The sequence below is a fragment of the Podarcis cretensis genome, assembly GCF_951804945.1.
Source record: "Podarcis cretensis genome assembly, chromosome: 1".
NCBI lineage: Eukaryota > Metazoa > Chordata > Lepidosauria > Squamata > Lacertidae > Podarcis > Podarcis cretensis.
The window spans coordinates 64,624,040-64,762,161 of NC_137170.1; the positions used below are offsets into that span (position 1 = coordinate 64,624,040).

The 138,122-nt window shown below is 43.6% G+C and overlaps 1 protein-coding gene across 8 annotated transcripts; it reads right to left on the reverse strand.

Annotated features, from left to right (window-relative positions):
* Nucleotides 1–557: 557 nt before the first annotated feature.
* On the reverse strand, nt 558–71,450 carry BDNF (brain derived neurotrophic factor). 8 transcript variants are annotated; one of them, XM_079972228.1, is made up of 3 exons: nt 19,162–19,540; nt 18,376–18,457; nt 558–5,840 (listed from the first exon to the last, which is right to left on the reverse strand). In XM_079972228.1, the coding sequence occupies exons 1-3, from the start codon at nt 19,236–19,238 to the stop codon at nt 5,079–5,081; spliced, it is 921 nt and encodes a 306-aa protein (XP_079828354.1). In that variant the 5' UTR covers nt 19,239–19,540; the 3' UTR covers nt 558–5,078. The 8 variants fall into 8 exon arrangements, with proteins under 8 accessions (XP_079828354.1, XP_079828356.1, XP_079828358.1 ...); XM_079972230.1 differs by lacking the exons at nt 18,376–18,457; nt 19,162–19,540 and adding an exon at nt 70,586–71,450; XM_079972232.1 differs by lacking the exons at nt 18,376–18,457; nt 19,162–19,540 and adding an exon at nt 69,408–69,834.
* Between the last annotated feature and the right edge of the window lie 66,672 nt (nt 71,451–138,122).

Genomic DNA, 138,122 nt, shown 5'->3' on the forward strand with positions numbered 1-138,122 from the left:
CAGAAAAGGATATAAAAGCTGATCAGTGTCCCAGTTTTCAAAAAATTCAGTGCATGATCTGCCTAACAATGATGGCTCATTTTGCCAAAGTTCTAGAGCGGGGTTGGAAAGCCTATATCCCTGTCGCTGGTCAGGCTGATGGGAGTCTGGAGGGGCAAAGATTCCCCACCTGTGTTCTAGGGAGTGCTGATGCAGAGCAAGGAAGAACTCTTTTATGTGAGCAGATTGGTCTTTATCGCTGAACCAAATTGAGCAGCTCAGAACCGCACAGAGCAGAATCGGTACATTGGAACCTTTAAATATGTTCTGGAGCTATCAGATCCGGGCATCATGTATTCACATACATGATTCAGTTTTTTAATATGGATATATACAAAGTTAGACTTGTTCATTGTTTTATAGTTGAATGAAAATCATGATGTTTGATCCATGGATGCTAGTTTTGCTAGGAATTATTCTGGGAGGGGCGGGGGAATCCTTGTGTGTGTGCGTGGAAAAGGACCTCTTGCAACTCCCCCTCCCCTGCCAACTGTCCAAATATGAAACAGCTGCCTAGCTGCCTTACCAAGAAGATTTTATTGTTAAAATAAAAGTAGATTTTGCTTTTGGGGGAAAAAAAGAACACACATCTTCATTGTAAAACTCATGTTTGGTTTACAATTAGAGAAAAGTCACATGGTCCCAAAAAACCCGAGTTTATATATACTGTATATATATATATATATTGAAAATATATTTAAAAAACATAAAAATCTATATTTAAACATATATTATATGTTAATCAGTACACTTAAATATAGCTTAATTTTATTTACAATGTGACGCAGATGCTTGTAAGATTTAATGCCAGATTCATTTTTTTCCAAAAATCCCATAAAATTATATAAATATACAATAAATATTTGTTACACATGGTGAATAAGAGAGAACAAGGCCACAGACATTAACTTACATTTGCAAGAGGATTTTTTTTTTTTTGAACAAAACAATAGGGCCAAAGACATGCATGAAATACTTTTGCCACAGACAGATCACAGCAAAAAATAAAAAAAAATAAAAATCAATTGAGTGACATTTTTGAAACCCCAGTTCAACTAAAACTGCCAAGCCTGTGATCATGTATCTATTTTGTAGTAGTAGGTCTGGCATAGAATGGGTGTTAAGAATAGTGCTTGTTTCAGTTTACAAAAGCTAGGGCTATATTGATTCGTTGCATAGCAGATTCTGCATCCAAATAATGATTTGTACTGTGGTTGTTTGTGTGTTTACAGTGTACTAGTAATAAAAATTTAGTATTCCTAGATATACGAATTACATTCTTATGTAGCTTCCAATCTGTGATACACAAACTTGTGATTCCACAGTAAGCCCATGGAGTTGAGTAGATCTGCTATAGTGGTTGGAGCCTTAATTTGTCCTGTTTGAAGGCTGAAATATTTTGGGCTTGTATCAGTCATTGTCCACTAACGGAATAGGATTCTCCAGTTTATTAGGAATAGGACTGGCTAAATCTGATTTTATTTAATTTTTAATCCTATGTTATATGATGCCCAACAGGGATAAAGTTATTATAAAGCTGATTCACTCTGGATATGTACAAAAACATTTCTATGTTCTGTTCTGCTGGTGGATTATATTATAGCAAAAATCATTTTCTTTCCTTGTGAGTTAAAAAATAGCCAGAAACCAATATTATGCATCCAGATATAAGATCACACCTATTCCAAGAATCTTTTATATAGGCTAAATTAGTATAGTATATCTGATATGCAATAGTTACCTTACTTTCAGATTTTCCCTTTGTTTTGACTGTGAACCGCATGACTCTAAATAATGATCCACTGCAATTTTTTAGTGGGAATTTAGGTGACAGGCTTTAGTTAGGACTGAGTGAGGATGTTGACCTAGTTATATACACAGTGGGGCTGGAAGGGAATCCATTTATATCAGCGGAAATGGCTTGAGAACAAGTCTGCACACTGTTTCGCTACATAAAGTTAGGAGCAGCCTTAAAGCAGGGAACTAGCTTAATGGATCTGAAGGAAATCAGGATTGTGATATTTTCTCATCGCATAAGAAAACACCACCGAGGGATGACAATGATTCCCCTCCATTTCCACTTTCAAAAGTGTGAACGAAAACAGCTTCTTGCTTATAACACAATCTTACAAAGACTTTCCATTCCAAATGCATGGATTAATGTAACCCAGATATTTTTCCTGCCTTTAAGTTATATGTCTTATATTAAATGTCTATTAGGATTTTGTGGTGAAGATAGCCTGGGATGCAGGTTAAAGCTAAATAAAGGGATTGCTATTGGGCTGAAAGGCTGATTTAGCTCCAGTTGGATTGCCTATTAAAAATGGACAATGACAGCATCTGCTTTCCTTTATGGTAACAACCATTTATTTGCCCAGCCTTGGGCAGTCAAGAGTTGATTAATGGCAAAGCATCTACCTGCATACTGTCGTTAATCAATTGGGTTAGTGTTTTGTTTTTCAACAGTGAACACATGTCCAAGGAGAGTGAATAGATTTGTAATAACCCAGAACCAACCTTCTTCTTCCTGTATTAGAAGTTGGTGAAAAGCTTTGATATTTTCTATAAATAAAAATGCTAAGTTTGTTTTCATCCAATTTTTACTTCTGATAACTGCATAAACTGGCTATTAATGAAATGAGGGACTGATTTCTACTGCTAAATTAATAATCCCAGCATCTGAAATAGCTTATTTTTGGATTGTGGTGTTTTAAGACACATTATCTTAAGGCCTGAGTCTTCTAGTTGAAATGTCACCCAAGAAAGGTTGTGTTTTTATTTATAGCCTAGTTCAAACAAATAGTAAACCAGTGTCTGGACTGTACTACTTTAGACTGCAGGTGGAGATTCATATAATTGAATACCTCCTTTCCCCCTTCACATAGAAAACTAGATTTCAAAGGAGAAGGGCTGTAGCCTAGCCTTCTCCCTGACATGACTGCCTCCCCACTCTGGGGAGGTGGGGGGTATTTCATTTTCAGTTTGAAATGGTTCAGTCCAGAAACAGATTTACCTTATCTACCACTTTTGAAAAACTAGGCCTACATCAAAGCAAAGACCTCTGCTTAGCAAAACATTGGACCCCACCCATGGAAGTAGGCATCGTCACTATGAAATATACATGCAATTATCCCTTGATAAATGACACTGTCTGCATTGCAACGTGTGGGTTATATGATGCATGCCAAAACAAAAACCGAATATATTTAGTGAGAGGTCACACTCTTGCTGTGGCATTTCTAATGTAGTCATTGTCTATTTGTGTTGCAGGTTGTGCTGGATTTGCTGATAATTATCCAAGGCCAGAGGCATCAGTCCTGTGCTCAGTTACTTCCTTAAGAGTACCACTGGAGTTACCTTTAATTAAAGTGCATGCAACTGATGCCAGGATTGCATCCTAGGATTTCCTTTTAAACCAAGAACTATGGTTCTACAGGATTCTCTTGCCTGTAGAAGATAAGGCTATTGTGTGCTACCTCTCAAAAAGCCATAGACCGTTGCAGACATATTTAGACGAAACAGGTAGTTGGGTTTTGAGGTAGAAGGCTCTGCCTATCTGATTCCAGAGCCACTCCTTCAGGCCTGGATTCTGTCATATTATCTCAAGTAGAAAAAGTAGCAGGTATTTGAGAACCGGGGCATACTAGACATTCTTTTTTACAATAAGAGCATCTGGCTGCCCTGCATATATTTACTCGCACAGGGAAGCCTTTACTGCTTCACTGTCTCTGTGCAGTTCTTTTCAGTAGCGATTGCTACTCCTTCCGTTGCCAACACAACTGTAGACCGTCTGGATCCATAAGTTACAGCATTGTGGCATTCCAAATGTATTTGCTAAAGTACCATCTGATATTCATGTGATTCTTTTCCTCTTTTTTTTCTTGCCAAGATTTGGCAATTGTACTTCAAGGGGATACTTAATCCAGACACAAATACTACTTCTCCCTGAACCGACTCCGCTCATACAACGAGAGAATGGTGATGAGATTCTCCATCCTCACCAAGCTCATTGCAGCCTGGCGAAAGATCCTGAGGAATCCACACCAGCTGTGTATGCAGATCTCCCTTCCTAGGCTGGGGCAATCATCTTTGTTCTCAACACCCAAGGAAAATGGGGGGAATATATTTGAAATAGAATGCAATTTGTTTTCTTCCTAAGAGAGGAAAGGTGTTGGGGGACGGACGGACCCCAGAACAACCAAAATACAAAACAAGCAAAAGGCAGGACTTTAAAGCAACAATCATAGAATAGAAACCACACCTAGACAAACATAAAAGTGCTGCCTGTAGATTAGAAAAGAGCACTGGGAGGAACATCAACACTGTCTTTTTCAGTTGCCTTTTTTATTATTTTTTTCAGTAGTCTGATTTGATATTGCAAACACCTTCACAACATACAAAAAAACCCCAAATTTGTTTTATCCAGAACATATACGGTGATGACAGGGAGTAATCTCCTCTTTTTAAAACCATGTGGGAATTTTAAAATTAAAAAAAAAAATCAACAGTAAAACTATGACAACAGCACCTTGACATTGTTTTAATTCCAACGCTACCAGAAGAATTTAAAAGCAGTAAACAGATATAATACTAATAGGAATCAAGATACTTACTGTCTAAAATGTAAACGGAATGTTTTGGTTCATTTTCTTTTTTTTGAAAGGACAGTTTATCATCAATTCACAATTGAAGCAGCATGCAATTTTATTTTTTTAATTTTTTTAAGTTTTCAATTCTTGGCAACAGCAACAAACCACAATGTTAGAGGAATGTAATGCATTTTTTTCTCAAAGTTGTGCGCAAATGAATTTATCTCTCTCTCTCTCTCTCTCTCTCTCTCTGTCTGTCTGTCTTGTTCCTCTTTAGCTCATGGATATGTTCAATAAATAGATTGTGGAACCACTGTACTGTATAAACTTCATTTATACATGCAGTCCATAAAATTATTTTTTTTCTTTCTTACTGAATAATTTACCCTGTTATGTATATATACAAATAGATAAATTTTGTCTCAATATAATCTATACAACACAAATCCACTATCTTCCCCTTTTTATGGTCAGTGTACAAACACAGGAAGTGTCTATTCTTATAAACCGCCATCCAACTCTCTTCTTGTTATCCATAGTGAGAGCTCGCACATAAGACTGGGTAGTTCGGCACTGGGAATTCCAGTACCTCTTGTCTATGCCCCGGCAGCCCTCTTTCGTATAACCCTTGGAGTTGCATTTGGTCTCATAAAAATATTGCTTCAGTTGGCCTTTGGGTACCGGGACTTTTTCCAGGACTGTAACGGTTGCCCCTGACATGTCCACCGCAGTTTTTTTCTCAGCCGCCGTCACCCACTCGCTCGTACTGTCACACACACTCAGCTCCCCGCGGCGAGCCGGGTCGGAGTGACGCCGGACCCTCATGGACATGTTTGCAGCATCCAAGTAGTTTTTATACTCCTCAAGCAGAAAGAGCAGTGGTGGCTCCAAAGGCACTTGACTGCTTAGCATCACCCGAGATGAGTACAAGTCGGCATCCTTATTTTCCTTGCTGGGCTGGATGACCTGCTGCTCATCCAGGAGCTCCTCTATGACATGTTCAAAAGTGTCCGCCAAGGACGTCAATCCTCTGGAGGCGTCATTGGGCCCGCCGAGGTTCTCCAGGTTTCCCTGTGTCCGGAGACCGGGATAAGCCAAGCTGCCTGGTCCTCTGATGCTCACTTCTTTCATTGGGGCAGCTTTCATGCAACTGAAGTATGAAATAACCATAGTAAGGAAAAGGATGGTCATCACTCTTTTCACTTGGTGGAACTGTGGGCGACAAGAAGAGGGGAAGAAAGATAGAAAAGAAGGAATTCAGAACAAATAGATGAAAGAAGCAACAAGCATACATCCCCCGCCTCTGCCAAGTTGGAAAGAGTTATGTGTTAACCCTATGTAACTTTTTAACCTCACACAGAGACAATTGGCATGCGTTTATATTCCGTCATCCCAGTCAAGCGACAGAAATCACACCTGGAAAAAGGTTTCCCACATTTATCTTTTATGTCACAAAGGCATTCATTGAGAGCGCTCACTATGGCAGAAGCCAGTGATTGGACTACCCTGCTTGGAACTAGTTAAAGATGTTGGCTTGAAGTCTCAAGAACCCTTGCACAGTAAATGTCACACTCTAGGCATGATAATTAATTATCCTCTATTTGCATGACAAGTGTAACAGCATGCTTGGAAAGGTTACTAAGCATCTGCGGTATGCATGCAGTAATGGGGAAAGATTTCAGAAAGTTATTGTCTTTTGCAGAAAGATCTCAGGACGGAGGTTGGAACTATATGAACAGTAATTACCTTTAAAAAGACAAAGGGGGGAAAGGATTGCCTCACAGTGCTTAAGGCTCCCAAAACTACATTTCAGAAATTGAGGAGCAAATAACCATCTGTCAGCATGGGAGAGCATGGAGAGCATGCACACAAGCCCCAACACACACCAGACTTTCCTGCAATGAGCTTTGGCTTGCTTGTTTTTGTGTAGCAAAAAAATTGACCTGTGGAACTCACAGATACCAGGTGCAATTACAACAGATATTTTCATGCAGCTGAGGTGGCATTTGTAAGTGAAGGTAAAGGTGTATTAAGGGAATACTGAGTAACAAGGGAAGTATTCAGCTATCCCAATTAAAGGGAAGCCAAAATGGGGTTGTGGGGTTGTTCAGGAACATTTTTAAAATCCAGCCCAATTACATCCTTGCCTTTTGCTATTTTGTGGCACATGGAGGTGCTTGCTGGCTTGCTTGCTTGCATGCTGCTCATCTCTCTGTACTAAACTAGCAGGCAATGAAATTCAGTGAAGCAGAGGTCAAGACCCCTCCTTCGTGCTCTAACTGAGGGTCAGTGAAGCCCCTGCACTGTCCTTGGTCTGTATAACTTGGGGGAGAAGGAAAGGGAATGTGACAGCCCATTACCAAGGCAACAAGGCTGGTGCTCCCTGTCAAGCTGTCCCTCTTCATCACTTTTCCAGTCTGCTCTTGTTTTCTAGCATGTGCTCCCTTGCAGAATATACTATGGTAATTTTTAGAAGGCACTTGTTCAATTTATGCCTGGACATTTTCTTTAGTATATGGCAGTTTAGGTAAAACACTGTTCTGTGGGGAAATTTATCTGGAGCGAGTGTCTGGGAAAGATATACCCCTGGAATTCCTGACTGGAACATCTCCCCAGACCAGTTTTGAAGGGTGAAAAATCAAGGTAAAGTGTAAGTACATGGTGCCTAGCTTGCAAACAAGCAAAAGAAACAATCATGTACAAAGCTTTGCTGCTTACATAGTGTGCAAGTTTAGGAGTGTGTCTTTAATTACCGTTTTAGAAGAAGAAATGGTCAAATCTCACCATAAACCAAAGAGTTCAATTATGGAATTTCTTTTTTTTAAAAAGGGAGGGGAGAATCAATGAATTTAAATGTGCCCTCCATGTTTCTTTTCATGGGGGGGGGGGACAAGGAAAGCAAAAATGATCTTCATATGGGCCCTTTTCTAAATTATGCCTAGTAATACAGCTGGGGAAGGCAGATCTCCCTCCCTTCCTCTCTGTTTTTTTGCTTTATTTTCATGCTGGACCTTGCTATGGATGCTGTTGGCTGCCATATTTGAGACTGGGCAGGAATTTTTCCATCAGGCAAATTGCCCCATGACTCACAACCCAACAGGCTACCTCATAGCAACTGTCACAACTTTGGCAGTTTAGGCATTGGGTAAGCCTTAGTCTTGGCTGGAGGGGAAGCTGTAGCCTCTGCCTGCCCCTCTGAGTAATGGGTACCCCATTAAAGGGATCCAGGAGGAGTTTAGTTTGTCCAAATGCTCAGGACAGCAGGTGGCACTCCTATTTGATGTAAGTCATAGGTCCCCCTCCCCTGTTGGGTTGGCCCAGGTTTTACTTCCAGCAGGTGGACCTGGAAGTCCTTGGCAGAACCCAATGCTTAGGCCAGGCTTCTGACACCTGTAAGCAATAAAATTGTGGCCTTATTTGATCCCAGTACACTGTGTCATGTCTATTGTGTGGATTGGGATGGCGGGAGCTGCGGGATCTTAGCACGCAAAAAACAAAACAAAATGAAAAGATCCTACAAGCCTGACATTTCCCCACTCTTGAGGAAACATATTTGAATGCTAGATGCAATAGGCAAAAGAATTCATAGAGTGACATCATCACTTTATGAGTAAATGCCATGTCACTATGGAAAAAAAGTTTCCCTTAATTGGGTAAAACTCCTAAACAAGTTAATGCACTGAATTATGAGGATTGTGGTATGTGGGGATTGCAAGAGCCATTCTGGATCAAGGAAGCCTGAGGGCAGAATGAGGCATAAGCCCTATCTGCTTCTGTTGATTCTCTCAGCTAATTGCATCTATGATATGAGATGGATATTGTAGATATGGTTTTAATTTAAAAATGGGCCCCCATCACATGCACTCAGACGGATTACTGGATGACACGTGTTGTCTTTCAAGATCCTGAACCCCACTATCAACCCAGAATATAAATGCATGAACTACTGTACTTATTAATGACTGATGAAAATGTTTTCCTCACTTTTCTTTCTTTCTTTCCTTTTTTAAAGCAGCCTTTCATGAATTTGTACGGTTATAAATTTAGTTTTAAGAAGTTCTATTTTTGCTTTCATTTTGAACCAGGTTATTTTTAAAAAGAAAAACTTATAGCTGAAATCTGAACAAAAGTTACAATCTAATTATTTTTTAAAGATGTGGTTTAAAAAAATCCACTTATTTTTATTTACCCTGATTATCCCACAGAGAAGTAGTCCCCACACGGCTGTAGCTGTGTTGTTAATGTGAGCCTAAGTCACAAAGGAATAAAGAAACTTATCAAGGAGAAACCCACCACAATGGAATTAAAGCTGGTTGCCTTATACAGCTTCAAACAATCTGCTTTCCCACCTTTGCTTTGGTCTTGGAAGACTTTTATCCCAACCTAGAGTAGGAAATATATTTTCCTGGATAATCTTTACTTTTGTGACAGGTTGAGGAACTTTGCAAGTCTCCCTACGAAAAGACACAAAATCCCAGTTTTCTGATTTTACCAAAGTTAGGATCATGACTTTGAGAGAGGGTTTCAAGCACATACTAGAAAATTAGGTATACACAATTAAATGTCAGCCTAGCACAACAAATCCACTTAAAACAACAACACAGACTCTCTGCAGTTGGGAAAGCAATGGGCAAAATGTATAGAAACACATAGTGCATAATCACTGCACACATCCAGTTGGATGCTCATTGTTGTATAAACGAATCAGAGTGAATGTGCAATAAAGCTCCGTACATACTCTAACTTCAGGATGAACGATCAACACCCAAGCCATGTGGAGGAGCCTAGTGGGTTACCTTCCTTTCTGAACTTGTTCCACTCTTCTGCCTCCTTTCACAACTTTGTGGCTGACCAATTGCTTCTTTCTAGCAAGCAATAGCATTATTCACGTTTCTTAAGAATCAGCTAATACTCATTTCAGTGCTTTTGATGTTCACGCCGAAGTACCTCATACTTGGCAGTAAGGACTGGAGTAAACACTCTTTTTGTTTGCCAACACAGCGCTATGTATAAAGACTTACTTCACATCCTTATTCTGTGGGAAACAAGGAATCCTAACACTTGTCAGAGGAAAAGCACAACAAAGGCGCTTTACGCACTAAGACAGGAATTGCCCAAGTTTTAGGCCCTGATGTTCGTATGAGGAAATGTTATGCCGTTAGGAATTCTGTTGACAATAATCTAAGCTCAACACGTCCTTTGGATACTAGTCATTCTTCCTATTCATATATATCATTGTGGCATCTTTGTATAAATATTAATAGTTTACTCAGTCCTTGCAGGTCATCCCTCACTGAATTGTTTGCTGCATTTATTCTGAAAAATCCTATATATCTGTCATCTGACTTCAAAAAGGTCTTTATAAAGATTTGTACAAATTGATCTGGTAATTGAGGCGACCAAAGCCAGCTTTTGGCATGTAAATTCCATAAATATGTGGCAAGATGGCAACTGAGCAAATGTAGGGTGCTTAAAGTTCATTTTCTCTCAGAGCTATCTTCACCACCCACCTACCACCTGGATTTCCATTTTGCCCTTTGTTGACTGAATGATGCACGTACCAGGGAATTCACATTGGGAGACTGCTGAACTGGTTCTGGAGCCAAGTTCATGGTGTGGCCTGATGCCACACACTTCTAAATAATGACAGCAGGCAAACATTTATAGCAAAAGGTACGGTAACTTCAAAGGGCAGTTCAGAGGCAATGATACAGAGCAGGGATTAAAAGATCTGAGTGTCTCTCATCATAATTTTGATTTATTTATTTCAATTATTAGCCTTGAGTATTATCATACGCAATTATAAGTTACCTTGGTGCTCACATATGATGCTCTTATTTGGGTAACTTATAATACATGAAATCTCTCTCTCTCTCTTAAAAAACACACCATTAAAACATATAATGTCCACCTTCCTGATAAGGCCTGGGCACAGCTAGCTAACCCAAAGAAAAAGATGTTTTGAAGCATTTCTGAATTGCTTCATGCATTGCTTTTGGGAGGCATCTGGAGGAAAAGAGCTCCACAGCTGTGGGGCAGAAGGGGTGCATGTACACATATGCAGTTCAACACTCTCAGGCATGGGGTAGCTCTTTCCCCTCAGAAGTGGACAGTGCTGCATTTAAGGCCATGTAGACATGATGTCTCTCACTCTCATCTTGCCTACACTTTGTCTTCCATTGTCTCAGTCCACACCTTGCCTAAGACACTTCAGATACATTTTACCGTCAACTTCAACATCCCTCCATGTGTATGAGTTTACACTGAGCATTGAATGCAGTAGGTCAGGCTATTGCCTATGAACGTTTATGCCACACACTCCCCACACCATAACTATTCATAGAAGTTCTTTTCTATATATATTTTTTGTGAGGAAGAACACACAGAGAGCACATCTTTTTCTACACACAAGACTCAGCAGTGAGCTCATTGTGGAAACTCAGAGACAAATCACATCAAGTGAGGCAGTCTTGTGGTGTGAGGTCATAACAGAAAAAGGGGTTCTGAAAAATCAGCTCATGTATAAAGAGACATCTCTTAGGCAGCTTAGAGAACTGGGTCAAATTTTGAGTCATAAACTTTCTTTGCTCAGTAAATGAGCTTTTGTTTCTTACTTGACATGCACAATTCACATCTTTCTTTAAGGATGTGCTCCTGTTGCAAATATCCCCCTCCCACCTCGCAAAACTGGACAATTTTCTTCCTCTGAAAACATTACTCTCCTTCCAGAAAGTATATTCATTGCTTCTTAAGATGGATCTGTGAGTGTATTTTCCCATGAGGTGGGAATACAAACGTATACAATTATCTGTTTCCAGATGACCACAATAATCTACTCTTTAAGAACCTTTTTCATGTTTGTTAAGGGTGTTGAAATCTGGGGGCCCTCCCCAGAGCTTACACCCTCTGATGGATATACAGCTACAGAATTGGGGGGTGGGAGCCTTTTATCTAGAAGTGTGGGGCCACATAAATACCCTTTACCCCTGGCCTAGAAGGCAGGCAAATGAAAACCTCCTTCCCTTTCCCATAAGAAGCAGAGGGTGTCAAACTTAACAACAACAACAACAACAACAACAATAATATATTTATACCTTTATACCCCACCCATCCGACTGGGTTTCCCCAGCCACTCTGGGCAGCTTCCAACAAAAGATTAAAAATACATTAAAACAACAGTCATCAAAAACTTCCCTAAACAGGGCTGCCTTCAGATGTCTTCTAAACATCAGATAGTTGTTTATTTCTTTGACATCTGATGGGAGGGCTTTCCACAGGGCGGGCGCCACTACCTAGAAGGCCCTCTTCCTGGTTCCCTGTAACTTCGCTTCTCGCAGTGAGGGAACTACCAGAAGGCCCTTGGGGCTGGACCTCAGTTTCTGGGTTGAACAATGGGGGTGCAGATGCTCCTTCAGGTATACTGGGCCAAGGCCGTTTAGGATTTTAAAGGTCAGCACCAACACTTGGAATTGTGCTTGGAAATGTAGGTCTTTCAAGACCAGTGTTATGTGGTCTCAGCAGCCGCTCCCAGTCATCAGTCTAGCTGTCGCATTCTGGATTAGTGGTAGTTTCCAGGTCACCTTCAAAGGTAGCCCCACGTAGAGCACATTGCAGTAGTCCAAGCAGGAGATAACTAAAGCATGCACCATTCTGGCAAGACAGTCCACGGGCAGGTAGGGTATCAGCCTGTGTACCAGATGGATGCCCTGGACACACAGCTGCCCTGGACACAGAACTGACCTGCTCCTCCATGGACACAGTTGCCCCATTCAGGACCAGGGAGTCCCCCACACCCGCCTGTAACATTCCACTTCAACCTACATCGTTCCTGACACATTCAAACACAGTCATTTGTGGCAGACTGCTTGGGGTGTATGTGTGGAAATAAGCCAGTTTCTGCCAGCTGCCTTGCAAGACCAGCTCACCCATGAGGCAAGGTGAGGTGACCACCTCAGGTGGCAGGATCCACAGGGACAGCAGATCCCAATGCAGCTACTCAACCTTTTTTCCCCAGAGGCACAATTTTGTGGTTCACCTCAGGTGCCAAAATGTATTGGGCTGGCCCTGCTGTAGAAATGTAAGAAGACCTGGATGGAAGGGGTTGGAAAGGAAGCTTTAAGGCTTCAAAATAGGTCAGAAGCCCAGAATTGGCCTGGTGCAGGCCTGCAAAAGTCCATCTCTCCTCTTGCCTTGACATGTAGTTGCTACTTGCGAAAACAGCCATAGCTGTCAAGTGTCCCTTATTTGAAGGGACAGTCCCTTATTCCAGCGCCATGTCCCGCTGCTGTCCCTTATTGATGGATGTCCCTTAAATGTCCCTTAAATGATGTCCCTTAAATTTCAAAGGAAGCAGCTCCTCTCCCTCCCTCCCTGCTGGCCAGGGAGGAGGGATGCTCTAACTGTGTTGCTTGGCTGTGTTGCTCACCCAATAAGAAGTCTAAGAACGACTGGGGGTGGAGCTTGCATGCCTTGTGTGTGGCTAGTTAATGCAAGCTGAGGGTTTTTTTGAATACTGGATGCCATTTGTTGCACGTGCTGCTGCAAACTTTGCAGTGCAAAGCCAGGCTGGGGAGCCATCTTAAGTTGAGGCTGCATAGGCCTTGTGGTGCATGTGATTCAGATTCTATTCAGTTGAACCTCTGGTTACAAAGTTGGTTGGACAGTGTTCTTGAAGCTACCCAGCATGAGTTGGACCAGACTGCAGGAGGACAGGAAGACTGGAGTGCCTGGAACAGGTGAGGCTGCAGATCCCTTATTTTGGCTGCTGGTCCCTTATTTTCAAGGCTGCTGGTCCCTTATTTTCAAATCTGTAAGTTGACAGCTATGGAAAACAGCACTTCCCAAGAACTCATCCAGACCTTTTGCCGCCCAGTCAGCATTCTCAGATACAGTAAAACTGCAACATTTGAGACAGAGCTTGGCCACAGATTCTACTGACTATTCACCCTGGAACATACAGTGCTAATGAGAATGCCTCTGAGCATGGCCAGAGTGCCTCTGCCCTATCAATAACTACTCAACAAAGCCCACAAGGCAGGAGCTTTGGTAGGCAGGCCTTTCAAATCAGAAACTCTGGCCTCCAATACAGCCTTGACAAACCCAGCTCTCTTGGAAAAGTTTCCACTGTATATTATACACATAAAAATATATGCGCATACACAGTTCATTATATTTCTTACCCATCATTCTCTAGCAAATGTACCAAGTTGGGTTGCAAATCCATGCACACCACATGCACATAACACGATAACAACTGAAACAATAGAGGATATATACCAAACGCCTACACTCTGAATTGGACAGATTGAGATCACTTTGCAATTGTACTAAAAACTGAGTTGCTGTGATGTATGTTTGAGGAAACAAGAAAAATACCATCCAAAGTTAACCTTTCCACATCTGAATTACCTTTACATCTGAATTACTCTGTTAGTAACAAAGTTAGTAGTTAGTAGCAAAGGATTGCATCTTTCAGCAGAAGTCCGGCACTGAAACTTGCTTACAAATCTATAAACAGTGACATTTACAGTGCAATCCTATGCCTGTCTTCTCAGAATTAATCCCCATTGGATTCAGTATGGTTTATCGCCAAGAAAGTGTGTATACTCACTTTCCTGGGAGTAGTAGTGGATGGGGTGAGGAGGCAGCACGGCTCACCTGACCTCCTGTTGGTCACATTGCAGTTGCTTACTGGGAGATAGAGGGGGAGGGGCAAGGTGGCAGTGAAGCTGGCATGGGGGAGCCAATCAGGTACTCCTGCTGGTGCATTTCCACCATGACAACCTCCCCACCCCTCTCCCCTTCCCTCCTGGTAAGCAACAGCGATGTGACTGACCAGAGTTCAAGTGAGCATGAGTGTCCCACCACACCATCAGCTACTGAGTAAAACTCATTGGACTCAATACAACTTACTTTTGAGAAGGCATCTCTAGGATCACACATGACAATTCTACAATTTATAACATAGAAAAAGATCATAGGAAGGTGGCAAAACTATGAACCCCTGCCTGGGTGAATAAGTCCCATTCAACCCAGTGGGGATTATTTCTGAATAAAAATGCACTGAAACAGGTTAGAAAACTGGCAGGTTAATCATAAGTAAACACCACTGAATTCAGTGGGATGCTCAACTTCCCGAGTAAATGCGTACAGGATTCCATAAAACCAGGGAATTAATTTCCTCCTATTATCATGCATGCAGTACTTCAGTGTGCTTGGTGTTATTTAAAGGCGCCTACAAAAGATTCCTGCTTTATGTATCTTTTTATAGGTGTGGGAACAGATACCAAAATGTGCTGCATGTCAGGACATGATTTGCAAAGACTAAACATACTGAGAGCAAGCAGAGTTAGCAGTCAAATGCATAGGCTGCTGGCAGTTAAGCACACACGTTATCCTCCGGGATATTTATTCATCCAGCTGTATAATTATTTTTTTAATTAATGAAAACAAGAAAACAAAGAACCACACACAAAAACACATGCTAATGACACACAAAAACACATGCTAAACTGCCAGTGGAAGAAGCAATTGTCTTGGTTGCCCACGGTTTACAGTTTTGCTCATATAAGAAACCATCAAATAAGAAACATCAAAATATTTGACCATGAGTGTGCTTGTCAATAGAGCAGTGTTTCCCAACCTTGTGCCTCCAGCTGTTTTTGGACTACAATTCCCATCATCCCTTGCCACTGGTCTTGCTAGTCAGGGATGATGGGAGTTGTAGTTCAAAAACAGCTGGAGGCACAAGGTTGGGAAACACTGCAATAGAGTTCACAGGATAGTACATGCCTTTCCTTCCCACTTTCTGATGCACGGGATAGAAAGACAATCCATCCCATCACCTACAAAATCCCCAGAAGATTCCCACCACCTACTTCCACATTCTTGGAATATAGAGAATCATAGAAACATAGAAAGGTAGTGTTGGAAGGGATCCTGAGGGTCACCTAGTGCAATTGCCTGCCATGAAGGCATCTCAACTAAAGCATAGGGCTAAACCACTACTCTGCAAGTACTTACAAAAGATTTTGCTGACTGGCCATTCATGGGATGTTCGCCCTTTGGCCATCTGCCGGAAAGTGAAATGTTTTCTACCATTCTTGATTCTCTTACCCCACCCCTGCCTTCCCTCATCCCAATCCCTATAATTTATGGACTCATATTCTGCTTTCCAAAATATAGGTTATGGAAGACACTCACACATATGCTCAAGAAACCACAATGGCCAGTTTTTAGATCTGTTGCTCTCAAACTTGGCCGACCACTAAAAATAACTTTAATAAACTTCCCTCCCCCCATTCAGCACTGGCATCATCATGAAAAACAACGCCCAATTATGAAAATCATGATCCTTAGGCTAGCTGGCACAGAAAAGCCTCTTTAACCAATAGAGTACAAGGGAAAAATTAGACCATGCCAGTGCTGCTTTTTGACAATTATGTGTCTTGGGCCATGGCCTTCTTTGGCTGTTTGCTAACTGCACTTGACCAAAATGTCCTTGATCTCTCTGTGTGTAGATATGTCCAGGGTGACACAAACTGCAACCCAATTCAAAACACACCATGGCAGATGTTCTCAGAGATATGGTTCCTCCAACCACTGCTATCTGTAACACTTCATGCAACAGCTCCGAGAAAGGTACAGTTCGTTACTGTGATAGACTTTCCCCATTCCAATATGGATCTGATGCGCTGGTTGAAGTATCTTAATCAGGGGTGGAAAACCTGTGCAAACATTCCAGATATTGTCAGCCGACTTCCATTAGACCCACCTAGCATGGCCTATGGTCAGGGATGATGGGAATTGTTGCCACAGATTTTACCTCCTTGCCTTAAATGATGATGGGAGACCTCTATGCACACCCCCAGCTTGGTATATTGTTGTTAGTTAAAAAATGGATTAACCCATCTTGTTTGAAAGCTTGACAGAGTCCTAGCAGACCTTGAGGGGTTTTGTATCTTCAGGGTGATGGAAACACTAATTAGTAAATATTAACTAGCTTGTACAAACAATGGAAAATAATTGTGCATTTTAAAAAATGCATGTATCACTCACTTTATAATAATCTTATTGTAATTCATACCTTTGATGCAAATGAGGCCTTTTAATTCTACAGAAAAGTTTCCTTTGCAGCTGAGCCCAAGAGCAATCATTTGGGAAAAGCTAGACACATAAAAATGGAATTGTAATTCATATGGGTTTGCTGTCAAAGCTGCTTCCGAGTATTTTCAATCCAATGTTATCCAGTGATAATTATGTTGCAATAATTATAGGAAAAGCCTTACTAAACAATAAAGATGTCAACAAATTGTAAATCATAGTTGTGTAGTGGGAATATTCCAGCATCAACAGAACATTTTATGTAGAAGGCATTCTATTTGGGAATAATGTCCAGTTTTGAGCAGGTACCCTAATCTCAGCGCTGTTTGGAAAGCCTGCATCTAGTAATTTTACTAGCTACCTCTTTTGATAGCCCATTCTAGAGCAAGCTACTAGACATGCACCCTGAAACAGACCATGTTTATAGGCATATTAAGGAACAAAATGCAAATCACAAGCCACATTCTCTGAATTTTGATTGAGTAGATAGTAACACTTGTTACCCAACTGGACAACAGCCATGATTTATTATTGATGCCAGTTTTGCATTATGGTTTTGCTTGGAGATTAATAACATGCCTACCACAAACAGGAACACAATGTACAGACAAAAGTATTGGCAGAAGCCAGTAACACACATGAAGTACTGTGACAGATGAAACCTAAGAAAAAATGAAGTACAAACTGCAGGACGGGCTGGGGGCTTCTGGAATTGCTACTTTTCATGAAAGCCCTAAATTAGGATATGGGAGCAGGGGTGCCATCTCACCCACAGGATTGTGGGTGCCCGCTGCTGCAACACGGACGTGCAAGGTCACATGCACATACCTGCACATAGTACGTGTGACGTCACATGCACTATGTGCAGGCGTGTGCGTGTGATGTCGCATGTCCACGTTGCAGCCGCTGGCGGTGGCGACGACTCTTGTTTCTCCTGCTACCAGCATCCAGCGAGGCCTCCTTTTCCATGGGAGGGGCTTGGATGCAGAGGCAGAAAGACTTTGCCTCCACATCTGAGGAGGGTGGAGCTGAACTGCTTCTCTCTCGGAGGCAGCACCGCTGCTGCCTGCCAGCTTTTTTCATTGATTTGTGGGTGCCTGGCCCTCACCATTATATTATTGTGGGTGCCCACGCCCCCCTGGAGTTGGCTCTTGCCCTGCCCCCAAACTACTGCTCAAGTGCCCATTGTGGTCCTCCTAACAGGAACTCTGGCTATTAACCAGAAGGTTGGTGGTTCAAGTCCACCAAGGGACGGCTGCAGGCAGGATGACTCTAGGATTCTTCACTTAATTCAAGTATTGATAATAGGGAATACCAACTGAAAAACTCTGAGCTAAATCTGAGCCTCTGCGGTGGAACATCTGCTATCCAGTTGCCAAGTTAGACTCAAGAGGGTGTATGTGGAAAGCACATAGCACAGTGATTTGGGGCTTTGCTTGCAGTGCACATCTGGAGGGGAAAGAAAAACAAGCCCCCTGCCCCACCTTTCTACACCCCTTTACCCAAAGTGATGCTCTAGCAGAACTAGGCTTGCTGGATCAGAGGGTTAAATCCCCCCTCAAACTACTCCAGTCACAGAGAAAGACCATGGCCTTGTTCTCACGCAATGCTAAACCAAACCCAGAAATCTCCAGTAACTCCTTACCTCAAGGCTCACAGACTGTATTGCTACTGCCACATCCTTTTCATCTCTACCTCCCATAGTAGCAGTATGTTGCTGGGCTTGGCTGCAGAAAGGAGAAGAGTCCAGTCTATTACACCACTAGAATAGGGATGGAAAAGCTGTGGCAATCAAGGCTGCTGCTCCCAATATCCTGGACTGTCCCAGCCAGGACTGATGGGAGTTTGAAGTTTAGAAGGCCATGGACCTTGGAGGCCACAGGAGGCCACTTCTCAGCTAGAGCACATTCAACTCGTTTTCAAGCTCTTTCATATTAACAGGGAGTTCTGCCTGATGCGCAAATCAGAGTCGAGACATCACTGCTACACACCAGATTTGCAGCACAAGGCAATTCCTTTCTAGCCAACCAAAACAGCATATCTGTAGGGCACTACTAGAAAATGCACCCCAGTGCCTTTGCAGAAAAGAAAAATCAATGTGGAATGGCACAGAGTCCAGGATACCAGGGGACAGGCACAGTTGTGAACATCTGATCCACTTTTGAGAGAGAAAGAAATCAAGGGGGACGGTGGCCACTCAGCCTCAGACTATTCCAAGTACCATACCTAGGAGGAGTCCTGTAGCTCAGTGGTTGAGAATCTGCTTTGCAGGCAGAAGGTCCCAGGTTAAATCCCTGGTGTCTCCAGTGTAGGCTTGGAGAGAACCCTGCCTGAAACCCTGGAGAGCATCTCCCTGCCAGTGTAGACAATATTGAGCTAGATGGAACAATGGTCTGATAAGGCAGCTTCCTATGTATGTCCATATACTTACCTCTGCTGATATTCTGACAGTGGGTGGCATTGGTGAAGGTGACAAAGAGTTGGAACCAACACCTTGCTATTAGCCATAGCTGGCCTCGGAATGGAAGAGATTGCAGCAGGCTGTGCTGAACTGGAAATGCCAGTTAACAGCGCTTCAACAGGTATTTGACAACAACAGGTTATTTTTTTCCTCTCTCTCCATGTTGGAAGGCTTGTATTTGTCAGTCGTGCTGCCAATCATTTCCTGGCTATCCCTGATCTATGCCAAGATCCCTCTCGGCACATGCCCAGTCCAGTCCCTTGCTCAGCATAGCCATTAAAGGATGCTCTCCTTATTTGGGCAAGGGATCCAGCTTGCATTCTAGTTCCATAGTGGGTGGCCTCTGGAAGAAAGTCAGAAGGAAGAGCCGGACATTCCACCACAACCCAAAAGGACAATGTGTATTGACTTGCCATGCTGATCCAGTTAGCCAACAGCCGAGTTCAAGGAAAAGCCTCGCCGCATTCATTTACGCTGGAGCCCCTGGCAGCAGGGAGATGTTTGCAGCGAGGGCTGCGTGCAGCGCTAATGGATCTGTATTAATACACTCTCAAACGCTGGGCAGGCAGACCCTGGTGGTTTCCTGCCCCAACTAGTACTTTTTGATCATTCGTTACCATCGCAGTCAAATCACATGCTTTTCTGACAGATCAGCACTAGAAACCTCCGGCCCAGGAACTTCCTTGAAATGAAGAGATTTATTCCACAATTATGAATATTTATGTGCACACACACACACAGGCACCACTCTTATTTTAGTAACAAATAGTAGCCTGTGATCAAAACGCTGTGGTTAATAAAAGAACATCATGCACCAGTCGTATATAATGAGCCCTGCTAAGGAATTCATGCCCCCCAAATGTATATAAATACACCACTACCAAAAAATAATATAAAGTGATTTATACATTTATCAGATATATAAGTGTATACATACATATGCATTTCTATAAATTATTTATACAAAGCTAAATGGGGCTTTAAGCAAGAGTTTCTCTCTCTCCACAGATAGGAAAGGACTCAGCCCCCCCCCCCCCCGCCGCCGGAGAAATTGTTTGAACCTTTCACTCCTAATTTATGTATTTCCAACTTTCCATTTTAAACCATTCGGCAAAAGGAAAAACCTGGTTTGTTTCAGGCTTGTCTTGAGATTTAGGACCTGGTTTTGGTGTCTTCTGACATTCTTTCCATCAAAAGTAATGCCTTGCTGGGGCAAATCCCAGAAAGACGGCACGTGGCAGAAACTTGTCTGATATAAGTTGGGAAAACCTGAGCTTTGTGACAGATCTCACAGCCAATGGCAGGCAAGTAACTTGCCAACATTAAGAAGAAAATACATAAAACTCATTGTATCTTAAATACACCTATAGCTTAATATTTTTTTTTTTAATTTTCCAGTTTGGACAAAGGTTCCCCCTGTATGTGAAATTCTATCTTTGTATATGGAATTTACTGTTATGTTATCATTTTGTTCAGCATAAGGGATGTACGTAACAACCAAAGTCAAAACACACAAAACTAATAGCCTCACAGTGTATATGCAGTGATGGCCAAACTCGGCCCTCCAGCTGTTTTGGGACTACAATTCCCATCATCCCTGACCACTGGTCCTGTTAGCTAGGGATGATGGGAGTTGTAGTCCCAAAACAGCTGGAGGGCCAAGTTTGGCCATCACTGATTTAAGGGGACAGAATGTTGCTTGGGTTTATCTACTTGCTGCAAGCCACGCAAAGGGAGGAATCCAACATTGCACTATTATGGTCATTCTGTCCATGCAAGCAGGAGGAGGGTGGGCAGAGCGTGGCTTCAGTGGCCAGTGTCTCCTCCTCTTCCTGCCTCCTCCTCTACCAAGTATGAGCTGGCCATTGAAGTGGCACCGCGCTCAGCTCGCGTTTGGCCTCCTCCACCCCAATTTTTGGGGGACATTGGGTGGCCTGCCCCCCCAATGGGGGGAAGGTCTCAGCTCCCAGGAGTTGGCACCCCTGCTAGGGCTGATGGCATCTGAAAGGACCACAAGAAGGAGCTGAACCCTCTTCCCACCTGTGCTCCCCAGCAACCAGTATTCAAAGGGAAAGGAATCCCTGATTTTAAAATTGGAGCAACCACCTCTCAGAAACAAGGTGGGGAAGTATGGAGCTCCACCTACCAATCTATAAATTAAGGCTCTTCAGTCATGTAGTACAAAATAAGAAGTTAATTAAGCTTAAGTTTCCATTTCCCTGTGTCCCTGCATTCATACAGCAGGGACATCTTTTAAAACTTCCTTTGCTTTTACAAAAACATTCCCATTGCCCCAATACTCAGACTACAAAACCCAGAGTGCTGATCTCTGTTCCCCATTGATCAGACTGAAGCAGGTAAGCAGCTTTTTGTGACTTACCTATAGTCATGCAGCACCCCAGTGCTGCTGCCGGAAGAGGACCCCCACTCTCTAACCACTACCAGGCACTGCCTCCCCATCTATATACAGTATTTTGCAGTTTCCTATGGCAATGCTTAGGCTTCTAACCCAGAAAGAGGCAAGGCTTCTGATTAAAACCTTTGGGGTATTAATTTTTTTCCTCTTAATACATATGCTAGCTCACTCCCATCTGTGTTGTTAATTAGTTCCTGACTGTAGGTTAAATGTAGGGCATGTTGTCACGAGCCTAAGGTGGGGTGGCCAGACCTCCTGCTATTGCCATATGGCTTTTTCTTTTTTAACTCTTCTCTTCCCATCCAAGCTTCTGGTTTTATAGGCACGCAAACAAAATAACAAACTAAAGAATTGAGTGTGAGGAGGGGATGTTTGTTCATGTTCATTTGCAATTCTAAGAGGAAACATGCTCTTTGTGGAAGCAGATTTCTCCAGCAGTATTGATTTAAGACCCAGCTTCCCCCTCCCTTGCCTTTCGCCCACTTCCACCGCAGAGCAAAATCATTATTAAAAGCAGGAAATAACTCTCTGCATAGGGAGAAACTACTGCACAAGTAGGGTGTTTCCAGGGGTCCTGAAACATGCTTTATGACAACTGCACTGGCAGCATGACAAGAACATGAGGATCACTCTCAATTAGCTTAAAACAGAGAACCAAACTCTCCTCATCACTGAAGCAAACACGAGTGAGAGAAGCAAATTGGGCTGATTAGAGGAAATCCACAAATTATGTTGGTTTTTACCACCCTGTAAGTCCTCAAGCCTGTGTGTTAAGAACAATGCACAGGTCACATTCCCTGGGAAATTCCAGGGGATTTTGCCAGGTACCTGCAACTCTCCGAAAAGTCGAGCCTGTTTGGTGAAAACAGCTGTTCAGGGCTTGGTTCCTCTCAGAATTTGGCTCAAAGCCTGGTTGCTTGCAAATAATATTTCATGAAAATAGTCAACAGGTCATTATATTCTTATGAGAAAGTTTATTATTGTGATGGGACAACCTTCCCTGGGAGCAAACGCTTGGGAGATCTCTGGAGATCTGTCACATTAGCCATCAGAACGTTGAGAGGGTGACTACTCTGATGGAAGGGAGATCATGTGCGTGCAAAATAAAGTGGCCTGTCTGGTCTCTGACACTCACTTTCCTGATACTATTACTCATTACCTGCACTGGCTCTCAGGTCATGTCAAGGCTCAATCCTTGGAGTTAACTTCAAAGCCCCAAACTTTTTTGGGAGCAGGCTATCTGAATGACGGGAGACACAATACGATAGCCATCTCCAAATTTTTGAAGTGCTATTCCACTGCTGTTGGAGCAAATTTGTTTTTTGTTGCTCCAATGGACAGGACCTGAACCAAAGAGTTCAAATTACAAGCAAATAACTTTCTCACAGCACAAGTTGTTTTGGCACAGAGACTGCGCCAGAAAGTGGTGGGCTGTTCTTCATTAGAGGTTGCTAAACAGAGGCGGGCTGAGCACCTATCAAGGATGCTGTAGTGGTGGATTACCTGCACTGGACATGAGGTTGGTCTACAGGACCTCCAAGACCCTTTCCAACACCATCATTCTAAGATATTCCCCCACCCCATATTCAACATTAGAGGCTCTGCTATGCTTCCCACCACTTTCAGAAACATGGTTGGTTGAACCTAAGATGCAAGACGGGACCTTTTTCATATTGCCACCCAGAATACAGAGCTCTCTTGCTATGGTTTAATGTTTTTATCTCCCTGGTTGTAAACTGATTTTAGCCTGATCTTTTAATGGTTTCAATACCCTTCAGAAATTTTGTAAGCATGACATTTCTTAATAAATATTTCCCCTGTTCCTATTCTTTTAAAGGGCTCTATGCAGGACCATTTTTACAATCTTTTGCTTCTGGCCAGGCTTCTGTTTTTAGCATGTGGCAGATGCGATAAGTTTCACCTGGATGGGGTGATGGAAGAGAGGTTTTCTTTTATATAACAAAATGCTACTTGGGGTGTATGTGGGCATCTAGAGAAGGATCAGGAGAGCATGGATGGCTCCAGGCAACCATTGCTATGGGGTTGGAAAGGAAGGAGGGAGGCACCAAAGGAGGAGGAGGAAAGCAGTGTGAAAATGGAAAAAGAAAAGGGAAAATGGAGAGTCCCAGGTTGCATCAGAGTCTGCTTCTTGGATTGGACACTGGAGCAGATACCAAAAAGGCACTGGTCATCCTGGTTTAGAAAGTCCTAAGCACTTTGTCTCCTCTTGATACAAAAGGACTCCATTTTGGGTCACTTGCCTGCTGTTGTTTGTGCCTCTGTTTTGAACTTCTACTTTGCTAGAGGTCTGTGTTGAAATCTTACAGGAAGTCTGTTATCACCTTCTCATACTATTGACTCCGATAAACAAAGAAGGCATATGGGGAGACAGACTTCTTCTGTGCTCCAGAAAACCACAGGTTCAATATTTGAAGTTCCCCAGAATCCATTTTTGCACTTCCAACAACCCACTCCTTCCTTGGACTACTTTTGCCTATACAGTCATACCTTGGAAGCCTTGGCTCCTGAACAAATCGGCTCCCGAACAATCGAAACCCAGAAGTGAGTGTTCCAGTTTTTGAATAATGTTCGGAAGCCAAACATCCAGCGTGGCTTCCATGGCTTCCGATTGGCTGCAGGACACTCCTGCAGCCAATCAGAAGCTGCACTTTGGTTTTTGAATGGTTCCGGGAGTCAAACGGACTCCCGGAATGCATTCTGTTCAAAAACCAAGGTATCACTGTACTCTTTCCCAGCTCTTGATCATAACATCAAAAGTGGTGAGGCAGGCCCAGCTAGAGTGAGCATGGCGGTGGGGCAGTTTAGCACTCACTGTATATCAATATATAGATAGGCACATAGTCCTAAACATACATAGAACTATGTGCAGATTATTGGATGCTGCTGCCGTGTCACAGAGAGTTATATACATCAGTGGCAAGAGTCCAAGATGCAGCTTGGATTTGGCAGTGACCTCCATCTCTTCGTGTGGTCCTGTTTCCCATGCTGATAATAATTATGTCAATCCAGGGGGTGTGGCCATTTATCCTGTTGGTTCTGCTTGTGGGATTACATGTGTGCAAGTAGTGATGTTCCCACTCAGTTTTTCTCAGAGCCCTAAATATGTGAAGAGCTTGACATAGGCAGGCAGGAGGAGGTGAGGTTGGGAAAAAGAATTCTAGAAAAGCCATTCAGAGCACATATTTAGATTGCAAGCATTGCTGGTTTTGTATGTGTTTAAAAGTATCTGTTCTCAAGACCATGGGTGAAGTCCATTATCCTTCAGAAACCCAATGATGTCCAATAGGAAAGACAGCTGACAGTGGAGAAACACTTGTGGCTTCACACAGAGCCTGTCTTTTTCTGTCTTCTATTTTACCTCAGAACAATTAGAGAACTCACAGAACGCTCTCAGCGACCCAGAGCAAGTTTCACAATTTTTCAGATCGTGATACTGTCCTGTTACACTTTAGAAAAACCTGTGTATTTAAATGTTGAGTTTTAGCTAGTAGTATTGCTCTTTAAAACATCACACGTTTGTTATGTGTGTTTAAATTAGTTGTACAGATTAGTTAGATGTACTCTGTAATACAGTGCAGTATATGGATTTATACTACTTCATATTTGGAAGAAAATGTAAGAAGAAGAAAGACATCAAAATGTGACTCTGTAAGCAGCATGAGGGATGTTCTTTCTATTAACTGCACTGGCAAAACACTATGGTCATGATGCGCTGATGCTGATGATGTCACATCGTGATGCAAAACCTAACAGAGCAAAAGTGCAGTATCTTTTTTCTACCACTACTATGTCCCTCCGGGACATAGTACAAGGAGACACGTCTCTGCCCCCAAGGAACTGGCAGTGCGAACACGAGAGAACAGGGAAAGACGTGGAGGCAGGGACACATGTAATCACGGGCTGCAGGAAAACACATGCTGTAGCTTAATGTATTACTGCTCCAACTCTCCCATTGTTCCCCACTGTCACATTGCCAAATGTGAATACTGTGTCTTCTTTGAACCATAATTCTGTAACATCCTCCTCCCCGAAAATACAGGGAAATTCAGAGAGGGCTCTCATCCCCACATGCAGGCAACCTCTGCTGGCAAAAATCAGACACTTTTCTCTAAGCACTGTCATTGCTGGCCAGGTTACAGCAGCATTGGGGAAACCTCTGATCTGTGGGCCTAATTTGGCCTGTAAAGCTGTTTCCCCAAGCCAAACCACCTGCACTATACCTGACATCTTATCTGTCAGGGAGTGGGGCAGGTAAAGACTGCTGCCTGCTACTATGGCTGAGTGGCTAGGCAACTGCTGTGTGACGTTTGTGCTGTGGGTTTGAGTCCAGGGTGCTCTCTCTTCCTTTCATTAACCCTGATATGACATTCCTCCCTGCCAGGCACGCTAACGGCGTGTGGGGTCGCTTCCCCCTGGTAGGGCTCAAACTCGTCTCCTGCTTCTGCTAGTCCTATGCCCTGTTCAGTGATTCATTAATGGCAGTGGCTGTCAGTGTGTGTGTGTGTGTGTGTGTGTGTGTGTGCCCCATTCCCTTGGCTGCTTGGCAAAAAAACGAATCTTTCCCTTCCTTAGGTGGGTTTTGAAGCTTTTTCCAAGGGGGGGGGGAGCTGTGTATGCTATGTGCAGGCAGGTAGTTGTGCAGGTGTCACGTTGTATAACCTCTCCCTCCTTCCGTTTGTGCTCCAAAACAGTGGTTGTCATAAAGCACAAAGGGATTAAAAATCTGGACCTGTCATTGCTGGCTGTGCCATTGGGGCTGATATGAGTGGTGTTGCCTTGTGTGTAGTGAGACACATGCCTTGAGCATATTCCTATTGTTAGTTCACTGGCTCCTTCCCTGTGTTGATGTCTTTACTAGCACCGGCCATGATTGGTGGGCTGTGGTGGCATTCCCAGGGATGCTGTTGGGGATGTGCTTGCCATCTCCTCCCCCCTTTAAATTTCTTACTTGTGAGAATTTCCCTTCCAGGGTTAAGCATTGGATTGGCTGGCCTTTCTGCCAACATAAAGGTAAAGGTAAAGGTACCCCTGCCCGTACGGGCCAGTCTTGACAGACTCTGGGGTTGTGCGCCCATCTCACTCAAGAGGCCGCATAGTGGCACCATAATTCTGGTCCAGAATAATGAAAGTAAAGGATTACTCTCTGACAGTGAAACCTGAAAGGATCACTTTACCTCCATCCCTCTTGCGGCCACAACCTCTTCCTCCCCAGGGAGCTGTTGGTTTGCAAAATGTTGTGCACATTTATACACTACGTTGCAGTCATAAGGACCAGACAAACAAGAAATCTGGGTGTAGAGAGTACAGAACAAAAGTCAGGATGACAAGGCAATTCATTAGTAACATTTGGGCCAAATTAGAATGCAAAGTGAACTTTCCACTGGGCAGAAGCTCCAGAGAATGCAAAATATTACTGAGAATAAGGTGTGGTGCCTTGAAGTGAGGCATGTATGAACCAACCATAAACACAGTGGGAGCAGCCATTCTTTCACATCCTCGCACGCCTTCCTGCTAAATTGTTTCCTTCCAAATGGATTTTTTTTTAATTTAAACTGAAAACAAATCCTTTATGAAGTTTTGCATCTTCAGCATCTGATGCACACGTTCAGCATGGAACCAAGCCTTGGTGGCCACCTGTAGCAAGACCCAAGAAATTTAATTTGCAAATAGTACCCTGCTGGCAAAAGCAGAAAGGTAAACATGCACCTAGTTACTGATGCTAATCCTTGACATTTGACTATTTTTTTCCACTGAAAAAGGTGGGAAGGGACCAAAACTTGTTTTACTGGGTTGTTTGGATGGGGGAGGGGTGTTTGGAGATAGTCTTGTAGTGGTTTGTGATATTGCATTGACACATTGTTCAATATGCTCTTATCTTAAGCATTTGTTTCTTTATGACACAGGTCTAAAGATGCGAACAGGTGCTGGCTCTAAATTACTGGCTGCAAACAAGGAAGTTAGAACTGGAGGGAAATGAACTGTTAATATTAGCTGGGGAGAATAAGTTGATCTGCGAGGTAGCAGTGCTTTCTGCTGAAGAGACAATCTGAGAAAAACTGCAGTAAAAAACAAACAAACCCACAAGTGTGTATTTCATACCTTCATGTCCCTTCTTTGGTTACCAGTTTTAGGATGCAAAATTTTAAAATAAAATAAGATAATTGTAGGGTGGCTAAAAAAAAAAGTCCTAGAAACAAACAAAACTTTGAAGTGAAATTCATGAATATATTTTGTTCGCTGCCCTGTTTGTCACTAGAGGCTCAGGTGGCCTCAGTGGCCAGTGTGTCTTCTACCACCTTCAGCTGAAAAGACATTTAGAGTTGTTGCTTGAACTGGGAAAGCCTGATCACTGTTGTCCATATATGCTGGTAACCTCCAGGCTGGAATACTGCAATATGCTGGGGGGGGGGGGGCTGCCCTTGAGGCTGGTTCAGATGTTGCAGCTAGTGCAAAACACAGTGGCTTGACTGGGGCAGGATATCACCAACACATTAGCCCGGCTGTTTAAAGGACTGCACTGGCTGCCAGTTAGCTACTGGGTTATGTTCAAAGCACTGGTTTGGGGGTATTAAGCCCTAGTGCACTTGGGATCTGGTTACCTGAAAGATTGTGACACTTTATATACCATTTGGAACCACCCCTGTTGCCATTTCAGCATTTACTGAAGACCTTCCATGGAATTGTTTTTAGTATGTTTTTATTTTATCTCTTGTTTGCTACTCCAGGCTCCTTTGGGAAGAAGGGTGGGATATATATATATATATATATATATGTATATATATATATATATATAATTGGTAAGAAATTGAAATGGTCATTATGACAAATGGATGTATAGGTTCAATGGTACAAATGTAGTTTTAAAAAGTTTTCTTTGTCATGGAAAAGGGTAATAGCCAAAAACAAGAGAGCCAGTGCTATCTGCTGTTAGATATGTGCAGTCTGGAAGCAGACCAGCATATCCCTGTCTTTCTTATGACTGTAGGCCTATTTATGAAACCTTTCCAACTACCAATTCCAGATGCAAGAACTCCTTTGGGGTCATGCCCATGTCTTGAACCTACTTTCCATATTAGAAATGTAAGTCATCAGTATGATCCTGGAAGTAGCTCTCACATCTGAAATAGCTAGATGGAATGCTTTCAAATGTATCTATTCATGAGAAAGACACAGATATGCTGTTCTAATTGTGTGCTGCTTGTGGAATCAGTCAATTGCTTTCCATACCATCCCCCTTTCCCTACCTTTTCCTCATTCTCCTTGTCTTCTTAAACATAGTTCATTCACTTGTCATCTTGAACATAGCTGGATGAGTGGGAAGTGACTGCCTAACTTTAGGCACCCCTGTGTGAAACAGGTTATCTTGACCCATTTTAGTCTGGCTTCCATTCTGCTTTGGGGACTGAAACTGCTTTGGCTGCTTTAGAATAGTTGCACTGGCAGATAATCAGGGGGGAAATGCAACACAGTTGATTCTCCTGGACCTCTCCATGGCTTAGAGTACTATTGACATGGTATCCTTCCAGATCACCTGTCTGGGATGATCCAGCTTTTTTGTTGCCCCTTGCCTCCAGTGCTATTAAACACCTTCACAAAACTGCTGCTGGTAGTCATGTGGAGATCTGGAGATCTGCACCTAGATTTTCCTTTTCATCTAGTCCAGGTGAGGCACTGGACACTCTCAGCAAGTGCCAGGACTTGTAACAAGCTGGATGAGTGCTGATAAACTGGGTCTCAATCCAGCCAATAAAGTTTTAGATGGTTAAGTTTACAGCTGCCCTGAGTGTCTCTTTGAGACAAAGCATGGAATGCAAATGATCTACATGAATAAATACATTTTGGGACACTGGCATTCAAACTCTTTGGGATGGAGCTACACTAATCCTAAAGGATCAGGTTGACAGCTTGGGGTTGCTATTGGATCTGACCATTGCACAAAGCATCTTTCACCAAATATCCTTTGGTGTTTCAGCTATTACCCTGCCTGAATAAAAAGGATCTTGTCATAGTTACCTGTGCTCTTGAAACATTCTGCTAAAATTACATAGTGTCTAATACTTGAAACATGGCTTTGCCTATGTTTGGAAACTTCTGAATGTAGCTGCCCAGTTATTAACTGGGTCCCCAATTCCAACGTAATTAAAAGTGCTGGTCTCTTTTTACTTTAAAACAATCTGGGACAAGGATAGCTGAAGGTCCTCCTTCTTGCCTGCATAGAAAGATCATCTGCTGAGGCAATCCTCCAAATGCAGCAGTGGATCTGCCACGATTGCTCCTCAACTTCCTCTGAATCCAAGCTTGTTGGAGGGACACCTTTGCCACATCCTAAACCCCTCTAGCAGAGTGAATCAGGGGGTTAAGATTGCCCTGCCCATCCCACTAAAATCAATGAGACAAGTTAGTCCCATGCTATGTTTTTGTTTTACTTGTGCACTGCCTTGTGAGAACTACACAATGAAAGCTAGAAGTCCACGTAATTAATAAACAGAATCCCATTTCTGCGAGACCAAAGCATGACAAGCTACCTCTGGATTCAACCCTGTAATTCTCCAGGAATGGAAGATTCTTAGCTCCTCCAAATTTCTGAAAGCTTCTTTAGAACATAAGATCCTGCTGAGCCAAACCTGTGGCCCATCTAGTCCAGCATCTTCTTCTTACAATGACCAACCAGAGGCCTGTGGGAAGCCCACAAGCAGAAAAGGAGAACCTAGCAATTCTAAATAATGTATCCATCAGTAATCTGTAGCTCAGCTCTAGCCAATTTAGGAGAGACACAGAACAACACTATGCAGGTTCTACTCAGAAGAAAGGCCCATTAAAGGGGGACTCACTCCCAAGTATATAGATAGGATAGCAACCTTAATTATAGTGATCTACAAGCTACCGTAGTATTTGCACTTCAGCCACTTAAACAGGTTGTGGCTCACTGTTTATATTTTTCTCTGCTGGGTAAAGTCTGGCACAGTGATTCATTTAAGGACTTTCAGAGACTTAAGTTTGTTAGTTTTGATGTTTTGAATTATTCCATAAAGTTTTTCACATTGTTATTGTTTCTGGCCATCGTGTTGCTTTTGATATTGCTGACTCATATTTTGAAACACAGAGGTTCGTTTATTTACTCACTATATTTTTCCAAAGACAGAGAGCTTTGTTTGGGTTTCATCTGACAACACACACACACACACACACACACAGAGAGAGAGAGAGAGAGAGAGAGAGAGAGAGAGAGAGAGAGAGAGATCACAGACTGCCCTGTCCAGGATGTTTAGCTGTGGACTCTTCTGCCTTAGTGCAACATGCTGGACTAGAGGAACTGACCAGCTTTATAGTGATGAGAAACACACCTGCTGAAAGTCAATACTGGTATATCTTAGAAAGTTGTCGTTATAACTAATATCACAGATATGGCCAGAGAGAGACCAGGCATTCTTCAGTGGGAAGAGCTGTGGATGTTGTCCCAGATTGGTTGCATTCTCTGAAGCTTCTGGTTTTGAAGAACTCAGTGGGCAAGTAGTTGCCCAGCCTTGGACAAGTTGTTATTTCTCTGTACCAGCTGTTCTGCCATGGTATGACAGCAGGACATGGGATCATGTGCTAAGCAGCCAGCATTGATGCAAGGGGAGACTTAATCCCTTTGTTGGGCATAATGCACTGGAGTGCAAGTGTAGAAAAGAGAAATTTCCATAACAGACGGGTTGTATCCAATTAGTTCTGCTCTGAGTAAATGTTAGCTGGATACAACTTACAGTGTATAAAATTATGCACAAAATTGGGAAAGTGGACAGAGAAAATGACACTATTCTCTCCCCCCTCTCTGTGTGTGCATGGCATGAGATTGATGCTGTCCTCATTTATTTCTGTCCCACACCCAGCAGTAGAGCAACAATAGATGTTGACTGTGCTGCACAGGTCTGGGTAAAGAGATGTTATGTTGCTCCACACCACTGTGGAAAGGGGATTTGGAAGGGCATGTTATCCCAAAGACCAAGGGAGTGACCTCAGCCCCTACATGATCTTCACTGTCATAGGCCAATAACAAAACTAAGGGGTTTTTCGTAGAAGATGGGGCATATCTTCACAGTCTTATCCTATGTTCGTCAAAGGAATGTCACTGCCTCGACTACAGCACAGCACAAAAGCTGAGTTTATAAAAGACCCATGACCTTCAGATGGTCTGAACTAACTGTAATGCAAATACTTAAATTTACAGCATACAGTAGTTTACAGTATACAGACTGTAAACATGTTCAATGGACTTTGGTTTAATGTTGATCTGCTGCTTATCAAATAAGGGGCAATCCATATATTGCATGCTGTTTTTCCCTGCAAAATTGCAGCCTGTCAATGCTATTCTTTGTTTACAATTAAAATAAAAAAATAAAAAATGACAGGATTATATTATACACAAGTAATGTGTAGCTTGGCCCCAAGGGTGAAAAGTAAAGGGCATGTTATTTGGGTACCCCTTGTGCTAGTGACATACAAAGAGAGTTTGTTCTTTTTTTCCCTAAGCCAGAGCTCTGTTCCTTAAGTTCATATTCAGAACAAAACACTCAAGAGAAAACAGTTCAGTTTTTGGTAAGATGGAGCGTGCCAGTATATAAACCTCTCCTAGAGATGATTAAGAGGTGTTCCATTAAGCTGCAATTTTGCAGGGGAGGGGGCTGAGTGCTCATAACAATTATGTGAAAACAAGTCAATGCAGGTTAGTAATTAACCTATTAAAAGGGATATATCCGCTCACACAGGAGCCTCTGTCACGATGCTCAGCATACTGAGCAACATTTCCAATGCGGCCATAAATCAAAGGCTGGAAGCAACATCTGTAGATATTAAAGAAGCAGCCACTTAAAACAAGAGTAAGCATTACAGCTCGGGCTAAAGATATCCTCTGCTCAGAGCTCTCGTAGCATCCTGTTGACCTCTTTTCCCAAAGAAAATAGCTTGACTTTATTCTAGATAGCTACAACTCTTGTGAAGTTCAGTTTTCTTCCGTGCTGTACCTTTTGAGTTTACTGAGACTGAAACAAGAAAACCAGTTTTTTGGACTCTGGGTTCATTCAATGAGCAGTTTAGGGAAACAATTGTAGAACACGAGTGTTAAAAACAAATCTTTACTGAAAGTTGTCTTTCTTTCTATCCTTCTCTCTCTTAGGAGTGACAAGCAAGTGCGTATTGTGCAAAAGCCTGGTTGAGCCTGGACAAATAAGCAGAACAGGGCAAGCAGCTCATTTATTTCAATTTCAAACTTTGGGGAGACAACTTGTGTTTAGTCTTGGTCCACAAATGCAGCCAGTGCCCATTCCCCATGACTTTTTAAAAGTAGTACCACCACAAAGTTCTTACCAAACACCCATTTAAATAAGCAGGAGGATCTTTTCTCATCTCCTGCCATGGCACACAACCTTATGCCTTCCGTCAAGTGATTTGTAAAAAAATAAAATGCTCGAGACTTTTGGCTTGTTATGCCAACCACAATTTACAGTCTTCGAATGATGACATCCTCCCTGTAGCAAGAAAAATAGAACTCTAACAGAGAGTGCAATTTTTTAAAATGGGTTTTCCAGCTGTGATTCAGTGAAGTTGAACACTAAGTGGCAGTACTACAGAGGGAAAATTGTTCCGTGTTGTTGAATCTCAAAGAAAAGGCCTTTCTTTTTATCTCTTTTCATTAAATAAACAATAGTGAACAGCTCTTTTTCAATTGCCTCATATTGAGAGTTAAGTAGCGATTTTATCTTCAGCCCTGAGTGAGATATACTGGCCTGAACCCAAAGAGTTGTATTTCCTCTGTTCTTTCAGAGGAGGCCCCAATCCCTTTTACCAGAGACAGGCCTAACACTATAGGCAACAAGGCCTAGGGCAGGCACGGTGGGCACCATGGTGGGCCATTTGCACAGAGGAGGGAATTCAAGCAGGAACAGCTTTTGCCACACATACATGATATGGTGCACCTCCTATGGGGCTGTGTATTGGCTTGAGGGTCAGACAAGGGTTCAAATCCTCTCTTAGTTCTCAAGGGCTACACACACACCATGCATCCAGAGCACAGCATCACCTCCCTCATAAAAGAAGAACCCTGTGAACTGTAGCTTGAGAAGCTCACAGGAGTAGAAGAGAGCCATTTCTGAGGGAATTCAAACTGTGCTGCTAGATAGGCTTCAGGTACAGTGGTACCTCAGGTTAAGTACTTAATTCGTTCCAGAGGTCCGTACTTAAACTGAAACTGTTCTTAACCTGATGGGTTAGCTAAGGGGGCCTCCTGCTGCCACCGCGCCACCGGAGCATGATTTCTGTTCTCATCCTGAAGCAAAGTTCTTAACCTGAAGCACTATTTCTGGGTTAGCGGGGTCTTTAACCTGAAGCGTATGTAACCTGAGGTACCACTGTAGTTCCCTGGAGATGAATGAGGAAGGGCCATAGCTCAGTGTAGGGCATCTGCTTTGCCTGGAGATGGTTCCAGGTTCAGTACCAAAGATCTCCAAGCAGGGATGGTAGATAATCCCTGTCTGAAATCCTGGAGAACTGCTGCTGCCTGCCAGTGTAAACAGCGCTGCACTGGATGGCCAAATGGCATGACTCAGCATAAGGCAGTTTCCAAAGTTTCTTCCCTACTTGCTGACACCAGTTTTCATCCCCGATTCCAGATATGGGGAGAGACGATGCGAGTGGCGAGGCCTGTCTTTATTCAGAAACTTTCTCTGGACAGCACGTAAGAGTTCACAAAGATGGAAACATGAGTGAGCAAGGGATGGTTACTTCCACACTAGCAGTGTGCTCCAGAATTAATACCATTTCATTACTCCTTTATTGCAGATGATCCAGATGAAATCACATGCCTACTGAAATAGTAAGCCTTGTCATTCATGCTGCCAGTCAGTGGCTCAATGAAATTCACTCAATGGGGCAGTATAAGCAAGTAATCATCATTATCTTTTTATTTTACTCATGCCACACAGCCTGGACCATTGCCTCTGTGTGTACGTGCATTTATAAATATCACAATGGTTTCAATTCTGAGTATTTTTATCAATCCATGAATTAAAGATAACACAGGTACTTGCTGTATACTACCAGGATAGATTCTCTGCATACATTAAAACTCAGTTACTAGAAGCATAAATAAGTAATGGTTATTGATCTCAAAACGGTAATAACCTGAAAAAAAAATGTATAGCAAACAAAGTAATTAAAAAAAGTACTTTTGGAAAAAAGAAAAACCCTTAACGTTCAAGGCGAGAGGCTAATGGCAATTCTGGGAAAAAAGAATGCACATGGTTGTAACACATTGCTCTTTTAATCTTATAAAAAATTGAAGAATTAGAGCAATCAATAGCACACAACAAAGCTGCCAAATAGTTCATTCATTGTTTGGCCATCTGAAAATAATTACTAGGTAGCATTTTCAAAAGCACCTCATTTAGGTGACTTGTAGCATAAGCAGAATTGTATTTACCTGGAAGTAAGACACACTGACTTTAACATAAATTAAAGAAAGTTGATGAGGACAGTGACAGCAGCTGCGATCAGCAGCAGTGATGGTTGGTGGGAAGAGAGAAATAAACCCCTTTAAGCATTGTGAGACTTACTTCTGGGTAAACATGCACTGAATTGGTTGCCCCCCCCCATTCAAATCTCACCTTAGCCACATATTTGTTCAATGGTCTTAGGCAGCCTTCTTCAACCTGGTGCCCTCCGGATGTTTTGGACGATGACTCCCATCAGGCTCCAGGCAGCACAACACAGAGGTGTCATCCCAAGCATCTGGAAAGCACCTGGTGGGGGAAGGCTGTCCTTACGCAAGCCACTATTATCAGCTTCAGCAGTACAGTATGGGGATAATAATGATCTACTGGGCAGGGCTGTCGTAAGGATTCTCAAGGCAATGCATATGAAGTGTGTCAAGCACAGTGAAGTGCTATAATGCATTATGAAGTCTTGTTGACAAAGCAGTCTAATTCTGCTCCTGCGCCTGAGATCTAAATACGAATGCTAAGAGAGTTGTGATAATAACTAGGATGGGGTACATAATCCTCTATGCTACTCAGTGCTATCAAACAGTTTCATGTGTATGTCAGCAAGTTCCTAATCAAACTTACTTGGATCCAAGATGCATTTAAAATAACAGGATTTCATTCCACATTCAGGACTGGGGTGGCAGGAGCTTAATCTGTGGTCCTCGGTTATGCTTTGTCATGCATGCAATGCTTAACTAACCTATGAATCCCCAGGTTGCAAGTTGAATTTTCAAAATAGTCTAGATCTTGAACAACCAGATCCTCAAATGGCCAAAGCAACACAATCCCTGTTGAAATGGAAAGTGCTTATTCTGTGGGGAAGAGAATGGCGGAGTCAAGTTCTGTTACAGTACTAACTAAACTTTCGTGTAGATAAGGTGCATGGAAATGAATGGGATGAACACTTTCAAATAATGGATAGGATTCGAAGTGCCATCTGTACACTGAGCATTCCCAGTCTCTCCCTTTCCACAGCAAGCCCTGGTGTGGATGTGCGCACACTGTAAGATGCTGCAGAAGGTCAAGGGACCATGGGGCGGGGGGAATCGCTGTGTGCACACGAGACCACTTTAGACAGCCATGTGGGTCTCTTTGAATCCTGGTCACTGTGATAAGATTGGGATCACAAATTATTGCAGATCTGATAAAGCAAAGAATGGGAAATGAATATTCTCTGTTCTTGGAATGAGTGGATGAAATGCACAGGTGAGTATTGCAGAAATATATAGAGATTGCTTGCTTTTATTAAGTTGTCTTGCCCCATCCACCGACTGAATGCACAATATAAAAGGAGTTTAATAATTTACGGAAAGCATACATACACACACACACACACACACACACAGACACACACAGACTTCCGTCTAGCGAAGTAGACAAAAAGGACAAATAACTTTATAGCCCTGGAATTCCAGTTATGGTAACCGGCGTGTTTTAAATTCCAGTAAAGGTTACATTTCAACAAGTGTCTCTTTCCGTTCACTTACTGAGCCTTGCTGGCTTGTGTAGATGCATAATTTTGAGCTGCAGCCAACAGAGTAACTTCCCGTTACATTCCATTTATAACCTCTGGCAGTGTGTCATACCTAGGCGGTTATGCATCCCCACTGCTGCTGCCACACATCCTAATTCTCTCTACAGCAACAACAACAACGTTAAGTTGCCCAAGTCATAAATATACCTCTACATACACTGAAGAATGAGTGAAACTTTTTGTTTCCAGGAGATGACACTCAAGTTTGAGTTTGAATCACAGTGATGGAAGGAACTTGAGGCAATGCTAGAGGGAATTACTCCTAATAACATGGCCAGTTTCTTGGGCTGGTGGGGAGATGGACCATGCAGCCACCACTGCACACAGCCAAACCTATGTCACTCATTTCCCAAGCACCTAGCTGCAACAGACTTGCATTCCCTGGAGCAGGTTAAAATCTATGCACCCCAGCATCCTGATCAAAACATCCTGATCCTTGAAACATGGAGGTTCCACTAAGCTATCATAGCTAATGTGTATAAACAGATGTCTTATCCATAAATTTATCTACCCTGGAATCGACCGTCCAGATATTGTTGGACTCAAAGTCACTGGTGGGGCTCCAGCAGCCTGTCAGAGTCCAGGGTTGGCTGGTGCCCTATGGGACAAGCAGGGTTGTACGCAGGGAGACCACCACTGGCTGGTGGAGCCAGAGCCAACTAATACTTGTTTTGTTCCCATCCTCCTCCCTGCATTACATGGGGCAATATTGAGACCAAGGTGGAGGAAGGTGACAGGCAGTGCAACTCCTGAAGATGGACTGAGGATGGTGGGGCAGCACCATATTCGCCCTAAGGAACCGCCTGCCATGTGTCCCAGGTAGCATGGTCAATGCAGCAGTCCAAATCTAGAAATCCACAGTTCCCCATCTAAAAGTGCATCCCCATATATGCTCATTCAGAAGTTAAGCCGATTGAGTTTACTACCATGTAAATGTATAATGACTGCAGCCTAGACTTAATTCTCAAACCCGTGTGAAGAACAGCTCCCCCAGATTCACTTTTGTCCCCATGTCCCCCCCCCCGCCCCTCCGTTTAATCCATTAGGAACTGCATTCTTTGCTTGCAAGCTCATTTCTGTACCCAAATATTTTGGCAGCTTCCTCCCGTTAATCATTAAGATAAACATTGGTGGGTGGGCATTGTATTAAAAGATTGGTCTCCAGTAATTTTCAGAGAGAGAGTGTTCCGACCATTTCCCTGGCTTCCCTACATCTCTCACACATACAAGATTGGTCTCCGTCGCTTAGAGCGTTTCTCTGCCTCCTTGCCCAGTTGCCTGCCTTTGCTGTCATCAGACAGCGTTCCCCGCGCCCTGGCTGCTCTCATCTGGGCAGGAGTGCTCATGCAAAAAAGTTCCTCTAGCACATCATGTTACACAAGGAAATCCCCCTCTGGATGCGAGGCCCCTCCGAGCCAGCGATGTAAGACGCATCGAGCCTGACGCGGATGATCCCACCTCGCCCAGCTGCGTGGAGCAGAAGGCCTCCCACTCCCATTCAGAGGTTGGCGGCGGCGGCGGCGCTTTGCTCTGGAATCCCGCCCTCTCCTCTGGGCCTTCAGCCGCTGCGCCTCTCTCTCTGACCAGCAGAGGGCCCCCTGTCCCATTAAAAACGCACAAAACCACCACCCGAACAAACTCGCTCCACACAACTAGACCACCACAAAAATCCAAGGAGTATCTCAATTGCAGCGCTGCTTGGGTTGTTTTGCTGGTTGGGGGGGGGGACACGCCCCCCCCGTCACAAAAACCCACTCTTCCTTCCTACCTTCCTTAAACCCGCAGCTGCAGTCTTAAGAAGGCTCCCCTAAAAGGAGGGGAACCCCTACCTCGCCCACCAGTAATCGCGCGGCAGGCAGGCAGGCAGCCAGCCAGCCGCCCCCAAACCCGCTTCCTCCGCTGCAGCCTCGAGGGGAACCCCTCCTCTCCACGTACCGTCGGATGGGACCAGCCGGGGGAAGCCCTGCCTGTTTGCCTGGGCTCCAGCGAGTGGGCTCCAGCGGCGCGCCTGCCTCTCTTGCTCTCTCCTGCCGCCCTCGGACACCCACCGCCTCCGTCGGGTGGGCTTTCCGCAGATGAAAGTACGCGGCAAGTTGCAGGCAGCGAGCAAGCGAGCGAGAACTAAGTGCGCGCGTTGGTGAGCGAGGTCGTGCTATAGCCTGGCCAGAGGCAGCGAGGGCGCCAAGTCCCTGCCAGCCGCGAAGCGAGCAGGTGTCTGGTGCTCTGGGGGCACCACCCGAGAGGGGCAGATCGGACAACAAACCTCGCTCGTTTGGGCCGCCCCCCCCCTCTCCACGCTTACCTAGGGCTGCGCTCGCTCTCGGGCTTTACTTCCGAGGAAGCGGACGGGCCCGACGGGCAGATGGCGCCGCGATCTCCACGCTCCCAATCCTCCCTCCCGCCCGCCCGGTGCTCCATCAGCTTCTTGAAGGGAATCACACACACACACACACACACACACACACACACCCACACCCCGGAGGGTCCTGCCGGAGCCCCGGGTCCGCAGCTCCCTAGCCCTCCCCTTCCGACGCCCTCTCGCGTCTCCCGCTTTGCTTGGCGCCCCTGCTACTGCCCCTTTCCGGGGCGCCTCTCTCTCCACCCAGCTCGGCTCGAGTCAACTTTTCCTCCCCCCCCCGCCCCGTCCCTACCTTGCCGTCCACACAAAGCCTGCTGGGGTCTCCTCCGGAGAGTCACATCGTCTCCCAGCCGTCCAGTCCCTGCAGCCGCCTCCTGCAGCTCCAGAAACACAGGAGGAGGCGAGCAGCTCGAATGTCTCATCAAAGCTTTATGAAGGGTGGGAGGGCAGCAGCGTGGTGGGGAGCCTCTGATCTCCTTCTCTCCCTTCCTCTCCCCCCCCCCAGCGGGGCGGAGGGGGGGCTGGCGTAGGAGCCTCTCTCGCACGAGCCCGCCTGCCCCCCCCCCCCCCGTGGCTGGCTTCTGCTCACTCAGGAATTATTTAGATCTCCGTTTGGGCTTCGATTGGTCAAGCCGCTTCCCAGCAGGAACGCCGAGGACTGGGGTGCCCGCTTTAAAGGAACCGCGCTGCCTCTCCCACCCCATCCCAATGCCGTTTGCTCCCTAGAAGGGGAGGGCTCCCTTTCGCCTGCTACAAACTTTATTGTCCCTGCCTGGGTAGGGTTGGTCGACCAGATCTCTCTAGGGAAGGAAGAGGATCGGGTTGGAATAGACACCCAGATCGCTTCCCCCACCCCTTATCGCGAAGCAAAGTTGCAAATAACAACTGAAAGCCAGTAACAGCCACGCATATTGCTGAGACTTATGCCTTCCCAGGTTAGTTTGAGCCAGACCCATCCGTAGGCTGGTCATGCTCAAGCCCCCTCCCCCCATCACAATGCAATAGGACTACTCCGGAGTAAGTGGATTGGGCAGAACGGCGGTGAGATGGGTAGAATACCAATACTTTTATATTATTATTATTTTCCCCCTTCCAGTGACTCGCTTTTAATAGCAATTTAAAAATCCAGGGAACTGGGGCTTCCTCTCGAAATGTTACGAAATCCCTTAAAAAGCTGGAAAAGATTGGCTTACTTGTTCGTGCATTAAACAAACCAGATCCATTTAAATATAGCTCCCTCACTGACCTCTCCATAGTCTGCCTATTAAGAATGCAATCAAGATAATAACAAACATTCTTTATTAATGAAGGCTCCGGGTAACGTTACAACTAGTCACTTTCGAAGAGAACACGCAGCGGGCAAACGTGCTCGATCCAGCCAGCCGGCGGATTCTCTCGCAGACAGAACCAGACAGGCAGAAGCAACGCAACCCCAAACTCACCTTTCGCTTAAAAAACAACAAAGCCCCGCAAAACTTAATTTATTGTTTTGTTTCAAAAGCGCGCCTCCTTTCAAAAGCGCGCCACCCCAAGTGGGCTCCTGCGGGGCTGCTTTGGGAAGCGAGAGGGAGAAAAGAGACCCCCCCCCGCGCCACTACTTGCCCAAATTTTGCAACTCGTCCCCTCCCGCGCGCGCAGCTCTTTCCCGTTCATGCCGCCAACACAGATTAAATTATTGCTAGTGGAAATTGCGTGGCGGAGGTTAATAATTGCAACACACGCCCCGCCCCTTCACACACGACTGAGCAGCTTCCTTTGATCTTGGCCCGGACGGAGAGATTGCATTGTTTATCAGCGGCTCGCCTCGGGTCAGCCTAGCGCCGGATCGAAACCTCCCGAGCGCCGCTTAGGGTGGGATGTGCGGACGGGAAGCCACGCGCGCCATGCGTGGAGGTCACGTGACGCCCCGCCCGCCTCTCGGAGGGAGACGCCGCTGGCAGCACTAACGAGGAACCGCAATCCCGACGCATGCGAAGGATGCCTCCCATTAGGGGGGCGGGGAGGGGGAGGAAAAATCGCTGCCAGCCTCCGGTTGCCGCCCCTGGCACGTGCTCGATGATGCTCCCTCGTCACTTGTTTCGCTTTCTCCTTAAAACTCTGGAAGAGGGTTTTCCCTACCTTGCGAAAAGGAGGCATTTATTTGAAAGCGCTGAAGCCGCCCAGAGTGGCCGGGGCAACCCAGTCAGGTGGGCGGGGGACAATTTTTTTTAAAAAAAAAATATCATCATCAAGCTGAAACACTTAGTTTTTTGTAAAGTATTCGTGCTTTTTCTTCCTTTCTTAAAAAGTTGCTGCAGTTGTGCCTTTAGCTTGTGCTGCCAAAGATTTTGGTTTCATAACTATTTTGAAATGTGGTCCTCATTGCAGTCCTCTACATGTCCTCTCAGGAATTTCAAGGGGTTCAGGATTGCAGATCAAGGCTCCTAAACCATCTCCCAGGCCCATCGCACAGACAGCAAATGTCCGTCTTAGGCTATCTACACACTATAGCTTTAAGGTGCAATTTCTATTCCTACTCAAAGAATTCTGGGTACTGTAGTTTGTTAAGGGGTGCTGGGAATTGTAGCACAGTGATACCTCGGTTTTTGAACATAATCTGCTCTGGAAGACCGTTCGACTTCCGAAACGTTCAAAAACCAAGGGGCAAAGGGTGGTCTGCAAATTCAATAGAGAAAATTGGGGGGAGGGGGACTCAGTGGAAGCTGTTTGACTTCCGAGGCACCTTTGTAAACTGAAACATTTGACTTCCAAGACGGAAGTACCACTGTACTGTGAAGGGTTAACTACATCGCCCAGTATGCAGCCTCAGCTGGGACTAGTAAACTAACGGATAGACCAAGCAAAGACAACAGTGCAAGGGTGGCTCACGGTATTTTGTACACCATCAAATGGTGCCCAGCTGCCTTCAAGTCAAGTTGCGTAGGACCCAAGGCCAGCCGAGGATATTCAAAAGGAGAGGGGAGACACAGGATATTGGAAACGTTTCAGAAAAGAGCAGTCAAAATGGTCAAGGGGTTGGAGCAACTCCTCTACAAAGAAAGGAGGTAACCTCTGGGGTATCTTAATTTAGGGGGGAAAGACAAGCAAGGTGGGGGGGGGGACATTGTAGAGATGAACCCTCTCTCATAATACTAGTGCTTTGGACCAGCCAACAAAGCTGAGTGTTGGAAGATCCAGGACATACAAAAGAAAGTGCTTCCTCACACAGGCACATAGTAAATTTGCTCCCACATGATGTAGTGATAGTTACTAACTTTGGTGGCTTTGAAAGGCAATTGGACAAATTCATGGAGGATAAGGCTACCAGTGTCCACTAGCCATACTGGCCATGTTCTGTCTCTGCTACTGGAGGCAATATACAGTACCTCTGAATACCAGCAGCTGAGAATCACAAGCAGATCCTTACTGGCTTCCCATAGGCATCTGCTTGACCACTGTGAGAGCAGGGTTTTAGTCTAGCTGTGCTCTTGGTCTGATCCAGCAGGGCTCTACTATTTTGGTACATGAGGCAGACAATCCCATATGCACCTCTTCCCCTTCCAGGGAGCAAGAATCCATCAAGATGGTGATAAAGAATGAATGAAGGAAATACGGAGGAAGGAAATGGCCAATGTACCTTAGATTTAATAAGAACAAAATAGGTAATTCTACAAGCAGCTCTTTTTAGAGGGATCACACTTACAGTGTGATCAAGAATACATCTCCTGAATATCCTGCCTCTAATTGCATCAGGGAAGTGTTTGATTTCGAGAAAGATCAGGTGCCACAGGTCATGTAAGCTTGCTGTCTTAAAGAAGCAGGCCTTCATTTGCCTTTAAGCAGGTATGTGACAGGTAGAAATGCTTCACCTCTTGAAGCTCTCTGTGGTATCTAGTGTTAAAAAACATGAGACCCTTGCCAAAAAGAAAAGAAAAAGAGATGTGAAAGTCCTAGGCTGTTGAAGTGTGCATGGTAGACTCCATCCACAGTCCTAGATGTGTGCAGGTTTGTAGTGCACACACATCAGTGAGAAAATGGTACCTTCAAGCATGTGCAGAGTACAATTGTTTATATTTTATAAGTTTATGTGGCTCAAATCAAACTTCCTTGTTTTGCACTACTCGCCATCCCTCCCCAGTCATCCTCCTAGCAGTGCCAGTGGATGTATGCAGTCATCACTAACTAAAAGAGAGGTGTTAATGTGAGGTCTCCAGGAACACAGTTGCCCACTGTGCCTGTGTGTGCATCCTCCAGTTGCATATGAAGCATATAACTGCCCCAATGCGATTATGAGCACAAATCTTCATGAAAGTGCAAAGAAAAGGATGTCTGGAGGGGCTTAATGGCCAAGTAAGACCAAGTCAAACTTCTCAGGCCTGGGCCGCACTTTCAATCCAAACATGCATTTGGGGGACCCATTTCTTAATTTTTTACCATGTATTTTGCATGGTCGTAGTTGAAGACCAGAGGTCTAGTCTGACTGGGTGCAGCTGTCCAAGGTCTTAGACAAGAATCTAACCCAACTCTGTTACCTCAACTTTTCTTTCTCTCCCTGCTGAACTAGGAAACTATGTATAAGAGGCAGATCTGGGCTTGATGTTCCCCCAAAATGGGGAGAAGCCATGGCTTAATTTTCCTAGAACCTTAGGGATGTAAGCTGATATCGGCAGCACCTAGCAGAGACTTGTGCAGGCTGGAATCTCCACACCTTGGAAATGTTTAAAATTGCCTAATGTTTAAACTCCTTCCCCACCTTATGTAATATCTTGCCTGATTTTGGGGAGAACTCCCAAACTTATAACTATGTTGTGACATGTTGGAGTGTCCCAATAAATATCCAGCTGCAACTTTTGGAGTTGTTTCTTTTACTTTTTAAAAGGAGATGCAGAGACCACTGTAATGCATACTGACCTCAGTGGTACACAACACTAACCCTGGTTAACATGGTTATAAACATGGTTAAAGTTGAGGGATCTCACAGACAACCATGGCATCTTATGTCACATCATAGTTTCTCTCACTTCCACTTCCACCCCCTCCACCTCTCCACAGCTCCAGCTTGCAACCCTAACGGCCTTTCCAGCATCCTTATACTGACTGTGCCTCACCATGTTATCAGTGTCGGCAACTTGCTTGCTATTAGCTGGATGGATGAATGTAGGGGGCATGGAAAATTCCTCAGCCAGACTTGGCATCTGCCATAGCAGCCCCCTCCCTTTCCCCACTGAGTTAGAAACGAACCTGGAAAGAGCTTTAACTCCCTTGCATGCAGCGTACTGGACTGGAAATTTGAAGTGTAACCACAGATGCTGAAGGAGGGCAATTCTTCCCCAAGTCCTCTCCTCCTTTTCATACATTCAAAAGCTTTCCTCCACGCCCCTCTTGAAACATTATTATCTCCCCTGCCCCTCACCTTTCCCCCTTGTATGGGTCTAGCCTACATTTCCTACAAACTATATTCAGTGGTACCTCGGGTTAAGAACTTAATTCGTTCTGAAGGTCCGTTCTTAACCTGAAACTGTTCTTAACCTGAAGCACCACTTTAGCTAATGGGGCCTCCTGCTGCCACCGTGCCACCGTTGCGCGATTTCTGTTCTCATCCTGAAGCAAAGTTCTTAACCCGAGGTACTATTTCTGGGTTAGCGGAGTCTGTAACCTGAAGCGTCTGTAACCCGAGGTACCACTGTAACATGTACTAAGTGGAGCTGCAGTTGAGTGCAAATCAAAGTGCTGGCTATTACCTATGAAACCTTAGATACCCAAATGACTGTCTCCTCTAATGTGAATCTGCCCAGCCTTTAAGATCAGTTGTTGCATCCCTGTTGCACACCCCTGAGACAAGATTAGTGACTATGAGCAAGAGATCACCCTTGGTGGTGGCACCTTAAACTTCTTGCCCTAAGAATTTAGGTCATCCCTCCCCCCCCCCATCCATTTTTCTACTAGCAATTGGAAATATTCCACTTGAAACACTGCTCTTTGTGTTCTTGTGATGATTTTGCTGCTGATGGTTTTAGTATGAACAGCTGCATTTCACTGATTGGATCACTGTGGTTTTGTTTTTTAATGTTAGATTTTATGTTTGTAAGCCACTTGAAGCTATTCCACTGAGAGGGAAAGTGGGGCTATAGGTGATTGATTTCTAACATTTTAAGAGAAAGGTTAAACTTCATTAGCTAAAATTAAACACTTCCCCCAACCTTCAAAAGAGCAACATTTTAATCTACCTATAACAGGCTCCTAGGATTCTCTCTCTCTCTCTCTTTAAAAACATAAACAAACTTCTCCTTGCTATCTATTTAACCATCTGTTTGGTTAATGTGATTTCATCCCAAACCAATTTTCTGAGAAGAAAAGGTCAAGAAAATGTCCTGGATTCTTGTTTCTCCCTGTCAGGAAATCTAAATTAATCCCGATTATACAAATGAGAGTGATGTCAATGAACTCAGAGTTTTGACACCAGAGTATTTTTTTTTCTATTAATACTTTTTAATTGGCTGAGGTGACTTCTAATACTACTAGCAGCATTTTATATTTAATTGTGTTTATGTGTGTTTCCTAGTTACGTATGTCCAACTATTCCTGTCCTCCTCCCATACTCCCAAATACAATAGGAAGTTGCTTGAAATCAGCTAGCTCACGCTACAATTTAAATATAATAGAAGCAATAATCAGAAATGGAGCTATTCAACACAAAATGGAGTTTGTAGTTTATTTTAACTTGTATGACAACATGCTAGTTATGGGAGGGCACCATATAGATTGTACTTTTTAGCCAACACAGAAATATCAGCAGAACACACTAGATGGCCCTCTGGGTCCCTTCCAACTCTACAGTTCTATGAAATCCATCATTTGCTGCTGCACTCATTGGCCTACATTGCCCAGTGAATTATTATATTATAAAAGTGTTGGTTTCCACTACAAAATGCTAATTTCCCAACCATCACAAAGGGGGAAGGAGAAGCAGAAATAGTGGTCTTTCATGAAAACAATGATTTCCACTGATCTGAATTAACACATTCCTCTTCCTATCTGTCTTTTTCCATTTAATATGAAGTAAGTTACCGGTAAGGGACGCAGGTGGCACTGTGGGTTAAAGCCTCAGCGCCTAGGACTTGCCGATCGAAAGGTCGGCGGTTCGAATCCCTGCGGTGGGGTGCGCTCCCGCTGCTCGGTCCCAGCGCCTGCCAACCTAGCAGTTCGAAAGCACCTCCGGGTGCAAGTAGATAAATAGGGACCGCTTACCAGCGGGAAGGTAAACGGCGTTTCCGTGTGCGGCTCTGGCTCGCCAGAGCAGCGATGTCACGCTGGCCACGTGACCCGGAAGTGTCTCCGGACAGCGCTGGCCCCTGGCCTCTTGAGTGAGATGGGCGCACAACCCCAGAGTCTGTCAAGACTGGCCCGTATGGGCAGGGGTACCTTTACCTTTACCTAAGTTACCGGTATATTTCTACAGCCACTCCTGTTGCAATATCTGCATGCCTTACAGACACACAACACTGTTCCTAGTATCCATCTCATGCAATAAAAGTGTTAACAGGGCCATTATTTTCTGAAGAAGAAGCAAAAAGTAGGAAATATACATTTTTTTTGCAAATAAACTGTGTTTTCTTCAGTGGCTCCTCTGAAACCGTTTTTCTCCTGGCTTTCAGTAACCACGCACATCATTCTTCTTTCCAAGAAGTTAATGTTATCAATGCTCTATTCCAATTTCTCCACAAACCCAATCCTAAAAGTGCACCTCCTAAAGCATGTATCCATCAAATAAAGCCAAACATTTCTATGTGGTGCCATCACTGATAACAGAAGAGCTTAAGAAGAGCCCTGTTGGATCAGACTGAAGTCCCATCCATCATCCTGTTCTCACAGAGACCAACCAGATGCCATTTGGGAAGCCCACAAGCAGACCCTGAGCACACCAACACTCTCCCCACTTGTGGTTCCAAGCAACTGGTATATTACAGCAGTGGAGGTTGAACCAAGTAATTGTTGCTCATAGCCCTTGATAGCCTCCCTTATTCTCCATGAATTTATGTAACCCTCTTCTAAAGTTATTCTACTTGGTGGCCATCTCTACTTCTTGTGTGAGAGAATTTCGTAGCTTAACTGTGCACTTTGGCATCTTGGCTCCTTCAAAGATGAGTAATTTGGTGAAGCCCAAGGTTACTTCTTAAGTAATGTGTGGAATTTAGTATAATAGGTATTTCCACCCCTTAAAAAATTGGGGGGGGGGACCTTCATGTTATTGTTGCATGCTATCCAAGAACCCAACAGCAGTATCTTTACACTGAATTTCACAGTACAGGTGGGGGCCATTTTAGGCACGTCCAACTGGCATGTGATCGATGAGGTGCGGGACCTTTTGGACCTGGAAGAAGGCAGAATGGGGGCAGTGCATAATAGGGCATGCTTATATGTGTTTCGCCAGTGCGCGGGTGGGCTGGGAGCAGAACCCCCCATGCAAAATTGTCACTGCCCGTAGTGCTTTATTAGTGGTCAGAAGTGCACTAGTCACTCAATGTCTATCTCCCTTATAGGCAGCCTGTCTTTATTCCATGCCCAAACCCCAATTGCTTCAGGCAATTCAGATTCTGCATCAACAAAAGCTACATTCCCGTATAGATTTTGCACATTTATCAGACCTATATAGCTTATCACAGTTTGCGTTGTTTATTTTGGCATGCTGATGCTGCGATCCTATATGTACATCCCTGGGAATAAGTGAATTCAGTGGGATGGACTTGTAAGTAGACATGTATATGGATTGTATTGTGACTCCACTGGTCATGGGGAGGGAAATAAAGTCATCTATAGCGTTGGAGCCTTGCCCCAACAACTAGAAACCTTATTCAGCCACCCCTCAGGCTTCTGAGATTTTTGCTGGCATTGCCCACATACCTTCAAGAATATCTTTGCACCCACAGGGCTATAGGCCTGTTTTTCTGAAATGAAAGCTGGGATTATTAGGAAGCTGAATTTTGCCCCCAAATACCAGATTTGCATTTTTCCCGTGTTGCTGCAGAATCACAGCATACATTCAGTTCTGGCTATTAAGGAGGGAAAACTTCCAAAGGTTCCAGCATAGCAAAAATGTGGGGTAGCGATGCCCTGAACCACATAGGAGAAATAGATAATATAGGTACAAAGGCCTATCATTAAATATAGCAGCAATGCACACTCTGTCAAACCCAGAAAGCACCGGGAATAAGATGGACGCAAGGTTTAGTTTGTTGGGTCCAATGTCATCTTTCCTGATGTTTGAGATCTTTCGCTGGTGACAGAGTTATACCTTGTGCCTATGCACTCACAACTCATAAGAACTGGGAATTAATTTCACCGGTGTTACTGGATTACTCTCATGTGCTCTGGTAGGCATTAAAAAGTTAGTGTCTGAGCAGAGAGCAAAGTATCTGGGTATCTGGTGTCCAGAACCTGAGTGCATTTCTGCCTCTCACTTCATGATTCTCTGGGCTAACAATACCAGAGATCTTGACCACATGTCTTGGTGATAGCTGAAAATGAGAAGAAATAACAGGAGGGGAGATCAACATGCAGACAGAGAGAAAGTGCAGCAAAAAAACACCCTTTGTTAACAAGAGCCCCAACAAGATAGGCTTAGCCACAGAGAGATATGGTGAATCCTGCCATTGGAGCTCTATTATTCCATTTCCAATGAGCCTTTCAAGTGATTTTCAACCCAGTTTATCTGCCTTGGACTAGACATATTTAAAATATGTGGTTTATTGCTAAATTGCTTCAGGATGTTACATAAGAAGCGGTTCATAGATTCAGGACTGACTAAATGTGGGAAATCAGGAAACTGTTCCTGCACTGTGGGTCGAAACATGCTGGAAATGACTTCTCTTCCCCTTCCAAGAATTTATTGAGTTTATTGATGAATTATTCATGATATTTCTCCCTTGTTACCCATTAGGCCCGGAACTCCTTCCCAGAACTGTGCCACATCTTCATCTTCCTTCAAATTCCTCAATAACTCATTTTTTCCCACGATGCTTTTGACCAGAGACTTTAACTATTGGTGGGGAACCTGTGACCCTCCGAGTGTTGTTGGACTCCAGCTCCCATCAGCCCAAGCCAGCATGGCCCATAGTTAAGGATGATGGGAGTTGTAATCCAGAATCTCATTCCACATTAAGAACAAAACATTAAGTATATATAACATGGATCTCTTTTTCCCTCTGCTCTCTTCCTTCCCATCCTCATTCAAATTTGAATTGTAAAGTCTGAGGCTGATGGAGAGATGGGCAGAGTCCTGTCTCAGGACTTAGTGGTTCCTCCCTGCTGGGGACTGGTAAATCTGAAAGTAGTTTGTATGAATAAAAGACTGTTGAGGAAGCCCAGGAGAATTATGGAACTATTTTGTCTTTCAGAGTATAAATGTCAGCAGAATGCTAAAAGTAAAATACCCTACTGGGTACCAATCCAAACCACAGTGTTCTCTTCAGCCACTGTGTATGGCTTGTGGTCAGAGATGAAACTTATATTGAATTACATATGCATAAGGTCTAAGGGGTTCCTTATTAAAATGACTCATTTGTGTGCTGTCATTCATTTCATTGAATATGTGAGATGTTGAATCTACCATTAACTGAAAATCCAGACCCTGCTGATACCCATTAGAAGATGGCCAAATGCCAGCTCCATTGGTTCCTGCCCCCTTGAATCCATACTAAAGGTGAGAATTCCTGTGTGGTCCATTGATCTGTAAACTGGCAGATGCATTTGACCCCGTGGCCAAATCTATTGTCTCTTTCCATCATTGTGGCCAGTCATCTTGTTTGACCATTTAATACTGGTATCTAGTAATGGGTAAATTATAAAGTCCCAGGACTCTTTAAGATTTCTCCACAGTGGTTTTTGTTCTGGTTTGTAAAGCAAGACAAAAGCATATTTCCCATTCATACGTTGATAGTGGACTATAACAACAGTAGAACCCCTCAGAGGTATAATAAAACAAAATTATTACCATATTTTTTTCTTTGATTTTATCTTATTTCCACGACCTACAATCTATTAACTATACAACTGGTGGATAGTAAAACCAAATGAATGCATGAAAGAGTGTGGTTAAAAACAAATCTATCTTTGATATTCTTATATGGGAGGAATCGGAATACTTTATATCTCTAGAAGATTCTGAACATTCCAAAACAGGGCAGGCCCAGATGGGCTCAGTTCCAATTAAAGGAAGCAGAAAATGGCCAGTCAAATGTTCTCTAGCTTTTCTCAGCAGGAGCAACCATTAATTTTGAAGTCATCTCTATGATTTAATATGAAATGTCAGATGTGCTGTAGACATTGTCACAAGAAAACCTAGGATCCTCTTGGTTCTGGAAATCAGGTACACCTAGAAATTCAGTTTTATTCTATTGTCCCCTATATAGCTCCAAGATCTGCTGCATACTTTCAGCCTGAGCAATCAATCACTGAGTTGATACCTCACATCAAATTTATGGACATCCTCACCTAGTGATTTCACAGAGGAGTTCATCCAGCACGAGAGGCAAGATAGAACCCTGAGGGGTCACATAGTATCAATGCCACAGAGCTCAGCAATAATTCTTTAGCATCACATTCTAGAATAGGTGTTACAAGCAGACTGTAGTGTGGTACCCTCAAACTGGACCTGTTGCCTAGGAGATGGTATGTCATGTCATCTTTCCAGTGTGAGTGAGTGAGTAACAGATCTATCTATCTATCAACCATCTATCATCTCCACTGAAGGCATCTGACACCCATAGAACAGTCTAATTGCTAGACAGAAGCTGTTTCATTTTCATTATTCCTTCCCAAAGATTTTTCTGAAATCTAATCTTTGGAAGAATTGCTACTTACGGTAACATGGAAGCAATCTCCAAGCTTCCTCCCCCGCCCCCTGCGGTCCTATTCAGTAGTGATCACATATCCAACCCACATATGCAACATGCATTACTTTGCTGTGCAATAAAACATGTTTTTATCCTGCTGTGACTTTACTGGTGCTTACTCTGTTAAAAATTGACTTGCCAAGTGTGTTTTCATTAAGGAAAAGAACTGAAATAGTTAATGAAGGCTGGCTTCCTCCAGCCAATTAAGTGCAACAGTAGAACAGTTTTGGAGGAAGTGATATTAAGATTACAGAAATTTGTGAAACAGACAAAATTGCACATATAGTCCTGTGATTTATAAGCATGTTTCAGGCTACAATCCTTTACTTGCTTACTGGGGGCGGGGGGAGAATAGTCCCTTTGAACTAAGCAGGACTTACTTCTGAATAGGCACGCATAGGAGTGCATTGCAGAACAGTGCCACTACAGAGTTTAGAGAAAGGAGGGATTGACAAATAAACCTGTGGAGCATTCAGAGCACCTATAGGTGAAAACAAGTCATGTGATAAAAGTCAGACCCACCCACCACAAGTGATTCTGGGTGAGGTCAGCTTTTTCACTCTGAATGGCAGCAGGGCTTCACACAATGCTGAACCTGCTACAGAGCTGCTTTGCTTTTGCCACTGCCTGATCCACCTTGCATGGCTTAGTATTCTTTGCCCTTGCTTCCTGGATCTTGTCACCACACGGATACAACAAAAATCAGAATGCTAGCTGCAAGCTCCATATTCTGTGAAATCTGATTATCAGAATCAAAACTGGCGTTCACTTTTCAGGCACAGACTCAAGTTTGGCATTGTGAAGATGCTATTATTTACGGAAACCCCATCTTCAGACTCACACCCTTGTTTAGCAACAGGAAAAATCTGCTAATTGAGTTAAATTTGGCAAATGTTTCCATTGTTTTGCATATGTCAGTTCAAATTGGGAACCCACGGGTTTTGCATTATTTTCCAGCTCTGTTTGCACAGCCTCTGTTTGCCCTCGAGAGCTGGAGCCAAAGCTTTTCTTTTTATAGGAGTGCCTAATTTGCATCGCAGAAGCGCTTGCCTCGGTGGTGTTTAGCATTGCTGTTGCTGAGGGTTGATGTTAAATAGCAAGCTAAGCAAAAATGGCAACAGATGAAACTTTTACTGGCATTCAAGCATCCCTGCAGCTGCTTGAATGGTGTGGGTAAACACCACACACTGCATTAGTGGTGTCTGGTGCCCATTGAGACTGTGGTGGGGGCATTAAGGCAGGGAGCCCAATGGTCAGTGTACCCAGAGCCAATGACAGCTGCAGCCAACTAATTCTACTCTTCTCCACAACTCCTCCCTGCACAGGCCACATTGTCACAAAGGAGGAAAACTGCAGGCTGTACCACCCCTGGACTGGTTGTCTGTTTAGAAGGTAGGCAAATGGGGGTTGGCTGAGAACAGACTAAGGTTAGCAGAGCAGAACCCCATTTGCTTCAATGGACCGGCCTCCAGTTAGCTGCATCATTGCTTGAACTCGGCCAGTGGGTTGCTGGAGAGCAGCTGGTCTTTATTGAAAAGCACCATAAAGCACTGACTCATGAAAATGCAGGCGATTTGATATTTAAAAGCCTTGAAGGCTCATAAATCACCAGAGATTAGATTGCTAAAAATACTGTCTTCTTTAATTTGTGGAGTTTCTGTTCCCCACCCCCACCCCCTGCTGTTCCTGAATTAGTAGCTCCTTTCCCCTCTCCACCAGGCAACCCTTTGGCAAGACTTATTACATTCTAAAGGTCATAACTTGTTGGTAAAATGGGATCGCCTGAGTCATTATCATGCTGCTATCAACCATATCACCATCTCTTACCAGATCCACTTGAGGGCAGAGCAGGGCTCACTTCACATGCCTTATTATGAAGAACCATTAAAAGTCAACATAGTATTGATTAATGAGTGTACTGCTATATATTTATGGTGCAGGAGGCAAGTGCAGTTCAGATTTCCTGCCTCACTCACTCTTTTATGCCACCTTTGCTTGGGTTGGCAGGATTCATGCCGTTCTCTGAAATTCAGGGCTCGTGCAAAAGGCCAGCATAACTGGGCACCTGATGAGGCCTGTCTGCTTAGCAGGAGCTTCACTGTTGATCCCTGGAACCTCTGACCCGTGTTGCTCTGCCTGCTCTTCTCTTGCTTTTTGACCATGCAAGTGCTCCCAAGAGTGACGAGACAAAGCTGCATCCTCCCCTTGCTTTCCACTCTCCCTCTGGGTGGTTGAAAATGGGCATTGGTGGTGGTGAGGATGCCCTAACTGAATGAGGCCATCTTGATCATAGGAGCCCCCCATAAAATATTTGAGGGCCACCCCAAAGTTAATGATCATTGCCATTCAAATTGTGTCTGTGCACCGCATCATGTGATCAGTTATGCAGGGCAGGGCTTACTTGCCCCCCCCCCAATATTTTATTCAAGTTGGCACCCCTGTCATGAGCTATCCAAAATGTGCAGTTGGCACTATCTAGTTTGTTTATACCTTGGATAATCTTTCCACTCTGATGCATCTGAAAGGTGTGCAAGGCTTCTGTTGCACCAACTGACTTTTATGTTTACTTCAGAATCAGAGGTAGCTTGTACTCAGGTCCTGTTTGTGGACTTTTCACAGGTGTCTGGCTGGCCACTGTAAGAACAGGATAATGGACTAGAAAGGCCTTAGATTGTACAGGGCTCTACCTATGTTCTTAAGTGGGGCTACTTCCAACTGTTGGAGCTCCAGATTGTGTCTATTGTGATAAATAGTCCATTGCAATGATAACTGATATGGTAAAAGTTCTTCTGCAGAACTATGCTGTGATGACCATACATGAGCCTTACATTTTCTTGAATGGTGAGGAATATCACACATGTTGCATGACTGCTGTTATTTAAATGGGATGTGTGCTCTTGTAATTAGTTTAAAGTAAATGATTTTAACCTGAAAGGAGTTTGCTTTATACAGGTGAGGAAAAGAACCAGGTGTATTCAATTAAAGATCTTATTTTTGAAATACTGAAGCTTTTTCTGATGACGTACTCTGGGATATAGGCTGCTCACATAAAACATCTTGTAAATGTGTTTGGAATACAGGCCAGCATTAAGAAAGCTGACGTCTTTCAGCTTGTTTCAATTCTTCATTTGAGATTTTAATGTTTGAGGAACAAAGAACTTTGCCAGGCAGTTTGCAAGTTTATGGAGTTCTGCTTCGGGGAAATAATGGAAAACTGGTTTCAAAAAATAATTTCCTTTAGATTCATTCCCATAAAGATCCATGCTTGTCATATCCTGTAACAGGATTCACTAATAGATTTCAGGATCCTTTATTGCCAGGGGAAGGTGAGTTGAATTAATATGACCTATAGTTACTCTAGTTGCTTTGATGCACTTAGTGAGTGGAAATCAGTAAGCTACAATTCCCAGAGTTCCCTGGGAGAAAGGATTGGTTGTTAAACCACTCTGGGAATTGTAACTCTGTGAGGGGAATGGGGGGGGGGTCTCCTAACGATTCTCAGCATCCTTAACAAACTAAACTTCCCAGGGTTCTTTGGGGGAAGCCATGATTCTTTTAACATGGAATGCTACTGCTTTAAATGTACAGTGGTACCTCAGGTTACAAACTCTTTGGGTTACAGACTCCGCTAAGCCGGAAGTAGTACCTCGGGTTAAGAACTTTACCTCAGGATGAGAACAGAAATCGTGTAGCGGCAGCAAGAGGCTCTATTAGCTAAAGTGGTACCTCAGGTTAAGAACGGTTTCAGGTTAAGAACGTACCTCCGGAATGAATTAAGTTCATAACCAGAGGTACCACTGTATAGTGCAGATGGGGCCTTAAGAGTGATGTAGGCTGAGGCAGAATGACATTGAGAGTTGATGGTGTGGCTGTGGCATTCCTTGCCGTTTCCTGAGGGTGCTGTTTACAGAGGAAGACAAAGGCCTGAGAAGTGATTGTTAAGGGCCGCACAGCAGCAGTGTCCAGGGAAATGGACACTTGCAGAGACTTTCTTGTGGGCCACCGTGTCAGCTTGAAGCCATGACCCTACCATGCTCATTGTCACTCATACTGGACTCTTTTATTTCTCTTTGTCAGCAGTTGCACCAGCTCAAAGGAAAAATAACTATGATGCATTATTTGTTTCTCCCTTAGCTTCCCTCTCAGAGTTTCATACTTCATTTTTTCTAAGCAGCATTACTCCTCAGTCCCTGCCACAATCCTTTCTTGCAACAAGGAATCCACCGAAATGAATAGTAGCTGCTACTAGGTGTTGTGAACCTCCTGCATATTTCAGCAAGGGATAACATAAGGGAAGTTCCCAGTTGGTAGGATCCTGTACTCAAGTGGTAAGGATCATTAATTGATATGCTGTTTTATGGCTCATGAGAAAAAAATCACAATTAGCTAATGCTTGTATGAATTACTTACATGATCACTGCTGGTGGTTCTTCTATGTAGCTACATCTCAGTTTTGCTTCTACTGCTATTTGATAGGGTGATATTTACTGCCTTGCTTAAATTCATTTAAAAATACAACCATCGAGTATTTTTTTTAAGAGAAAGTTAAAATAAAAGTTGAATAAAACTGTATATCACTGATAAAACCGAGTGGTGTGTAAAAGGAAAAAAAGTTTTAAGATTTAGGAATCAGCGTCCATGATGGATATGGGTAAACATATGTCTCTGTTATGCGGACACCTCTTGAACCACCCATGCAAGGGCATTCCAAGGAGTGGCTGCCACCATCAAGAAAGCTTGTCACCAAAATACCATCTACAGCGTTTCCTCAGAAGATCTTAAGCGTGGTTTAGTAGTTAGAGTATTGGGCTACGACTTGGGAGACTAGAGTTCAAATCCCTGCTTAGCCATGAAACTCACTGGGTGAAACTCACTAGGCCAGTGACAGTTTCTCAGCTCAAGTTACCTCACAGGGTTGTTGTGAGGAAGGAATGGGGAGGAAGATAACCACATATGCTACCATGTGTTGACTGGAAGGTAGAATAGAGATGCAACAAATGAATAAATACATAAAGACACAGCTTGGTCTGTACTGGGTGAGGCAGTCTGCTAGGTACCTTAGTTCTAAGTTGTTTAAGGCTTTAAATGTCAACCCAAACCCCTTTGAACTTGGCTTGAAAGCTAATAAGAAGCCAGTGCAGCTATTTCAACATTGGTGTAACATGTGCAAAGCTGGATACACTACTGAGAATCCTAGAAGCTGTGTTTTCAGCTAGCTGCAGCTTCTGAATCGGGCACAAGGATAGTCTCACTTGTGGCACATTACCATAAACTAGATATGAGGTTATCTACTGCATGGACCACTATGTCCAGGAACTGTTGTAGATGGCCAAACAACCAAATTTGGTAACATGTGCACCCTGCTACTGAGATCATCAAGGCCCATAGTGACAGTGATGGCTCTAGGAGCACCCTCAAACTATGCACCTTCTTCATCAGAGAGAGTGGAACTTCACCCAAAGCTGGTACAGACCATTTCCTAAACCTAGGGAATATCCATCTAGAGGGTTTCTGCCCGCCCTTATTTGGTCACAGTTTATTAGCCCTCATCTAACTGTATCCAGGCACCAGTTTAAGATGTGCATGTCCTCTGATTCATATGTTACAGGGAAATAGAACTGAGTGTCATCCTCATATGGATGTCACCTTGCCCCATATCATCTAGTGTACACCTTCAGAGGATTTGCATAAATGCTAAGTAGCACTGGGGACAAAACTGTGCCCTGTGGCACCCTGAAGATCACTTGCCAGGTGTGGAGGCACTGTCATCTAATACTGTCATCTGGATCCATCCTTGGAAGTAGGAGTGACACCATGACAGAACAGTGGCCCAAACTTCCAACTCATGAGGAAGACACTGTGGTCAATGGTATCAAATGCCACAGAGCAGACTCAGTAGGGTTGCACTTCCTCTGTCTCTCCATCAGGGTGACCAAGGCTGATTGTGTCCCCAAGCAAGACCCAAAGTACTTGTCTTATTTAGTAGCTGTGAGGTCTCTTTGTCTGCTTAGCAGAGTATATATAACCTTTCACCTCAAATCTGACCACCATCTTTAATTACAATAGGCTGAGAATGTTCCTAGAAACCTCCCAGTGCTGAAGATGGTAGCAAAATTCAACACACAGTGCTTTATTTGGTATCAAGTAAAGTAAAAGTAGGCTGGGAGCAGAGACCACAGTAAGATGCGAAATGAATCTTCTGTGGGGGATACACTCTATAGCCAGAAAAGCAATGAGGATCTTGGAAAATGTCCAGGGCAGGAGATTAGGGAAACACACAGATCAAGGAATTAAATCACAAAGCAGCTGATAAACTGCAAGGCTTGTTGTGTGGGGGTGGGGTGGGGTGGGGTGGGGTGGGGTGAGGATATCACAGGAGCTCCAGGTGCATCAGAAAATTGAAGAAAACTATTACGCAAGGTGAGAACTTTGAAATCAATAGATGTTTTGTGAACGAAGACCGAATAGAGGAGTATACATGACAAGGGTTGTATCTTGGTGATTGCTATAGCTCAGCAGTGGAAGCAAAAATGTATGCATTGATAGTCCTCCTGCTAGCACTGATCTCCAGGTTATACCAGATCCACACATGCATGTACATCACCTGATTTCTATGTGTTTAGGTAGGTACATATTGCATGTTTGCCACTTGTTATAATAATATCAAATAATGACCTGCATGGACCATCACAGTATAAAACACCACAGGCGGAAATTTAATCTCTTTCATGTCATCTCAAATGCCATGCTTTTCAGTGAAGGCAATTTACACCTTCATCTGCCAGTCACCAAATGAACAGTGATCAAGTGCAGAGATGTCAAGTGGCGCAAATGCACGTGAGCAAAGCCTTAACAACTGACCGGTGAATGTGTGAGAAGAATTGCAGTTGAATTGACACTGTGTGATATGGCCATTATTTATGTGCAATGAGTTGGCTGCAGTAGCTCATTTATGCTATAGCCATGTACAAGACAAGGATTATTATTCATCCTTGGTCTTATTGACAATGTGGACTAGAAATCCAATTCTAAAAACGACTTGAAAACCTAAGGGTCAAGCCAACCTGCTTCTTACTTTGTATTCCAGAACAGTATATACAAATAGAAGGGGGGGGGAGGAGAAATAGAATGAAAAGAAGATGGAGAACGTGTTGTCATAGAACATTTCCTAAGACAGCTGAGAGGCTTCTTACAAGACAGAACATCTTTGGATTGAACTGAATATATGAGTAATTTGCTATTTGACTCTTCGCGGACACAACAAAATATAAGAACTTCAGTAGATAGGCTGACATTTATTGTCATGACAGAATCCTGGACAGGAACTTGTCAAACAATGAGCTTAAGACAGCATTTTAACTCTGGCATCTTTATAAAGTCAATAACAGCCTCATCAAAGGGCAATCATGACCAATGTGGGTGTCTGCCAATTGTGTTTTGAACTGCTGCAATAAGCTAGCCAATCTATGGGAAGTTTGCTAGGTTTGTGTGTGTGTGTTTTGACACCCACATTTCTCCTTAATTATCTTCATGAGGCTGAGGTAGTTAACGCCAGATCTATAGCGCTTCTTAGATGTCAAAATGCCCACACACCTTATGCAATCCTTGGGTTCCCGGCCCCCTTTCGCATTCTTCTTAGCTGGTCCATCTAATTATCTCTTATCATGCCTGTATATCATGTATTATTCATGAAGTTCAAGGTGTAAATAGCTTCTGATTTAAAAAGCCAGAATACGTCTAATTACCATTGCATGCATTTCTCCCCTTCCCAGTGTATATATATGAGAATATGATCAACTTTGGCATTTATGATTGAGAAATGAACAAATACTGTTTCTAATGATGTTTACGTTTTTAAAAGTCTCCCATGAATTCTAGACCAGTTGACACACATACTGGTCGTTTATTATTCTTTTCCTGTTCTGAGCCACGGGGGGGGGGGGGGAGACATTAATCCCTACCCCACCCCCCACATGTGATATGGTCAGGGAAACATTTAAGATAGCAAGCTAGTGAAAAAGTTGAGGCTTAATGATTAGGTTACCTAATCATTCTGCCTGAATGTCAGAGTAAATTGGATGCCACATAGGATATAGGTGAAGTACCCAGCTGGAGAAATAGTGCCCTCGATGCACTGCAGAAAGAGAACCAACTTTCTAACTGATCCTCCCTGCTTCAGAAGGAAAGAAAAGGAAGCATGTTTGCTTTGGGACATTGAATTTAGAGTAAGACATGCTTCCAGTGCTGGAAAGTTTATACAGGTTCTGTATTAAATAGGATGCTGCCTTTTCTTTTAGAAACTTTCTTTCTTATTTGTATCTTTTATGCAGTTTTGTGATACAGTAATTTGGAGGTGTATCTCCCCCTGCTTTCATTTTTCATAGGGCATGACCCAGACAAAGTTTAAGCCCCACTGATTTCAGCAATTTAAACAAATGCTTAGTTTTCACATTGAAACTAAGTTGTCCTAACTTTAACTGGATATGCTTTTTTCTTTAAACAAACCAACCAACCAAAAACCCACCAAGCTGCCAAAGTTGTTAAAAATGAAAACGGGGCATGCCTTGTTAAGAATACGTAAACAAAAATGCAGGATAAATGCATCCCAAGGGTTAAAAATCCATATATCATTTCCCCTGGTATTCCCAATTCCAATATTTCATGCCACCAGTGCATTTTACTGTTCTACTGCAGCTGCCTATGACATACTTCAAAACTTTGCAGTGGCCCACACAGGGAATGGACGGTGAAGTGATCACATGACCAAGCCACATCAATGCAACTTGCATCTTGCCACTTAAACAATGGTCAGGCAAAATTGGCCCAAAAACTAATGTTGGGAGGACAAGCATTTCTCCAAAAGGGGGTCAGCATAGAACATCCTGTGTGGCAGGATCAATATGTCCCATCCTGCTGATCAGAAATTAAAGGCTAGAGGCTGATAGTCTGTAAGATGGTATACAGACCAGTTCTCAGGGTGGGGGGTTTGTGTGCTTGGATTGTTTTTATGTATCATTGCTTGTCACACTTTATATTGACGTCTGCCACCTTGTAAGACATGTTCTAAAAGGCATTTATTTATTAAATAAAGAAGAGAAGCAGGAAGAATCCAGAACAGTCACTTAAAACAAGGAGGTGTGAGGTTTATTGACCTCCGAGATTCTACAGAAGGAAGACTAGCTGGCTTGGAAGAAGAACAAGGATGAATTCATCATGAGCCCATCTTAACATGCCAGCACATTCAAGTTATGCTCTGCATTGAACTACCTCTGACTGCATCCTTCTTCGAACGAAGGGCTGCAAAGTGGGAAATCAACGTGAGGGCATTCAAACGTACCTCGGGTTAAGTACTTAATTCATTCTGGAGGTCTGTTCTTAACCTGAAACTGTTCTTAACCTGAGGTACCACTTTAGCTAATGGGGCCTCCCACTGCTGCTGCACCGCCGCCGTGCGATTTCTGTTCTCATCCTGAAGCAAAGTTCTTAACCCGAGGTACTATTTCTGGGTTAGCAGAGATTGTAACCTGATGCGTCTGTAACCCGAGGTACCACTGTACTGTGTAAAACAGTTACACCCCCTTGGCCGTCTGAAGAGTATATTAAGGGGAGAGCCAAGAGAGTAGTGGAACAATATTGTACCACTGTGAGAGGAACAGAAACAGTATTTTTAATCCGTTTACTCTTCTGAATCCTATGAAACGACTACAACTGGCAACTTTTCCGGCAGCATCTGAAGGCCCAAACTTTGAGATCTTTACTCAGCCCTATCGTTGGCAAACCCTCAATTTATTTCAGAGATTTGGCACAGCTTCTTTCACATGTCTTAGCGCTCTGCCAACATCCTGTAAAGAATTTCTTTTGGCACTTCACTATCCGTTGCTTCTTCACAGGGATGTAACTAGGCTTAAATGGTCCCTGCTGCACAGAATGGAAGTGGGCCTCATGGTTGCTAACTCTGTGTGTTTGTGAGGTCTGGAAAACCTCCACCACCTGCACGTATTGTATATGTGATTTGAGGCTGCCCTAAGTCCTTTTGCTGCCCGAGGCAGAAGGCAAGATGGCGTCCCATCCCACTTCATCTGCAGAAGCTAACCCAACTGGGAGTTGAATCTTCCTTTGAGAGCATAAGAACATAAGACGGACCTGCTGAATCAGGCCAAAGCATCCAATCTAGTCCAGCATCCTGTTCTAACAGCAGTCAGTCAGTTGCCTATAAGAAGGCCACAGGCAGGATCAGAGTGAAACAACCATCTCTCAGAAGCATATTGCTCCCCAGCTGTGGAGGTAGAACATAGCCATCAGGACCCTTAAATTGCCTAATGCCCTTTTAAAGCCAACCCAGTTAATGGCCATCCCTGCTTATCATGGGAAGGAATTCTCTGGGATAGTTCAGATAGTACAGCATGAAACTCTTAATCTCAGGTTCATGAGTTCAAGCCCCATGTTGGGCAAAATATCCCTGCATTGTAGGGGATTGGACTAGGTGGCCCTTATGGACCCTTCCAACTCTACAATTCTGTGATCTTTGATCCACTGTGTGCTGCATGAAGAAGTATTTCCAACACTCAGCTTCATAGCCACAAGTTCTAGTGTTATGACAGAGGGAGAAAAGGATGTTCTCTAACCACTTTCTCCATACTGTACAAGATTTATTTGCCACCTTTTTCTTCCAATGAGCTCAAGGTGTTGTAAATAGTTATTGTCCTCTCCATTTCATCCTCTCAACAACCCCATGAGATAGGTTAGGCTAAGAGTTGGTGACTGGCCCAAGGTCACCCAGTGAGCTTCATGGCTGAGTGGGGATTCAAACCCTGCTCTTCCGGGTCATAGTCCAACATTCAAACCATTATGCCACACTGGCTCATTGTATACATGACTGTCATGTTGCCTCTTACTCTAAGCCCCAGAAGTTTTAATGCTTTCTCGTAGAAGAGTTGCTCCATCCCCTTGAACATGCTAGTTGCTCTTTTCTGAAGGTGGTGAACTTGGACTCTGGTGACGGCACCTGCAGCCACCAGGCCAGGTCACATGACACTCACAGCCTGGACCTCCAGCATCTCCATGCCACCCCCTGCAACCACCAGCAACATTTGTGGCCTGAGGGAACTGTCACACTCTGCCTAATGGGAGAGGTGGCCCTGCGTGTATTTGCTTTCTAAGCAGAGAGTCAGTGCGCATGCTCCATTCCTCTGGGGAATACTTAAGATTTTTAAGTATACACCTGAAAAAGGAAAGTATCCATGCAGAGGATTTGAAAACAGGGATGCATAAAAGAGCTGAGATTGCATCCAGCTTCTTGCTGGGTTTGTGACAAGTGGCAAGACCAAGTTGGTTGCTATCTAATAGCTAAAATGGCCCAGATATGGATGTTCTTGCATCAGAAAGCTCAGAGTCTCATCCCAGCGCTGACCAAGCTCAGATCTAACTCGCTTTAGCAGCATCACATGAGCCCAGTGATTAGCCCCTCCCTCTCCATTTTCCTCCGAAGAGGTGCCAGCTATCCATATGGCATCTGCTTCAAAGCCATCCCATTGACAGGCTGCCCTGGAATAAACAGGCTCCGGAATGCCCCCACATGACGTCAACGGGACTACTCCAGAGCAAGCGGCTCGAGGATTGCAGCACAAGAATAGAAACAATATGTAAGCAGATGGAAATGTTAGCACTGCCAGGGATGACAGCTCACGAGCATGCATCACACATTGGTGAAATAATGAAAAATGGGTGGGCAGTTGTTATGCTAACTTCATGCTGCCCGTTATGTTTTTCTGACTCCAAAATCTGCTAGAGAACTGAGGGGGAACATGCTTGTTGCTTCTCAAGAGATATTTTCAGCTAAGCAGAGCAGCCAGAGTAAGGATTCTTTCTGGCTTGTGGGTGGAGGACAGACGCTCATATATATATATATATATATATATATATATATATATATATATATACTCACTCTCTCTCTCTCTCTCTCTCACACACACACACACACACACACACACACACACACACTCACTCACCAGAGCCTGTCTTAAGGGAATGTGGCAGATCCAATGAAAAGCGCTCAAAATTTGGGATGCTGTCAGTGGCAAAGGACCAAAAAAGTCACCCTTGTGGGTGAAACAGTCCAAGTCCCCTTGGACTTTAGCTGTGAGAGTAATATGAAGCTCCCTTTATATGTCAATGCTACGTCCTCCAGTGGGAAATAAATCTCAGTCAATCAAAGCTACAACCTCCAGTGGAAAATAAATCTCAGCCAACCCAGGTATTTAATCTTAACAGGGCTGGTGGAGCAGGCTCCTCAAAACACACACATTCCTTTTGTTTATCATAGGGTTGAGCTGCACATGTCATTTTCGTCATGTGGCAGGTGCAGCATGAAGTGGCGACTGGCCACAAATAACTCCACTGGCAAAAGAGATCTGGAAGATCATGGGTCCCTCCAGCTCAGTCTGGTCTGCATTGACTGACAGCGGCTCTCCAGAGTTTCAGGCAGGGCACATTTCCAGCCCTTCTTGGAGAGGCGGAGGATTGAGCCAGGGGTCTTTTGCATGGAAAGCAGGTGCTCTAATACTAAGCTGCAGCCCTTCTTGGCCATTGTATCGGAAATGCAATGGCCAAGATCCAGAGCACCTGTGAAAGCAAATATAGTGACCACAAGAGGGCTTCTTAGCCTTCTTTCCTTAAGCATCAGTATATCCATATCCCACTGAGGAACAGATGGGAGTTTTAAACAGAGGCAAGTTTTTAGAAGAAGCCTGTAATATAGGATAGAAGAAAGAGTTGAAAAAGAGAACAATATACACCAGGCTACTGCTATCAATTCATAAAGGGCTAGTTTTCACGTCCCCCTTCATCACTTGATCACTGGGCTGCACCTGCGCTCTTTTTCAGTGCTTCTCCTCATGCATAGCCTGAGGCTGAGGCGAGATTGCGCATAGTGACGTACCCTCTGAGCACTGGGTGAAAGGGGCCTTCTTTACACAGCTTTATTTGCCTTGAATCTGAATGTGCCCAGTTCCCACATTCAGATGAGAAGCCCATGCAGGAGCAGGAACATGCTGCAGAAGCTTCCTTCAGACCTTCAACCAAACTCACAGAAGTTGCGAAGATGGGGCCAATCCACCTGTTCTGTCTACACATGAACAGATGGTCTGAAAGGGCTTCAGATGACTAAAGCATATGTGAACTGCAGGAAACATTATTTGTGGGAGGAGGCTGCTATGGAAGTGCATAGCTCGCCCCGTTTTCTGGCAGACGTACGATCTTCCCTGACTGAGAAGAGGGGAAACCCATTCTTCCTACTTTCAAACTAGGAGCAGTACATTGGTTGGCCTTAAGAAGAAATCAGCGGTGTATGTAGGAGGAAAACCAACTACAGCAGGGGAAGGATGACATGTGTGCATGTTTGAAGTTCTGTACAAGCATGTGTGAACCAGCCTTTAAACCACAGTGCATGGGTGCATACTTGGAAAGTGGCGGACTGTCCTTCATTGGAGGTTTTTAAACAGAGGCTGGATGACCACTTATCGGTGATGCTGTAGTAGGGATTTCCTGAAGCAGCAGTGAGTTGGACCAGATGAGCTTTGAGACCCATTCCTGAACTAGGATTCCCATACTGATAAAATACTGATAAAATCACAGTGTCCATGTACCAACTTGGTAATCCAGCTGTCCCTTCTGCAAGTAGAGGAGGATTTTACTGCCCAGGTATGGAAATACAGTAAAAATTATCATTGCCTAGCAGGACGTTATAAATGATTCTCTTCCCATGTGGTGCACTGCTGTACTACATGCAGAGTGTGATAAGATACCCATTGGTACATAGTCTCTATATTTCTCCTAAGAGGCAAATCTAAAGCTCTGAAACAGCAAATACTTGCTCCTCCTCATTATGGTTTGTGACGTTGCATTGGCAATGCAACTGAAACATCTTGACTTAAGATTGCATGGGCTAATTGTAAAGGAGTTAGCTGTAAGGAATACATGCATATCGATAATCAACAAGTTGTGTTCTCAAGTTACTCTGCTTAGGAATTGATTTCTAAAACTACAGTCCATTTCTTCAGAAGTACTGGAGTCAGTAGGATGACTTGAGTATGTGGATGTGAGGGTGATCTGGCTGCGACATCTGCCACCCCATTGAGTAGAACTTGTTTCTGGTCATAGCCCTAATCACTCACACTCCCAAATAAGTTTCATAGAAAGCAAAGAGGCAAAGAGTTAAACACAGTACATAAAGGATAACAGCTTACTTTCCACACAGAATATGAAAAAGTTGGCAGGACCCATCATTCCATTGCTATGCTTGGTTCTACTTATTGGTAGTAAGTAGATGTTGCAGATCATGCTTTGTCAACCAGCTGCATCCCATATATTTTGGACTGCAACTTCCATCCGTCCCAGCCGGCACAGTTGTATGATGTTGGGGCTCATGTGAGTTATAGTCCAAAACATCTGGAGGGCACCAGGCTGGAGAAGCCTGCTGTAGACACTGAAGCCGTTTGGTTTATCTACACCAGCCTCATGTAGATGCCTTATTTTAAGGCAAGGATGGCCAAGAGGTGGCACCTTAGAATTACGTGGCCCCTGAAACTGCTTTACGTGGCCCCTGGCCCACCCTGCCAAAATTTGATCATTATGATCAAAAGGCGGCACCCAGTTTTGCTCAAAAAGGAAATTCTTAATGCAAAACCACTCTTTGGTATTCTGTATATAACACATGCAGCATAATAATGTGCATCTTTCTATGTAGCACTATGCATGAGCACACAGCTTTGAAGCACTTACTGCTATAGCGTTCCAACTTTATGATTGAGTCTGGGCAATGCACGTGCATGGGTGAAAATCCACTTACTGTCCTCGGACTGTTTAAAACAGTGTTCCAGGGAACCCTGGGATTGTGTGAAAGCTCATTAGAGGTGCCCCAGAGAAGTCAGAAATGGTGGGCAAGCATCCCTAGACTACCGACCTTTCCTTGCATTGTGCAGCCATAGGGGAGCACTGGGCAGGTTCTATGGTGGACTCTTAGGCATAGAACCTAAGGCAACAGTGAGATTTAGCTTCAGGCCCATTGCTAGATCCCTGAAAGACTCAGCACACAGGCCCATGCCCACATTTAAAGCACACAGCTTCCCCCAGTCAATCCTGAGAACTATAGTTTGTTAAGGGTGCTGGGAACTGCAGCTCTGTGAAGTAAACTCAGGATTCCCATAATTCTTTGTGGGCAGTTATGTATTTTAAATGTGCATTAAATGCATGGTGTAGGAAGACCTGGGTTCAAATCCTGATTCAGCCATGAACTCCAAGTTAGGCTTATTTTTAACTGGGCTCATAATGGCTACATCTTACAACCTGTTTTTAAGGGCAGGGTGCTCTATTGCACAGCCTGCAAAGTAACCAGTACATTTTCTTCCCAACTACCAAGCCAAACATATCCGGAATTAGTGTTAAGAACTAAGGGGGGGGGAGGCTTCTTCTGGGCACACTTGAGTCTCACTACATCTAGGTTTAGAAAGCTATGACTACTGTCTTTGGGCAAATCAGTGGCGTAGCGTGGGGGGTGCAGGGGGGGCCGGCCGCACCGGGCGCAACATCTGGGGGTTAGGGTTAGGGGGCGCAAATCCACGGGTTAGGGGGCGCAAATTACTTGCCTTGCCCCGGGTGCTGACAACCCACGCTACGCCACTGGGGCAAATCACTCTCTTGCACCCTCATCTGCAAAGTGGTCATGCGGATGACTTATCTCAGGGGACTGAGGATGTGGTGAGGATTCCCACACCTGGAGATAGCCAAGGGAGGGCAGGGGGAGCAGATGCCCCCCTAAATCAATAAAAAATACTTAACTAACTGAAGTTCTCTGCTCCAAAAATAAGCTTGCCTCCCTCAACAAAAATCCTCGTTCCGGCCATGCAGGCAAGTGTTCCACAACACTGTAGGCATGCTAGAAATGAACACCTCACACCACCTACCCCAATGTTGGCCTGGCTTTAGCACCAATTCTATTTCTCTACCCAGTAACTCCTTTCTGGACAACTTTGTTCGTGAAACCAGTTTATGTCGCGGCCACAAGGACCTGCTCAACCAGAAGCCACCGCGGCAGATCTTTAGCTTGGGAAGGATCTCCCCGTCCAAAACACACACACACACACACACACACACGTGTTCCCTGAGCTGCACAGCCCTCTCTACGCCATTGCCTCGGTCCATCTGCCCACCAAATGGGCAACTCCACTCAGATCCCCCTTAGCAACCGAGGCAGGTTTTCCACCCCACCACGCACGCACGCACGCACGCACCGCAGCCTGGACGGCTTCTCTCCCCGTTGGCGAAAGTCCCAAGATTGACTTCCCTCGCGCCCCCGGGCGCCAATTGGAACTCGGAAGAGCAGGGGCTCAAGCAAGAGGCAGGAAGGCGCGCGGCGCCTTTAAGGGCTCCCTCCGCTCCCTCCCTCTCCGCCAATCTCCGCCCGAGAGCTCTCAGCCCCGCCGATCCGTATTTAAAGGCGCGCCATCTGGGCAGGTGGGAGGTGCGAGTGATGCCGCCGCTGCCTCGGAGTTCCTTTGCAGCACGTTTGGGATTGCATCAGACCGAGCAGAAATCCCCCCTCCAGCGCCTTGGCCGGCCCGCTCCGCCTCCTCCTCCTCCTCCTCCGGAAGGCGATCTCCAAATCCGAACGAGGCGCTCCTCTCCCCGCAGGCTCCGCTTGGAGCGCCTCTGGGGACCCCGGGGTAGCTTCCTCCTCCTCCTCCTCCTCCTCCTCCTCTCCCCGGCAGCGGGATCCCACCCGGGTCCCCCGCCCCTGCACACCTCGACTTCCGACCTGTGCGTGGGAGGCCACTCTGTATCCTTCCTCCTCCGCCCCAAGCCACACCCTTTTGCGAAATCCTCTCTTCCCTCCCCCTGCCTGCCTGCCTGCCTGCCTGCTTGCTTGGGATTCTCCCTTCTTCCCTGAGCTACGTGATCGCAATCGCGCCGGAGGAGACACTCGCGGCCCGAGGAGCTGCGCTGGGAAGCGGGTGGGAGGAGGAGGAGGAGGAGGGAAGGCGAAGCCAAGGAAGATCGCCAGGCAGGCAGGCAGCAGCGCGCTGCAGCCAGCTAAAGCCGGCCGAGCAGCCCCGGGAACAAAGAGCGAGGCCGGCGAGGTGGGATCTCTCTCTCTCTCTCCAGGACCTGCGATGGGGAGCGAAAGGGGCAGGGGAAAGCAAGGGCCGGATCCAGCACCAACAGTCCAGCACACCCTTGTCAGTTTCAGCTCGGGGCGATGGCCGAGCGTGGCTTTGGGGGAAGGCAGCGGAGTGGCTGTCCCTGGTTTCTCGTGCAGGCTCCCCGCTTCTCTTAAAGCCATCGCGCGCCTCCTTGGTTTGTAACACCTCCTGGCCAGGCTGGCGGTGGGTGAGGAGGCAGCTCTTCGCCGGGGGTTTCCTGCCTTTTCCCGTTAAGCCTAGCTCGCCTGCCCCCCTCTTTGCTCTCCGCGGATGAAGATTCCCATTCCCTCCTTGTCCCTACCCGGCTTCTTTCTCCACCCCCACTTCTCTGGGCACCACGCCGGACGGACGGATTTGAGGCTGGATCGGATCTCCGCTCCCAGCTAGGATCCTTGCAATGGGCGGAGGGGGGTTTCAAGGGAGCGGGGAAACGATGACGACGTAAGAAGGGGAAAGATAGAAATCAGGGATGAGACGCCCCATCACCGCCGCGCGCATAGCAGGCACCTCTCTCTCTACCTGTGAGCAGCAGCAGCAGCACCCGCTGCTCCAAACTGCTGACTTTCCACAGCTTATTTTTAGCCTGGAGACTAAATATTATTAGCTACATTTCTACGTAGGAAGAATCGAAAGAGGAAAGGGGAGGGGAGAGAGAATGGAAGGGAAGGAGGGGGGGGAATAAAACACAGGAGCAGAAAGACTGCAAGAGAATGGAGTTTCCGCTGCGTTGATACGTTGGAGGGTTTAGAAACACCCCGCTGGAGAGAAAAAATAAAACTGGCAACTAAAGTACCACAGAGAGCCGCTTTTGGAAAAGGCACCACACGTGAATGCAAGCGAAGGTATCGTCCATGTAAACACAGGAAGGCGATCGTTTGGAGAGGAGTTTCTGGAGAGCTGACTCTCTCTCCCCCCCCCCCCCCAAGCAGTGATCAGCTCCTGGTAGCTTATCACTTGCCGGTGATCTCTCTGTCTTTGCGCCCATCTCTCTCCAGGAGACACGCACTATCTCTCTCTCGCACAAACACACACACGGCAACCTGGGATCCAACCCCACGAGTTAAGACAACTCTTGGGAGTGAGCAGTCGCGCCAGGCGCCTCTCCCTCGCCTACCTTGCCTCTCTTCCTCCGCGCACCCAGATCGGAAAGCAAGAGAGCACAAACTCGGCCAAGAGGAGCGAAGAAACCTCTCTCCCCGTCGCGGGGAGACGGAGGACGGGTGGGAAGGCGCGCACGGACACACACGCACACACACACCGGGAAGCGAGGAGGGGGAGGCGAGAGATCGGCGCCCTTTCCTTACCTTTAGTCACCGCTAACCCACAACCCGTGGCGAGCTCTTTCAGAAGCAGCGCACTCGCATCTCCCAGAGTTGACCCGACCCGTCGGGGCCAAGCGCCGGAGCTGCTCGCTCTCGCTCTCTGCCTTGCACTCCCCGCCGCTAGGAATCCGAGTCAATGTCAGCCCAGAAACCGGGACGTAGTTGAAACTGTGACGGGAGAGGGTTTGCTCCGTCTCTTTCTCTCTGCCTCTGTCTCCCTCTCCCTCCTCCTAGCCAGATCTTATCAGTGTGAGGGGAGGTCCACCCTAGCCGCCTTTTAAGAGCTCCGGGATTCGCTCCGGAGGGGAGACAGATACCTGGGGTGCCAAACCCATTGCCTCTCTCCAAGGTACTGATCGACACCCCCTCCTCCTCCCTCCTCCCCCACCCCTTTCTCCTCAACGCCCCAGGAAAGGTGGGGAGGGGGCGTCGAGGATGTTCACTTTCACCAAGTGCCACTTGATACGGGTTTCGCCTTTTCTTTCCCTTTTCTCGGGCTCTGTCACGTGAAGCGAGCTTGGCAAAAGAGCCGGGCTGTAAATAGAAGATCACATGTTGAGTTTGCTTCACCGGGGCGGCGGGGAGGGGGGGGGGTTGGAATCACCCATTACATTATTTTATTTTTTTTGTTCTCCTGCCTCCTCCCTACAACTGTCCCCCCCCTCTCTCCGCCCCAAACATCCCGATCCAATATTATTCTCCCTCCCCCCCGCAAGTGTCCGTGTGAAATAACAACAAACACCCTCGCCACCATCACCATCAACAGCGGAAAGGGTGAAAGTGGATCGCGCAGCCAACAGCTTTCCCAAGGAAAAACCCCGCTCCAAGTTTCTGATACGCAGCCTTAAATCAAAAAGAGCGTTGCCATTAAAGTTGGAGCCTCTTTAAACACACACACACTTCCCGCACGCACGCAATTCATCTGGCCTCTGAGACTCATATTATGCCTGGTGAAATTAAAGTGCTACCGAGTGGGGACGTCGGGGGCGAGAGGAGGGTTGAGAGATTAATAATAATAATGCTAATAATGATGATGATAGTAAGGTGAGCTGTGAACTATTGTTGTCAGGCAACAGCCCCAAGCTTTACTGAGATCTATCCATCCATCTTCTTTGAAATCACAAGTCTGGAAAATAACAATACCTGGTCTTGGTACTCACCATTGTTTCTTTGCTGTCCTGGCGACAGAAGTGCCTTTAAAATCCAGTCTCTCCAACAGATGCTGGGAGGTAATGTGTCTCGTTTGAAGTCATCATGTGAGAAGTTCTGCTCGGCTCAGTGGATCGCCCACCACTTGGTGTGACTTATGAATCTAATAACAACCCTTTGCAATATCCGCAAGCCTCAACTCTTCCACCACCTTGGTGGCTACAGGAAGGAAACGGAAAGCGACGGGCTGGCAGGGAGTTCTTTAAAAACCGATCTCGGATTTACGCAAACGCCTGAGCTCACAGACACGTTTTCTCTCCCCCTTTGGGTTCTTCTTCTTACGTGATCTTAATAAACGAGAAGGGGGTTGGCAACGAGACCCAGCTGGAACAATCCAGGGAAAGAAGTGGCGCGCGGGGTGGGGAGGGGGAGAGAAAACGTGTCTCTCTCTCTCGCCCCCTCCTTTTGAATTGCCTCCCTCCCGACACGTGGGGAGTGGGCTTCAAAGTTCCCCGCCAAAGTCTTCTCAGGACACCCCATAGAACGCACGCAGGGAAAGAGAGAAAAAGTCCAGCTCACTTTACCTCCCCCCACCCCGCGCCCGCTCTAACCCGTCTGGTGCGTGCAGGCGAGCAAGATGAGCCGGCTGGAGATTTGCATTTGGTGGGAGCAGGTAAGGAAGCAGCCGGCGTTTCCCTCTCTCTCTCTCTCTCTCCCCTTCCCTTGCCGTGTCACTTTCACTCTAACTGAACACACGGACGGCACTCCAGGGACTTGTTGCATCCGAGCGGAGTGGAGCCAAACAGGCGGAACTATGCAGGTGGCATGGCGAAGGGAGGACGAGAGGGAGGCAGGCAGATGGTGGATGGAGACCGGCAGACAGGTGCTCGAGGATATTTACATATACCTGCATACGCATCTGAATGGCTGGCTCGCGGATGGAGTGTGCGCGCGTGCGTGTGTGCGCATCAGGGAAGGAAGACTAAGCAACGCTCTGCGTTAATACACATGGGTGCCTATGGGGTTTAGGTCTAGGATCCAGGTACAGGATTGATGGCCATGCTCAGGTACGCATCCTCGCACACCTGTATAATGATGGCGGGATGGATGGATGGGGGTGTGATACCTGTGCATACCCATCCGTTTTGTACCTGGATCCTAAGCTCATTTGCTGGGGAATAAGACCATGGATTTCAACGGAGCTTACTTTCAAGGAAGCATGTTGCAGTCCTGTGCGCGTTTACCTGGAAGTAAGCCCTGCTGAGTTCAGTCGGGCTGACTCCCAAGTAAGGAAGTGTGCAGCAAGATTGAAGCTGTAGTTCTTCACTCCATCCTTCAACTCCAAGGACTAACCCCTGTTCATTATAGCAAAGCATCGATCCCCTATATAGCCACGATCTGTATCTGCCTCTTTCTCTCCCTATCACGCACCTCCTGTGCTTCGGCCTTTTTCGCAACCAGTCTGCGTTCCTTGTGAGTGTGACACTTTTGGTTCTGCACAATAGAGCTCTGGATCTTGGTCTCTCGGCTCCTCCAGAGATTAACCCAAGGGTCCCGGGAATGCCACCGGCCCCTCTTAGCCTCAGTTGCCCAAATCTTGAAAATGGGAATGGCAGTGCCCTTTCTCACATGTTGAATCACATCATGAACATTGTAAAACCTGAAAAAACAACCCATACGACATAAAAAAAGAACACTAGCTAGGAAAATATCGTGATCCATTTGGTTCTCCGGCAACTCCTGCATCATCTGGCAACCATCCACTTCTGGGGATATCAATCCTTTACACAAGGGAATCATCTAGAGAAAGACATTCACGTTGCAGTTTACTCCCCATTTGGGATATTCGGAGAAAAGTAGCCAAAGGGTTGCAAGCCCCTAACTTGCAATAAATAAATAACGGGCGGCGGGGGGTGGGGGTGGCCTTCCAGTGAGTTTGCCTGCCCCATCGAGGAGACCAGTTGCTCTGCTCCTTTCCATTTGGCGTTCCCTCTCTTCCAACGAGACTCTCGGTTTGCAATTAGAAGCGGGGGCTCCATCGAAAGTTTGCCTGAAGTTGCCTGCAGGATGCCTTAATGGCTTCGCTGCCTCTTAGCTGTGAGTAACGACACTTGGTGTAGCCAACTTGGCGTCTAGGGCTGCGGCAGGGAAAGCCTCCGCTCTCTTCGCTGAATTGCCCAGAGAAACATTTTTTCCCATCTCTCTCTCTCTCCTCTCTTCCCGTAAATTGATTAGCAGCAACCGAGTTAATCCAATTATGGGATCCAATTAGGGAGTTGGTTTGCACTTGAGGATTACTGAGCCCCCGTGAATCTCCCAACACGTAGGTACCGGGTGACTCCTTTCTCCACCAGCAAGCAGAGGGAACCAGATTTTGGGGGTGCTGGATCCCCAAGTGCATCCCATCGCGATGAAGCATTTCCTACATCTCATTCCTATCGGTGAGACTCTAAGCTGAGGGATGGGGAAGCCTGCAGCCCTCTAGTTATTGAACTCCATCTCCCATCAGCCCTTGGGCATCAGGGCCAGTGGTCAGGAATGGTGGAAACCTTAGTACAGCAACATTTGAAGGGTTCCAAGTTCCCCAGCCTTGCAGTGCAACAAATTTGGCAATGCTCTGGACCACAGCCTTTGAGTTCATGTGAAGTCTGATGGGGGAGGAACTGGAATAGGACTTAATAGGACGTAAGAGATACCATCTCAGATCTACATTTGGATTCAAGGATGGAGAATTGCTTGTGAGGAGCATCTCTAGACTTCCTTTGCTAAGCACATGCCTGTCAAATGGAAAGAGCTCTTGATATGGTGCTGCTACCATTTCTGGCATAGGTAGATTGCGCTCAGTGGGTAAGCCTCTACTAGGAACTTTGACAGCTTTGACAAAACTGCCATGGAGATAATCATCATATCAAGGCAAGGAGGATATTGTTGATAGGAAAGGAAAAAGGATTGCTTCCTGTCATTATGAGGTCATTCATAGAGTCATGAAAGGACATCTAGACAATCCTGGCTGACCCACACGGCAGGACGACCTGTCTCCACAGATCCCACTGCATTGACTACATTTGGTGTTTATTCTATTATTTTGGTAGTGACAACATTTCCAGTGACAAGTTCCTATTAAAATGGCAACCCATGCTTTGATACAATTGGTCATTTTAATTCTGACAGCTGTAGCTTCTGCTGAGGAGGACCGAATGCTTCCCATGCTAAATCAGTGCCCATTGAACATGCCACCTGTTATCTCTCCCTTTTGGTGAAAATTAATCTGATTGCTCTTTGCTTGGCCATATGTTCATGTCAATGGGTTTACCGGCACAAACAGAGCAATAAACCTGTTGCATACCTCCCTTTTAGATGCAGATAATACCAATATTTATTTATATTTGGAACAGAAACCTTGCTATGTATTTGATAAGAACAAAATATCAAGCTATGAATCATTCTCTAGCAGCTTGATCAAACTGCAGTTTCTTACCAAGAGGATGAGAGAGGGAGAGAAAAAGAGAGCAAGTTACCAAGCCCAGATATCATTTATAGGAAGGACTTCCTAGTTTTAAAGTTTGATTTTGACAAGCAGCTCATTTTTTTAATGTATGGTGAGTTTCTCTCTCAAATCTCAAAAAGCTTGTCAAGAAAAAGCAAACCTTAAAGCAAATGGTTCCTTCAAAGGAATTTAGTAGAATTGTGGGATGGAGAAGTAAATTAAGTCAGTAAGATTGAGTCAATGTGATCAAGTCAAACTTACCAGCCAAGAGACAACCTTTTGTCTGTCCAGCCCTAAAGATCATTGCTTAAGGCTATTACTTTCTACAATTTAATACTGAAGATGCTAAATGTCTCTAGTGTTTCATTACGTCCTTGCTTTCTCAAGCACATGCATTTATTTATTTAAAAATGGAGTGATCCACAAACCTATCAGTTCCACAATTTCAAGTTGATTTCAAATTGGACTTATTCTTGTGCTTCTGCATGCAATATGACAGTTTATGGGTTATGCCAATCCCGCCCACACCAAGCTCTGAAGCTGTTGAATCAACAAAGACCTTTATCTGGAAGGCAAAGCAAGCATGAGTCCTCATGTTGAGCCATGGAGAAAGCAGGAGATGCTGCCCTGAGATTGGTCCCTTGCTGACAGCCCTGCCCAGTATGGGCATAGCCAAGGCAGGGCAGGGAAGGTCAGCTGTCCCCCCCCAATCAATAAAAATACATAGTAAACTGAGGTTGTGCCCCCCCAACAAAAATCCTGGCTACGTCCATGCTGTCCAGTCTTTTGCCACTGGACCTACTACTGTAGCATTCCTCTCTAGTGAAGCTGCTCATCTCCCAGTTCTTCAAACCCCTTTGCAAAACAGGACATTTTGCATTACTGAAGAACACAAGAAAGTTGTGTTCTTCAGATTACCTGGGGTGGAAACAGCCAGCATCTTAACAGGCCTATCTTCAGCATATGTCATTTAAACCCTGTAGAAATGCTCTTGCTCCAGGGGTGGTGGGAAAGATTCAAAACTGTCAGAAATCAATAGCACTAGCAGGTTTCAAAATTCTGTCTTCAAACCTGGCAGACCAATTCACCCTTTAGTAAATGTCTTCAACTAGTGGATTGTGGTCAGTAACTGGGTCCTGATCTGGGTCCACGATGGACTGCTCCAGTACCACACATTGAGTTACATTTGCAGTATGGGGTTTAGGTGTTGCTGTAATGTAGCCAGCTTGGATCATGGAAGTTACCCAGAATCTTTTTCATTAACTACTGCAATTGTTCCTGCTATAGCTACCCAATTCTGAGTGTCAGTACCTCTTTTGGGGCTGGCTGGTTAATTTACAATACTGGTGCATGAGTTTACAAGTTGTAAACCCAAGCATTTGATGCTCACAGTTCTCTTCTGCTGCACAATGTACTGTTGATAAGTTGTCTCTACAATGCACATATAATCATTGTATGGCAACAATCTATGCGTAGGACTCGGAGGAGCTATTTCCACTGAACCACCCATTCATGTTACTTATGTCATAAAAGCAGCTCTCCTAGTTTGGGTACCATCCTTTCCTGGAGAAGAAAGGGAAGGGAATGGAAGAGATCTCAATGGGGGTCTTAGTGTTAGGGATTAGAAAGACCATAGCTAGAGGCCTTAAGAACAGAAGAAGAATCCTGCTGGATTAACCCAAAAGCATCACATAAACATAAACACATCACATAAAACACACCTCACAAATGCAGACTTTCAGTCCTTTATTTATTTACCTTTTTGTCTGGAACATTTCTATACTATTCTTCAGCTGAAATGGTACCCAGGGTGCTTCACAAACAAAGCATACAAGCAGCAGGTTGGATCTTGACTACATTAGTTGAACTTGGTTCCAGCTGAAATTGTTGTTGTTGTTTAGTCATTTAGTCGTGTCCGACTCTTCGTGACCCCATGGACCAGAGAACGCCAGGCACTCCTGTCCTCCACTGCCCCCCGCAGCTTGGTCAGACTCATCCAGCTGAAATAGATGGGACTTAATTCACAACTGACTACTCCCATGGATTTCAAGGTGTACCCAGCTCAGCTAATTTAGTGTGGATCTGACCCAGTAAAGGCAGTACAATAAAAGAGAGTAAGAAAATGTCACTGTAAATATCAGCAATTAAAAGCAGCAGTTTAAAACAAGTTACAGCACAGGACATAGTAACTTTTAAAGCCTGAGAGAATAAAAAGCTCTTCAGCCTGGTGCCAAGAAGCTAACAGAGAAGCTGCCAAGTGAGACCTCCTGGGGAAGGAATTCCATGGGCAGGGGGCCAACACCCAAAAGGTCTTGTACTTCTACTTGTTTTTTTACCTGCCTAAGCTCAGTTGGCTGACATATCTGCAGCAAACCCCCCATTGATGATCTCAGTGATTGTTCTCAACTTTTTATCTCCCTTTTTGTCCAAGGATTACAAAAAATCACTTTATACACACAATGATGTTGTGTAGTGAATCAGGTTGAGAGGCAGCAACTTGCTAATAGAAAAGCAGAGAACTGAACCTGGGTTTCCAGCCTGTTCCTTTATCTATCATACCTGAGCAACTTGGCTCTTTAATCAATAGGCTGCATCACACTAAACATTTTGTTTTGTTGTTCAGCTTTTCCCATTTCTCCCTTATTACATCTAATTGACTTTTCTGTCCTTAATAAACTGTTTTAATTTATTATAACTGGACACAATGATGTTCAAGGAGGGTGGGCACTGGAGGGTTGGAATCTGGTGGTCATCCTTGGGGTATTCTGCCTTTACAGAGGCAGTTGGTCTCAATCTCCTGGTGCACCCAAACGTTTTTGAGGTCAGGGGTAAGTCTAAGCCTGGTAAAGGCCTGATAATTTTCTTGCAGCCACTCAGAGCTTGCTCATGCTAGTTTATGGAGCAGGAGGGCTGACCTAGATCTGGCATATCAAAGGGCCCAGAGCTTAATGGTAGATTGCATGCTTTACTTGTATAAAGTCCCAGGTTTAACCCCTACCATCTCCAGAGGAAAAGGATCTCAGTGTGAGGGCATGGAAGGATCGGAGACCTTATGAACATAAGAAAAACCTTGATGGATCACACCAAAGATGCAACTCATCTAGCATTCTGTTCTTACCTTGGCCAACCAGATGGACATGAGCACAACAGCACAACCTGAATACAGAGAACTAAAGCAAGTTAAAAGGGCAACTTAGTAGAGGACCCAAAGAGAAAGCACTAAATGTTCCATTGCTCCTTGCTCCTCCCAGGAAATGTGAGTAGTATGGGCCAAGCTGGTGTGTGTGTGTGTGTGTGAGAGAGAGAGAGAGAGAGAGAGGGAGAGAGAGAGAGAGTTATTACTTAACTAACTGACCAATTGTGTCACAGATAACTCAGTTTTGCCCCGCTAAAATAAATCCTGGCTACGCCCATGGTGAGTGGGGTGTGGACATCAAGGGATTACAATTCTTCATTAATCTGTAGAACTTTGAAGATGTTATTCTTGGTTTCCAACTAAGGTTTGCTCAACTGTAATTATTTGATCCTTAAGTTCTATAGCTCTGACGGTAGAGCACGAGACTCTTAATCTCAGGGTTGTGGATTCAACCCCCACGTTGGGCAAAATAATCCAGCATTGCAGGGGGTTGGACTAGATGACCCCTGTGGTCCCTTTCAACTCTCTACAATTCTGCTCCTTGACTAATGTTGGATACAACCCACTATGTTTAGCAGTTTGGACCCCATGCTATTATTTCCTTCCCGTACTTGAATAAAATGTTTACTTTGACATTCAGTAGGAACTAAAAACATTTACCCTTTTGGATCCAGGCATACCCATTTCTGCCTCAAGTTTTCTAGACAATGCCTGTATTAGTTATGTGTTGGAGAGCTAAACTGACCTTTATTGGGGGTATGGACATACCATATCATGTAACAATATTGCTATAAAACATTTTGAGAAATTCCCTCATTTAAGTGCCTAATATATATGGTAGAACTGGCCTTATAGATGTTTTCTTACATACATTAGTCTCTTTATTTGATCTAGCAGCTCCTGGTTGTGTAATATGACTTATCTCTGTCTGCCCTTGTTACCATATTTGACTTTTTCTTTTCTTTTTGCAGATTGCTACTTTGTAGCCAACCTACACAGAGAGGGTCAGCTTGTACTCTAGAGTCTAACATAGCAATTTTTTTGTTTCAGCTCTTGCATGACAAGCTACATCTCTGAAATTTATGTACTGTATTCTATAAAACAATCAAAGGTGCAGGAGCCATGAGCCATGCACTCTCTAGCATCTGGCCACCCTAGTTTATGGCACCTCATCTGTGATGTCTGTTTCACACATGCACGTGTACTCACCAAGCAGTAAACAAGCATGTGCGAACTCACTTTAACTGACCTAACTTGGTTTGTCAGCAGCAATTGTCTGTGCCTACTGTGCCATGTCAAGGGACACGGGTGGCGCTGTGGGTTAAACCACAGAGCCTAGGACTTGCTGATCAGAAGGTCAGCAGTTTGAATCCCCGGAGTGAGCTCCCGTTGCTCGGTCCCTGCTCCTGCCAACCTAGCAGTTCAAAAGCACACCAAAGTGAAGGAGATAAAAAGGTACCGCTCCGGTGGGAAGGTAAACGGTGTTTCCGTGCACTGCTCTGGTTCGCCAGAAGTGGCTTAGTCATGCTGGCCACATGACCCAGAAGCTGTATGCCGGCTCCCTTGGCCAATAAAGCGAGATGAGTGATGCAACCCCAGAGTCGGGTCACGACTGGACCTAATGGTCAGGGGTCCCTTTACCTTTTACTGTGCCATGTCAGCACAACATTAGAAATTATAACATGATCTCTGCACTGAAAAGATGTAACCCCAGCCTGACAGGATGATACAAATGTTTTGGGTCAGTGTGCTTATTCTGTTGAAATCCTTGGGCCTGAACAGTATTCTAACACTGCATGGATATTGTGCATTTCTGTACTTGGGTTTCTCTAAATATAAATCATCTAAAATTGTGCTTATTGTATGTTTCCATGTGCTTATTGCATGTCTATGTGCCTTGATTGCATATCTTGATTTCCCTTGTTGCAAATCACTTTGAGATCTGTGGATAGTAAGCAGTTGATAAATGGACTAAATCAGGGGTACCAACTTGAATAAAATATTGTTTGGGCCCTGGTAAGCCCCCCCCCCCCACATAATCAATCAGGTAACACGGTGCACACACTCCATTTGAATGGGAATGCCCGTCAATTTTGTGGGGGCCCAACCTCCCTCAAATATTGTGGGGGCTGAAGCCCCCATGGCCCCTAGGAGTTGACTCATATGGACTAAATGAATAAATAACACAGGACACTGTGTAGACACTGAAGTCCTCACTGCCCTATATGAATGGAGAGAAGAGAGAAGTGTGCATGTTCTCTCTCACACAAGTAATATGAAAAAAATACTTAAATATGTCTTTTGTTTCGCTGGTAGCAATGCAAGTTGCTTGCAATTAAGTTTCACTTAATTATAAGTATGAATGTTAGACTAAATTTAAGCCACAGTCTATGGAGCCTCACAAATTGTAATTGAAAGTTGAAACTTCCAAATTTTGCCAAATTGAAGAACAGATATGGATGCTGCTGTTCTCTGACAGTCGGGACCCAAAGTAATAAATCAGTAGACTCCCTTGTGGCATAGAGCCTAATGTCCAGGACCTGCACCTGAGGCTATTGATTCAATCCTTTGTCCTATGTCACTTTATAACTCTCGAAACTATTCACCCTGTCAGATATACGTTTTGCAGGGTTTTACGTGAATCTGTGACTCCTCTGTTTCAACTACAGCAACTTTGAAGAGGTTACAGACATGATAGGGGAATGGATTGGTTTAACCTCCCTTGTTTCCATGAGAATTTGGTATCTGTGTCCCTGTAAGTTGGGACGCTGGATGCAGCAAACCTACTGCTCTCCCTTGCAGATTTTGGGCTTAACTAGAAAATATTTTGACTTGATGAATTTGCTACTTGGGCTCTTTCTCTCCCACCAACCTTTTCTTTTTGTTGTAATCTCTCTGCCCCAAGTTGTTCATCTTTCCCCCTGTCTACCACAGAAATAGTTTGCAATCTGAGCTGGGTGTTGATGGGTTGTTGTTGTTGTTGTTTGTTTGTTTTTTATTAGGTAGCTGATGCCATTTCCTTTTCTGGATCAGCTTTCTGAGCCTAAAAGCCATTCCTAATTATGTATATTCCTTCTATCCTCTGGCATGCAGATGAAAACCACTGAGTCACAATGCCATTCAGATAATAAACACCCCTCCCACCACTGCCTAGTGCACTGCACAGAATCACAATGATTCTCTCTACCCCCCCTCCCATTCCTCTTCTTTCAGGCTGCTTCTTAAGATATCAGGAAATGCTCTGTTTTAAGTACGCCTCAGGCACTGCACTTGTTACATTGACACCTTGGGGCACACAGGGAACGCGGAATCACATTTAAATGATAGTGGGAAGAAAAGGTGGGCTCTCTCATATCGCTTGTTATCCCTCAAAGACACAATTTGCCCGCACCGCCGCTAGACAGAATTTATAAATGATGGGTTTTAGTGCAGTGCTTGCTTTTGTACTTCTTGTTCAGATGAAACTCCCAGTGAATCCCCATTCAGAAGAATGGGAGTTTCTGTACCTTAAGCAAGACAAGATGCTAGTGTCCAATTGACTTGGGCCTGGCAGGACAAGGAGTTCAGTGTCAGAACTGAGGTGCAGAATTTTACGTACGAACAAATTATATGTCTGTCTGTCTATCTATCTATCTATCTATCTATCTATCTATCTATCTGAATAATTACTTTTTAAAAGCAGTATGCAACACCCCCACAATAAAACAATCTAAGAAGAACAATGTCAAATCTTAGAGGTCAGGGGAAACTTGGGGGAAAGGTATGTCTGAAAGTACTTAACAGAGGATGACAGAAAGAAGGGCATTCCACAGGGCAATGGTAGAAAATACATTATGTAGGGTGCAGTGCCACAAGGGAAAATATGATCTCAGTGATCTTACAGGTCTATAGAGGTCTACCAATTAGGTGCAAGTTATATATATATATGTATATGGTGTCACAGCTAAGGATATCATGATTTCATGATAGCAGTATTCTGAACTAGAGAAGTAGATGGCATGGAGGTAACAAGAGCCCAATGTATAAAGATCATTTTAAGCCATCTCTTTGCTTCTCTCAGTTCTCAGTTTGGATGCAGGCCAAACCAATCCATACCTCAGGCTAAAATAGCCTGAGGGCTGCTCTAGTTGTGACAGGACAGGATGGAACTGTTCTGCTGGCCCAGGGTCCTTGTGCTCTAGTCTAGAAGAAGAACCACTGTCCATATTTTCCCCATGCTAGGCCAGCAGTAGAAGGGAGAATGATTTGTATTGGACAGTCTAGGCAGCTGCTTTTGTACCACCAGAGACTTTGCCATTCGTCAGCTCCCTGATGAAGACTCCCATCATGTTTCTTTAATGTTGCTTCTGTGAAGGCCTGGGCATTCTGTAAAATATGCTTTAGACAGAGCATGTGTCAAACCAAGCTGGGGGCCTCTATTATAGCCTAGACATCTGCGCAGATCCAGCTTGAATGTTAGTCACGGTGATGTGACCTGTTTCAGCTGATAGATCTTGAGGTACCATCAAAGAAGAACAAATGGTCCATTATTCATGATTATAATTTTACTGCTGTGGGATGGTATCATTTGGAATTTCTGCCTCGGGCACCTAAACATCATGGGATGCCGTTAGCTGTTTCTGCCAGCCTGTTTTGGCACCTATGCGGGCTGCCTCTAACTGTTCATATTAAAATGGCTGTTCTTCTGTCATATGATAGGAGAACCCAGGGCTGTTTCCCCCCTTGCTACAAACACGTTTCAAATAACAGCAACCAGACTGATGGAAAGAACCAGCTACTCAAACAGATTTCATTTGCAAAATTGGCAACATAAGGAATGAGCTTCTGCATGACAACTCCGCTTTAAGTTCTGTTCCCAACCCTGGTTGCATAATGTTTGTGATGCAGGGGTACGAGTGCACATGCAGAATCCCTAGTGCTTATGGGGTTTCCAGTGCATGATAGGGATTCTACATGTACATACAGAGCATTACCATTTACAGAACAAACTCTGGAAAGCCTTGAGTATGCATAGCTTTGATTGTGCCCTGTATGTGATTTGGTAGCACATAGGATCCATTAATTTACTGACCTGTGCTGATCACATCTGGGCATTCTGAACTGCACAGCAACCATTAAGACAGATTTGTGCACTAACCATTTCTCCTGGCCTTGAACCTCGAACCAATGCAAAAGCAGCTTCAAAGGCATGTGCACAGAAAGCTTTCCAGTCCATTGAATGGGATATAGGCACTGCAGGTAGGGAAAGTTGGGGCATCAAAGCCATTTCACAGCAAACAACTGCATTCACATGATGGGATCAAATGATGGTACTGGGATGTGGCTGAGAAATGAGTGCTAATGGAAAAGGACCAATATTTACAGTTGTCTAATCTACAGAGGACAGCCACCTTTTTGAAAGCATCCTCTGTTTGAACACTTGACTGGTCCAGACCCAGTTTGAAGATATGGAACCATTAGAAGGGAGAGCAAGGCTGTGAATTTGTCCACTATCAGTTAGCATCTGGACAGCAGATTGAGCAGACACTTCCAGGTCACCTGGTCACAGTCTTCCTCACTCTGGTAAATGTATTGTATTGTGGTGTGGTGTTTTTTTTTAAGCATAGTAATTATTTCTAAATGTGCACCTATACATAATTCAGCATATGCCTACCTTCTTCCTCTGGTCCCAATCTCAAGGGGACCTTCTGATGCTGGTGCCTGAGAGTCTACCACAACCTGCACCCAACTCTGGCTGAGCTGTAGAGCTGTTTGTGTTTTTAAATTTTACAGTTAAAATCGTGGGCCAAATATTCTTTCGCTAATATCTGCCTGCAGCTGCTGCCTGGAGGACCACCTTCTCCTCCCACCTGCTGGACCTGTGACCTCGACTGGATCTTCAGACCAGGATCTGCCTGCAGCTGTGCAAGTAGGGCAGGGACCAAGACCCTGGGCAGGCAGGCATCATTGGAAACACCTGCTGCCCCAGCTAGGCATGCATCAGTTTCTGGGGCAGCTCTATTCAGCCTGTCTGCCCTGGGGGTGGGGCTGCTCCCCAAAGAGGTGACACCAGAGAGAGTTGTCCCTTTGGAAGCAGAATAAAGGTGTGGGTTAAAAATACGGTTTTAATGGGGATTGGGTTTTAATTTGGGTGGGTGTTGTTTATTTGGGGGGTGTTTTAAATTGTTCTTTTAAATTTGCATTGTATTTTTTGCTTTTCTAAGACTGATCAATATTCTAGAGCCTTTTAAATGTGTTTGGGAGAGTTGCCTTTTCATGTCACACAATTATAGATACCAGATTAAGGAAAGGGATTTGGGACTAAAAATCTGCAGCAAGTAGATCTACTGCTATTGCTACAATTTTGATTACTTAGAATTGGAATAGGATGAAGCCAGCAATATGAGTTATTGTATTGTTTTTCATTTTAACTATTTACTGGCACTTCTTACCTTGTATTTTTATCCTGTGAACTACTTTGAGATCTTGTGATGAAGTGCAGTATATTATTATTAATAATGATGATGATGATGATATCTGAGTTGGGAGAAAGTTTCTGAGGCACATAACAGTGTGTGTGTGGTCCATGATAGTGGACTGTATCTTCAGGAGTGGGGCTGGGAGAGCTGCCTTTGATCTCTGAATCTCTTCCCCACCCACAAACAGAGAGTATGAATATCCAGGCAGTGCTGTTGGTGTTGTTACCAGTTCTCTCTCTCTTTCTTTCTTTCTTTCTTTCTTTCTTTCTTTCTTTCTTCAGGGGTACGCAGCACCTCTCTTTGTTGTTGTTGTTAAAAAGTGTGGCACTTACTTTAACAACTTCATGGCAAGTACTGGCACCTATTTTTCTAGGGTGGGGGGGGAAGTACTGGTTGTTTCCATTAAAATGGATTTAATTTGCATCTGAGATAAATTCCCCAAACTTGCCAAGGACTTCTGTGCCATATGAGCATTTGAACACAGCATTACATTCAGTCGTCAAAGAGAGGAGGAGATGAGCGAACTGTAATGGAAACTACCGGTCCAGGTACATTCTCCCAGGTGACCCCAGCAAAATGAGCCTTCAGGTATCTCTTACTAGGGCAAAACCAGAGATAGGAAGGGAAATCAGAACCTGAGGAAAACGGAAACATGACTGCAGTAATCTGTTACTATTTGCAACTTGACTACTGGAGTCTTTGAACAACAGCACAGCCTCCACTTTGGTATTAAAACAAACACATCTAGCTTTCTGCAACCAGGGTGTGAAAACCTTTCGATGAGCAACAAATTATGTCCATGTTCTGGTAGTTTCTTTTCAGTCTTTCAGACTAAATATTAATATACACCCTATGAGGAAACTCATTTGAGAATGAAAACGGCCCCTTCGTGTTGTGTGTGCCTTTATCAAATAATGCCCATTAAATGTTGATATTAAGCACTTTAAATATAAATATTCAGTTTTGGATACTATATGTACGTGAGGTCAAATGATGTTCTCTCTACATTTAACATCAGAAATATGCTTGAAGTGATTGCTGGCCTTATTTATTTATTTAAGACAAGCCTACTCAGATGTTTAGAATGTTGATGTGAGTTTTAATCTGTTTTTTGTCCATTGTTATTTTATCTTTGTGAAAGTCTTCAATTACTGTGGATAATTTTTCTTAGGTTTATCTTTTTATGAGATAAATAATAAATATATTTGTTTTACAAATTGATAAACTGCTTCATGGTCCGAGGCCATTAAGGCAGTTTGCAGCAGGATAAAAAATATAAAATACAAATAATACAAATTAAAACCTTTTTTACAAACTCTGAAAATAATAAAACCATTCCTACAGATGTACAACTAAAATTTCATAAATTACTAGGTCTTAAGCCTTCTAAAACAAACCTTCTAAAACAAAATGTCTTCAGTCTCATCCTAAACTGAAAGTGGAAAGTATCTCTAAGAGTGAGACTGCATTTTCGGGGGAAAGAGGTTGGCTGGTGTCTGTCTGTCTCGGGAGACAATGGAAGAGTGCACCTTTGGCGGTAAAGTCAAATCATTAGAGAATTACAGTGCTTGCTATGGCTGTAGAGACCAATATGGGAGAGACATGTTTTGTTGCAGCTGGGGCAGATGAAGGTGTTTTCACTGTTACAGGTGCACCATGGTGTTTCATCTCTCCATGCTTCTCCCAGTGGTCATTTCTCCTCTGGTCACTTGCTTTGATGGGTGCATTGAAAAATGATCCTGATAGATGAAATTCACACACGTAAAGCTCCTTACATGATTCAGGATATGTATTTGTTGATTAATTATCTTCCTTTTGGCCAATTAATCCATGGAATCTAAATGAATTTGCATACTACCAAAACCACAGCATAGACATTTTTTTAAAGCTATTGAAGAAAGTGTGTTGTGCTTTACAACTCAGTTCACAAACACTACGACTTTTTATTACAAAGAATCACCTTTAACGTTTTATTATATGCTTCCTATTACAATTACAGGCCGGAACAAAAATAGCCTTCAAAACATAAACCAATTAATGTGCCTTTAAGTCTCAGCATCACCGGTTAACAATGGCCTGCATCAATTAATCAGCTACAGCTTTAGTTGATTAATCTACCTATTATACTTGTATCCCTATAATTTAAGCCATTCATCACTATAGCGATAGTTGAGAGGGGCACAAATTGTATGCGTGCTGGAATCTTTTAAAGCATGCTCCTGAGTAGTGGCTTCGCAGAATCTCTAAACTGCTGAAAAGACTCCTCTGAATTTTAAAATAACAGGGCTTTGGGGTGGGGTAGCAAGACACTTAAAGGGAAACTGTCACAGGTTTCTGCAATTCGAACTTCCTTCTCAGCAACCTTCACAACAAACTTTCTGCTGCTTTTTTAACGTCAGTATATTTTCTAAATTGCCGTCCTTTTTTCTGTATAAGACTAGGTTTTTTAAATTTTAAAATAAGGTAAAAAATCTGGGGGTGTCTTATACATGGATAGTGCATATGCCCATTTTCTAAATTTGGGGTCCCCAAAAGTGGGGCCGTCTTATACAGGGGGGCATCTTATACATGGAAAAATACAGTGTGTGTGATTATTGTGGGGTGGCAACTACTGGAGCGAATATACAGAAAACATCCAGAACACAGCAAATGTGGTAGCAGAAGGATTGCACAGGTGGGAGAAGAGTATGCTTCATCTTTGTTTACCTGTCACCTTCTCTCTGCAACTCCGACCCCCAGCCTGATGACTGGGGAGGATAGAGAGGGGAGGCCTGGGGCAGTGGTTGCAAAGAGAAAGCAAAGAACAGTGGAAAGGCTTAAGCACCTATGTTCTGTCCACTGCTCCCCTCTCTGAGGTCACTAGGTGCATTTGTTCCCATGCAATTGCATTACACCACAGGGTGCCTACACATCAGCCTGTGGGATCCAAACTGCAGACCAGGACCATTGCAAATGATATATTTCTGCTAGTCTTTGCTGCAGCTGATAATCGGTGCCAGTTTTCCTCAGTCCTGGCGGGCTGAAATCCACTGTGTGTGCCCCTGTGCTGTAAAACTGAGCTCTCTCAGCTAGGGATCAAAGGTCCCCAGCAGCAAGAGACCACTCCCCAGTTCAAGCAGTGTCTGACACTAAAACAGGGGCCAAAGGACAGCCACAGAGCAGGAAAGAGCAAGCTCTGCAGCACCCAGGACAGCTCCCTTGCAATAAACATTCTGTATATAATTCACTATGACAACGTTCCAAAGCCAGACTGAACCCTCTTCTATGTTCTGTCAGGCCTCTTGCACATTGCAGGCTCTGCCCTCACCCTGAGTAACGGAGAGCCTTAAAGGCTCCTTGTTGGAGCCTGCACACACCATTGCCATCCTGTTAATTCTGATTGGTTGGTGACTCTGATGAATTGGGGGAGGAGATTACAAGACTCTAGATGGCAAAGGAGATGCTTCCTTGGGGAGAGGTTCTGGCTTGGGAGACTTCAAGTGACTGAAGCCTGAAGAGATCTTTGAGTGATCTTTGTGCATGCTTGGCTCCTCTGCGGTTCCTAGAATTTGCAGTGGAGAGGAATACCTGCTAAGTTATAGTGCAGATATACTCTAAAATAAGAGAAGATGAAGAACGAGACAGTAGGTACACCGGCAAGGCACAGCCAGTCTGATCATATGATGTTGGCCCATCAATCAGCCAACAGGCTCTTTTTATGTCCATTGACAAGGTCTTTGAAAGCCTGGGGTCACAGAGATGAGAGTACTTCAGGAAGTTTCTGGTCTGCTTAATTTGTGTGGCAGAAAGGCGCCAGCTGTGAGATGATATCTGATATTCATGTTCTGCTTGAGTAAGCTATCCAAGCTTGATTTTTTTTTTTCCTTAAGAAAGATTTGAGATCAGGGTTGCAGCTCTAAACACGCTTACTAGGGAGTAAGTCCCATTGAACACAGCAGGAATTACTTTTGGGGAAATTTGCATGGATTTTTCAGCAGGAGAAAATGAGTAAGGAGCACCCCCCCCCCACATACGCAATGCCTGTGTGGTGTAGTGGTTAAGAGCCAGTGTGGTGTAGTGGTTAAGAGCGGTAGTCTCGTAATCTGGGGAACCGGGTTCGCGTCTCTGCTCCTCCACATGCAGCTGCTGGGTGACCTTGGGCTAGTCACACTTCTTTGAAGTCTCTCAGCCCCACTCACCTCACAGAGTGTTTGTTGTGGGGGAGGAAGGGAAAGGAGAATGTTAGCCGCTTTGAGACTCCTTAAAGGGAGTGAAAGGCGGGATATCAAATCCAAACTCTTCTTCTTCTTCTTCTCTGATTCCACAAGGATGGAATACAAATACAACAACAATTTGGAATACAAATACAACAGCAATTCCCATACTGGCTATGCACAAGCTCATTCTTCTCACCCCTATAAAATTCAGTTGGGCAATTCTAACTCCATTTATGTGGGAGTAAGCCCCATGGAATTCAATGGGACTTACATCTGAGTAGACATGGCCAGGAAAGCAGCACCAAGCACTAAAATTTAATGTTTTAGGCTCAGCTTTCAAACACTGTGAATGTTCGGAGGTGTCGATACTGAGAATTTCACTTCAGGTGTATTTAAGACGTGATTGTGTTTGCATGAAAGATCCATTGCTAAATATAAGTCAATTGGCACCAACGTCAGCACCAACTCTTTACCTTCCATTTCCATCATTCATTGAAGATGGTTTTTGTTCTGTTTTCAGCCCACATGCTCTTCTAGCATCCCTCTCTTTGTGTTCCCAGATAGACTGTAAATATTAGGTCAGAAAAGTACATATTAGCCAAATCCACCATTGAGAGGCAATCAGTGAATCAGTGATTCCTTCACTACAGAATTTAAAGGGGGGGGGGTGTATTATAAAACGGGCCTTTTGTTTTTCCAAGGTTAAATGCTAGAATGGCAGAGAAGTATGGCTGTTTTCCCCTAACCATTTTCACTGTATGTTTCCCTGCCTCAGACATTGCTTTATTCTTCAGCCAATGACTCAGTTTCACATATACAAATGAGTCTCTTTCAATAAAAAAATTAAAAAACGATGTACCATTCGGAATAAAATGGTACATCAGACAATTAGACAATTAATTGTCATCAGACAATTAGAAATCATTTTAAATCAAAGAGTGGATTTTTAGAACTCACTTCTATCTCCTGCTTCCCAGTAATTAGAGAGTAGAAACTCTGGGCTGAAATAATCCAAATTTTGGATCAGCAAATCTCAGATTCTGCAAATCAGAGATCCCTTTGTCTTCCCTGGTTCCCCCTCTCCTCACTGACATCAGGGTTCTCTGGTATGCCCATTGGCCTGGAAAGGTTGGGGGCCCCTGTGTAAATAAATATGAGTTATGCAAGTTTTTATTTTTGTGGAAAGGAGGGGAAGTAAAGATGAATGAAGGATAATCTAAGAATTAGCTAGTACATGAATTCAAGCCCTGTCTACTTAACAAGGCAAATAGTGGCCAGATCTCCATTCTGTCATTCCAAACTGATAGATTTTTAATAACCTTTCAGAACTGGATATGGAGATTTTAATGATTTGATCCATAGTACTGTGCCAAAGCTACCATCAATATTTTTATCCACCGAACTCAACTGTCAGTATTTTCATTCATTTTCATTCTTCCTCATGTCTTCATATACAACTAGAAGTTATTATCTCATCGGATAGAGCAAATAATTTTAACATCAAGTGGCAGTGTCTCAACTTCCTTGCCACAGAGGCTGAATCTTTGTTCCCAAACCACTGCTGCAATTTGTGGGTTATATAGGTAGGTGTGGTGTATGGGGGTGGGGCTCAACATTTTGGAGACAATAAATTTGAGATACTATTTTCCCCCTCCAAATGGAAAAATAAAATGCAAAAAAAGTTCTTAAGCACCTTCTAATTTATATAACAATCTTGCATTGTTTCACATCATTGAGTCTGATCAAAGGCAAACAAGTTATATGTAGCCAGTGCTTTTTTCCTTAAAAAAATGTTTAGGGGTACTCTCATTTTGACTCAAGGAAATCACCATTTTATAGTTCAAATCAGAAAAATTAAATACAGTAAATGGATAAAAGTACAAGGAGCATGCATTACCTCATATTACACAGTTGATAGCTCACAGTAACTTCCACATTGGCAAGAGGTTGTGTGCACCAACATCATACATCAACATTCCACACTGCTTCATACATTAAACACTCACTTCTGTCTGAGACTCAGGAAACACCAGGAAAGGAAATGAGTCCGCCATCGGAGGTGGTAACAATGAAACTGACCAATCACCATGCTAGATTCCAACTCCTACTTCACACATTAAATGCTCGCTTCCGTCTGAGACTCGGGAAACACCATGACAGGAAATGAGGCCACCATCAGGGGTAGCAACGGAACTGACGAGTCACCGTGCCTAGAGAAGAAACTATTTTTTTAAAAAAAATCACAAAATGTTTAGGGGTGTGCATACCTCTGCGTCCCCCCCGAAAAAAGCACTGTATGTAGCAATAGGTATCCTTTAAGCAATATTATCCTTTTTTATGGGAACATAGGAAGCTTTCTTATACAGAAGAAGAAGAAGAAGAAGAAGAAGAAGAAGAAGAAGAAGAAGAGTAGTAGTAGTAGTAGTAGTAGTAGTAGTTTGGATTTGATATCCCGCTTTATCACTCCCCTTCAGGAGTCTCAAAGCGGCTAACAATCTCCTTTCCCTTCCTCCCCCACAACAAACACTCTGTGAGGTGAGCAAGGCTGAGAGACTTCAGAGAAGTGTGACTGGCCCAGCAGCTGCATGTGGAGGAGCAGGGACGCGAACCCGGTTCACCAGATTATGAGTCCACCGCTCTTAACTACTACACCACACTGGCTCTCACTACAGAGCCATGTGTCCATATAGCTCAGTATTGACTACACTGGCTGGCAGCAGCTCTTGAGGATTTCACACCAGGGTCTCTCCTAACCTTACCTGGACTACCACAATGGCCCTTCTTTTTAATAACTGAAAGCAGCTACCACAGCTGCAAGATTCAATGAAGGAACGCTAGCAGGAGAGGCTATTAAAGATGTATTGTCTCTCTCTCCCTCCTTTACTGACTATTTGCTCAAAATTCTTCTTCCGAACTGTTTTGCATCCTGTATGGGTAAAAGATAATTCACAATAATCACTCACAGTTATTAAAATTTTATCATTTGCAAATTATTACTCATGGTCACATCAAATCAGCAATAAACTAATTTAATTTGAAGCCTAATAAAAATGGATTCATCACAGACATGTTGCGGAGCATGTCTCTCAATGTTTTACACAGAGCTTCTTCTTTCTTTTTTTTTAGGGCTTTCAGAAATAAGAAATGGGGAGCTGGAGGAAAACCTGCTATATATTCCCGGAACCTAAGAAGAATGATGCTGTTGAGGGCTCCAGTTGCCCTGGAATGAGGACAGCAGGGTGGAAGTTTCAGAACACCCTCTTAAAACCTTTATCTTATATAGCAGGAAAATCTACTGGTAGCTCTCTGGATGATATGCAGGAATCCAGCAGAGGTTTCTGATTCCCAATTGCCTTGGAAGAGCAGCAACAAAACACCTTTCCCCTCATCTAAATTAGCTAAGTCTGTTAAATTTATACACCACTTCCCACTACAAAATCCCAACATGATTTAAAAACAAGGGGAAAAGGTAAAGGGACCCCTGACCATTAGGTCCAGTTGTGACTGACTCTGGGGTTGCGGTGCTCATCTCACTTTAGTGGCCAAGGGAGCCGGCGTACAGCATCCGGGTCATGTGGCCAGTATGACTAAGCCGCTTCTGGCAAACCAGAGCAGCGCACGGAAACGCCGTTTACCTTCCTCCCAGAGCGGTACCTGTTTATCTATTTGCACTTTGACGTGCTTTCGAACTGCTAGGTTGGCAGGAGCTGGGACTGAACAACGGGAGCTTGAACCGCCAACCTTCTGATCGGCAACCCCTAGGCTCTGTGGTTTAGACCACAGCGCCACCCGGGTCCCAGAAGAAACGCAATAAAATTGCATAAACATGATTGAAAACAGAACAACCACAATTATTATTATTATTATTATTATTATTATTATTATTATTATTATTATCAGCCGCAGAACACCTTATCACTTAGTGCTGCCCAGTTTGCCGGGGAAACAAATATGTATTTCCCTGGTGTTGAAAGGGTGACAAGGTTGGCACCAGGTGGGCCTCCCTGGAGAGGGCATTCCAAGAGTGGGAGCTTATCACAGAAGAAGGCACTTTCCTGTTGCCACCCTCCAGACCTCTGTGCAGAGAAGGGTCCCACAGGATGATTTCAGGGTCTGGGCAAGTTCATTTGGGGAAAGGTGGTCCTTTAGGTGTAGAGGTCTTGAGTCATATAAAGCTTTAAAGGTTAAATACACACACACACACACAACTTGGAGTTGGGTGTGGAAACAAATTGCAGCTGGGCCAGAACCAGTGTTCTATGTCCATGCTGTTAATCACCTAGTAGTTGTGTTTTGCCCTAACTTTGGTTTCTGAAACATCTACAAATACAGTCCCACATACAATGCATTTTGCTGCCATAGTAATCCAGAAGTCGCTAGAGCATTGACAACCCAAAGACAGGCTTCCCACATACAGATAAGGTCGCAGCTGGCTACCAACTGAAGCTGGTACAAAGCACTCCATGCTACTAAGGCCACCTGCGCCTCTCAAGAGGCTGTTGAGTGGCCTGAAGTTGCACACCTGCTCCTCCAAGGGGAGTATAAACCCATCCAGAATGGGATGCCTTCCACTCATCTGGACACCCACTGAAGGAGGCTGCTAGCCAGAAGCGGACTTTTGTGTCAAAGAGCTGTGGAGCACTGAAACTGAAATATGCATACATACCAAATCTCAGAATGTGTTCAGAGGCACTGAGTTCTTTCATTCTAACTACATGTCTTTTGCATCTGACTCTTAGTTGTGTATCTTGGAGGTCTATTGAAAAAACACAAAGACAGTGAATTTGATAAACCTGAACCCGAAGTTTGCATGGAGTCCACCAGTTCCGAACCTAATCCTTTTATTGCTGTATTATATAATGCACGCTTGGAGTGGAGAAGTGGTTTCTGGTGCTTGGCAAAACAAAAGGGTATATTCCAGAAAACCCCTTGGTTTCAATAGGATTTAATAATTTTTTTACAGTGTCCTGACTCCAATTCTCTGAAGGGTGCTGATTGGATTAACCAGGCCAATCCACACCCTCCAGCCACTTTTTCACCAGCTTTCAATAACTATGGCTCCTAGAGGCCTTGCTCAGTCTTTGCCAGCCTGTTCTAGGAAATCTTTTTCTTCCAAAAAGGTCTCCCCATCACTACCTGACGAGTCGCCTCCTCGCTGCTTTGTCTGGAGGCGGTCCCATTTTGTGATCCATCTGATCAGCAGGAGACCACAGTTTAGTAATTGAAAGTATGAAGATGATTTAAAACACTGATATCCATATTGGACATGGCAGCTAGAGCGGAAGGGAGTTTTTAGTTCAGCAACATCTGGAGGGCAACACGTTGGCTACTTCTGCTGTAGCATTAAGGTATGTTGAGGAAGGAAGGGTCAAGGCAGATATAGTTGTCCTTGGTTCTGCCATCTGCCTTGTCCATTGTATTGTATGTATGTATGTATGTATGTATTCATTCATTCATTCATTCATTGCATCTATATCCTTCCTTTTTGTCCAAGGAAGGCTTCATGATTCTCCTGCTCCTTGTTTAACAAAACTGTGAAGGAGGTTAGGCTGAGAGGCAGGGATTGGCCCACCCTGTAAGCTTCATGGCTGAGTGGGGATTTGAACTCTGGTCTCCCAGATCCTAGTCCAACACTCTAACCACTATTGATCCCAATCGATTCCCTGAAATTACAGCTTTTTGGACAGCTCTTGCAGGTAACTAAAACACAGAATCCTTTATGTCAGAGAAACGTTGAGATGGGGATGGTAGGCAGGCACTGAAACCTAACAATTTTTCATAGGACTCTCCCATACTCTATATGTCATGGGACACTGAAATGTAACTAGGTTTATGTTTACCCTGCTATTCAATTTATTTGATTGTCACCTTTAAGTATCTGGTTTCAGCAAAGAGCCTGTGTCAGACATTCTCACATTTCTTTTACTCTCACCTTTCTCCAAACCTTCTGTGACCTGCTGTGGCAGCCACAAAACAGACAAACAGACAAATTGTCAGAGAAGCCACCCACCAGCCTGTTGTATTTCTGGGACTCACAACAGGGGAAAGGGAAACCTGTGTTAGAGCAAACTGGGCTACTTGACACCCAGGGGCTATAGACTAATCTGCTGAAAGGAGGACAATAGAGGAAGAGCAAAACTGTGCACTCAAACTAGCAATGTTGGCTACTATGTTTCTCCATATTTCTGCTTCAGTTTGCTTTTTAAAAAAGTCATTGTGAAAATCCACCAGCATTTTAGTGTGAATTTCTCTTAATACACAGTTTTGTATTCATTTATGCGTAATATACACCTTTTTTTTTTGCAAGCAGTTTCTCCAAACATAATGCATTTGGGCCTATTATTATTCCTAATATAAGCACTGTAATGCACACTTCCCCTCAGTTTTTGTACACGTTATTTGATAGGAGAACTGCGACACCAAATTCAGAAAAGTGCTGAGCATTTGGCCCAGTTTATTGATACCTGTCTCATCCAGGGACAGCTCAATTGTGTGGAAAAATCTAGATAAAGAATCAAAAGTGACTAACGCAGGAGCAAAGTTTCAAGGAAGAAGCCCAAAACCGAAACTGGGTTAATGGTGGCAAAGAAAGTAAAATATTTGGGGATTAACATGACATCTAAAAATGTGAACTTATTTAAAGACAATTATGATAAATGTTGGACAGAGGTAAAGAAAGACCTAGAAATATGGTCGAATTTGAAGCTTTCCTTGTTAGGTCGAATTGCAGTGATCAAAATGAATGTATTGCCTAGAATGCTATTTTTGTTTCAGACAATTCAAATTGTGGATAAACTGGATTGTTTCAAGAAGTGGCAGAAAGATATATCTAAATTTATCTGGCAGGGCAAAAAGCCCAGAATAAAATTTAAGATACTTACTGATGCAAAAGAAAGAGGGGGGTTTGCCCTGCCGGATTTGAGACTGTACTATGAATCGGCAGCTTTCTGCTGGTTGAAAGATTGGCTACTTCTTGGGAATGCAGATATTCTGGATTTGGAAGGGTTTGATAATAGGTTTGGTTGGCATGCATATTTATGGTACGACAAGGTTAAAGTTCACAAGGGTTTTAAAAACCATATTGTTAGGAAAGCACTATATAATGTTTGGATTCGGTACAAGGATTTGTTGGAAAATAAAACTCCTAGGTGGTTATCACCTATGGAGGCTAAGGAGGTGAAGAAACTTAATATGGAATCCAAATGGCCAAAATATTCTGAAATTTTAGAACAAGAAAGCAGTGAATTTAAACTACAGAGTTTTGAGAAATTAAAGCCCAAGGTGCGAGATTGGCTTCATTATTACCAAATAATGGAAACCTTTAAACAAGACAGGAAAATTGGCTTCCAGGTGGAGAAATCGAAATTGGAAACAGAACTGTTAGAACCCAATACTAAGAATGTATCAAGAATGTACAATTTGTTGCTGAAGTGGAATACAATAGATGAGACAGTTAAATCAGCCATGATTAAATGGGCACAGGACATTGGACATGACATTATGTTTGCTGACTGGGAACAGTTATGGACCACCGGTATTAAATTCACGGCATGTAATGCCCTAAGAGAAAATATTATGAAAATGATTTACAGGTGGTACATGACCCCAGTTAAGCTTGCGAAGATTTATCATCTGCCCAATAATAAATGTTGGAAATGTAATGAGACTGAAGGTACCTTCTTTCACCTTTGGTGGACCTGCCCAAAGATTAAAGCCTTTTGGGAAATGATTTATAATGAAATTAAGAAGGTACTTAAATGTACTTTTCACAAGAAACCAGAGGCGTTTCTCTTGGGCATGGTCGGCCAATTGGTGTCAAGGAAGGATAGGACTTTTTTTATGTACGCCACTACAGCAGCAAGGATCCTTCTAGCAAAGTATTGGAAGACACAAGAACTCCCCACACTGGAAGAATGGCAGACGAAAGTGATTGACTTTATGGGACTGGCAGAAATGACTGGCAGAATCCGTGACCAAGAGAAAGAGACGGTGGAGGAAGACTGGAAGAAGTTCAAAGCTTATCTTAAGAACTGTTATAATATTGATGAGTGCTAAAATGTCAAGCTGAAGGAAGATGCAGAATTACAGCTGAAAATGTTTGATGATTTAAGGTGAAATTGAGAAAGATAACAAATTTAAATTTAATTGGCTAAAAAAGGGTTGCTGAAAAACTGTAAAATAAGGATGCAAAAAGGGTGAGGTATGGGGAAGTCCGAGAAAGGAGGTTTATGAAAATGAGGTTAAGAACTTATATTTCTGTGTTTGTTTGTATTTGTTGACGTTTTTATGTTGTTGTTGTTGTTTTGTTTTAAAATTGGAAAACTAATAAAATTATTATAAAAAAAAAGGAAGAAGCCCAAAACCAGCAATGATTGCACATTTCTAGCAATGTGCAATGAATCAGTAGTCTATAAAGATGCTTGAAACTTTGGAAACTTTCTTTTATTATTCATGTATTTTTGCAAAGACCTGTAAAATGTATTGCAATTGCAAAAACTGCAGGAGCATAATTCAATATGGCAGGACACAATAACATCAAAGATGGAAACAATTAATTAACAGCATATCTGGTACAACATTATTTTCATTTTTATAGTGGCTTGGCCAGATTCATCCTCAGTGCAAATTAGTGAAGCACAGTAGAAGCCAGTGATCTACTCCAATAGGCAGGTGGCCAGGTTTTGGCCACATCATCTGCTTCTGTTCCCCTCCTTCTGCCCCTGCAAACTCCCCCTCCTCACATAAAACCCTTCTAATAATTATTGTTCTGAATCAATAAAGCACGCCTCCAACATAAAGGAGGACAGGAACACTTTTTGCCTTGAGATAACTTTTATTACTACAAGGAGCTAAGACAGGAAGTTTTGTGTAGGACTGCAGCCTTACAGAAGTATTTGTATTTGAGGGCTTGTTTCAGGGTCTGGAAATGGAAGATGCTATTTATGAAGAGAAACCTCTTTTGGTACACCTGCAACAGGGGACTGGCACAAATGCTGCCTCCAATGTGGAACAGGTAAATAATCATTAATTTTTTTAAAAAATGTCCCAGTCTTGTGCATGTATATTGAATTAATTTTTTTTAACCTTTTCCCAAAATGGCAGATGCTTTTACACTGTGCCCACTGAATAAGGAGCTGCTACTGACACACAGAAGCTCTGTACCTGACATGCAGAGGTTGTTTCTTCTTGGTCAGTAATCACTGTCAAAAATGTATAAATCAGAGGGCCAGTCACTCCAGAGGTGAATGGGTGATAGAACCAGCAAACAGAATACAGTAGTCTGTACTGCGCAGGTGAAGGCGAAATTGCACTATTTTGAATGAAGAAGCACTTCCTGGTAAGTTCATTTGGTAGTTTCTTTTCCAAGAAGAAAGGCCAGCTCTCAGAAGGACCAGTCATGCATTGTCTTTCTGCTGGGTGATACTGAAAGAATGACCACTAGATTTACCTAGATGAAGAATGGAAAACCTGTGGGCATCCTGATGTTGCTGGACCACACCTTCCAACATCACTGACCGTTGCTCATTCTGGCTTGGGTTGAGGGGTGTTGAAATCCAACAACATTGGGATCTCCATCCCATCATTATGCATTTACATGGATTAATTTCTGGTTCCTAAGAGCTGGGTCTTACTTTGCGTGTTCATCCCGCAATATTGACCCCATTCTTCCCATCAGAGGACATAAGAGATGGGATTAGAGATTCTACCTCTTGGTTTTCTTTGTTTGTGGTGTTAATGATGAGCATGTTCCAGGGATTTATGTACATTCACACAGCCGGCACCAGTTCCACAAATCCCGATTAACTGCAGCTACCATGTGAATAACACAATATGAGAACTAACCTTCCATGGTACGAGAGAGAAACTGACATCTATTGTTAAGTTTAATGAACAGTTTTATGAATCAAAGGGAAGGAATAACTTTCAAAACAACAAAATAACTGTTAAACATGTCACACGGTGAGGCTATAGAAATCCAACAAGATCTATGATGTTATATAATGTCTGAAATCATCATAACATTGACTCATCAGCTGTATAAAGGATGCTAGATTCTTACACCTTAAAACAGGCTAGAGCAAGTATTGTGAAATCTGCCATCGGAGAGCGTCAATGGTAAGAAAAATCCCACCTTACCTTGTGCAGGGCAGAATATTTGCGTAACACAGGGGAGGAAGAGGCGTATGTTCTATGTCGGCAGCAGATAGATGCTCCCTTCCCATTGATTTGTAGGAATTTTGTGACCACAAGGGGCTAAGGTGTATGGGCTGCATTAACATTATATTATGCAGACCAAGAATGTTTTAACATTCATATCAATATTGTGAAAAAGATAGCATTTAGGTGATCTGCTAGGGCATTAAAAATGGTTGCAGAGATATAAATATGACACAATATAAAAGCACAGAACACAATAATTTGCAGGGGGACAAAAGAATGGTTTTATGAATTTGTCACAAAAAAATGAATAACAGAAATGTTAAACAATGAAGCTCTACAGACTCGTTTTTTTCTTTGAAAAAACCTCTCCAGATATTTTTTTTGGCAAGAATTCTGATTTCACTTTGAAATGAGACTCCACACACCCCACTCTGAACCGATATATAACACTTGGTATAGAGAATGGAAGCTAGAAACGCAGTCGTAACTCTCTGAAGCACAGCCCCTTCTTTCTTTCTTTCTTTCTTTCTTTCTTTCTTTCTTTCTTTCTTTCTTTCTTTCTTTCTTTCTTTCTTTCTCTTTCTTTCTTTCTTTCTTTCTTTCTTTCTCTTTCTTTCTTTCTTTCTTTCTTTCTTTCTTTCTTTGCAAGAATACAGAAACTGGAGTTGATCCAAGCTAGAGGGGGGCAACTTGGAGAGCCCCACCCCTCCATTGTCAGCTATTTTTCAGCAGCTGCTCAAAAAAGAGTGGATATCTTCTTTAGGGAGGATGAAAAGTTTTTATCTCAAAAAACACACATCGCAGCTCTACTCAAGACAGCTAAGCTGCTCTTCCTTTCATCCCTTTCCATGCTGAGTTTCCATCTTGACTCCATCCCACCTCTGTGCGTTCATTGTGGAGATCCATTTCTTTAGAAATCATTTCAGTGCTTCCCTTTGTAACTATGTTGGTTTCTGTGTAGTACCCACCTTATTATGAAGCACATAAAAATGTCCATTGGCTCTGTGTGTGTGTGTGTTGGGGAGGCACAAATAATGAGGTGAATTGGGGTGATTTGGAGGTCTTTCTGCCCCTCCCAAGTCAACGTGCGATGTCAGCAATCCCCTCCCAGGTCAGATCAGGCTTCTGCAAAGCCTTGTGCGACTTTTTAGTTTTTGTAGCTCTATGCTTTCCTTTCTCTCCACAATTCTCTAGACTTTGTAAGAAGTGAAGTTGTCCAAAATGTTGCCTGTGGAGCACTGATGAGCTCTGAACTGCTCCTCTGTTCAAGCACAACAATGGAACGTTTTTATTAAATGTTAAAAGCTACGTTTAAGTTTCTAAGTACTCATGCATTGCTCTGCTTTAACAAAAACAAAAACACAAAACCAGAACAACGCCTATTGGAGGACACAAAAGAACACCAGAAAGAAAAGACTGATGTGCAGCTGGAAAACATTTTTAAAAATGTGCAAGCAATAATACTCACCCCCTCAACCATATCAGTAAAGGCAAGAAAGAGCCAGAGTCAAACCCCTGCTTCCCCTCATAAGAGATTACAGAGGAATCCCTTTTAATTTCCCCCACCCCCTGAACCTATTTGTTTGTGATTTGTCAGGCCCATCCACACTTGGATGGGCTTCTTTGACTGTAAATTCACTCACTTTGGCCCAGTCTCCATCAGAGTGAGTGGGGAATACAGAGCTTAATTTAACCAGAGCGGCTCAAGCATTGAATTCATCCATTTCTTCTTCAGGTTTTTAAGCTCGCCACTTTCATGACAGTCTACTAGACTCTACTTTCCATCTAATCAGTTTTTGCCTTTACTTCCTAATATCTGTTATTGTCTTTATGCCACACTTCTCATTAGCTTAACTGTAACTGACTCAAAATGGAGCGATTGTTTCCTGCTTCCGGCTTTTCTCACTTGCTGCCCCTTTTCTCTGACCCTCACCACCTTCAGATACCCATGCCTCTCCCCATGCACCTTGGCGTCTGACAATGTGCCTCTTCTTCTGAACTGTTGACCTCTAAGTTCTTTCTCCACTTTTGTGTATCTTCCCCTTCCCCCACAGTCTTCTTTTTTTAGTCTGCAAATCTCAGAGCTTTTCAGTTCCTGTTAAAATAAGCACCATGCACTACCTCGTTTTAGACAACATTATGAAAGAATGGCTGCGCTATTTCACAAATGATTCTGTTAAAGGGATGGGTTTTCAAGTTTTAGCTAAATGCCATAACTGGACAAGTGTAACACACTTTGTGCCACTGAGATTGATCCGGAAGCTACAGCTGGTGTAGAACGCTGCAGTTGCATTGTTGAAAAAAGTACTTGCATGGGCACATATTATCTGTCCTGAGGGAACTGTATAAGCTGCTGATTGGATCATGTTCAAAGCCTTTGTTTAGCTCTTGCTCTTGCTCTTATTATGTATTTTGTGTTTTCCTCTTGTGGTTTTTTTATACTGTGAACTGCCCTGAAATCTACGGATGAAGGGCTGTATACAAATTTAATAAATAATAATAATAATAAGCCCTGAACAATTTGAGGATCAAGTTACCTGAAGAACCATCTCCTTGTATGCAAACCTGTTTGACCACTTAAGACTTAATTCATCAGGTGAAACACCCTTAGTAGTAGCATCATGCCTTAGAGATGGTTGTAGGACAATGGCATTCTGGGGTGCATTTCCCATGGTCCCTCCATAGTCTGGAATATCTTCCCTCTGTGATTCAGGAGGCACCATCAGTTAATCCATTTTTTAAAAGTGTTTATTAATTTTCCAATAAAAACATCTAATTAACATATCAAATCAAATCCAATAAAAATAAAAAGCTAAAATAAAAAAGTCCAATTGTCTTCCAAATTGTAATAATTTTTGTTTTGGCTTCCCACGGTCTGAATTCCGAAGCGCTTTCAACATCATAGTCCTGCCTCTCATCATCATTAATGTTTTTCATAATTCCATATCTGATTTTTTTCTTCCACGTTTAATCTATTTTAGGCGCCTCCAGAAAGCATATCTTGTTGCCCAGGCAAAAGTAAGGTTGGATTTTTAAAATGCTTTTGGGGTGAATTCAGCATAGTGCTGTGGCAATTATTCTACTGGTGCAAACTTTCCAGCTTGGCAGATGGAACAATCCCCCTACTCTCCTCCCCACCATGGTTTTCCTCAACCACCAGAGCCATATGGAGGTGTGTGTGTGGGGGGGGGAGCCCTGTTGTGCTAGTAGAAATCCTTGCCCAAGCTTCTGCCAGTGACACTTGCTCGATGAATCCTGCTCTGTGTCTTTGTACTTATGCCATTGCATTTTGTTTTTTATGTTTTTGTTATGTGTTCAGTAATTGTATACTGTGTTCTTTTGTTTTGGTTTTTTAATTGCATATTATATATGTATAACTTGCCCTTAAAAAAAAGTTGAATGGTCTAAACAAATCTCCAGATAAATAAATAGATAAATATAAATGCCAACTATATTTCAAAATGGGTGTTAAATTGGTTTTCTGTTAAAATCTTAATAAGCATTGTTGGAAACTTCAATCATTATGTTATCTAAACTGAATACCGGTCAAATCTGTTTAATCAGACGAGGCATAAAAGCAAAGGAGAGAATGTCTGTACAACAGACTGGAGTGTATATTGACAGATTCAAGCTGAATATTTGTGTGTTGCTCAAATCAATCCAGTTCATGAACCAATTAAATCAGAATAACTAGATCCAGATTATTTATTCTAAATAAATCATTTGCTATATTGCAATGTTATTTATTCATACTAGCATTTTCAGTCATTGCAAATAGATGCTTTTTAAATCATTTTTTTCATATCACATATGGATAGCTATACTTGATGTGTGAAGATTCTTGGGATGTGGAACTATGTTGTTTATATAACTACGTAAATCAAGGGTTATGGAGAAGGAGAAAGAAATGGAGCGCAGATTTATTTTCTGGCTGTGTATGTTTTTGTTCTGTTGATAACTTCTGCAGACAAATGAAGCAAAAAATGATGTGAATGTCTTTGATCCCCTGAAGTTCTGTGGGGTATTTCTAACCCACTTCCTGCCACACCTATCTCTTCCCCAAATAGCTAATCATTCTGTGTTTTAACTCCTATGCAGGTAATCTTGTTTTGGCTCAGGGAGGAAATTGGATTTTGAGTCTGTAAGTGGAAGTTCAAATGAATGATGAATGAAGATACACACAAAAATACAGATTTAGGGAAGATATTGATGAATTAAAGAGGGTACTTTGGAAAAATACAGATTTCTTAGCTGATTACATCAAATTGCACGAGTAACTGGCTTGGTTAGTATTACATTCTGATCATACAAAAGCATACATCTCAAAGATATTTTAGTTCTAATTCCTTGGTTTTCTACTATTGGAAAACAAAGATTCTCAGGGATAGTTTAATGAATAATTATGAGTACTGGTGAATCACTGTACAGAGAGCCGTCAGCTTTCATTGAGCAGGACTGGCATATGAGGAGGATGACTTGGCATTTTGGAGAGCAGAGTTAGTTAGCTAGTTGTCCCCAAGTGCTCTGGCCTAGACTCTTCAAATCTACATCTTTCGTTAATAAATGATATTGCTTGAATAGTGGCCAAAGGATCAACAGGAAGACAGTCTTATGAAACAGACAACTTTGGTAAGCAACATTTTAAACTAAAAGAATTAAGGGTGGTATGCAACTCAGTTTTACTCTGAATTGTGCCATTGAATGAACATGACTAAAATAGATTAATTAATTTCAGTGTGCCTACTCTGAGTAAAACTGAGTTGAATACCACCCTAAGGAATTGGCTTCTTTAATTTTTAGAGTAAGACGAAGGCTTGAGCTCAGTGGTTGACATCTTTCGGCCCTGGACAGCTTACACCTGCAGTTCCTCCTGTCTGCCCACCTATTTATTGGTTGGGGGCAAGAGGGATTTTAAAGGCAAGCTGGCTGGTTGAAGGAAAATATATAAGGAAGAATTGGGATAAAGCCCATAGTTTTAGCTTTTGCAGCCTGATGATGTACACAATATACAAGCAAGTATGTGCTCAACCATTCATTCGCTTGACTTTTGCCCTTCATGGCTCAGTACAGCTAACTGGAAGGCCAGGGTGTGATGGATGTGGTTTGCAAGAGGAGATGGTATCTGCCACCTTGAAGGAGTTGTTGGTGAGGCCATTCCTGGGGGTGGGTGGGGGGAACCTTTGTGGACTTATGGGTATTTGACAAATACCTGAGAGGGTTGTGGCAGCGCAGGTGCAGTCATTCTTGGACTAACTATTTCTCCAGGCCCATTCTAATCTGGGTTCACAACCAAATCAGCTTTGGTCACACCAATAGAAGACCTTTATTGGGACAGAGGGAGTATGACCCTGCTGCTTCTCTCGTCAGCTTTTGATACCATCAGTCATGGTGCCTTCCTGGACTAGAACACTTACACTGGAGACACTGATCTGCAGCAGTTCCAGCATTATCTCCAGGGATAATTCTAGAAGATAGCATTGGATTAGTGTTTCTCAGTTCCAGGACAATTTAGCTACAGGGTGCATCACAGCTCTATGAAGCCATTGGGAGTGGTCATTAGGAGATTTCTCTGTAGCATCTGAATCAGGAGTGGCTTTGCAGGCCCTGGATTAAACCATCAGGTTAATTAAAATGTCTTCCCGCGAAGCTGCACCAAGCTAATGCGACATAAGCTCACAAGCCGGAACCCTTTGCAAAAAACTGTAGCTATATGGTATTCTTTCTGCAAGAATAAATTATATCCCACTAATTCATAGTATCTTCTGTTTGGAATTCAGGAAGACCCTTGTTTGAAATGCCATGAGCAGAGGAGGCTTGGATTAGTCAAATGCATGGAGGATAAGGCTATGCACGGTAGGAGTCATGGTGGTCGTTTACCAGTTGTGATCACGACAAAAGAGTGCAAATCTAGCAGGCTCTTCTTATGTTCTTGAGGCTTGAGATCAGCTGCCACTACCTAGCTTAAGAAGGCAGGCTGCTGTTGGACTAACTCAGTAAGGCAGTTCTTCTTTTTCAAACCTAGGAGCCATTTTTGTTCTCTGTGTGCTCCTCAGCAAATAATACCCAGGGCCCCCTTTGTGATGTGGGAACAATGGTACCTGCCTCACTAGATTTCTTCTGTGGAGTTTCAAGAGCTCCGAGATCTTCATTTGGAGGTGCTGCGGCAGGGCAATGTATTAATAACAGCAGCTGCAGTTCAGTGACTCATGCCTAGGCTAGGGAAGAATGAAAGGCTGGCAGTTGGGAAAGGCATTTATTGCTTCAAAATCTGCCTTCATACCTTGCCATTAAATCTTCATGGTGTTAAAAAAAAAAGAAGCAAAGAAAATCAGAAAGGATTCAAAGTAAAGATTCAATCCCTGCTCATCCAGATTGGCTACTGCTTGTGATACCTGGAATTTGAAGGTCCAAACTGATGCCTAGCAGAGTGTTTCAGAGCTGCTTCCTTCTGTCAACAAGTATTGTAGATCCAAATGCATATTTCTGTAGACAACAGTGGCTGTGCTCCCACAGGCTGAGGTTGGGGTTGTTTCTTTATTCCTTTCCCCCTGTTGAAGGGGCTTAGAGAAGGATGCAAGATATTCTTTTTCCTTTTTCTTTTTTGAAGTTCTGGGTTTTAAAAATGCAACCTGTCAGGTTACTGCAGGTCTCTTAACATGTTAACCGTGGTTTCATATTGATATTGTATTGGGCAGTGGCTCAGTGGTAGAACATCTGCTTTGCATGCAGGAAGGTTCCAGGTTCAATCCCTGGCATTTCTATGGAGGGCTGGCAGCCCAGAAAGTCAGTGCAGACAGTGTTGAGCTAGATGGAGCAATGGTCTGATTCAATACAAAGCAGCCTCCTATAATTCCCAGTAGTGATGTACGGAAGTGAGAGCTGGACCATAAAGAAGGCTGATCGCCAAAGAATTGATGCTTTTGAATTATGGTGCTGGAGGAGACTCTTGAGAGTCCCATGGACTGCAAGAAGATCAAACCTATCCATTCTTAAGGAAATCAGCCCTGAGTGCTCACTGGAAGGACAGATCCTGAAGCTGAAACTCCAATGCTTTGGCCACCTCATGAGAAGAGAAGACTCCCTGGAAAAGACCCTGATGTTGGGAAGGATGGAGGGCACAAGCAGAAGGGGACGACAGAAGACAAGATGGTTGGATAGTGTTCTCAAAGCTACCAGCATGAGTTTGACCAAACTGCGGGAGGCAGTGGAAGTCAGAAGTGCCTGGCGTGCTCTGGTCCATGGGGTCATGAAGGGTCGGACACGACTGAACAACAACAACATGTAAAATAAAAGTCTACTTACATTTTCTTCCAACAACATCCATACAGAAGAAGAGGCTGACTCTCCTAAAGGTGCCCAGAGAGCTTAATGACTGATGAAGGATTTGAACCCATTTCATCCATTTCTCAACCAGAATATATTAGCTCGTGTGCCACAATGGCTTCCATTCTCACATCAGCTTACACCAGGTCCAGGTAAGAAGACTGTGAAAATTTGTTGCAGCTTCAGACCTGGAACATCAGAGCATCATTCATGATGGAGCTGCTGCAATAATGCCTTCATGGGATTCACCTAGAACAGTACTAGTCAATGGGACGCCCTCCAAATGTTGTTAGATTACAATTCCCATTACCTCTGACCATTGGCCATGCTAACTGGGGCTCAACACCACCTGGAGGTTAGCCACCCTGATATAGAAGACTTTTTAGAAGTCCCAGCTGTATTTGTGATTCATATATCATCTAAACCATAATCTCATTAGGTAGCCTTCACCTCTCGCTAGGCTGCTTCATTAGGGAAGCTAGTTTATTCTCTGCAAATGATCCCATCTGCAATATGTAGATAGTAAAAACAAAAAACAAAAACTGGCCTTCTTTACAAGGTTCTAAGGATGTTATGCAGTGTTGTCTAGAATGCAATAGAATAATGATACTTACAGTATAAAGAATATTTACAATTTTAAGCAGACAACCCCATCACCGGTTCTATTGTTCCTCTGTAATTTATAGGAAATGCTTTTGAAGTGCATATTTGACTCATGGACTTATGCCCATTTTGGTCTCCCCAACCATTCTCGCAGCATCGTTAATTTAGACATCACATGAATGGAACTGAATGTTGATACAGGATAATGGTCTCCTGCTGCTGCTACATGAAGCCAAGACATTTGCTTTTGATGCAGAAGACATAAGGCCTTGTGACAATGTCCTTTTACATCTATGTCATCAATTTCAGTTTTTTATTTTGAGAAGCAGAGCGACAGCTGTTCAGAGAGTTTCTTGAAATGTCTCATTTTCACTTCCTGATAACTGGTATGACTGTATTTAAGGACCCAACAGCACTTCCCTTCTGAGAGAGAACATACCAGTTCACAGCCCCAGGGCAATTTCCAGGTAGACACTTCCGACTGCCGCTATTGGCTAGGGACAGAGAAGATTTCAAAGTTAGGAACTTGCCTTTCCCTGCCAAGTCCCCCTTTATTAAGCTATTCAGAATTTTAGCTGAGGCAGTGCCAAGCCAAGCCCCTCCCCCCTCTCTCTGAATGGGAACAATTTAAATCAGGCCTTTAATATTATCAGTAGCAGATGTGTGCGGAGAAATTATGGAAAGCCAGCCCAGCCCCCCCCCCCAAAATCAAGGGTCTCAAAAATTCCTATAAGAGTGCAAAACCTTGTATATTTCTGGAATCAATAATTCCTCCAGCAGCAGCTTAGAAAAAGTGCAAACTGACCCCGTTATCCAGTCTATGAGCTAAGTGTGTACCAGACTGAAGCCTGAAAGGAAGCTGCTAATAGCCATCGCAGAGGTAGGAAGAGGTACCAGATAATATTAGGTTATCCTCTAGAGAATACTGATAACAAGAAGGTTAGCTTCGCAGGACAGAAGGAGCAACAAAACAGAGACTTGGAAACAACTGATGATATCGCTAAAAGCATTGTTCACATTAAAACAAGAAAGAGGCGAAATGTCTAAATCAGGGAGAAGAAACCACTTTAGGACTGGAGAAAAGAAGGATAGGCTCAGAGAAACTATCATGGTTCAGAGGCTGCTATGTTTGTGCAAGTAGGACGGGGCCACAGCATGGAGTGCTCCTGCTCAGACTTCCAACCAGTCATGCCCTTTCCCAGGTTCCTTCCAGTTTTCTGATTCGTCCTCCAAACTTCCATGCCCACTTGTTCATGAGATTGTGCATAGATCCTTCAGTGATATATCCAGGGACAATATGACACCAAGTGAAATGTACAAAAGTTAAACTATAGAAGTTCTGTTGCTTTATGATTCCTGGGAGGATATACAACACTTTTAAAAAGAACTCCTAAGATTTATTCAAATGTCACGTTTCGACTCTCTCCCCCCCCCCTTTAAATGTATTTATGGGTGATAGACAAGTATTTTTTACTCAGAATAGACCCATTGAAATTAATGTCCCTGACTAACTCAGGCCAGTTAATTTCAGTGTGTCTATATTCTGAGCAAATGTTAGTTTGAATATGTTTTCAGTCTGCCACCCCAGCACTGGATTGCTTTAAATCCCAAACCATTCATTTGAGCAATCGCAAGATGGTCAAACCTGTAAGATACTCTTTGATTGCAATCTATGCTTGTGGATCTTGGCACCCATCGTAGGTGCTTCTGTTCAGATCTATTACTAGAGTAATAAAAATCAAAGAGCAATAAATACGATCAAAGAGGTTGGTGGAGATAAGGTTCTGAGATGTCTAAAATTAAGTTGAGGCAGAAATAGTTCCAGGAGGTATCAGGGTGATTTGGGAGATCTGGTGATGGATTGAACGTCATTTGCAATAGCTCTCTAGCTACTTTGCCAGCATAGAAAAAAGGTTTTTAAAATTCCAGCAGCTGAAAGCCTGCCATCAGTCAGTCAGTAGAACACTGCCACCCACCCACTTGGCTGGTATTGGAGTAGAAATGATGAGCATAAGTCACAATCGGTTTGTTTGTGCAAAAATTGTGGAGTTGAAGTGCCAGCCAATGCCTGACTTGCTGTGTGTACTTGTAGCAGTATTTACAAGAACATCTGTGTACATTCTGGCTTCAACATGCTCAATTAAAATTGAACTGAAATATACTGCAACACTCATTCTCCCATTAGGCAGGTTGGATGGAGAAAGGCTTGGGGATTGTATTGTGAATAGTGGATTATTGTTGATCTGTATTTGTGTCAAGATAATAATGATGCCTCATTCCTAAATGCATTTGAGTTTATTCCATTTCAGTTTGCAGGGCATTGATAATTGCCAGTACTGGGTATTGAGTGTTGACTCTGGATGACCATGAAACATGTCAGTGAGAGAATGGCACCTGCAACAGAATGTTGCAGTATATCTCATCTACTGGGATTCCAGTTAACCAGCCATACCTTCCTCCTTTCCATACACAGTGTACCACTTAATCTGTTCCAGGAGTCCGTTCGACTCCCGAAACCATTTGAAAACCAAGGCTTGGCTTCCGATTGGCTGCAGGAGCTTCCTGCATTCAAGCAGAAGCAGTGGAAGCCACGTCAGACATTTGGCTTCTGAAAAACGTTTGCAAACTGGAACACTCACTTCCAGGTCTGCGGCGTTCGGGAGCTGATTTGTTCAGGAGCCAAGCCGTTCTGAGTACCAAGGTACCACTTTAGCAGCTTTATAATTCTTCTCAAAATGATTCTCAACATTCCATGGCTATTGAATCCTTATTGGACTATTTTATATATATATACACACTAAACCAAACCATGGCTTAGTGCAAACATGCAAGTGTTGGAGCTCCTAGAGAGGAGATCTCAGCCGCTTTGCTCCCCCCTAGTCATTCTGCATTCTGCAGCTGCACCGTCCTGGGCTAAGCTATGGTTTGGGTTAGTCGGTCATTCTGCTGCTGCACTGCACTGAGCTAAGCCATGGTCTGTCTTAGCACGTCATCTTATTTATTTATTTATTTATTTATTTACATTCATTTGTATGCTGCCCTTCATATGTAGATATCAGGGCAGTTGACAACACAATCATCTGAACCTGGACTTATGGTTTAACACGCCTGGACAAGCCATGAGCTGTAAGCTATGTAGGATAAACCCTGGTGACAGCTCGTGGTTAGCCTTCAGAGAGTGAAACCATGAACTTGGTTTCAAACAGCATGCTAAGAAAAACCATGGTCTAGCACAGCACAACTGCAGAATGACCAGGGAGAGGAGCAAAGCAGCCACAGTTTTCTCTCTTGGAACCTACACACTCGTATATTTGTGCTAAACCATGGTTTGGCTTAATGCGATGTGCAAAGCAGGCCACTTTTGTGTTAAAGATTCTGAGTGTCATTCACAGTACGGTGAAGTCTCTTATCCCAGTGTAGACAGAGCCTCTGGGACTGTGTATACTTCTTTATCAGGGTCAGGGCACTCAAAACATGACTACAGTTTGCCGGCATTTGCCAAATCTAAAGCGGCAAGTGCACATGGTCCATGCATGCACCCAGTATTTCCCTTTGTGAACAAGATGCTTCCCAAGGCTGCAGACACCTTTCTTTGAATTCAGTAAGGAAAAAATAATAATCTACTGGCATACCGCTTCTTCTTCCAAAAGCCCTCGTGTTAATTTGATTTTTTGAGCTCAAGGGAATTGAAGGAACAGTTGTTGTTTTTTTTGGGGGGGTGTTATTTTTTGAGCTCAAGGGAATTGAAGGAACAGTGTGGAGGGGAAGTGACCTGTTATGAAGTTAGCCAGTGCTTTTTTTCTGGAGGGGACGCAGGGGTATGCATACCCCTAAACATTTTGTGTGTCTACGTTTGGCCTCATTGAGGGGCAGTATTTCAATATGAGTAGGAAAATGAGAGTCCCCCTAAACATTTTTTTCAAAGAAAAAAAGCACTGAAGTTAGCTCACGAAATATACCCATGAGGCAGCGATACCCAAGAGTGTCTGGCTTGTGTTTTAACTTAATGGCGTTAAGTTTCACCTCAATAAACCTGGCATAGTGTTTGGAACTAAGCTGTGGAATCAATGAGTGCAGTTCAACTCCATGGCAGTGAGTGCAAGTGTAGCCATGGATTTTAATGGCATGGGGCTGGTACACATGGGGCTGGTACTTCACCCAGCACTGTATGATGAGGTGTGCAATGTGTACACCTGCCTGCAGATCTCAATGCAACCCTGGCACCAACTTTTAGGATCATCTGACCTTGAACCTGGGCACCCTCTAGAATTTGAAACCTCAGGGGTTAACACTGTTAAAAAACAACAACCAAATATATCTTCAGTAATTCTGACTGTCCCCAAAAGGGAATCAGCATATTCATTTAAAAGATGTTAAACAGAATTAGCCAGCAGAGACTTTCATAAGCAACACAGAGACAATAAGCTATTTATAAAAGAGCCGGCACGAATCATTCAAGCTATCAAGACACATGTAAACATGGAAGAGAAGGAGGAGAGGGAGAAGGAGAGTGGATGCTCACAGGAGCATTCCTGTGCAGGGAAATGAGTTCTCTTTGGGATTCAAAATTTCCCTAGTTGCTAAGGCGAAGAAGAAGACGTGTCCTTATGGCAGGGACAGGATGTATGATTAAAATGAAAGCGAAGACTAAAAATCCTATTTCCCAGTTTCATCAAGTTCAGCACATCTGTATAACTAAGTTAAGAGGTGACAGCCGGGCTGAAGATCCTGCCCCATCCTGATCTAACAAAAGGAAGGTGAAAATTAATAAAATCTGTCCTGCAAGTAGTGATGGAAAGAGCTGCCACTTTTGGTTCTCTCTGTTTCTCCATTTCCCATTCGTCCACATTTCTGCAGCAATTAGTTGATTAAAAAAATAATAGCCCCATGACAATTCTTCAGCATTTTATTGTGATTTTTTCTTCTTCTTATGAACACATTTTTGAATGCAGTTTTGACTAATGTACACATTTTTTCAAGCAATTCCTCCTAATATGATGCATTTCCATTTTTTTCATGAGTATATTCCATTTTCATACACCCTTTCCCCTAATATATGCATTTTTTGCAAACCGGCTGGTTGAAGAACTGCATCACAAATTGTGGGTAAGTGCAGATTTCAAAAGTTGTGTTTCAGTTCTCACTCTTTTCGGAAACTGAATCCGATGAAGTCACTTTTAAAGGTGAGCTCAGTTGAATTCCCGCTCCCCGTTTCCCAAGCTGTGACAATACCAATTTAGCAAGCAATCCAAGGAGAGGTGCAGGAGGCAAGGGGTTAAATTAGGGTGCAATAGGCATACCAGATCAGTAATGAATGACTCCACTTCAGAGACTCCACTTCAGAATACCTGCTACTCCTGGCTCTTCCTGTGTCTGTGTCTGGAATTTAAGCCTTCCATTCAATGCACAGCTCACCCTTATTAAAAAAGTAATCAAAACGGAACATGTCGACCAACTTGCCACGATGCTCATTTCCTTACTTTACATCATGACTCATCCCCCCACACACATTGATTTCAATGAGACCTAAACACAACTCACTTAGTCTGGATCCCAGTTGCTGTGCACAAAAGGCACCTCCCCATTCTGATGGCTGCAACACCTTGTTGACAGATGGTGTGGTCAGGCAGCAATGCTTACCTAACCTCCCAGAAGGTGAGGCACCGCTGCTTACTGGGCATCCAGGTAAGCAGCTTCTCCACACCATGCCATATGCAACTAGTTGTAGACATTCAAGGCAGCTACAGTTGTTGTGCTATATAGGCTGGCGTAATATGAACAGGAAGAATAATGGACAGGAAGAAGCCCCTGACATTTCCTGCAAGTGTGGCTACTCACCTGCGTAAGAGCTTCAAGATTTAGCCTGATGACTGATTAAATTAAACACTTGGCTGTCTGGCATATCACTCCGTTACCCACGGATGGTACAGATAGTCACTTCAAATTGTACAAACACAAGCAATCTATTATTGGCATTTTTCTCTTGATTTTTCTCTGACGTTCAGCCTGAATTATAAGTGTTGTTGGCCGTATAAGGCTCCCAGCATAAATTTAAATCTGTTATCTTTTAGGCGATGGCAACTAACTGCAATCTCAGTAGCATACGGCATGGGGAGGTGGGAGATTTTCTTGGCTCTGTTGTGAGAGAGAGAAATTAAAAAGGAGCCTACTATGCTGACTCACTAAGACAAACAACTTACTATGGAATACATTCAGGGCTTAGCAAAGAAGCAGCTGATATTGAGTCAGTGACTGACTAGTGTCTCCTCTTCCTCCCCCCACCCCTTGGGAAAGATTGGGCTTAATGTAATGAAGTAATAGCAAGTAATTAATCTGGATGCACCCTTTTATACTCGTATCAGTAATTATGTCGACAGCGAAAATGAACAAATAATTCATAGGCATACAAATAATTTGGTGGCGATTTAGTGTATTATTCTCCAGCGAACAAAAGCTTCATCTTGGGACCTGTCTGTACTGTGCTTGTTTGGGGGCTCAGAGATTCTCATTTGGCTCATCCCAGCGGAAGACATAGGAACATCCAAAACTAAATCCACAATGAATGAGGGATTCCAAGTTGGAATGGTTTTCTGTAATAATCTCGCTTGAGCTTAACTCTGACATCATCTGTGATCACAAAACTGAGTTACATTTTTAATGAAACATTCTCCTGCACTTGCTTGTACCATTGCTGAATAATGGAGATCCTTGGCACCTGACCTTTTCATAGGAGACTCTCCCTTGATACATTCTGTAGTGCAGAAGGAAGGAAGGCTGGTTTCTCACTTGCCCTTTTAAATTAAGAGGGTTCCCCCTTCTAAAATGCTATTATAGCTTATCCTCTCTTAGACAGTAATAAAAACAAACCAGCAAAACAAACTCTTCAGCCATACTGCACGTAGGAGTAAAGAAACACACCTCTGGCTGATCTCATTACTCTCCCTTCGAGAATGCCAATGCACATTGTTTACCTTTTAATAAAATGTCCATGTTTTGTGTTGTATGTAACTCGTGCAGGTTTTCCTGGAAGTTCAGTTTTCTTTGGGGTTTGTATATATACCTGCTTCTGCACACTTAGATTCCACTTGCAATTGTCTGCACTGGTTTGCAAAACGTCATGCTATATTAATAGGGAGTTTTGTGCAAGGTGGTGGCAAAGCTGCTTATGATCCCACAATGCCAAAACTGAGGAGAAAGCCATCTGGCCTGGCTTTTGTAGGTCTCGATTTCTTGTAGCCCAAACTGGTTACAAAATAAAACTGAAAGCATCAACATAGTTGCCTATCGTTTGTAGAATAGGCCGTTCAAAGCTGTGCTGAGACAAGAAAAGATTCCACAGAACCAGTCTGAGCGTCTGGGTGGCCAAACACTCTGTTTGGAGAAGATACAGACAGTAAATAGGCAGAATAAATATTGTGTACGCCTTAATAAAGCTACCATCTGACGTGCACTCTGTACTCATGCCAATCAATTATACAACCGCCTTCTTGCCCAGAGGGAATGGAACCACCCTCTAGTAATGATGTCCACCTTAACATCTGATTCAGCACAATTATACTCATGCAATAACCACACCTAGTTTGGATAAGATAAAGCTATAATTAGACTGTGCATAAGAACTGTCTAGAGGGACTGCAAGCTACTTGTATCTCACTTGATCAAGACAAGAAGCACCATTCTGAAAGGGAAGATGTCGGACCAACACCATCATCTTCCCCAAAGACTCATTTGACTGGAATGTTGGCAATGTATTACGTACACTGCAGACTGACTGAATAACCAGGCGTTGTTGCCTCTCAGTGCGTCATCTGTTGCAAACATTGGTAACACTGTGGGCATTAAATGTTCCACACAGAATTGTACAAGACTAGCCTGGGCAGAATTTTGAAACGTAAAGTGGAATATGTATCTCCCAATACCATAGCAAACCTTACAGAAGCCAGGTGCTGATGTCATCCTGACTTTTCACCCACTGTATCTGCGTGCTTCTGGTTTGTTGCCATCCCACCATATTTGCCCCCTTTCCTCTCTTCCCCCAAGCTGCTGCTCTTTCCTGGAAGCCCTTCCTCCATCTCTCAGCAATCGCTGGGCTAATAAAGCTTCAGGTAGGCACCACCCAAGAAAGCCACCTTAATGCTCCTAGTGAGATAGCTGGTGCAGTGCAGTTTTCCATGGTGATTATTTTACAGGTACTGTGTAAATTAAAAACACACACAGATATGCTCATCACATTCAAGTGGAAATACGGCTGTCAAAGTGGAATTAAAGCACATGACCTAAGAGAAATATGTTTTGGTCTGGGCAGCCACTTTCTTTGCCTCCCAGGTATCTAGCAACTGGGGCCATACAAGTTCTTGCTCTCGGGTGCTGAAGGAAGGAAGAAAGTTGGCAGGGATTGCTGTAGAAGCATCCTGTTAAAGGAGCGAACCTCTCCTTGGCAGTTCTGGCTCCAGTCACTAAGAAAACACCAAGTGCAATCCAGCCACGGGGAAAGCACTTTAATTTCCCATTGGTTTCAAAAACTACTATGGAGAGCCAGTGTGGTGAAGTGGTTAGAGTGCCGGACTAGGTCTTAGGAGACCAGATTTGCATCCTCATCCATGAAGCTCCCTCAGTAGCCTCAACCTGGAGTCACTGCCTCTCAGCCTAACCTGCCTCATAGGGTTGTTGTGAGGATAAAATAGGAATGGAGAGACCCATGCATGACACCTTGAGCTCCTTGGAGGAATGGTGGGAAATATTATTATTTTATTATTTATTAAATTTGTATACATCTGAAGGCAGCCCTGTTTAGGGAAGTTTTTGATGATGATGATGATGATGATGATGATGATGATGAGAGCTGCCCAGAGTGGCTGGGGAAACCCAGCCAGATGGGTGGGGTATGTATGTATGTATGTATGTATGTATGTATGTATAAATAAATAAATAAATCACGCTATGCCCGCAGGGCGGTTCACATAATCAAATTACATATAAACATAGCTAGCAAGTAAGCAAGCCAGAAAACAAGCCAGAAAACAAACAAACAAACAAACAAACAAACAAACAAACAAACAAACTACAATGCAATCCTACCCTTAAGGGCTAAGGTAGATGATTGTAGCACTGCTAATGAGGAAGCCTGCTAGTGTTGTTTGTGTGTATTTTGAATTAATAGCAGGCACGGGGAGGCCTAGTTTTAATTTGAACCAATGGAAGTTTTTTACCCTCAGGCTAACAAAGTGTGAGGGTGATTTTCATTGGGACCTTGGGGGTGGGGAGAAAGGCTGATATCTCCCTATTTCACATGGTGTGGTCCTGATGCAAACTCCTCCCATTACTAAAATAATCTAGACAGGCTCCCCAATGATGTGTCACATGTACAGTGGTACCTCAGGTTACAGACGCTTCAGGTTACAGACTCCGCTAACCCGGAAGTAGTACCTCGGGTTAAGAACTTTATCTCAGGATGAGAACAGAAATCATGTAGCAGTGGTGCAGCAGCAGCGGGAGGCCCCATTAGCTAAAGTGGTACCTCAGGTTAAGAACAGTTTCAGGTTAAGAATGGACCTCCGGAACGAATTAAGTACGTAACCAGAGGTACCACTGTAGTTTGCACCTTAGTTTTGTCCTCTGGAGGAGGCAGAACCACACTCCAGGCTGTGCTACATTTCCCACAATTCCCTGCAAAGAAACTTACACTAGGGTTCTCCACCAAGAGAGAAACCTTCCACGGAAAGCACTGCAAAAGTAGTAAGTTTTGGTAACTGTGTTTTGCCTCTGTTGTCTCCTTAAATGACTCAAAGTTGACGGGGGGGGGGTGAGGGCAATGCAGAACACCACCTGAACCCTACTAGAGACTGTCAAGAGGATTCTTCAAGGACTTGCTAGAACAGGCAGCTGCTGCTCAACTCAAAGGCACAGGCCAATATCCATGCTGGGTGAAGGCTTAACAGCTTCCCTGCCACCCTCAACAGTATTTTCTTTGGACATGGATTGAGATGCATTTGCCTCCACTTGACACATGGCTGCCCCCTCCCACTGGAGACTGTCCCTCCCCCAGACAACGCAGAGTCACAGCAGCACCAGAGGGTGTGGGGGCAGTAGCATTTCGGGCATCAGAAGATCTCACCGTTTTTAGAACATCACAAATCATGGGCGACACAGCGCTGAGGCTCTTCTCCCACCAGTACATCACAAAGCCACCTCTCTCTTTCTCTGTCTCTGTCTGTCTGTCTGTCTGTCTGTCTGTCTCTCTCCTATTTCCTTTTGTTCCACATACAGATCCCTCCTCTCGTGCTCAGAAACATGCAAAGACAGCTTGTCCAGGGTCTGCCGCCAGAGCTCTGTTGATTTCACTGTGGCAAATGGGAACAGAAGCTGGCCTCCCAATGGTGTATTCTGTCAAACGGAGCACAGAAGCATTCACGAGGCTGAGTGCTTTGTATTTTGCTCTTCCCATTGGGGTGTGTGTGTGTGTGTGTGCGTGCACACAAGCCCACTGGGGCACGCATGCACGCACACACACACACACAAAGCAGAAAGTGGAGCCGCTCTTTTGATCTGTTTCAAAGACCATGCTTTTTTTGGGGGGGGGGTTAAAAAAGAAGCTAAACAAGTTGAGCTGTTTATGGCTAGTTTAAAGGCATCCTATAAATGAAATTGTTGCTCCTAGAGAAACTGGGAAATGGGTATAAAGGCAGTGCCACTTAAGGTAACGTCTCTCTGCCTGGGAAATCCTGTGTGAGTTTGGTTTACAGATTATGTAAGGCATTTCCATAAGGAGTTGCTCACAAATACATATTGCCAAGGGAAGCCCTTGTGAGGAAAGGCATATCTAATGATCCAAGGAAAACTGGAGAGAATAAAGGAATCAGATGTTTTAAAAATGACATCCAGTGTCACTGGGTTGCATTCAGAGTAAGACAGTGGCAGTTCCCAATGAAATCAATAGGACTTGGCTAACCTTTCACATTGGCTTCATTGGGACTAAGTGCAACTAGTTTAGTCTAAATCCAATTGATGGTCCCTGAAAATGTAATGCAAGAGGGGGCCCATGGGCATATACAGAATGCCTTTCCTTCATCAACAAGCAACTATAACCTGGACAGGCCCTCTTCTAGGTCAGAGACTGTGCTTTCCATTAGGTTTGAACCCCAGGATTTGTTTGTTAAAAGGTAAAATGCTTCCCCACCATATATAGTTCATGTACCTGCTGTGCTGTGTGCGTATGTACAGAGGAGAAGACATGCAAGCACATGTCTTTTTCTCACAGGTAGTCAGTGAAACTGAGAGGGGAGGTAAGATGCGAAAAGATGACGCAACCAAAATCTTGATTTCAAGCATGCATGTTCTCTGATGGTGACAGCAGTAAACCTTGCACATAAGGTCCTACTTAAATCTGGAACCTTCAAGAGTCTACAGGATTGCAGCATTAATATTCAAGTTACAGTTTGAAAGCCATAAAAATTGGAACATCTGGTGCTTACGTAAGCCCCATAAGGCTACAGGGCCTTCCTTGTGTGTTCCAAATGCAAAGTTAAGGGCAGCCTGTTACAACAACAGAGCTTTACAACCGGAGGCTTTATAGCTATATAAAGACAACTCTCTTTTTTGTGCTGAAAGTCAGGAGTTCAAATCACCAGCAAACAGCTCGGGACAGAGGCCACACTTGCAGCAGCAGCAACTGTGGAGATCAGCAAGGAGAGAACACAGCAAATTTCAAAAATAGGTAGAAGCAAGGGGGGGGGGAGAGAGAGAGACCGAGGGGGAGGCAGGGAGAGTGGAGACAGACATATGCAAAAGGTAGCAGTGCTTCCAATGTATTCTGGCCAGGATGCCCGAGGCCCACTGTGCACTCATTAAGACTGAAGGGAAGAGGCAGAGAAGTTGGCTGCAGGAGATTGGGAGATGACAGATGCAGAGGCTGTGCAAGCAGACCTGGGGAGCAAAGGATGGGCCTACATAGAAGGGCTCTAAGAAGTGCCTGGCAGCTGACTGGCAATGGAGAGGGTGAGGCACGTCTAGCAGACCACGACTGTGAGTAGGTGTGTTTCAAACAACGCAGCCAGTGTGCCTTTGCATTCCCCACCCCACCCCATTTTTGTTTTGTTTTTATTGAGTTTCATAAACAAGAATAAGGTAAAGGTAAAGGTAAAAGAACCTCTGACCATTAGGTCCAGTCATGGCCAATTCTGGGGTTGCGGCGCTCATCTCGCTTTATTGGCCAAAGTAGCCGGCGTACAGCTTCCGGGTCATGTAGCCAGCATGACTAAGCCACTTCTGGCGAACCAGAGCAGCGCACGGAAACCTTCCCACCAGAGTGGTACTTATTTATCTACTTGCACTTTGACGTGCTTTTGAACTGCTAGGTTGGCAGGAGCAGGGACCGAGCAACGGGAGCTCACCCAGTCGTGGGGATTTGAACCGCTGACCTTCTGATCAGCAAGTCCTGGGCTCTGTGGTTTCGACCACAGCGGCACCTGCGTCCCTCATAAACAAGAATAATGTTATACAAATAAGTATACCAAGTTTTCTCATGTCATTTGAATATCACAAAAATAGCATAAAAATGTGGAAAAATCATTATTAGTGGTCAATGTATAAGTTCTTGGTTCATGAATTATTTTAAACAATTAGGAAGAAGAGAGAAAAGGGGAGAGAGAGGGAGGGGGAAATGGCAAGTGGGGTGGGGTGGTTATGCTTCTATTCTTCTGCTTAGTGGTGGGGGGTTGTGTCAGCGTCACTTCTATGGGTTCTCTTACTATTCACTTGTTGTGTCTCCTTGGTGGTGAGAGAGGTTGGGTTGGCTTTAGGTGTGATTGGTTGTCTTTGGTTGGCTGTTGTGAGAATTGTTTTTGTGTGTGAGCGGGGTATGAGTCTGTATTTTTGAATCAGGTTACAGTGGTGCCCCGCAAGACGAATGCCTCGCAAGACGAAAAACTTGCTAGATGAAAGGGTTTTCCGTCTTTTGAGGTGCTTCGCAAGATGAATTTCCCTATGGGCTTGCTTCGCAAGCCGAAACGAGTTCTTGCAAGTCCCCCCCCCCCTTTTCTAAGTCGCTAAGCCGCTAATAGCTGCTAAGCCGCTAATAGCCGCTAAGCCGCTAAGCTGCTAATAGCTGCTAAACCTCTAATAGCGCTAATCCGCTAAGCCGCTAATAGCCGTGCTTTGCAAGACGAAAAAACCGCAAGATGAAGAGACTTGCAGAACGAATTAATTTCATCTTGTGAGGCACCACTGTAGCCAGATTGATTCGTATGCTGTTGGGGGATTCTTGTTGTTGGGCTGTGTATGTGTAAAGGGGAACCAAACCGGGGTGAAGGCGTCTTCTTCTGTTTGTCCCCGTGCCAGTTTCAGTTTATTGGTTGGTTTTTCTAGTAAGGCTGTTTCCCATACTGTTTGATATCATTGGTCCATGTTTACTCCTGACAGGTCTCTCTAGTGTCTGGCTATGATGTTTCTGGCTGCTGAGAGCAGGTGTGTTATTTGTATTGGATCTGAAAAGCTGAATGGAGGCAGAGACACTGAGGTGGGGCATGAATGGTAAGGTAGAGGTTAAGATTGGTGGGGCAGAAAGCAGGGCAGCCGACAGCAGGCAGAGTTTGGCCCCCACCCTCTTCCCTGCTGAGTATTCTGAGATGAAGGAGCAGGAGCAGATAGTGACACCCCCTGGACTGGTTGCAAGTGAGAAGACAGGCAAGTCTGGGCTGACGGGGAGGGGAGGCAGAATGAGATTACAGAGTGGTGCTCCATTTACCCTAATGTACCATATTACAGTGGAACCTCGGAAGTCAAACGCCTGTAAACTTGAACGTTTTGGCTCCTGAATGAATGAAAACTGGAAGTGATTGTTCCAGTTTTGAAATGATTTTTGGAAGCCGAACGTCCGGTGCAGCTTCTGAAACTTCCGATTGGCTGCAGGATGTTCCTGCAGCCAATCGGAAGCTGTGCCTTGGAAGTTGAACGCTTTAGAAGTTTAACGGACTTCCGGAACGAATTCTGTTTGACTTCCAAGGTATGTCTGTAATTTCAAAAGCAGTTCATAAACTAAAACAAAAACAAAAACTTTTAAAATAATACTGATAAGAAAAAGTAAGAAAAATAATGGCAACAAAAAGCCTATATAAAGGCCAAAAAGGAGTTAATTGTTAAAGATAATCCAAAGCAAAAAAAGGAAGAAAATGTTTTTGCTTGTTTCCGAAAGCTAGTAATTCTCTTCAGGGGAGAATTCCATAAAATTGGGGCTGCTATAGAGTAGTCTCTGCTCCAAGTAAAGACAGTGCTCTTATTTCCAGTTGCACTTGGATCATATGTTCTCTTGGCAGTTCAAAGGCTGCCATTCGGTGTGCACTTAATGAGAAGAAAATCTCATGGACCTCCGTATTTCTGAGCAAATATATATCAGATCTGTTGGCAGGTCGGATGACACTTCTGTTTGAACATAATGCTAAATGGAAAAGGATCCTGCAAACCACTGCCACAGTTAGAAGGCGTTTCAGTGCACTAATGTGCCTATTACTCTGTCTGCAGATTAGCTGAAAAGTACAAATATTCAACCACCTATTTAAACAAACTTTGAAAAAACGAGTTCTTCGGAAAATAAAGAAGGGTAGCAGGGCACAGTGCATTATGTTTGTAAAAACATAAGCTGAGAGCAAATGTTTGAACAGCCAACTTGCATTTGATAACTTCAGTATTTTATTCAAAAGAAAGGAGAGATGGTTAACATTGGCATCAAGGTAGTACAGGAAACAGAAATGAAAGGAGAGGGGAAAGTAAACAAACAGATGCGCTCACAATGGAACAAGGACTCTGTGAAGTGTTTACGCTGCAAATACAAACTGTGTGCGTGTACTACACACACATATCTGTTTTCAGTTAGGATGGTTATATTTTAGCCCCAAATGGTGTCTTTTTAGAAGAGAAGAGCTCTTAGAAGCAGTTGAACAAAGTCTCTTCCTCATAAAAATAGCAGGGAAGGATGGCTTCACTGACACAAAATATCTCAGGTATTCCACTGCTGAAAGCAGTGCCCTGTGCTTTGACCCAATTCATAGTAATGGTGGTAACCTTTAAAGCCTTGGATGGTTTGGGACCAGGTTATCAAAGGGAGCGTCTCCAACCACATGTGCTTGCCAACACATTTTGATCACCCATGGGGACCCTCTTTTGTGACACTGGAATGTCACCTACTGTGCAAAAGTAAGAGCCATGCCCACGGTTCTGCCCCTTTGCACCTTCCCCTGCCCGCTTTTGCCTCTAGCCACACTCACTTTTGCCTCTAGCCCTTGCACACTGCTAGCATGTGGCCTGTGAAATGTTGTCCTTCAGGAAATGTAAATTTGGGGCTGGAAGCAGCACCCCACCCTGCTCCATATACAGGGAGGACTTAATTCAAGTGTGGGGATTCTTTGGCCCTCCGGATGTTGCTGAACTACAACTCCCGTCAGCCCTAACAAGAACAAGCATGGCCGAGGATGATGGGAGTTGTAGTTCAGCAAAATCTAGAGGGCCAAAGGATCCCTAACCCGGCTTAATACTATGGTAGAAGGTTATTGTAGGCTACATCTGCACTGTAGCCTTTTAAGGTTGTTCAGAAGCAGCTGTTGTGCTATCAGCTGGAAGTGGGATTATTACTATTTATTAATTTGTTTTGTAGTGCTCTTCACTATTCCCCCCCCCCAAAGGATCACAGTGAGGTTAACATGGGTGTCCTGCATGGCACCAGACAGAACAAAGTGCTTCACTCCACCTCTTAAAATGTCCTATGACCATTCATAAAGCAAAATTAAGCAATGTATCATTTTAAGAGGTAATGAGAAGGAAGCACTTCCTCAATTATTATTATTGTTCTTCTTGATGTGTTATATATATATATATATATATATATATATATATATATATATATGGAGTCTTAGCTCTCTAACATATCAAGATAAATGTTTCAGTGCCTGTTACTATTACTGGCACAAGATTTCATAATAATGAACCTGGACCTTGACCTGGAGGAGCAAATTTCCTGCATCTTGGGCTGAATGGCATTCTGTGTCATCACCATAGAGATGCTTCCATCCCTGGAATAGGACAGAAATCCTTCCCTGTGCAGTGCAGCAGGGAAATGAGCAGGAGTGCATTCTGTGGTTGGTTAGCAAATGAAATATACATCTACACACCTCTTAGCTTGGAGCCAATGGTGAGGCGGAAGGCCAGGGATGAACCATGACTAATGGAACCTTCCCCAGTCATGGGGGGGGAGGGGTGTGGCTGGCGTAATAGATGCATTATCAACTAAATATCTGGCTCATGGCCCCTTTCAGAGAAACAGTGATGACACAGGAGGCCATCTCCTGGAGAGCTGACTCAGAGGTGTGGCCTGGCTGGAGAGGATGGCTGCTGCTCTGGACAGACTCCCAGACCTCATCAGAAATAAAAGCTTGTTTGGGTTAACCACTAAGTTGGTTTATAGTGAGTTTCTATGCTGGATACTTAGCATGATGTCTGCTACTCAAGAGAGTTATCCCTAAGGCCTGGGCTAGAATCTATAGACCTTCTTGTCTGGATAGTTCTATATTCAACCTGAATCATTTATCCAATAATTCTCTGTTTCTGGGAGTTTTCTTCCATATTGAGGGTGCTAGCAGGAGTTGTTCAGGTGTCTTGTTTTGTCTTTACAAGTATTTAAGATCATTTAAGATCAAGAACACCAGCTCAGGATGACTGTGATAATTGAAGCAGGATAAAGACATGAGGATAAGATGCAGATGTGTGGGCTAGAAGCTTTCTCAATCACAGAATGATAAATGACTTAGTTCTTCAGCATACTGTGTTTCTTTAGATGTACGTTTACAAACTTATATTAAACTGGGTTAAAAGCTTTGAAATCACATTCCTGTAAATGAATAGCAAAGAAAAAAGGGGACAAAAGTTAATTCTTCTTCCTGTATCTATATCCTTAAGTGTCTCCCATCCTTTTGAGAAGAGAAAGAACTGAAGCAGGGAGGCAAATGTAAGGAAGCTGCTGTTAAAATAGCTGTGAAACACTGTCTTCTGTTGACACATGCAGCATTTCAAGAAAACATATTTTTGTAAAAACTGAAACAGATTGTGATGTTCGTCGGCAGGAATATTGCTAGAAAACATTCATACTATACTCTATTTTCTTTTATCTGTTTTTCTCCCTCTCCTACAAAGGGTTCCTTAATTAATCCTGGTGTTGATGGAGGATGGCAGCCATATGACAAGAGTGATATTGGCATCGCTAACTTGGGCAAAACGATGGCGCACTTGCCAATGGCGAGGCAGAGGGCCAAACTAGATGCAGAAGACCCAGGAACAGGATCTGCAGCTTTTTTGCCTAATAATAATTGAAAGACAGGTGAGAGCCCCCTGAACAGGATTCCCCCATATATACAGAGTGGATGTAGGTGGCACTGTGGTCTAAACCACTGAGCCTCTTGGGCTTGCCGATCAGAAGGTCTGCGGTTAGAATCTCTGTGATGGGGTGAGCTCCCGTTGCTCAGTCCCAGCTCCTGCCAATCTAGCAGTTCGAAAGCATGCCAGTGCAAGTAGATAAATAGGTACCGCTGTGGTGGGAAGGTAAACGGCATTTCGGTGCGCTGCTCTGGTGTCGGTGTTCCATTGTGCCAGAAGCGGCTTAGTCATGCTGGCCACATGACCCAGAAAAACTGTCTGCAGACGAACGCCAGCTCCCTCGGCCTATAAAACGAGATGAGCGCAGCAACCCCAGAGTCGTCTGCGACTGGACTTAACTGTTAGTGGTACTTTGCTGCTCTGGTTTGCCAGAAGCGGCTTAGTCATGCTGGCCACATGACCCAGAAGCTGTACGCCGGCTCCCTCGGCCAGTGAAGTGAGATGAGTGCCGCAACCTCAGAGCCGTTCGTGACTGGACCTATACAGAACTTGTATATATTCCACTCCACTTTAGAGCAAAGAGCAAATTTCAGGAGGAGAGATTTAAACTGGGAAAATGACAGGAAGGAATGAGCTTAAGTCCCTTCCTCTGGCTCAGTAGTCTTTATTTATAACTCACCAATTGTTTTTAGGTTTGAAATGGCATCTTCCAAAGATCTCATTCATAGATATTCCATGTCAAATCTTGTTAGTATGGAGAGTCTTTAGCTCTCCAAATGTTGGACTTTGAACCAATGGCTGCACATGTACTAATTCTTACTGATAAAGCCAAGAATTCTTTTGCTAAGAATCATTAGGAATCTCTCTCTCTCTCTCCCTCCCGCCCGCCCCCCCCCACTTTCTGAAATTTAGGTATTAGTTAATCCGCAGCCATGATGTCACACAAGTCATATCAGGCTTCGTAATGTAGGGAGCCTCTCCACCATCCCTTTAGCGCTGCTGAGGCATTGCTTCTTTGAAGCTGACTTACATATTAAACTCAACACAGCAGTTTATTATCTAACAATCAGTAGCAGTGCATATCATGGGGTGGAACCATGTATTCACTCCCCTGACACCTGCATTGCTTCTCTTTATGTGGATGGGGCTGGTGCCACTATGTATACCGCATTCCTGTCAGGCATCTGTGCAGTCCTAACTGTGCCACTGTCTCCTACCACAACCTGTCCAGGCAAGTGACAGCAATGCCAGTCTTGGGGGGGGGGCTACCCTCATGTCCGCCCCTCCCTGTGTCACTCTGTAAATGTATGCATTAGTAAAGAACCACTTAGAAACAAAACATCAATGGGGAAATAGAACAATGCCATCCAGCTCCCTCCTGTTGTGATTCCAGCTGCCATCGAGTCAGCTGTTTGTAGGGAGAATTCTGTGGTAGGAGCAGCCATGTCCTGACCCAAGCCTTCCTTCCTGCACTGGTCCTAGAACAAATCTGGAGTAGGGGGATTTTTTTCCTCCTTCAGAAAGGTTTCTTTCTGAAACATCCAGAATCAGTGCACAGAACTGTCTAACAACAACAACAACAACAACAACATATTATTATTTATATCCCGCCCATATGGCTGGGTTTCCCCAGCCACTCTGGGCAGCTCCCAACAGATTAAAAACAGAATAAAACATCAAACATTAAAAACTTCCCTAAACAGGGTTGCCTTCAAATGTCTTCTAGAAGTCAAATAGTTGTTTATTTCCTTGACCTAATGGGAGGGCGTTCCACGGGGCAGGCACCACCACCGAGAAGGCTCTCTGCCTGGTTCCCTGTTACCTCACATCTCGCAGTGAGGGAACCGCCAGAAGGCCCTCGGAGCTGGACCTCAGTGTCCGGGCTGTATGATGGGGGTAGAGATGCTCCTTCAGGTATAGTGGGCCGAGGCCATTTAGGGCTTTAAAGGTCAGCACCAACACTTTGAATTATGCTCGGAAACGTACTGGGAGCCAATGTAGGTCTTTCAGGACCGGGTTTATGTGGTCTCAGCGGCCACTCCAAGTCACCAGTCTAGCTGCTGCATTCTGGAGTAGTTGTAGTTTCTGGGTCACCTTCAAAGGTAGAGCACATAGAGCACATAGAGCACATTGCAGTAGTCCAACTGGGAGATTACTAGAACATGCACCACTCTGGCAAGACAGTCTGTGGGCAGGTAGGGTCTTATTTGTATCACAGGAACTGTAAGTTAGCTCAGAACTTGGTAAGCTCAGAACTTGGTGCCTGAGCTTATTTTTCTCCTCCTCCCTCCTCATTTCTTTCTCATCACATGCCATGCCTTTTAGATTATAAGCCTGAGGGCAGGGACTGCCTTACTACTATTTTTTTGTATGCCCCTCTGGCAGCCTTTGGGGCTGCAGAGCGGGTATAAATGCTTTAAAATTAGCTGCCGCAGCATTTAAAACAATCTAAAGAAAATAGCATTAAAATTCATCATTCACTTTAGCATTAAAATTGCATATTCCTTGTATCTCCGACACTGCCTGTTTCCTGAGACTCGGTAATTTTTCATCTGTGTGTTGGTTGTAAACTCCACTATACCTAGAGGAAAGGTAGATGAACACCCACACAGTGCCCTGATACCACCCTGTATCTCCTTTTACAACTGATAGCTTGGCTGTTATTCTGAGGCTTGCAGTTGTGATCCGCAGGTTAATGGGGCTTCTCCAGAGTAGGTGCTTTGAGGCATGTAGCCTGGGGTATGTGTTAGTCTTTGCCTGTACTGCAGCATTCTAAATAAGGAAAGCCTTGCCTCTCTCTCTCTCTAATCCACAAAGCAACCTCTAAAATTAGAACTGACCCTCTTTCTCTTTAGAGGCACATAAAAGAACGCAATAGGCCAAGCATCGCCAAAATAAAAATAAAAACCAACTAGGCAGGGATGGCTGCTGTTGGCACTCAGCAGTTTCTGACACAATTGCTTGAGTGGAATACAAGCAGCAGAGTGACATGTGGTGCTGCTGGGCTGCTTTGCAAAGTGTGGAGGCTGGAGACTTTGCAAGGCTCCCCAGCAGTCCTTGGATTCATTGGGGAAATAATTTGGCAACCGTTCCCTTTGAAAATGAAATTATTTAACACTGAAAGAAACCAGGACTGCAATCCAACAAGCAGCATTCAAACTCACCTACCTTTCATATCATTACTCCAGTCACTTCTGGACGATCTCTTCACTGAGCACCAACCCAGATTTATTTGCAGAAAGTTTTCAGGGAGGTTATACCTGAAGGAGTGTCTCTACCCCCATTGTTCAGCCCGGACACTGAGGTCCCGCTCTGAGGGCTTTCTGGTGGTTCCCTCACTGCAAAAAGTGAAGCTACGGGAAACCAGGTAGAGGGCCTTCTAGGTGGTGGCTCCTGCCCTGTAGAACACCCTCCCATTAGATGTCAAGTAAATAAAAAGCTATCTGACTTTTAGAAGAGATCTGAAGGCAGCCCTGTTTAGGAAAATTTGTAATGTTTGATTCTATTTTTAATATTCTGTTGTGAGCTGCCCAGAGTAGCTGGGAAAACTCAGCCAGATGGGCAGGGTATAAATAATAAAATATTATTATAGAAGACACCGGCTGCATATCAATCATTTATTTGGATTTCTTTGCGGGCAGATTTCATGGCATGGCATCGAGCAATTGTAATCCCACTCTTTCTAGCACACCCTTTTGTCACTATTAAAATTCTGATTTTTTAGAAGGTGGGGAGTAGGTCTGTTGTGCCAGAGTGCCAAATCCACTTTAATTGCACAACTGGAATCTGCTGGTGCACAGTTGAATCCCACCCACCAAACAGAGATAGTTTGGGAGTAGCCAGTTCTACACCCTAACCCTCTGGAAGACCCTCCCTGGATTCTGAGGATTGCACCCTTAGTTGCTATGTTTTTTTTTTTTAAAAAAAAATTATAGTATTCATTTAGTTAGATATTTGTATGCCACTCTTCATCAACTGATCTAAGTAACCTGAAGCATCTGTAACCTGAGGTACCACTGTATCCCTAATGCAAAACACTCTTACATATGGTACTGAAATAAATAAATATGTCTCTGGGTAAGTTGTGTGAAACGCTTTTAGGAGACCAGGCACCTGAGCTGAAAATACTGCCTAAGCTTTTGTGCCCAATTAGGCAAAAGTAAAAATGATTTCTCTTGAACACTTTGCAAGAGAGCTGGTGCATTTGAATGTCCTATTTGCATGTTGTTTACTAGCTTTCTTGCAAACTAGCTTTAGCCAGAAACCTGTCCTTAATGACCTCGTCATTTCTATTTGATATATTTTTTTAAACAACAACAACATTTGTTTGGCATTGGATGGTAAAGGAAATTAAATTTGAAAAGATGGAATTTCCCAAATGATGGAAACAAAGGCATTCTACAGCCAGCAAGGCTTTGTTCTGAACCTGCCATATTTTCTCTTAGATGCTGCTTGTAGGCATTCCCTGCAGCATCTGCCCAGCCAACAGGTGAAGCTGCCTTATGGAAGCTCACATACCTGTCTCCTATCCAGTTCACTGTGGTCTATGCTGTACTGTCGGCAGCATGCATTGCACATATAGAAACAGTTAAAACAATTACATATTTAAAAACAATATCCACTCCAATGCAGATACCAGCTGGGATACAGATACCACTTAGAAATCTTCATGAAAGAAGAGCATCTTTGGCAGATGCCAAAAACATGACAGAGACAGTGACTGGCTGATATTTAATGGGAAGGAGTCCAAACAGATAGGTGCCACCGACTAAAAACCAAATTCCTACATCATACAAGAACAGACCTTCTGATAAGATTCCCTCTGCTGCATAGCTCTGTTAGGTTTATAAGGGATGCAATTATCTTTCAAGTATCCTGGTCCCAGATGGCTTTATGCACCAGTATGGGCACGTTGAACGTAGCCTAGGGGCTAAATCAGGCAAAGGCAAAGTTGGCCCTCTAGATATTTTGGGACTACAACTCCCATCATCCCCGACCACTGGTCCTGTTAGCTAGGGGTGATGGGAGTTGTAGTCCCAAAACATCTGGAGGCCCAAGTTTGCCTATGCCTGGGCTAAATTGACAGCCAATTATTTAGCCCAAGATCTTGAAAATTGCTTTATCAACAACCAGGGACAACGTCACTGTGAAGTGACATGAAGCTGTTTATTTAGGTAGCTTTGGGGGGTGAGGGTCCGCTTAATGCAACAGCACACAGAAGTTCCTAGATCCCCACCTAAATGCTCACAGTGGAACTAGGGTATGCTTCTGCCTGAGACACTTAAGAGCTGTTGACTCGTATGTGACAGCTTCAAATGCTCACTTTTCTGCCTCCATTCCATATCTTTCCAGAGGAGCTAAAAAGATGCACAGTTTTCTGAACCTGGGTCTCTTGGGTTCAAAAATGGCATTCATTTCTGTCATGGGCGTACCCAGGAGGGGGCATACTCCCAAATCAAGTAAATCAATATAAAATTGAGATTCTGTGCCCCCCCCAACGTAAATCCTAGCTATGCCCATGATTTCTGTCCACAACAGTTCACAGGCATATAGATATACACCAGCATTCTCAGGAATATCTACAAGAGAGAAGATTGTCATATTTTCCTACCATCGCTTTCTGCTTCCTCTTGCTCCTGTTTTTATTCTCTTACATGTTCATGGGGTCATGTTTCCAAACACTTAAAAATATTGAATTGGGGTCTTCCTTCACCTACCCTCAAATTTATTGAAATACAACAGGCACAACATGTTATCTTACTATAGGCAAGATCATGGGCAATTGGAGCTTTCAAAATAAGAAGGTCTTGAGCACTTCTCTTGAAAAGACACTCTTTAAACTGTAATCACATATAATCCAGACCATAATAACTCCATCTTTTATTTCCACACGATTGCAGCCTCAGCCATTTATTGGTATCAAAGACCCGTGCAGGGGTTGATGCTGCTGCTGTCGTTTCCACGCGAAAGACTCCTCAGATTGGACTTGCCTTACTTTTGGGCATAGAGCTTCAGTTTCCAAGAAGTCAAAAATGTTTTGAGTATTGGTACAAAGAAGCCACATGAGGGAGCATTTGAAGAAATGAAATGCACTTGTTTCATCAGTGTAACTGAGAAAGAACCAAACTACTGTACCACTGAAGCCAGGATTTAAGCATATCTAAAAAGGGTCACCTATTTAACAACTTGTGTTCAGTTTAAGCACAACTTCAAAAGTGACATCCGGGTTGGCGCCATCGCCGAATGGCGGACTCCCTCCGAGCTCCGGAGGGAGCCTGCTCGGCAGGGGCTGGGTTCTACCGCGTCGGCGTCGCGGGGACCCTCAAAAACCATGGGCGCTGAAACCCATGGGCATGGTGACTCGGCGGGCACCATTTGCGCCCCCCGACTCACAAAGGAGCCTTTTAAAAGGCTACGGAGTGGGTGCCGGGGGGGGTGTGGTGCTATGAGTCCTCCGCTTCCCCTGCCGAGCGAAGCCGCATGCCATTTGGCGGAGAGCGCTGACTTCTTCTATTGAAAATTCGGATTAAAAGAACAACCCGTGAGTAATTGGAAACTGGACTTAAAAAGGGAAAAGATTTTAAATTTTAAATCCGGAGGGAGCGGGGGAGGTGCAAAAAGGAAGTCAGCCTCCCCCCTGTCGTAGAGGAGTTAAAGCAAAGGATTCAACAACTAAGATCGAGTGCTACCTAAGTTTGATAAAGTTATTAATTTCACGATGGAAAATTATAAGACTGGGCTGGAGGAGAAAAGTAGAACCTGAGCTAAAATGCAAACCCCCCCCCCCCGGGAACCGGGAGCGGACCGTGAGAGTGCCGGGAGAGGAGAAACAGAGGCTTTGACAGCTGTCAAAGGAGCTGTCAAAGCTGAAGAATAATAAAAAAAAGAGAACTTTGTTACGAGGACTTTGCCGGTTACATTTGTTACAAATTAGATATAAATTGTTTAAAACAAGGAATAACAAGCTATTTTGACTGTTGGGTGTGATCTGGAAGGAAACTGAGTTATTATAATCCCTCTAGAGGGGCTGTGGGACATTACAAGCATTGCTGGTATGGAATTTGAATTGGACTTTTTATCTCCTGGGAAACTGCAGAAATGGAACACTATTTTGTCTACAGAGGTCTCTACACTAAAGGAGACAATAGACTTATCTATTGAAGAATGGAAGGGACTTGACGTAAAGTTTTGTTCCTGAATAACAAAGCCTCTGTAGGGGATTTAGAAGCTTTTGGAATTGGAACATTTTTGCAGGAGAGCAGGGAAAGAAATTGGAAAAAAGTGAGGAGAGAGAATAATAAGAATAATATGAACAACAAGAATTGGATAAAGCTGGAAGTGGGAACATTTGGGACATCCAGATTTGAAAGGTCTAAAGAAACAAAATTGGAGTTTTTACTCTTAAATATGGAGATCTGGATGGAAGAAATGGTCCTTTTTGAGATAAAGTCTTCCCAAGATTGGACGTTCGAAACTAAAGATGATCTAAAAGACGGCAAAGACTATTAAAAAGACGGCAAAGCAGACTTGGCAAGGATCTCGGCCTAGATGTGGGATCTCCAGGACGACAACAGGCATTGATGGACATTGGGGAACGCAATCGGAAAAGGGGGGAGGGAAATTTGGAATCCAAAGGGTGTTAAATTATACTTTATTCTTTTTTCTGCATATTTAAAAGGGGAACTCGTGGAAGGGAGCGAGGTCGATTTTTAGGGGAGGGAAAAACATTTTTAACATTGGGTTAATTGTCATAAGTTTAAAATTTGGGGTAAGAACTTGTTGAATTTATTTGAAGGAATTGGAATACAAGAGGGGGTGGGGAGGGGAAGTCCTGGAAGGATGTTAATGAAAATAAGGATATAAAACTTCTTTCTTTTTTCTTTTTTTTCATTTTTCTGTTATATTTGAAAATGTTCAATAAATATTATTAAAACAAAACAAAACAAAAAAAACAAAAGTGACATATATGCAGGACTCTCCTAAGTCAGTGTTGCCAATTCTATGATTTGAGGGTAAGTCTTTATATCAGGGCTGGGCAAAAGGTAGCTTGAAATTTGACATCCTTCTGCCAGGCCTTTGGTCAGGGTTCAGTCTGACTCATTTTCTCCTTGTATAAGAACAAGCACGAAGGAGGTTTCCCGGCCCGCTCCCAGGTCCTTATAATATCAGTGGAAGCAGTTGGTCCTGGTGAGTATTAACCGCTTTCAATTTTAACCTGAGGATTGTCATTTGTCCAGTTTTAATTTTAATTTATTTGAATTAATTTTGGGGTGCATTTTAATCGATTGCTTGTTTTTTATACATATTGTATTATTTATATGATGTTAGCTGCTCTCAGCCCGGCTCCGGCCGGGGAGGGTGGGGTACAAATAAAAATTCATTATTATTATTATTATTATTATTATTATTATTATTATTAAATCTCTGGGTGGTTGCAAAAATTTCTAATCCCAACGATTTAACAATGGCAAAAGGCGGGTCCTTTCTCCTTTGAACTGGGGTCTTGAAACATGGACAACTTTGATGTAACCAGGAGTGAACTTTTGCTTCCAATGACTGTGAACTCAGTTTAGTTCTGGTACTTGCTGGGAACCCTAGGCTCAGAATATACCCAGGTGCACCCTGTCCTGTCTATTTCTAACTGTTACACCTTTTTCAACTGGCTTTGGTTAATATATTATTTGTTTGTTTGTTTCATTTCTTTCATAAAGTTTATATACCTCTTGATTGTAGGGGGAAAAAACCTCAAAGTGGTTTACAAAAAGCTAAAAATAATATGATCAAGAAAAAATGTACAACAATCATCTAAAACGTGCAAAAAAATTAAAAAGCTAAAAGAGGTTAAAATCCACAACAACTTTCTAAGCATCTGGGTAGACTTTTCTAAACAAGAATGTTTTTAGCAGGCACTGAAAAGAATTCAGAGAATGCGCCTGCTTCATATCAATTGGCAGGGAGTTCCAAAGTTCAGGTGCTGCCATACTTAATGATCAAGTTCTTACAAATGCAGGATGTGTTTGATGTGTCATGGCCATTATATTGGGTTCTTGTAAAGAACAAATCCTGAAACTTGCCTGCTGTGTTTCACACAACAATGCAACACTGATCATTCATAAATCTACATCAGTGGCATGCAACATTCTGTCTTGCAGGTACCTCATATTTAAGATCTGCATTCTCTACTTACATTTTTCATCAAACTCTAATTATAAGTATCACACTGAAGCAGCCATAGAAGTGGAGAGGCATTGAACTGCTATCAATTTGACTGAGGTTAGTTTATTTTTCATTATAGGTAATCATCTGATCATTTTGATTAAAATGAAGCAAGTCAGAGAGACTAATGTTTGCCATTAATTCCCTCTCTGGAGAACTATTCTTTCCAGCTCCTCTGAGTTGGACTTAAAAGGCAAATGGTATTATAAGTGTTAATTTCAAAGTGAATTATTCAAGAAGTGCTCTGTGTCAGCAAGCTTCATTTTGTGGAACTATATTTATGTCTTCCTTAAATACAGTTCACCCATTCCACGATCTTTTATAGATCCAGGAAGTGTGTCGGCTGTGAAGAAGTGCTTATGGTAAAAGGAAGTTTTGGCAGTTCGGTTCAATTAATGTGAAAGGCAGGATGTAGCCTTGTTTCAGGAATATCTTAGTAGCAACAATACGTGAGGGGTCTTGATTCTGCAAACTTGCCGGTATTGTGTAGTTCCACAGTTCCTAAGCCCAGAAGCAGCTCGCCAGGGGGAGGAGAGCTACTCTGCCAGGCAGATTGGTTGCTGTCTCCTATTGGGAGTGGGAGAGTGAGGGACAATATGGCGGGCAGGTCAGTTTGGTACAAGTGCACCAGAGATAAATTTCCAATGACCTTCTCACCACCTCAAGCCTTCCAGAAAGCAACAGTGACCCACCTGCTGCAAAGGTAGCATAGTTGCTCTGCCCCACTGCCTAAGGCAGTGGTCAGCAACCTTTTTCAGCCATGGGCTGGTCCACCATCCCTCAGACCATGTGGTGGGCCAGACTATATTTTGAAAAAATATATGAATGAATTCCTATGTCCCACAAATAACCCAGAGATGCATTTTAAATAAAAGGACACATTCTATTCATGTAAAAACATGTTGATTCCTGGACCATCTGAGGGCCGGATTGAGAAGGTGATTGTGCCGCATCTGGCCCCCAGGCCTTAGGTTGCCTACCCCTGGCTTAAGGCATGAGTATGGATTGTGAGATTGGGGGGCTTACAACAAACAAGGGAAGAATCGATGGCCACAGCTCCTTCTCTTCCCAGAAATGATTGTGCTGGTGGAGCATTCTCCACAGCATTGCACAGAATCACTCTCTTTGTCTTTAGAGAATGCACACCTTCATCCTAGCAACTTTGTACAAATTTCCTCATCATGTTACATGTTGAAGCAATAGGTGAACACAGGGATGGCAAAAGTTGGGGAAGCAACAATGTATTTTTTCCAAGCGCCACCACCACCATTATTTTGACTATATTTAAATTACCCACCCTTCAACCTAAGGTCCCAGGGCAGGTCACAACAGTCAATACTTGAATAAATTGATTGCCTTTGTACAGTACTTGCTTTATTTCATTTTGGAATAAAGAAATATTCTCTAGATAGGGTCACAAAGCACTTTCCTATTCTGTATGCCATATACACAGGAATATAAAATAGTACTGCAATCTAGTTTCTGCACAAATCCACACTTTTGTAGCTGGGTTTTTGTTTTTTTGCCCTGGGTGAAACCTCCAGAGGGCTGCAATTGAGGCTCCTAGTCTGTGTGCGCGCGTGAGTGTACACAAATGCACATGGGGTGTATGCCAAACTGGGTCTTTGACCAGGGTGAAATAAAGCCTAGGTACTACCCTGCATACTTTTCTATCCTCTATTCAGGCAAGCAAGATTTGTGATTGGAGTTCAAGGACACCTACCAGCTAGGCCAAAACCCTTAGGGAGGGGTGTAGACTGTGTAGGAATGTGGGTTTAGTAGGGTGTGTGAGGCTAGAGAGGGAGGCTGGGCCGGCTGGGACTTGAGGTTCCTAAGTTAGGGTAAGCCTGCAGAGCTTGGGACATGGCATTGGACCTACCTTGTTGCTGGCAGGGCTGGGTTAACTGATGGATATTTTGAGTGTTGCAGCTCTAGTAGAAATCCATGAGTGCAGAGTGCTTTTATCACCTAAGAACATCTGAGATGAGTAAAGGAAAAGTGAGACTCCAATTTCTAACAGCAGCTGCGCTTTAAACAAGTAGTAGGCCAAGTCCCAGAGCAGCATTTTCAGCTGAGTATCAAGAACAGCACTGTACACTTCAAAGTCAACTCCTATCCAGAGGGCAGGAAGATTTATAGGGAAGTACAAGGCTCCTTAGATTTTTCCTCCTCTGCAATCAGCAGATTGGGGCTCGGCTCAACAGAGGCAAGCGCTAGCTTCTCTTCTCCCCACCCCCCATAGGGCAGTGTGTACTTTACATTTACAGTAGGTTTTAGCGAATGGTCATGTAAGGCACTCGCTGTGCACTCCTATGCGCGTTTATTCAATCCCACTGTATTCAATGGTTCTTACTCCCTGGTACATGTGCATAGAACTGTAGCCTAATAATTTAATGTATTTATTTAATCAGCCTCTCATACTCTATGTACGCACTTCACAAAGTAAAGCCCATAAAATCACAAAACACACACACACACACACACACACACACACACATATACACACTTAAGCATCCAGCATCAAAATACTGATTAATGTCATCTAAAAGTTAACAGTGCCTGGACAAATGCATATTTCTTTATCAGGGGGTATGTGGTATGTGTAATAACACATCTATTTGTTACTTGTAAGATCTGTTGCTTTTTCCTGTGAGTGAGATTCTGATGGACATGTCTGTAAGTTGATGATGCTCACAGGAAAAACGGAATTGTTAGGGTCCCCCTCCCACTCAGCTGGAAAGCTGATGACTGCAAAAGTCAGGATACTGGACACTTACATGCCTAACCTTTGAAATTAGGAAAGAGTTATCAAAAATGGTTATGGCAACAAGGCAATCCTGCACTTGCCTACTGAGAATAAGTTCCAATGGGCCTTACTCCCAGGAAATTCATGGGAACTGAGACATAAACATCACCATAGGTAAAGCATCTGAAGTACATAAGTGATACACTCATCATTCTATGAGCATGATCCAGCATACATAGACCGTGACTATGTCCCATTGAAATAAATGTGGAACTGAAATTAGTAATGACTAATCCTAAGAGCCAACACACATTTAACTTAGCAGCAGAACTCACTGGGGCTCACTTCTGCATAACTATGAACATCATGGAGCTATATTTTACATCCCATTGTTTTTAATGGGTAATGACCAAGATTTGCCCCTAATAATGCCTTTGTCCTAGTGGCAGCTCTTCCACCTGTGTAAAGCAGGAAACTAGATTTTTGTCACTTTCTTCTACCAAATGCAGACCCTTTGTATCCCCGATAACTTTTTCTGATGGTTGTAGGGGTCTTCTGAAAAAAGTATGGTACATGGCAGGGATGTCCAATCAGTTGATCATGATCTTTGGGTCTGACTCCCCCAAAAAAGCTCAACAACTTTGGTCAATCCAAAGTAGATCACTGCCGGTGTTTTTATAGTGGGAGTAGATCGCAGTCTCTTGGAACTTGGACATCCCTGGCATATGGCGTAGAGGACTGCAACAGATATTGGGGGAAATGCTGTGCCTTGCCTTATGCAAGTGGAAGTGGAATTTGCACCCTACCCTTCAATGTACAAATCCTTTTAGGGTGGAATGTGTCTTTTTGTGATGAAGTGTGTCTTCATCAACTGATACAATCAGAAATATCTTAGTTGGGTACCTACGTATCTTCTCTTAAGACACTAAGGGCTGGAAGCATTGGAAGACACAAGATCTACCCACTCTGGAAGAATGGCAGATGCAAGTAATAGAATATATGGAGACGGTGGAAATGACTGGCAGAATCCGAGACCAGGGAGAAGAGTCGGTGGAAGAAGATTGGAAGAAATTTAAAATTTACTTACAGAAATATTGTAAATTTTTTGAATGTTAATGGCATTGAAATGAACTGAAGGGGTTCTAGCAACGAGGTTAAAAATAAGATTGGATGGATAATTAGACAAATAAATTGGATATGAATTTGCTGAATTAATTTTCAACAGGGATACAAAAAAGGGAGATGTGAGGAAGTCAAGAAAATAAGTGAATCAAAGATGAGAAGTAAAAAGAGGGATTTTTGTGTTTTTTCTTCTTTTTTCTTAAAATGTGTTTTTTCTTTTCTTTTTTGAAACTATTTTTTCTTTTTTCTTATGTATTTTATAATTTTGTATTTTTGTGTATTTGTTTTTCTTTCTCATGCTTGTCTTTTCTAAAACTTAATAAAAATATTTATTAAAAAAATATAAAAAAATAAAAAATTAAGACACTAAGGGCTGGATGAAAACGGGCTGGGGAGAGGGTTTGGGTTGAGTAGAGGTGCCCCTCCATTTGGCTATGCAAACTGAGCTGGCCTCCAGCTGACTACCACAAGCATTACGTTGTTGGCATCAGCCTTTCTTTTTTTCACCCACCAAATGGGGAGGTGAGTGGGAGGCACTGGAAACCCGAGCCAGTTGGGCTCTTATCACACCAGGCATTGGCCTGGTCCAAACCCAATAGCTGTGGATAGCTTGGAGCTGCCACAGGGATCAGGCTTGATCATCCCCCTACCAACTAATTTAGGCTGTGTCAAATCCTAAGAATGTATATCACACTTATATGTTAAGAACATTGGATTGTTCGTGCTGAATGAGAACATTCAGCATGAATATTTGTTAGGTTTTTTGGTTTTTTATTTTTTTATTTTTGTTGTTGTTGTTGTTGTTGTTGTTATTTTGGACAAAGTAATAATCACAAATAAATAAGAATAAAAATGTGCACCCCACCACTGAGACCATTCCATTGTAACTATCTAACCTCCCAAAATTTCAACACCTCTTGAGATGGTTTGACCCCTTTCCGTTTTAACAGTACAAATTCTACAAACACCCTCCATATCTCCTCAAAATCATTTCTCCTGCATATTCCCCATCTTACCTTAATGGCACATGTTAATTTATCATTAATAGTTATATCCCACACCTCCTTATGCCATTCTTCCATTTTATATTCTGCTTTCCCCTTCCACTTCCTGGCTATAATAATTTGTGCAGCTGTCAATAAAATTGTGAGCAAGTCCTTCATAGCCTGTGAACCTTCCACACCATTGTATATTGATAATACTGTTATGTCTGGACTTTTGGTTAGTTTTAGCCATGAATATTTGTAATGTGAATGAGCATTCTTGTCAATGAAAGCTTTACATTTGCAATGCTTAATGACAGAAGCAAGCACCAGCATGTGCAAATGTATTTAAGCTGGGTTCACATTACAACTGGAAACCACATTCGAAGCACATTTTCCTTCTGAAAGAATTCTGGGCACTGTAGTTTGTTAAGAGCTGCTGGGAATTGTAATTCTGTGAGGAGTAAACTACAGGCCCCAGAATTATTGGCAGAGGGAATGTGTTTTAAAGGCTGCAGTCTTAGATTGTGGCAAAGCAACTTTCAGCAAGACCTACAGACTGAGACAGTGCACAGACCTGGTCTTCTTGTGCAGCATGTGAGAGCATTTCTTATGATGTACCGCAGAAGCTTTGCAATGAAAAATACATTCCTTTCTTTGTTATTCATTTTTTCCCATCTCATTTTTTTTAAAATCTGAATGGGTAATTCCTACTCAACAGTAAATCAAGTACATGCCTGGCATTATCAATCAGTGTCAGTG

Excerpts from the sequence above, each read along its gene's own strand:
- BDNF (XM_079972228.1), bottom strand. The coding sequence starts at position 19,238 with ATGGCTAATAGCAAGGTGTTGGTTCCAACTCTTTGTCACCTTCACCAA. Across the intron at positions 18,458-19,161 it reads CTGTCAGAATATCAGCAGAG|CCAAGCCCAGCAACATACTG; the intron begins GTAAGTATATGG and ends TCCTTTCTGCAG. Across the intron at positions 5,841-18,375 it reads TACAGTCTGTGAGCCTTGAG|TTCCACCAAGTGAAAAGAGT; the intron begins GTAAGGAGTTAC and ends TGTCGCCCACAG.